At 41.8% G+C, this 144179-nt stretch overlaps 2 protein-coding genes across 3 annotated transcripts; one reads left to right on the top strand and one right to left on the bottom strand.

The window, feature by feature from the left end:
* Positions 1 to 32372: 32372 nt before the first annotated feature.
* shisa9a (shisa family member 9a) lies at positions 32373 to 82545 on the bottom strand. The gene is made up of 4 exons (XM_061755927.1): positions 80448 to 82545; positions 79203 to 79309; positions 47398 to 47688; positions 32373 to 40003 (listed from the first exon to the last, which is right to left on the bottom strand). Exons 1-4 carry the CDS (start codon positions 80960 to 80962, stop codon positions 39174 to 39176), a joined length of 1743 nt encoding a protein of 580 aa, XP_061611911.1. The 5' UTR covers positions 80963 to 82545; the 3' UTR covers positions 32373 to 39173.
* Positions 82546 to 87901: 5356 nt separating this feature from the next.
* Positions 87902 to 138168, top strand: cpped1 (calcineurin-like phosphoesterase domain containing 1). Of its 2 annotated transcripts, XM_061755650.1 has the most exons (7): positions 87902 to 88100; positions 91766 to 91984; positions 113279 to 113451; positions 114376 to 114501; positions 114571 to 114697; positions 135432 to 135660; positions 137874 to 138168. In XM_061755650.1, the coding sequence occupies exons 1-6, from the start codon at positions 88037 to 88039 to the stop codon at positions 135656 to 135658; spliced, it is 936 nt and encodes a 311-aa protein (XP_061611634.1). In that variant the 5' UTR covers positions 87902 to 88036; the 3' UTR covers positions 135659 to 135660; positions 137874 to 138168. The 2 variants fall into 2 exon arrangements, with proteins under 2 accessions (XP_061611634.1, XP_061611633.1); XM_061755649.1 differs by having other exon boundaries at positions 135432 to 138168.
* The last annotated feature ends 6011 nt before the right edge of the window (positions 138169 to 144179 follow it).

The raw sequence follows: 144179 nt of genomic DNA, 5'->3' as shown, positions 1-144179 counted from the left end.
CTCTGACTTTTCCAGATCACCTATTTGATGCAGCTTTTGCACTGCACGACTGTCCCTGGTTTTCCACTTCAAATTAGTACAGCGGCAATCTGCGAGAACCATGCTGTATTGAAGGCATCGGTTGGAACAGGGCACGCTAAAAAAAATACAAAAACATCAGTGAAAGAAATCTAGCAAGTGTTGGCTACGATAAGGAGATGAATTATGTTTGAGGAGACTGAGGGCAGCACAGAAAGAACTGCTGCTGCAAAGGGGAGACTGCAGCGTATATAACTGCAGCATTCAGACTAGAGCACAACAACATAGAAAGTGAGCATTGTGTGTGTTTTTATTTTTATCATTTGTTGCAATATATCCTCCGATGTTACAATGATGCCGTGATGATCAATTACCAATAGATAAAATTTCCCAAACACATAGGAAAATGTGTTATGGTCTGATTAAACCAAGGTTAAACATTTTGAACATAATTGCAAAAGGTATGTTTGGTGCAAACACAACACTGCTCATCAACAACAACAACAACAAAAACATCGTACCTACAGTGAAGCATCACAGTGGTAGCATCGTGCTTTGCTGCTGTTTTTCCTACAGCTTAAACAAGGACCTTAATCATGGTGGAAAGAATTATGAACAGTTCTAAGTAAGAGTTTGAATAAAGACTTTAGGATTCTGAAAGGAAAAAAGAATGGAAAAGCCCACTAGAACATCTGAAATAGTTTCGGCATAAATCAAAGGCACTTTAAAATGTGACAGCTGTGTGCTGACTCTCATTTAACATGAGTTTGAATGTGATTGTTTAATTCTGAACACAGCAACATTCCACTTCAGTTATGTTAACTTTCCCTTTTGGATTATTATTATTATATTTTTTTATATCACGTTGTCATTTCAGCAGGAGCGTGTGGAATTTTTATATAAATTGTATATTGTGTTTTTGCCCTGTGATTGGCTGGCAACCAGTTCAGGGTGTACCCCGCCTCCTGCCCGATGATAGCTGGGATAGGCTCCAGCACCCCCGCGACCCTTGTGAGGACAAGCGGCTCAGAAGATGGATGGAGAATAATACTTAACTATATGCATAATTTCGTGTGTAGCTGTGGCTAAAAGGCAAAGCATGCTGAGTCTCTGTTGTCAAAACGCATGAGAGCTTTCACTACAAAAACTAGGTTTCCGGGTACAAAGCGCCATCCAGCCGGCCTCCATCATGCCGTACCAATACAGTATATACAGTATATATAATGTGTTTTACAATAATACTTAACAAGATTTATAATTTCATATGTACCTAAGGCTGAAAAAGCAAAGTGTGAAGAGTCGCCAAAATGCATAAGTGTAGTCAATGAATGTAGCCAATACCTTCTCAAACATCAACTTGCTTCTTTGGTTGGTACTTGTGCGAGGTTCAGTCGCCTGGTGTGCGGGTTTGTGTTGCACACTGTATTTTTTTGGCAATTGTCTAGTTGAGTTGCATTCAGCAGTCAGTATGTTGCAGACCTAATATGTAGGAAATATTTGTTTTTAATTTTACCAGTTTACATTAAAATATTTTTGCTACCGCTTATACTGTAGTTATTATACTATTATCATATGTACCCCCCCCCCGTATCGTAAGATTATTCCAAATGGAATCTTGATGACATGTGACTTAATAACTATTAAGATAATAAATCTGGCCAGTCATTTGACAAACGTGACAAACGTTTATGCCTTGGTAGAGGTATGTTTCTCTTGCTTTCTGTTTTTGGACATTTTTGTTTTGGCAGAGACAACATTTTTTCCATGCTTTGACTTTTCCCTCCCTACTCTGATTCTTACAAGTTGATACTTGACACTTTCTGACAAACGTTTTACCTGTGCACAGTTTGAGTCAGCTGCATCGTGGAAAAAGTAAGAGACATTGATATGAATACAAATCCAATAAGATGAGCAGCAGAACAGGAATAATGCTTCTTAGCTTAAGAGGACAAATACTGGACTAGTTTGATCAGAAGCTGTTATTTCTAACAAGAGAATGTATACATCACAATTGATTCTTAGAACTTGACCAACGCAACACTTGCTGTTGCTGTTCTCGAGCGCGATATGAGGACCCATCACTGAAGACTTTGATTAGTTTTCTTTCAGCACCTCCATTTTTAATGTCACTGCTTTTTCTACTCCAACTGAGATACCGTATTGAAATATTCTAGCATAGCTCTGTTAATGACTGAGAGCAGGGTTGGTGCTAATGTTAAGAGTGATGTTGCCGTGTTCCTGACCTGTATCCTTCACTGTCCCATTTCAGCTACATTCAGCACTTTCCCTTCCCTAATTACCCACTTGTAGCTATCGTAATTGGCTTAGTACCCTGGTTTTAATCAGCGAGAATACCGTGATTAAGAGCATTGCTACAAAGTTGAGACACAGTAACAGCAAGAGTAAGGACTCACTGCATTATCAATTCGTCTGTTTAGTAAATGACAACAAAGTACTTGTGGCGTTTTAAGCCACCTCTCGCACATGTGAGCACTCAATGGTGCGCATTAAAGTGCAGTTTTATTAAGGAATGTGCAGAAGACCGTTAGCTGTGCCTCTGATTTATTCATCGGGGACTAAAGCTGTACAATAAATATGGAAATAACTCCTGGCCTTTCCAGACCACAGCTCAGGGGATCGCCCGACCAGAATATGAATTTGGATCCAGAGGGTGATGATGTCTTGTTTGAAAGTGGGATCATGATAGCTTGGTAGAGGCTTCTCTCCATGCAGAAATAATCACTGATAACAGATGGCTGGAATTAATTCTTTGCTTCATTCCATTACACATTCATGCACAGAATTTGGGGTATTCGTTTAGGCTTACAGTCATTTGCTACTCCCTTACCTTCCCTTGCAATGTATTTGTGGAATGGAGATATCATATTTATGAATTTCATTTTTTTCAGTCCAGAATTTTTTTTTCATTGTTGTAATACCTGGATTTCAATTTGTACAGCTCCATACAATATCTGCTGCTCTTGATACTTTGACATTTCAATTCTTCTCTCCAGCCTCCCCAAGCTATAATGGATAATTGGATTTACTCTTCCTTCACGTTCTACATGTTCAGTGGTTTATACCAGTTCAGACGAATGCTTGCTTTTTAGACTCAGCCTGATCACTGGGGTACCTCAGGGTTAGATTCTGGGGCCATTAATCTTTTCTCTCTCCACCAAATCCCTTGACCTTATGTTATTTGGAAAGCTAATAACAATGACATTCCTTGACTTTTTCTTCATCTCTTAGACCACATCAGTGCTAATAAATAAAGCAGTAGATGGCACTCGCTATCCACTATTGGTTAGGTTCCTGTTCTTATCATTGACAATTATTGAATTTGGTCATGGATGTGTTATTTCACTGTTAGAATGAGGTGTTACTCTCTGTTACAACAACTGAATCAAACAAACCTCCTCCTCGTCTTCATGGAATACAGTAGTCCATTCTTAAGTCAAACTATCGCCATCATAGCACATTTTACCTAGGCAGGTAGTTTTTGTAAGTAACATTTTAATGGTCTTAGTGTGTGAAAGTACTGTAAAGTAACCACTACGATTAGTAAAACATACATTTAAAAGTATTGGGGCAAAAAAAGCAAAAATGAAAATAAAACAAATACACAATAATTCTTTTGATGCTTGCTGAACTGATGTATTGGCACAGTATCCATGGTAGGAGTGTAAAGAATGATGTTTTGTGCATTCTAAGAATGTTTTTTTTCGCGGCAACTTTTGTCAAATTCTGATTTGTTCGACCCTTGTGGATATTGCGCAGTAATTTGTAATGACCGGCAGTTTTTCTGAGAGCAGAATTATGCATGAATGAGTGGTACGTCACCCTTTTCCACAAGATTTGTGAAGGAGTGGGCATGGACGAAAGGAGAAACCATTAGATTTGGTCAGTAATCTGGATGAAAATTCAGATTGAGATTACCCCCACCTCAACATTGTGAGAGATCATTTGCATCTTAGAATTGTTTGCCCTTGGTCGAGGTTTGCTGTCTACCTTGGGCCATTGCAAGTTTTTCCAAGGACATTGTGATAGTTTTATGCAAAACTGTCTTTGCTAGTCATGAGGAGTACCTCTTTGCCTTAAGAGTTTTCTTTCTTTTCTCTTTTGTCATGTCTTAGAAAATACTTCTCATGACATCTCCGGGGTGCAAATAATGTTTTTTGAAGACCACAAAGAGGAAAAACAATAAACTGGGGTTGTGCTGTTTTAAAAAGCGAGTGTTGTCAAAAGACAACAGATAATTTGCAGATTCAGTGCTACCTTAACTTGGAAGTGCCCCAACTGTAGAGGGGGGTCTTAATATGTGGGTAGAAATGTGTAAAATGTACTCCGTTATTACGTAACCTTTTGGGTAAATTGTACTTCTCAGAGAAGTTTTGATGAAACTTACTTTTTGCTTTGAGTTTTTTTGTTTTTACTTCATTACATTGACCTACATTCTGCTCGCTACTTTTATTTGTATCTAATATTACTTGCGTGAGCTTTTGTTTTGGTTTGTCAGAGACATCTGCCTTTGACACTGTCACATGACTCCATTTTAGCAGTCAAACAGAGCCAGGCAGTCCCATGACTGCACACAAAGTCTCTGCAGCCCCGCACAAAAGCAAAGTTTTCAAAAGACTAATGTCCATGAAGCATAGCTGAAACAACAGCAGAAAGAAAGCCGTACGGCTCGCAATCAGTAGAGGCATACCACCCCAGGCCTCACATTCAATATATGTTTCAGAATCAGAATCATCTTTATTTGCCAAGTATGTCCAAAAAAACCCACAAGGAATTTGTCTCCGGTAGTGCGACAACAGAGAGTCAGTTGACAGAGAACACTTTTGAGACATAAAGACATTGAGTAAAACAGTCACTGAGCAATAAAGGGTTGCTAGGTATCTGGTAATGCCGGTACAATATTTTTTTTTTTTGACAATTGTGCAAAAAGATGCAGAGTCCTTTAGCACTTAGTGCAGTTTGAATGACTAATATAGCAATAGTCCGGTGCAATGACCATTGTGCAAAGGGCGCCAAGACTTCAAGGAGTGTATGCAGTTTAAAGTGACTAGTAGCGCGATAATCTGGGACAATGTTGATTGTGCAAATGTTGCAGATACTCCTCAGTCATTGTGCAAGTGGGGCTGATGCTACTCTGGCATGAGTGGCCAGTATTGGTCAATAACAGATATGCAAATAGTGCAGCGTGGCGAGACTACTACAGTGAGTGCACGAGAAATATATAATTGGCCCAACAGAAATGTGACAACAAACAAAAAGACAAAAAATTGCCAGCATGTTGCAATGGAATTGTAGGTTAGCTGTTTAAGAAGTTGATTGCAAGAGGGAAGAAGCTGTTGGAATGTCTGCTAGTTCTAGTTTGCATTGATCGGTAGCGCCTACCTGAGGGAAGGAGCTGGAAGAGCTGGTGACCGGGATGTGGAGGATTTTGTACGCTCTTGTCTTAGTTCTGGCAGCGTGCAAGTCCTCAAGGGTGGGTAGGGGGGTACCGACAATCTATAAAAAAGCACATCCATGTTATGCACTGAGCTGCCTTGTTCCTGTTTTGTAATCTCTGCCTAGTGAGCCTATTGTGCCGTTTCCCCAAGTGTAAACAAACTAAATCAAGACCATACCTTTTGTAGCTGAATTTGCCTTAATTTATGATATTGTATATAAAAAAATTAAATTATTTATTATTGTTTTGGTTACAGGGATGTTGTTGGGTATATCGTATTTTACAAATTCTCATTTTATATTTTTGTGTATTTGACACTTAGTGCTGATTAATAAATAATAAATCAGAAAATACTCACCAGTTACTCAGTACTTACTCATAGTACAGTAGTTTTTTCTCTCTCGCATAATTCTTAATTACTCTTACTCAACAATTGTTTGGAAAACTATTTTTTATTTTTACTTGAGTCGTATCAATCTAAAGTAACAGTAGTCCTTCTTGAGTACAATCGCTACTCTACCCACTTTTGTGCAAATTACGGGTTTTCCGCGTTATGAGCCTTATAGCCAGAGATGAGTAGTAACGCGTTACATTTACTCAAGTAACATTTTCGATAAACTGTACTTGTCAGAGTACTTTAAATGCACTGTACTTTTTACTTTTACTTGAGTATTATTGTGAATAAGGATCGATACTTTTACTCGGTTACAATGATAGACATCCCCTTCGCTACTTTTATTTATCCATTCATGCGTGTGGGCGTCTATTTTTAGACTCCATCTTCGAGTTAGATGTTTCTATTGTTCTGGCAGTGGATATGGCAACATTAGCACTACCAAGATGGCGCCTACCCATGTGGACGCCTCGGTTACGCGCTCTCTAGTATTGTTTTTGTGTTTTTCGTTCATTACACGAATGAAGACATTACATGGAGACATTACACGACTCACTTATACAAGGGGTAATTTGAGCTACCCCTCAAATTGTATTTTTTTATCTTGAGTTTGTTGTCACATTTCTGTCGGGGCAACTATATACTACTCGTGCACTCACTGGAGTAGTCTCGCCACGCTGCACTATTTGCATATCTGTTGCTGACCAATACTGGCCACTCATGCCAGAGTAGCATCTGCCCCACTTGCACACTGACTGAGTAGTATCTGCAACATTTGCACAATCAACATTGTCCCAGATTATCGCTCTACTAGTCACTTTAAACTGCATACACTCCTTGAAAGTCTCAGCGCCCTTTGCACAATGGTCATTACACTGGACTATTGCTATATTAGTCATTCAAACTGCACTAAGTGCTAGAGGAGGGTTAAAAATAAATATATAAATTGTACCGGCATTACCAGATAACTAGCAACCCTTTATTGGTCAGTGACTGTCAATTGACAGTCTGTTGTCGTACTAGAGTGGCTCCAACTATCCATCCATCCATTTGGTTGCCAGCCAATCGCAGGGCACATACAAACAAACCAACCATCCGCACTCACATTCACACCTACGGGCAATTTAGAGTTGTCAATTAATGCCGCCTGGCTCCAACGACTGGAGACAAATTCTTTGTGTGTTTTTTGGACATACTAGGCGAATAAAGATGATTCTGATTCTGATCTCTAAGTTGTCGTACACGCACACACAATCAATAAGTCTGGTCAGCAAAACGCTTCTTCATGAAGTAATTGAAGTGAATAAAGTAAATAATGTTTCTGTCGGGTCCAATGCATGTGTTGCTGGTTTTTGGGCACTTAAAAATTTAAATGGTGGCAGGTGTGTGTCGACTCCCATATATTTTTACTCAGAAATGACTCTTTACTTGAGTGTTTTTTTTATTGAATACTTTATTACTCTTACTCAAATAAATTTGGATGAGTACTTTTTACTTTTACTTGAGTCATATTATTCTAATGTAGCAGTAGCTGAAACAGATTTATGGCATTTCAATAAATTTCACTGGAGAAAATAGATTTGATCTACAACAAAATTGAGTAACACGGTCACGGAATTAACTAAAGTTTAACCAAAGACATGTTTGTGTTTTGTTTCTGTTTGTTTCTGCTTGAAGGTGAGATTAAAGACTGAGAACAATTTAGTAATGAATTGCTGAGATAGAGCTTAAAACTCTATTTCATCATCTCAAATTGCCGGATTGTTGATTTGGGCATGAGGCCCTCCCCCACTGTATAACTGAACTGATTATCTTTATGGCTATTTGCCAGAATTTTGAGTTGCTTAGTATTACTAGCACCATTACATCCCGCAGTTAGCCATCAAGCTATGCCTCCAACCCGAAAAATGCATCTCCCCTGAAGTGTTCTGTGTTATTTAAGCTAGTGTCTCTGTTGTGGAGACCCACGCGAGGCTCACGCAGCTAGTTGACGGCGAGTTGGACAGGTCCACTGCGAAGTGGCCTGTTGCTACCGGCTAGGCTAGTACATATTAGCAGCTAGTGGGCTCGTGGACCGACGGCGGACCAGCATTGGCACTGTCCAATACGCCACAGCCTCGTTACATCCTTCGCATGTAGATCCACAAAACAGAGAGACTCAAAGGAAAGTGAAGTGGTTATAATGTTCCCTAGCTCGCGAGCTAACGAGCTTGCAAGGTAAGGAGCTCACTTGACCGCGGCGGGGTCATCCAAAAGGTCAGCGCCTTACTCTGAGTTGTTGTACGTGGGTCCTCGCCCATACATAACAGACACACGGCAACGTTAACTGTTTATTAACAATAACCACAGCAGCAAGACGTTATTCAGCCAGTAGCTGACTGCAGAAACCATAGCATACGGGTGAACATATATGACAGCGCCTCCAAAGTCCTGCAGCCTCTGGGCGGGCCTTATTTTTCATAATTTCAGAGCCTTATTGTGTAAATATGGTCATTTTTCAAATTTGGGAGGCTTTTTAAAAAATCTTATTTGTGGTCTGTCAAATTTACACATTTTTCACCTCTTTGGTTAAACTTGTAAGTCAATGTATCAGTGTATGTTTTATTTCATTTACCTTTGGTAATTTTCTTTTAAACCTGTTTTCAAATGAAGCAATTTGGAGTGTAAGTGACGTACAACATCGCTTTGTGTCGAACAAACAGTGAGTTCTGCCCATGCTCCAGTGTTACCCCACTTAACTTTTCCCCCAGTCCCTCTCTTCAAGTCGGCTTCCGAGAAGCTTTGAAGAATTTCCATCTGTGTCTTATTATTCTCATGAATCAGGTTGCATCATAGCCTTTCCATGGCACCTCTCATTCCAGACTGCACAATCTCATGTTTATCTTCCTTATCTACACTTGTCTTTGCTTTAATCCCATCGAAAGTGTGTTCCCCACAGTCATTTGCATTATATGTACGGGGGCTTGGCTCATGCTACTGTAGCCTGCTGAGGATTGCCTCTGTGTCTTGTGTGTTCTACTTCAAACCCATCTTATACATCTTGCCGTATGTCTGTGAATGAATTGGTGCTCACTCAGTGATGTTGTTGTAGCTCTTTCCATACAAAGCTCAGCCATGTAAACAAACACCCACTTTCCTCCTCTTTTGCTTCTGAGGTAATCTATATAATAATTCTTGTGTGTAATAGTGTCAGTCATGCCAATTCAAGATGGTGTGAGTGTGGAATGTCCGGCGGGAGAGCTGCCTTGTAGTTACTGTACATCAAGGCTATGATGCACAGATTGGCAGCCAGGCAGCCTGCTGTCTACAGTATTCTATATGCAGTCTTTGGAAACAACAAGTTCCCATGTGAGCATCCTACAAGATGTAAAACTATGGAATCAGATGAATTGCATGTCATTATGAGCTTCTTGGCTTTCGGAACGCTAAAGTTATGTACTGGGACGTTGCTTTGATTGAACTCACACAATCCCATTGCACAAAGCCATCATTAAAGTCACTTTCTATACCATATTTTATGGAGCTGGGAGCATTTATTGACCAAACTGCAGAGAGAGCGTATTTGTACAGATGTTTGTGTAAGGTTGAAGATAGACACATTTTTCATCAATTCTTGGTTCTTATCACTAATACAGCGCAGTTAGGCAGGGCAAATGGTTCGTTGCTTGTTTCCCGACCATCACTCATTATAAATACACCTGCCTGAGCATGTTTATGTTTGAGAAACATAAATGTGTGCTTTGTTGTGATTATTATTTAGGTTTGCACTAGTTGCATGGCTTTTAGACCATGCTGATGTCTATTTTCATGAGTGATCTTTAACATACCATTGCTTTGTTTGCCTAAAGAATAAAGACTTCTTTTATTCATGAAATACTCTGGCTTTGGTGGAATTAAAAATGAAGTTTAAAAAATGCTGTGAGTCACGCCAGGGAGAACATTTTGAGTTCCATGCTGCTATGGTCACCATATTTACAGAGCCCACCCAAGCAGCCCAGCTATAATTGACACGCCCACTGTGAAGTGTTGAGTGTACAGAATTGTGTACATTTGTCGGAAACATGGTTGTAGTAAAGGTAATTATTGGACGACATATGTGGCGAGTACTTGAGGCATGCCATCTTTTAGAGCAGAGGCTGCATTTGGAGTATGTATAGTAAATATATTAGATACACCTGCAAATGGACAGTTATTTATTGAAAAATGTCTGCAGAACTGAAGTACAAATATCACCCGTCTCGTATGCACAACATAACAACTCTGCTGTGGTTCGCTTACTAAGAAACGATGTTCTGTTAAACAAACTAAGGCAGGGGATGTGAGATTATTTACAGTACAAAGCATACCAACGTCTGTCTAAGCAACTGCTCAGGTAGCTAGCAGATGGAATTTACCTCCCTGCATTGCACTGGAGGAATGGAGCATGTTTAGATCTCTTCCAACGCTCCCAATAGCTCCAGAAATGGGAACAACTCCAACCATTGCCTCCAGCTATAGAGTACCATCTGTGCAGGAATGTGCCATAAGAGCTGTATCTATATCTGGAACACCTGTAAGCCTCTCATTATCTCACTTCTCCTTATGCGCAAAGAAGGGGCTTTACATAAGCACAACGGTTAATGAAATCCAGAACAATACTTCTCTTTAGTTGTTACAGATTCATTGTTGAGAGAGGTCCCTTTTACGGTACAAGTGTCAAGAGTGGTTGAATGAATGTTGGTCGTCCTCACCATTATTCAATTAGCAAATGCAAAGAACCAAAAAAGGAACACGGGGGGAGCAATAAAAGATGCATAGGCTGCAAGTGGATTCAGGCCGTTGTTTTTCATCATTGCTAAACAAATCACTGAATTGCCAATTTAATTGACACATTTCAGTTTGTGTCTTAATTAGTTTACAAGTATTTACATGTACAATTTACATGTTAATTGCAATCTTTGGTCTGTATCCTTTTTCACTAATTGTATCCCATAGGGAAATAAATACATTGGGCTCAAAGTTGTCTGTCTGCAGAACAAAGCTCACAGTTTTATTTGTAAAATTGTGTTTTTAATTTTTAATTTGTACATTTTGTGTAAATATAAAATATGCCAAGGATAAAGAATCACAGCACTTTTTTTTTTTTTTTGTCTCAATAAAATTTGCTTCGTTTGAGGGGTCTCAGAATGCCGCTCCCCCACAAAATGCCACCTTGGGCGGCTGCCCATATCAGAAACCGCCACTCATTGCTGTGCTTGTGCATGCATTGGTTGGGGGTGGACTTTGCGTATTTTACATCAGGCACCATGAGGGGCAGCTAAGTGGTCCTCGGAAAGATGTGTAGAGTTCATTGCCGTCGATCATTGTTTTTGTTTTACACAATAATTATTGAATGAGTATTTTCTGCTACAGAAACGCAAAATAATATCTTTAGTTGTGATAGGTGCCCTGAACAAGATAAGCTGGATAGGAAATGGAGGGATGGTTGTCGTCATAATCAACCTGTTTATGTGTTCTCGTTATATCATCGTGTTAACAGTTCTGATCTTCTATTACACAATGCTCATAATCTTCACCTCCATCTAGCGCCATCAAATATGCACGTAATGCACATGTATATCTTAATCCTGTTATCAAGCAGTAGTTCCACGCGAATTCCCCTTTATCCGACAGATCAAAGCTGCCATCGGTGACTGAAGACCGGTGACGGATATTTGTGGCCAAGTTGCAGCGAAACATCGCGCTCCAGCGATTGCGCCGCATTTCATCATGCACGCACCTCATCAGTGTCAGTCGCAGTCTACTAGCAGATTGATCTTTAGCGGCTGAAACGGGAATTGTTGACCGATTGGTCACGGGTGCGTTGTTGATCCCCGAGCTGTCAATGAAGTGAGCGTGACGGCCAGCTCGGGATGCAGGCCTCAGTGTGCAGACCCTTCTTACACTCCGTTAATTAAAGGCAATGGTGATCCCTTGTTTTGCTGCTCACTAGTTTGTCAGTAGCAGGCCCAAACGTTTATAATGTGGCTTGTAGATGCAAGTTATTTATTAGATTTTTATTTTTTTTATTTTGTAAATTATCAAATGGCGGCGGCACATTGGACAACTGATTAGCACATCTGCCTCACAGTTCTGAGGACCCGGGTTCAAATCTGGCCCCGCCTATGTGGAGTTTGCATGTTCTCCTCATGGGTTTTCTCCGGGAACTCCAGTTTCACCCCACATCCCAAAAACATTCATGGTAGGTGGATTGAAGACTCTAAATTGCCCATAGGTGTGAATGGTTGTTTGTCTATATGTGCGCTGTGATTGGCTGGCGACCAGTTCCGAAGATAGCTGGGATAGGCTCCAGCATACCCGCGAACCTTGTGAGGATAAGCGGTATAGAAAATGGATGGATGGATTCTCAAAGGGCATGTTTTCCTGTTTTAATTAATTTTTAGACCACATAGGAATTGTATAGGTCTGGTGAGTATGTTAGGGCCTGGATTTATTTCTTTGCATGTAGGAATTTTGCTAACAATGCAAAGAAGCATCTCTTGGGTACAGGCCATTGCAATCTTATGCATGGATGTCAAACTCCTGGCCTGCGGGCCACATCTTTCTGGCCCAGCCAGCAATTACACCCAGTCCACGGAACCATTTGACAAATAGTGTGGAACTGACCCGCACAGCGAGCATTAAAGACCATTAACATAAGGTCACCTACTCTAACTGTAAACAGCTAGAAATTGTATCACTATTACATACAAAGTATGACACCATACCTGCCCAGCCACACCTGAGCTCGAACCGTGAGAGTCGAGTGCACTGACCACTAAGCTAAAAGCCCAGACCGCCAACTCAGCGGCCAGCACCATCTTTTGAACTCTCCGAGTACGTGAGCTTTACTAACGTACGTTTGCAAAGCGCAGTCTGGCATGCCTCACAGTCAAACATGATAATTGTAACGACAGCAAAGCATGCTAGGGAAACGCCGCCTCCTTTGATTCCATAAAACACCGCAATATCTTTTTTTAATGGTGCGATGTGAAGCGTTGATGAAACATAAACTACAAATCTCATAATGCAAAGCAAAGCAAATTTATTTATAGAGCGCATTTCATACACAAGGTAACTCAATGTGCTTTACATGATTAAAAGCATTTTAAAACAAATAAAAAAACCAGGGTATAAATTTAAAACAGAGGAAAAAAAACTAAAAATACCATTAAAACAGCGTACAGTGCAAGAAATCTCATTTAAAAGTAGAAATGCTCTAAAAAGCATGGGGGGGGGGGGGGGGGGGGGGAAGAAGAGTTTTTTTTTTTTTTTTACCTGTACTTAAAAACATGCACACTTGGGGCTGACGTCACTTCTGTTGGCAACTTATTCCATTTGTGTGCAGCATCATAGCTAAATGCTGCTTCACCATGTTTGCTTTGGACTCAGTGCTCCACTAATCATACTAAATTAATAATGCAGCGCAACAGCTGCCTTACTGAACAAAAGGCTACACGCAATCATCCCTGGCTACATACAGTTTGTCTGCATGCAACTTGAACGCAGTGTATCTTTGGTAGCACAAATCTGTGTGAGCAGTTGTTGTCTGTGACGAATATTGCTACGCCAGAGGGAATGTGGGAATTCCCAGCATGCCCGGCTATAGTTTGTAAATAGCAGTTAACAATTACGTGTCTGCCGATGTGACTCAAGATCGCCACAATGTTAACATATCATCAGATATGAGTTTCCTCATGAATGGACACTTGTGGTCCTTCCTGAGAATGTCTACAACACAGAATCTTAGCCTGAACATTAATGATCATGTTGAAGAAAAGATGCAAGCGCAATAAAGCGTTTCGATTTATAATGATTCTAACTTTGACTTAAAAAATATATCTTTTCCCCATATATTTGTAGTTTTTTTGCAGCATGTTCATATTTGAAAGTTGAATAATTTTGGCAGATATTTTTATGTAGATCAACATATTTCAAGTTATTTCAATTTGATTCATTTTGAAACGGTATCCTGTTTATTTGGATGAACATTTATGTTCGACTACATTTAGTTTCAGTCTGTTCAAAAATGTTTATCCTGTTCGGCCGCAACCTAAAAGTGCACTTTGAGTATCGGTCCCCTGTGCAATTGAGCTCGACACCCCTGCTCTTATACCACCATTGATGTCTCCACTGTGTTCTACTTATTTAACACGTGAACATACCTCAGCTGAAGATGATTATGCCTTTTCGTCTCCAGACTTTGCTGCAACATGTCTGCTGGAGGTGTTGGAGCCTACAGTCAGGTGTCAGGTGGGTTACAATTCACAGGTTAACCCGATAACCTACCAACAACCCTCCCAGGACTTCCTGTCACAATCAATTACACCACCTGAGGCTATGTGTTTGTATGTGGAGGCAAGGGAGAGAATGTGCAAAATTGCTGTGACATAGATATTGTGCTGGAAGGGAAGAGTCTGATGAAGGTTTGCACAGAATATTGTGTGTGTCTGTTGCTGTCTGTGTGCACAAGTGATTGTGCTCACAAAAACACACAAGGGACTCATCTCATTGAAGCATGAGGAAAAATACACTGTTTGAAAGTTAATGTTATTTCCTCTGGTGCTTTTGAAATCCTGGGCATATCATCCCGCAATGTGTTTGACCTGCGACGAGTTATGCTAAGCAACGTTCTTGTGTCACATCTATCCTATCAAAGGTTTATGTGCTGAAGACTGATAAGGAGCACTTCAGATAGCCTTTGACGTTGAAGTATGCCCCCTTGTTGGAAGAACCACTGTGAAGAAACCCATACTAACGTTAATGTCAGATCTTATAAAAATATGGCCAATGGAGGCTGCTTTGTGTGCACACTGAAAGCTCATAATGTCCTTATTCATTAAGTTTGATCTTTTCTGCACGGTGATGATTGGCATGATTTATTTGCCGCTTTTGACATCAGTCAGAAATCTATGGTAGGCCATTGTAGAAAAGCTTGATCAGATGTCTGCATTTGTAGGGCTTCTGATCATTTATGACACGTAACTATTTGCATGTTTCAGTGTATAAAGTACTCTGAGCAAAATCTAAAATAGCATTGTTTTTGAACTCTATATTTGTGCTTCATTCATTTAAAGGAGACTGTATTATGCAGTATTTTGTTTTCACAGGTGTCTTAACAACCAGACATGCCAGAGATCAATCAAATCAAACTATTTATCCTCTTTTAACAGGCCTCTGGAAAGCAGCCTGTTGCGGGTCCCTCTACTGCAGTGTGTCAAGGTGAATACGCCTTTGCGTTACCATGACAACCGGGGCAGAGCTCTTTGGAGACCAAATTAAAATGTACTTTTGTAAAAAAAAGTAGCACAACCGTCCATGAAAACAATAAAAAGCATTGTATTTGTACTCATGGAGAAATGGCATTTCATCATCAAAATGGCAAATTACACTAATTTAACACTAACTAACAATTAGTGTGCAGATCCGTGTATGTAGCGCACACAATGGACACACCAGCACACACATTGCAGTGTTACTTAAAGTAGCCCGAATATGAAGGCGGAAATCTTAAATAGCTTCCTTACAGACATCCACACATCCAAATTTGACTTCTTCTTTTAATCCATCACAGTAGTGAACACCGCAAACACACACAGTTAGTAGGACCCTACTTTTTGAACACCCAGGGAGCAGTTCAGTGTATCGGTGACTTGGTCAAGGACACCACAGTCGTGGCATGCGGTGGGTGATCGTAACCACTTGGCCACAGTTGCCCCATATAATGTCTCCTTCAATCCCAATCCGGATTATCTGCAACCTACTTCCGCGTTCGGCAAAACAGGTCGACGGACTTCCTCCCGGCTCAGGTGAATGGCAATGTGGAGCGTGACAAAGCACCCGTAGGAATGGTATATTTGTATATCATATCATCTTTGTATAAATCATTGATATACTGTACATGTATTTAACTTTTGTCTGAAAACATCAGCCAGAAAGAAAACTAAACTGTCACCAAAGTGTTGTCATCGCCATTTGCATAGCATACACAGGACGTCTGCTAACATGTTTTCTGGGTTTGGTCGCGTAAAGTTTCTTTCTTTCTTTCTTTCTTTCTTTACTTACTTATTATTATTATTAATAATAATTATTATTATGTATACCTTTATTATTAAATATTTTAGATTTTCCTATCCTGATTTCTGCTGTCAGTTGATCACTGGTCCATGGCTTTGGTCCATGTCGTCAGCAGTCTCGGTTGGTTTCCACTGCAACTCAATCGGCAAAAAGTAAAGAATGCTTCGATCTGCATTTCTATCTCGATATACTGTGCACCCAAATTAAATTCAAGTTTTGTCTAGCCACATGTGTGACCCCTTTATAAAATCTTATGGAAATTGTCAGTGTAGTTCCTTGTTATCATTGGGGATCACTTGATATGGATAACACGCTATTGTTTGCAATACTGTTATTGTTTTAAAGTGGAATTTCAGAGTACTATGGGTAATTATCATCGCAGCACCGTGTCTAAATAAAGGTTTAATGAACCTTACGATGATGCTTCACAATTTCATTTTCTATTCCTATTTATGTAGTGCTCAGAGTTAATGATGCCATCAAATGATTTGTGATTGGATTTTTCAATCTGAAGTAACTGCAGTTTTTTTTCCCTATACATGCTTTAATTAAAGGCTGCATTGAAGCGTGTGCTAAAGAAACGTGATAATCCTCTTCTGCTTTGTACGTGAATTTGCTTTTGTGTGGCTCTGCCAGTCTGCATTAGCGCATACACACACTTGGCAGGAATGTACAACATCCCCTACAAGTCTGTCAGTAGGTGGTTTAGCAGAACCATGGCTACACAAAACAAATGTTTTCGCCTCCTTTTTCCCACAGCCAGAGAATTACAAAATGACACTGACAGATTTTGCTGGTTTTTCAGCAGCTGAGAAATGGGGCTCTCTCCATTAATCAAGGCATTATCAGGTTTGTATTTCATAACTCTTTGTTTCATAAAAAAAAGTGATAACTTCACTGTTGAACCCACATACATCAATTTCTACAGCAGAGTATAAATGTATGTGTGTGTATGTTGCTGGAATTGATTATTCGGCGTGAATCCATCCTTTATGAAGATTTGAAAAAAAATGCGATATGCAAAAAAATGCAGTAATCTTCTCAAGTTGAAAAATGTTTATTGCTTTAGAGTCATGCTTATGTGCACAATGATGACAGCATAAAATCAGCTTGCTTATGGCTTTTATGTATAACCAATAAAGTGCATATATAATCTGTAGCATGCATTCAAAAGAGTAAACCCATTAGAACACATTTATGTGGTTGCCCTCATAAATCTGTCTTAAACTGCAACTGCACTGAATTTCAAATACAAATGTGCCTGCCATTGTGAATGTGCGTTGTATCCATTTGTTTAACCTAATCTAAAACATTTGAAAGTTTTGAACATTTAAAGTTCAGTAGGGAAATGTGTCAAATGAAGACTAGGACAATAATGCTTTGTTTGATCGCTTCAGGCTGACTGATATGAAAGCTTGAGTACATGTCGCAAATAAGGAGGTATTTCAATTGCTTGAAATGTTGTTTGTGTATATTAAACGTTTTAAATACTGCTATGAACCTTAAGCTTTATCATTTCAGCACTATACTCCTAGTATCATATAATATCACATCATTTACTTTCCATATTAGTTTGACTTAATCAAACGTAATAACACATTTACAAAGTTTTTGTTGTTCAATTATGTCTGTAGGTCCCCCCAACAGAAAAAAAAAAAAATGGTCCTAAATGTCTTGGTAAAGCCTGACCCACACATACCGATAATCTTGCCTAAAGTTTGAATTTTTCCTCTCTTCCAATCAAAGCCAGCAAAGGCCAAATTGCCAGATGTGCCGAAAAAATATTATCCTGACTGATTAGAATGTAATGGGTTGAGAGTGATTTTTTTTTTCTTTCTTCCCCTCAACTGATCACTGCTTGGAAAACAATCCGGGCCGGCATTAAATGTAAAACCTGTTTAATATTGCCGGTTGCAAATCCCTACGTGTGTGGTTAGCACTGAAGTCGGCCGTGCATCCAACTCCATAGTGGCGACGTGAAACAGAATGATAGCCAATTAGGAAGCTACCTCAACACTAATATAGGAGCAACTGGTTGTTGAGTGTTTGTAATGACATGTCTCACAAGTCATTCACCACAATAACAATGACAGAAATGCTAATGGTTAACTGAGCTGCTTTCATTTCTTCTTCTACCGCTACTCTTTTTTTTTTCTTGGTATTTTCCGGCAGTTTGGATGTATTGTGGCACCATGCTGCCTCTCGTAGGTCAGTCTTGGTTCGTCAACATACATCTAGTTTGTTTGAGGAAACTCGCAATTTTTTTGATAGCGATATATCCTTGTGTGTGTTGTGTGCTGCCTGGAGCACCACAAGTGCAAAATATTTGAAGTGATGGAGCTGGAAGTGTTAGTGAAAGAGGCCAAGCTGACATTGGCTATTTAGCAGCAACACTCCCTTTGGAAACACACGCAGTTTGCTCATTCAAAAAATATGTGTACTATGTTGGCGGTATATAAAGTTGCACATGAACGCAGTCTACAGCTGTGATCATTTGGGGGAAGTCAGCAATGGCTTAAAAGTCAAGTTTGCTTTGATTTAACTCGTCCCGAGTGTGTGGGAATTGGGTGTATATGTCCATCCGGCTCAACATTGTGTTTAAAACTTGGGACAGCACACCCCAACAACTTCTCTGAGGGAGGCCAGCACCGATTCTTACAGTGCACGCAAATGACCAAGAGGCAAGGAAATGTATAGTTGAAAGGCATTTTGATATAGCATGACTCTTTCTTGTGGCTGGCTCCAGGTTAGCCTTAGATCACTCAGAAGCTCCAAAATTGCATTGCTGAATAGCCAATATGTCTCAGGAATCAGGCCCTACAGTATGACCGCAGTAAGAACACACTTGACAATTTATTGTTTTTGTTATGTGCGCGGTCTCTCACGCTCTAAGTCTGTATGTGTGTATTCCGCGCTTCAGATAATGTCAGAGGGAAGTAGTATGCGTAGCCCACCTTAACACAGATTAATACATCGATTAATGGGCATATGCCCATGTACAGTTGGGAAGTCTATAGAAAGTATTTATGTAGACTTGAGAATGCAGACAGCGCCGAGCCAACTGGAGACACAAAACAGCAGATAATCTCTTCAATTCAGAAAATGGTCTCTTTCTTCTAGTAAGAAAAAGTCATCTCTCTCAAGTGCCGCACAGACCTGGGATCAATAAGAATCCCAACACAGAGCAACATCACACTGCTCCCTCAGGACCGCAACCGGTTTAAGACAACCCCAATTCCAATGAAGTTGGGAGGGGTTGCAGCCATAAAATTCGAATTTCATGATTATTTGCTAAAAACAATCAAGTTTATCAGTTTGAACATTAAATATCTTGTCTTTGTAGTGTATTCACTTAAATATCAGTTGACCATGATTTGCAAATCATTGTATTCTATTTTTATTTAAGTTTAACACAACGTCCCAACTTCATTGGAATTGGGGTTGTATTAGACTTTCCTCATAAACGTAAGGGGCTTTGAAATGTACCGATTGAGAATGACTGATCTAATCGGATGTTCAGTTTGTGTGTGTGTGAGCAGAAGCAGATGATCCATGTGCTGCTGCAGTCTGAATCTGTACATTCCTAAGCAAACTCCCGTGTGTCATTGGCGATGGAGGAGCTGTATTCAGAGCATCTCCGCTCTCCTCCAGCCACATAACAACTGTGTGGTACATAAACATCCTAATTAGCTATTCAGTCTTGACACAAAGGCTGAATCATCACATCCATTTTTTTTAATTTTTTTTTTTTACAGTACTTACATTTTGGCCATTTGCAGCTATTATGTTCTAGCACAGTCACTGATGGTGTCGTGGTGCATTCGCCTGGCTTCGGTGTAAGCAGCGTGGCTTCAGTTCCCGCTCAGTGACGGTGTGAAGGTGAGTGCGAGTGGCTTTCTATGTCTATATGTGACCGGCGACCGACTGGCAACCAGTGCAGGGTGTAGTCCGCCTTTTGCCCGAAGTCAGCTGGGATGGGCTCCAGCACCCCGCGACACTGAACAGGATAAGCGCTATTGAGAATGGATGGATGGATGGTCTAACACTACAACATCCCGGTTTTATTGCCATGTAACTTAGTATTGGATCCAACAAATATATATCCACCTACACAGTCATTCATAATTGGACAATACAACAGAAGAGTGTGCGCGCGTGCGTGCATGTGTGTGCATGGAAGTGTGTGAGAGGTCTCTCATGCTTTGTTTGTCCCTCATTAAAATCGGTAAAGCTACACTACTCTCATTAGAGGTTATGCTGTCATTGTCCTCTTTGCTTCTATGTTCCCTTTCTGGTGTTCTTTTTAGCGCACAATATTTTATGTCACTTATGTTCGTGTCTCTGTAAATGTCAAGACAGATGCTGTCTAGACAGTGTAAAACCTGATAACAGTCATCGGTTGCTCCGAAACATCAACCGAGAACTGTTGAAGCAGTGAGGATTGCGAGCCACTTCTGTCTGACATAAGAAAAATAAAATCACTTAAAGTTACCGAAAGAAAAAAATCCTATATTAGTCCCTCAATGACACAACATGGGAGTTACTGGGGATTGAGAATCCTCCTCAATGACACATGACAAGTCTGGATGCGGAACCCATAACAAAACAGATTGTTTGACACGTTACTCCTCAATCAAATGCTACAATAGCACTCATGAAAGGGTGGACCTCTGCCAGGGCTAAACAATTTTAAGCACAATCTGCTCATCTGGTAGGCACAATAGATCTTGGACTGGTTTCCAGAAAATATTGTAGAGCGAATCACTTCTAGAAAAGTGGGTCGCAACAATAGGAAAATGCGAGGGAGCCTAGAGTTGAGTGGTACCGCACTAGATCTTTGATACTACTCAAAATTGCCTTTCTTAGTTTCTCAAAAATATTCTGTGGAAGTTTGAGGAAGATTGGTGAGAACCCTCGACAGACCAAGGCCGAATCCTATTATATTCTTCCATTGCTTCACAGGGAATACAACTACTGAACTAAAAGACATAGTTTAGCTCCTCAACATTCCAACTATAGAAGTGCCAGAGGATGACTTTCAGCAGTTGGAGTGATGATGAGGATTCCGAACAATAGTTTTGCCTGGGGAAGGTCGAAAAGAAAGACAAGCGCATTCTACAAATGAGAGACAAATAACAAAACCCTGTTGTGATGGCCCTTGTTGCAATCTTGAAAGTGTAATTTCAAACTACGCTACTAAATATCCAGTACGAGCATATGGAAGCAGCGGGAGCAGAATTAGGCGTCTCATTATCATTGGATCTGACTGCACTTTTACCCCGGCTACTGGCAAAGCTCATTAAAAGCGGCAATCGATGAAGGCTTGTTCAAACCAGACCAACCTTAAAAAATCCTCTGTCAGATTTCTTCCTCGCATGTTGCGGCAGTCATGACCAAAGTGAATGTAACATTTCACTCTCTCACCTCTAGTTGCTGCAAGAAACATCTGCAGGGGTGCATCAGTACTCACCTACAGGTAATAGTGTATATTTACACTATATTTATGCTATTTATGTGTGTTATGTACAGTATGTACTGTATCTGGAATTATATTGGGACAAAAATTGGGCTAGAATATGTTAGGGGTTGAACAAAATTATTTCTGGGATGCTATCGACCTTGTTTGTTTGGATTTGGAAATGATTTTTTAATTAACTATAGGAAGTATTTTCGGTAACATTTTAATACAAATTACAGTAACTACTGTTATTAGTAAAATGTGATAAACTCTCAACCTCAACTTTTATAACATTGATAATGTATGTGATACGCTTGGCATTTAACTAAACCATTTACTTCCAGTGTACAGTATATTATTTTTTTGTTTTCATTTTCGTTCCATAACAATCCTTCTTGAGTCTGGCTCTTCTTACCATGACAATAGCATTTTCCAGTCGATTAGAGAGAATGTATTAGCCATCTCAATTTCCTACTTATTCATTAGGCTACTCATTAAATTGTGCTGTGCAAAGCCGGTGCACCATTCAGTTTGAAGAGCGGCTCATGTTTGAAGCAACTCTTTAAGCTCTGGCTTTGCTCGCGGAGACTGGTAGCATAGTTGCTAACGACTGCAACAGAAAGAGAAGGGGCGCTCGCCGGTCTAGAGTGATGAGCGAACACACTAGCAAAGCATTCTGGGATTTGTAATATTAGTGGCGCATGTGCTATATACTGGCGGGCCAGCTCTAATACACATTTGATCTGGTCTTGCGGGCCAAATTTGGCCCCGGGCCTGAGTTTGACATATATGCTTTCGAAGCTGTTTCATTTAATACAACAGTTTTGAGAAAGGTTTCAAGTTATTGGTACATAATTTCTACCATGTCTGGCTTTCATGTGGCGCAACATTTTAGAATGAACGTACGCCAGCAGCACACTTGATTTGCCAGCAGGCTTGGTCTGCGCATAGAAGAAGAATCAACATTCCGAGCAAGTATATGAGTTGCTCGACCCTCTGTAAGTTGAACTAATGTTTTGTATAACTCGCTTGGCGGTTCACTAGCTGGCAGAAATTCCTGCTTCTTGGAATGGAAAGCTGTAATTTGAGTCCTCGTGTTATTCACGTTTTCTAAAAATAATTGTAGTTTTGTCTCTCAAAACTTGCTCATGTACCTGCACTACAACATGCAGCCAATAATCTATTTTTTTTCCTCTCATCTGCTTTTCTGTTGTTCAATCAAACAAAAAGTTTAGTGCAGTCTTCAGAGGTGTTTTTTTCCTTGACATGTAAAAAAATGTCAGAACATTTTACAACCTTAGGAATGTCCAACTTTCATTTTCCACTCTATCGAGTGGGGGTGGGGAAACAGATTATGAACAAAATCTGGGAATGACTCAATGTAATCAAGCAATAGAAATAAAAACTGCTTGGCAGTGACAAATAAACCTTTAATGGGAAAGATACAAAAGAAGGAAAGAAAATAATGAATACTAAAATTACATTTAATACTAAAGTAAACGTGCAAAAATAAAAAATTAATGTTTTTGTACTTGAAACTTCATAACTGATTGAATGTATTTAGTTGCACTCTGTCAACTCACCGTTCTCTGGGCTGGTGAGAAAGTAAAATTATTGCATTATTCATTCTATTTATTATGGTGTAGATTGAACCTCGATGGAGCCACTTTGTGTTTTTCATCTCGCACACACAGAGACACTCTCACATATGCTAATTCCGAGAAGGAAACACTTCAACAGAGTTATTCTTCCCCTGCTAGATTTATGCAGTCAATTCAAACACAGTGGGAATTAGTGGGGCCCCACAGCAAAGCAGTTCAAAAGTTATAAAAAATGATTCCAATATGTCTGGAAATTCCAATCCAGAACTCCAGAACCTTTGGACTTGGTTTGTAGTTTCAGGTGAAAAAGGTGGAGGAAGACCAGCAAGAGACAATAAAAAGACAAAGGGATTCTCAAGAGACGTACAGTGTGCAATAGTGAGAAAGAGATATGTTTACTGTAAGGGAACCTAGCACACTATGCAGCCTGGAGACATACAGTTTGCAAAAGACCAACTCCTCTTGGATAAGAACTACAGAGACGACTGTAACATACAGTGACCGTGTCGGTGGCAAATTTACATTAGAGCAACTGCCCCAGCACTCATGGTCATCCTGGTTTCCCTGTCCTTCCTTTGGTCTGTGATGCAGAGGAGCCCTCTGCCCCAAATTTGCAAGAAAATACCGTAGTGAGTGAGACCGGCCTATACAAATTCTGCCGAGCAAGAAGTGGACCATGACGTGACCAAGAAAAGGAATCGGAGCAATTCTGTTCATCTGGGTGTTGTTGGGCCTGCTCGATAGATTTAAATAACAGTGGGAATTATTTCTCTGTCTACAACTAATTCACTAATCCATCTCATACCAAAACATGCAAAAAAGCCTGGTATTCACATAAAGACTATTAAAAAAAAGTCTCGCTAGGCATCCACGGCAATCATGGCATATCACGTTTGCCCAGTGCCCGCACGTTGCCTCACGACCATTCCGTTTTGTCCACAGTGGCCTGAAATTGAGCTCCCATGAACATAGTGTAAATGTAACTTAAGAGCAGAAGCGCTATGGAGAATGGATGGATGGATATCACCGCAACAGAACAGATTGTGTTTGAGTTTAGAGGTTCCACTTTCGGCTCCATCTCATTGATGCCCCTGTAGGTGTAATGGCAAGGTGTCCAAAAACCTTTGTCCACATTACATATTATTTCTATTCATGTGAATATATTGCAATAGAGTCACTGAATGTCCTTTGTGGTTGCTTTTCTACACAACAGTCAACTGCCATCCAAACAAGGCAGATACACACACAATAACAAAGCATGAACTCAAATCCTTGTTTCATACAATTCACCATCAACTCCTCATGTTGTTGTTTTTTTCCTCATCCTTCCTTCCTATTCTCACATTCCTTTTCACTCCTCACCAAGTCACCTCTCTCTCATCCATCCATCCTCCCCTCCCTCACCCTCCTATCTACAGTAGTTGCCTTGGTAACAATACAAAGAGATTTTCTTCACAGCGCTGTCACCGTGGCAACGGTTGGCTTTCCTCCAGGCGTTTTTTGGAAGTGCGCCGCCCCTCGGTCCACTCCAGCCAGATTGTAGTGACCGCTGTGCGATGAAGGCCATCCATTAGCTGGATGTCACGCTTAAGTAATGATGCTTCAGAGAAGATACAGACACTCCATGCTGATTGGTCCATGTTTGTCAAATAGCATCTTAACTCAAAAGCTTCATTGCTTTGTTTCAAGCTTGGCTGCAGTGGTTATCAAAGAGTCTACTGGCATGCCTTTGTCATTTTTTTTTCACAAACCAATTCAAACTCACTGATGCAATTAGGAGAAAAAGAGAGGAAAAAAAAACACTGCTCAGAGTCAAAAGTCTGCATAGACTATGGTCTTTCTTTTCCCCCCATGTCTTACCATGCTTTCTAATGCTTTTGTTTCTACGTCATTATGAATGAATGTTAACACACATATTCAATCTTAGTAGTTGGTAAGAAACATCCTACTTTATACATTTTAAACACTTTAAAATATCATGTTAAATCAGCATTAGTGGAAAAAAAGAATACATACTGTATTCTGTATACAGCTTTCATCAGCTGTAAGCATATGTTAAATATTGCACTTGTTGCAATGGTGCTGTTGCACTTGTAAATGAATATCAAAGGCTAGCCTCGTGAGGATAAGCAGTGCGGAAAATGGATAGATGGCTCGTGACTTTTACAAGGAAAACACTAACAAACATAAGATTTTAATAACAACAAATAAGATAAATAAGGGGTAACAGTTGATGAGGTAAATGTCATGATAATGTTTAGGAGATAAAGAGGGTCTCAGACCCCATCAAGAGGTCTCATAATTGCTTGCCACACCCCTGCTGGTGGAACACTGATGTTGGGGAGAGATCACAGCAACAGCACGGGGATGTGACATTTTCATTTATGATGACAGTGTGTGAAATTCACTTCAGTGGTGGGATTGTATTTTGTATGTTGGCAGGCTTTAGCAAAGCTTTGGATTTTGTGGGTATAAAAGGCCAAATTTGGCACATACACTGCCGCAAATACTGCACCAGACCATTATTTTGTATTGGATTCATTTCACATGGACGAGTGTTGTTCCACAACATTATTTGATGTTATTTTTGTATCATAGAAACATCTTTGTTTCCAAAACAAATGTGATCCACTATAAGGGTCTCCAAGAAAAGATTCCATTACCAACTCTGCAATAGTACAGCTGATCCCTAACATAGCGTTCACCCGCATGTACGTGTTTTCACGACTTGGTTCTTAGAAAATGTGTCCTTTATGAAAGTTCGACATCAGCAAAAGCATTCATGAACAAATTAGCTTAAGTTGCAGGTGAGCGTTTTCATATTTGATGTTGTTCCACCCCAGTATTGTAGGTGGTGATGATTTACAATACACACCAGTGAACAGAATAAGCAGGAAAAAAAGCTGGCTCTACAGCAGTTTTTCATGTTTTATTGACCTTGAAAATCAATTAAGTAGTTTCTGTGTAATAATACGCCAACATTGAATTGTCCCCCCCCATTCTTTGTGACACGTGTTCACGAAATAAAATACCTTATTTAAATGAAGTTACTCACTGTTTTTGGTACTGTTGATTTGTGTCTATTGACAATATTTGACAATACAAGCGCCCAGAGTCACACTGGCTATTAGCCACAAAATACTGTGCTTCTTTCTCTTGAACTGTTTGCTTTTCTCTCCTCAACAAGTGACCTTTTTCACTGATTTGCCTTGTTACTCAGCAGCAGGTGGCCGACTGTTGACTGACCACAGATGATGAAGGCCATGTTATTTGGATCAGGAGGCATCGCTGAGTCTAATATTTGTCAACTTCACGTTGTTCCTGATAGTTTGTTGAAGCTCGCTACGTTAAGTTAAGCACGGTCAGTAAGCGTTCATATAGTCTCAATCCCTTGTGACAGCAGGCACAATCAACGTTAAGTCTGCTATTTGTCCATTAATTATATTCTTATGACAGCTGGTGCATGAGTGATTGTTTAAAACTGACAGTAAAAAGCATCAACTCCCGTGATGCGTTATACGAGTACAGCACATTGCAGATGGAGTGGAATGTTTTCAGTTTGGCACTGTAGACCACAGACCGGCCTCCTTAACGCTCATGAGTATGTTTGATTAACTAAATGTCATTGTGTGTTTGTGTGTGTGTATACGCCCCTTATCAAGGTGCCCTATTTATAGGCTGTGTGTGTGAGACTGTGTGTGTGTGTGTTTGCGCATGGTCCTTTTTAAAATTAGTTTGGCCCTCAGTGATCCATTTCCTGTTAGCGAGGACGAAGGGAGACCTGCTGATGAGCCATCTGGCATCCAGGTGGATCTTAGCCTTCATTTATGTGTTTGCATGTGTATGTTTGTGTGTTTCTCTGTCTGTGTGTTGCGGTCTCATTATGTTGGCGTTCACTCTTGGCCCAAGGCAGCTTCCCGACCCCTGAAGGCAATACACGTATTCAGCAGGAAGTATTAAAGCTCTGTTTTGTCATTGGCCATCACTCCTCTCTCAGCAGCAAGACGCAAACAGAACAGGGGTCCGCAACCACTGGGCTGAGGATTGTTCAGATCCACAACAATGTTTGGAGTAAAAAGGCTAAAAGCTGTGGAGCTGCTTATGCTTCATTGTGTGTGTTTGATGGAGAAATGCCTAAAAGGGACATAAGAGCTGAGGGGCAAAGGTAAACACAGATTATTATGTCAAATAAAGGCATGATGCAGAACTGAGGCCATCAAATGGGAGTTGGTTAAAAGGGTGCCATGGGGTTTGAATCAAATATCCAAGTCATGAAGCTTATACTGTATGTACACTCTATTTATTTACCTTTGCCAATACAGTACAATGGTCCAGATATACAGTATTTAACATGCAGCATGATGGACTAGTGGCGGGCACGTCTGATAATTGCAGTTTTAGTATTAAAATGTTAATATATGAAAACAGGACATTCTTTTGCTTAAATGCTATATTTTGCATATGACCTTTTCTCACTTTAGATAATGCAGTTCCCTAAAAGTATTCATTATTTCAATCTGAGAGCCTTCTTTGAGCCTTTTGTTTTTATTTTTGTCTTATTTGAAATCAACAAATTCCTCTTTCAGTTGGATTATGTGTCACGACTCTCTAGTCTTGATTTTCTGGGACTGATGTTCAAAATGTTGTTGCTGATGATGTTTAAAAATGCTCCATTTTTATAAAATATTTAATATAGTACTTTGGCGGTCGTGACTAAAATACCTTGTCAAAGTACCCTTCCCTTTTTCCATACATGTGCACATGCCCAATGTCAGTATTTCAAGTTATCTACCTTCAGTTCAAGATTTGGGCCCCGAAACAGTAATCGAGGCTGAAATACAAAGTGTTAGAACTTGCAAATAAAAAGAATTTGCTTGGCGCAATATGCCAAGTGGGATGTGAACAGGATAAGGAATGACACTGTGTATTCTGACTATTAGGGCTGTTAGGAGGCAGCGCTCTTTTGGATGTGCAGTTCAAACAAACAGTGGTACGAAATGACAAAGCGAGTCCCCGCGTCACTGTGAGGGTTTCCCTCTAGGCTGTACATTACTTTTTCTTCACAGATAAGAAGAGCCCAACTCGTAGTCTGAAGCTACTGAGGAAATGGTTCATTTTCGCAAATGCTGATTTGGGGGCCCCGGGCCATGAAAATAACATGTGGTCTCTGAAAAGCCGAGTGCCATCTTCATTTTATAATTCATGTGCGACGTTGTAAAACGTAATTCCTCAGCAGTCCTGGAAATGTTTTAATATTTTACAAACACGGAATGAAATGATTAACTCTGAGGGAGGAGTATGACATGTATAACTCCCGGGCTGCTATTTTACAACTACTTGCACAATCTTATGAGATCCAGCACAAGAGCTGTATGTCAAAAATATATATTTTTTAAGATAATAATAACCATCCATCACAGTGACAGGTGAGCCAACGCCTGCCCCAGCTGACTTTGGGCAAGAGGCGGTGTACACCCTGGGCTGATCGCCAACCGTTTGCAGGGCAAATAAAAACAAATAACCAATCACACCCAATGACAATGTAGTCTTCAATTAACCTAAACCTTGCTATCATCACATCGGGTAGAACACAGCTGTCAAACTCAAGACCCGGCCAGATCGGGACCGCCACATCATTTTACGTGGCCTGCAAAAGCAAATCATGCCCGTCAACTTCCATGATTCTTGCTAAAATCTCAACCAGAATTTCAAATTGTCATATGGAATAAATAATAACTTTGAGATATGGCATTATTTTCTTACCCTTTTTACAGTAACTTGAGCAACACTGTAGTTAAACAAACTATTATCCTTGACTTTGAATTTCAAAACTAGTTATAAATCAGGTTCTTGTGTATATGTGACAATAGGATGAGGCCATTAAACATTTGTATGGGTTTCCAGTCATTAAGACCCTCTGAGGGAAACCAAAACTGCAATGTGGGCCACGACAAAATGATGCTGATGCTGTGGTAATGCATTATGGGAGGGATGTATTGTCGCAGCACGGACACCGTAATGTAAATACAGTAGTTGTACATATTATGGTTTGTCTTAGTTGAGTTGCTTAACTGTCAATTTTGATTTAGTACAACGCCAATTTTGTATTGTACTCAGGGTTGTGGCAGTGCTCCTGCCGTTTTAGTGTGCACACTTCACACCAGACTGCCTGATGGGGTACATTTCAAGCTTGAACATATGGTGTGGAGGCTTGCGTGACCCCCAAACGGCTTGAAGCAGCCATTTTAGGGGCATTTTTGCTATTTCTACGGTTTCTTCAAAAACAAACTGGGCTAGGAAGCTTTGTGTTGAGTTCAGTTCCGCAGACTGTTTTCTCTCTGCCAAAAGTACTGGCAATGTGTTTAATTAGCATAAATGCCCAATGCGCAAATGCATGTGTCCACTGTGGTGCTTTTATTGGCCCTGGAGGCGCCATTGGGGTATAGATGAAAGAGAGCTTTTACTATTTTGTTTTCTTTATTTGTATACCTTGCATGGTTCACTTCAAGGTAAAAGAGGAAACCGATTTTACAACCAAAACAGTGGGTGCGATTGAGTGTGGCAGGGATGTTCTCAGTTAAGTTCAACGATAGTTCAACTCGCTGGCGTTAGATTGGTTTGCAAAGCAGCATGGGAAACAGAAGAGGACCTGTACTTCAAATATTGGAACACTTCCAATGTAGTATTAAACGTTACGCTCGTCGAGACCAGTTTAGTAATACTGTGCACAATGCATTCTGTCAAAGGCTTTACCTGAATACAGGGTACAGGAAATACAGGAAGATTTGCAAATATAATTATATAAAGAGACGACGATGAAGATAAATGGTGACCAAATGAGGTTTGGCATTGACATTTTAGACTGAAGTAGACTTCAACAACAAACCATCTAGCAGCTTCTGTGTTAACGTTTACCTTGCAGCTATATATACAATATTCTACAAAATGTACCTGTTCTATTTTAACACTACGTGACTGTTTTTTAAAAAAGGGAGCCAGTAAATTGGAGGGAGTGGGGTACATACTAGAGCTCGACCGATATGGGTTTTTCAGGACCGATACCGATTATTAGTAGTTAAGAAGGCCGATAACCGATATTTGGAGCAGATATGTATTTGCTGTAAAAGTGTAAAAATTGACGTAAAAATTTTGAATAATACAAACACTTCGTTTAAATGCCTTGTTTAATTAAATTTTAACCAAACAAAATACACATATCTTGCTATGGTTGCTCCCATGCTGACCTCATCATTGCATGTTTTGCACACAGCCTTGCCTAGTGTTCTTGGCTGATTGAAATACTGCCAGGCTGCGCTTTTAGACTTGGGTCCATTCATCTGCAACAAGGGTTTGAAAAAAAGAGAAAGTGTTTAAGGTGGGTCACATGCTGACATATGCTCAACTCACCATGCTTAATTTATTACAGCATTTGAGTAGCCTAAAGTTGATTTCATTATTAAATTTAACATTTTACAATACACTAGCAAGGACTCTGTCATTGAAAACTATGCTGCTACATTATTAATGATGAATATGACAAAAGCTACATAAAAAGCATAATAGTTACTAAAACTCCTGACAGAACACAAACAGCCTTCAGGGCTTTAATGAGCTCACAGAGTATTTAAAATGTTCCACCATTTTGTTCAGATAAATCACTGAATCACTGAATTTTACTCTCTCACACATACTTCTTACTACTGTCACTCTTTCTATATCAATATTGTCAGCAGCCTTGTTGCAAGAGATTAAACAAACTGTTAAACACTAAATAGCCCATAGAACATATATGTCCAACTCAGACCCGGGGGCCGAATTTGGCCAACGATGTAATTATATTTGGCCGGCAAGACCATATCAAATGCGTATTAGAGCTGGCCCGCCAGTATATAGCACATGCGCCGCTAATATTACAAATCCCAGAATGCTTTGCTAGAGTGTTGTCCCATCAGTCTAGACCGGCGCGCGCCCCTTTTGTTGCAGTCGTTAGCAACTATGCTACCAGTCTCCTCGGTCAAATTTACACTTCCCCTTCTCAAAAATGGCAAAAATGGTTTGTTGTCATATGACAAACTTTAATGCTACATTTCTGCAGAGAAGGGAAACGTGCAAACCGCAGTGATTTTTCATTAAATATTGAGTTTGGCCCACGACATTGTCCCAATTTTTTATTTTGGCCCACTGTGAATTTTAGTTTGACACCCCTGCAGTATAGAAGTTCATCTTCACTTTAATTTTCAGATCATAGGATCAGAAAGCTCAACGCAAAGTTAGTCGTCGTGAGTTGTGAGAGTTTTTACTCTACAACCCCTTAGTCGTGCTGTGGCTGCTTAACCAATCAGATGGCGTCGTGGGTTGGAGACAGAAATGGCAGGCGAGAGAGAGAGGCTTGGCTGCATCTGAGCCAAAATAGCCCAGTTTTAAATTCATTTCTTGATAGCGGCACGTCAGATTGTAAAAAATACCGATGCCGATATATGTGAAAATTCCAAATATCGGTGCCAAATATCGGGCCGGCCGATAATCGGTCGATCTCTAGTACATACATACATACAGCACTGACAATTAGGCCCAATCTTAACATTTTCCCCCTTTCCAGTCAAAGAGGGTTTGGGTTGTCTCTGAGTGATTATCTGGAATGATTATCCTGTGATTATGGGGTGTTTTAAGAGGAATTTCTTGCCTCCTCGGGCTGCTCAGAAAACAATTAATCAATCAATAAAACCTGTTCTACATTTATGATCACAGATCTTTATTTGTACGGCCAACACCAAGTACAGCTGATCCACGGAATCTGTGACTTTGACGTGAAACAGAAGCAAAGCCAATTAAGAAGCGACCTGCACCTCGCGCTGTTGTCGGAGCAACTGGTTGTGTTGAGTGTTTGTAGTGTAAAAATGGTTAAAATGTTAAATCAGTATGTAACCCACTTGAGAGCCAATTCAATCTGAAGAGCTATACCAACAAATTAAATTTTATCAAGAATAAATGCTCAGTTTTGATCAATTGCTTTGGTTACATTCAAAAGTATGTATTCAAATACAGTAAATAAGGCCTAAGAAATTAAACAAAAAACATTTGCGTACCACAGTGGGCACTGCATTAGAAACATTTTTAGTGTAATGCAGTGCAGTTTTTCGATGTAATTGGACACTACATCCATGAAGAAAAAGCATTTTGAACTTTCCTTATAGTATAAATTAGAATTTAGCTTTGATTGAATGTTTGATACAAGCCTTGTATTGGATCTTTTCAGTGTAGCCAATAAAGTGTGAAGGTGTAAAGGTACCTTCTGACCCCTGGTCTTGCAATCTGGAAACAACAAAGATGGAAAAAAAGGCAAATAGAGATGATTTTTGCAGAAGTCATCTTTTTATTGCCACGTAAGAAAGTCGTATATAGAGCAATAGTAATACGTTTTCAGATGGCAAATCAACAACAAAAAGAATCCAAAATATCCTTGTGAAACCTCCCCCTGTAAAAAGGAAAAACAAAACCAAAAAAGTTCATCCTAGCAACACTATGGTAATATATTTTGGGACAAAACATCTGCTATGTCATTTTCTAACAATAGTCAAATAGTACCAAAATACATCTTTCTCATAACTTCATTTCACAGAATTCAAAGTCAGTAAATGGTAAGAGGACAACGGGGCATCACGGTGCATATTATAAGCTACTGTGCAAACAATAGTGGGAGATGGGCTTCTGCCATTAGAAAATATGCTTCACTAGCCACATGTAAATCCAGTGTCAGGGCCATATGTATTCATATACACATATGCATAAATAGCACAAACTGGTCTGGACATAAAAAAATATCAAATTGAGTCTCATATATCTTTGTATGCAGTAGACAGTGAACACACAAAATGAGCCAGTTAGTTTTTCTATAAAAAGATTAGCTTGCTAGTGGATAGTAATCATCTCACAAATAGCTTATTGATTCTGCTGCAGTTATGTGAAATCCCTTGGCTCTGGACATTGCAGGGGTCAATAACTGGGCTATTCTTCACCAGTTCTCTTCCTGTTTATGCTTTGAGAAATTCTACATAGTATTAGCATTTGTTGTCAGTAAATATGAAGAACATCACAGGAACAAGACACAAAAAAACAATACATCTCCTCCGATTTTTTTTTTTCTTATTTTTTGTCATGTGCTGAAGCCGAAAGCCAAAACTTCTCAATTGGTGAAAACAATGCGCATACTGTACAGACGGAGGCTATACAAACTTGTAAACATTGCTGACAAGAGCCCCCCACCCCCATTAGATCTTATGGGGGGGGGGGGGGAGGATTATTAATTTTTTTTACCATACATTAATCTTCTAACTATTGGTATTTGAGCCCTTAAGATTCATCCCCCTATATGTACTACTTTCTGTTTTACTTTAACATCATAAAACTGCTGCTGCAGTATTTTTAAATGACAATGAGGAGGGATCCTGTTCACTCGGAAATTAATATATACAGACTACAAATATATTAAATTACAAAGGAGTATAGTGTCCAAAAATAAAAATATATACGAGAATGATTAAAATATTATGAGAATAAAGGGAAAAAAAGTTAACTATTCTGGAAACAGTCTAATTATTTTGATTTTAAAAAGCTGTATTAATAAAGCCAATTATCAAGAATAGTCATAAATCCTGAAATCATATTACAAGAAAAACGTTTTAATCTTAATTTTAGAAATTGTTATATTAGATAGAGCTCATAATTGTACAAGAGTCATGATTTTACAATGAAAAGAATTTTATGACACTGAAGACTTACTTATACAACAATAAGTCATTACAAGAGTAAGTGATTATTATTTCTTTGTATAGTTTTGCTACGTTTTTGTGTCCCATGTGGCCCTTATACTCCTTGGTCATTTAATTGTGTGGATGATTTAAGATGCTGCATTGGTACACCTCATGCACGTGTGGATGTCAACAGTCATGTCAGATTTCCAACTTTCCATGTGCACCTCCAGCGGTATCAATTATTCAATGCTTCCTCCTTATCGAGTGTTGACATTGGGTCCCTTTTCAGTCTTGTGTTGCCACTGTGGAGTAGCAGCACAGACGCTTGCCAGTATTTCTTAAGATTTTGGTGATTAAAGATCACAATGAGACCTCCCAATCCTCCCCAGGCACAAGTCCTTTTACTGCTCGACTTATTGAATATCCCTAGTGGATGTTTCGCAGTGTGTGTTTCTCCTTCTCCACACAACAACACAACAAAGGTTGATTTCATCGTAACCTGTCTAATAGGAATCCTTTTTTTGTGTATTTAAGAGAGAAGAAAACTGGACAAAACCATTTTTTTAATTCTCTGAATATCCATGCTAAAAGCCTAAGGCCAAACAATAACAGTCGGCAACTCACACAAGCACACCAGTTGATTGACCCTCGCACATACTTTGTACTAACTCGCTGCAATGGAAAGACTTCTGACCCCTGGTCTTGCAATCTGGAAACAAGGTTTTGCGGCGCCACTTATACTTTACAGTACATTATTTTTCATTGAACTACAAACAACATGGCGCGTGTTGTCAGTGTCAAGTGGGTGGCCCTGGCCGCTGCAGCCACAGTGGGATGTAAAATGTGTGTGAACTCTTTGGAAGTTCTTAAATTTCTGCATGAATTGGTCATTAAATGTGGTGTGATTTTCATCTAAATTAAACAAATAAACATAGTTTAAGCTTAAACTAATACCGAAGAAACAATTATCTGTTTTCATATTTTCTTTTATTATTATTTTTAAAAATAACGTGTAAACATTCACACGACATAGAGGGAAAAGTAAGTGAAACTCGAGGCTACAGATTCTCCAAGAGCTAATCAGAGTCAGGTGTGAGCCAACCTGGAGTCCAATCAATGACAAAGATTGGAAGTGTGGCTTAAAGCTGCTCTGGCCACCAGAAAACACACATCAAGTTAGAAATACGTCCTGTCAAGAAGCATCATTTTTCCTCCCATTGTAAATTATAATAATATAAAGCCAGGAATTGGGCGAGAAATAAAGGTGTGCATATTTGAGAGGCTGTTGGCTCCATTCATTGACTGCACTTGTGCATTACTAAAGCCTTTTTAAGCCAAAGGTAGTACATAGGAAATCATGACTATTAAGTATTATTGAAAAACAGAATATATATACCGTATATACTGTATTGGTGCAGCTGCCGCCTGGATGTGATTTCATACCTGGAAACTTAAGTTCTGTTGTGAAAGCTCATGTGATATGATGTGACATATTTGATTGGCCATTATCTGCGACATTGCGACACTGTTTACCTGGGATTTAAATTTCAAAACTAGTGACCGACGGGTGGCCTCTCGTGTAAACTAGTGGGAAAATCATTTCAGTGGTGTTCGGCCGCGTCGTTCGGTGTGCAGCTGGCTTAACACTCCTGCTAGTGCAAATGCAGAAAATTCATCTTAATCATTGCTTGTCTATTTCTCTGTGCTTTCGGTGTGTTGTGCTTGAGGCTCAAGGAAAGGTGTGCAGGTTTGTGAGCGTTTGCTTTTGAGCTGTTCCTCAATCTCTATCACCCCACCCCCATTGTGTCGTTTGCTTTTGCACGTGCTTTGTTATTGCTTTGACACAACTCGCAGTGCACAGACTCAGCAAAGAAGTTGCCGCGCTCATCGTCGACTCGTATGTTTAGTCACTCCAAACAACACAGGCTGAATCAAGAGTGAAAGCTGCTGAGGCTAAAATGAGCGTTATTATCAAGAATGCTGAACTCCTTAACTGCTGTAGCCAATATATAATTTAGTGTCAATCATTCAACATTACTTATTATAACACTCCAGTCTGCAACTTAAGAGTGGTGTACTGCAAGCAATGTGCAGTCGGTGTTTTACTTTACCTAGAGTGAGAGCAGCCTTTCTATTTTCATAGTAATAGCAATTTAAAAAAAAGGTTTACTGTACCAAGACAGTTCTCTCAATGTAGTTTGAAGTGAACTTTAGAGTATACTGATAACATACTGTAACTAACAACTGGTTTTATTACATTGTCCTTTTGTTAGTTATAGTCCAAAGTATTACCTTTAAACTAGTTCCTGAAGTGTTGATTGGAAACTGGAAAAGTGATGTATCTGCCCCGTCCGAAACGGATGACCCCTCTTTCTGCTTCCTGTATTCTTAAGGGGGGAAACTGATTGTAAATCTGAACAAGTAGGAGGTCGACAAGCCTCCTGGAACGGAATGTACCAATGTATAAGATCACAAAAGAGAGATAACTATCCATCCATCCATTTTCTATATCACTTATACTCATTAGGGTCACGAGTGAACTGGAACTATCCCTGCTGACGTAGAGGGGGGGGTACATACACCCTGGCACATGTAGGCAAACAACCATTCACACGTAAGGACAATTTAGAGTCCACAATGAACCTAACATGCATGTTTTCAGAATGTTCGGAGGAAGCCAGAGAAAACTCATCTAAGCAAGGTGTAAACATGCAAACTACATACAGGAAGGCCGGAGTTCAGATTACAATCCAGAAACTCCAGAACTGTGACGCGGGTATGCTAACCACTAATACACTGTGCCGCCTGGAGAAAAGCTATTTTGAATAGGAATGTTAAATAGAAGAGTCATCTCTGAGGTAGAAATCCTCCTAAATAAAAGCAAGACAATGTCAAATAAAAGGGTATAATGAATTTGAATGTTTGTGTTAGAATTTTGTCTAAAAAGTGAACATCTCATATTGTAATAGCCCGCATGCCTATTCGGAATGACATTTTTAGGGAGCACATTGTGTCGTAAACCTGTATCATTCTATGACATTTTTTTGTTTTGTTTGATCTGTCTGAGGGGAGAATTTCAAACATGACTGCGTCCTGAACCCATTGATCTGTGGCCATGACCCTATCAACCGCGACCCGTCAGTGCAAGCAATTCCAGCTGCCCTGCTTGTTTTTTAGGTTTTTGCTTTTTGATAAAGGTAAGGGATACTTTTCTTTTAAGTTTTTGAACCAATTGCTTCCACTGCTCTACCCGCTTCACAATTATTCCAGTGGCTCCTTCTGCACAACTGGATGAGCTTTCATGGTGGAGCAATCACAGTTGGTAAGCATAGTTCCACATTTCCGGCTTGCTGGATTAAGTCAATTGGTTGAGATAACATCCAAAGCAAACAGTGACCTTCTTTTATGTTATTTCTCAAAACGACCTGAATAGAAAATCTGAGAAGGAAAATAAAATAAGTAGTCACATGTATGCGATTTAGAGCTGAATTCTTCAGCGAGACGTAAGTACACTTAAATAGTGAGTGAAAATGAGCGCAGCCACAATAATAAATACTTATAAACAATCATTAAGCACCTTCCAGTGTAATCTCTTCTCAGTGGCCAATCCTATCTCCACGTATCTGCAAAGGCATCCGATTCATTGGGGATACATGGAAAAAAAAAAAAGAATTTAAAAAAGAAAATTAAAACTGCACCTTCTCACGAAGATTTAGTAGACAATCGTAGAAAAGATTGGCACTATATAGCCAGTGCTAAATTTGGCACTCAGCTTTTTTTTTTTTTTTTAATGTGTGTACATGTGTGATGAATGTTCAAACTGACTGGATGTCCACTACCAGCACAACCTTAATTCTACTAATAGTATTGTTTCATTGTGGTCCCTTTAAATGCAAGCGAAAAGGGGTGTTACAGGTTGAAGCGATTTGATTACAGGGTTAAGATAATAATGGTGGATGTTGAAAGCTAATGCGGCTTGCATCATTACAAAAAAAAAAAAAAGCAAATGGCTTCACAGAAGCGCTCCAATGATCGGACCTATTTTTTTTCAGATATGGAATTTATTTTGGTGTTTGAGTCGAATACGTAATATTTCCCCCCAGCAGGGTGTGATGTTTTAGCTGGAGTACAAGTGATCTAATAAAGCGTAATTTCAAGCGTTCGTTCCTTAAAACGAGAAAAAATAAGAAACCATTTCCACACTCATTTTTATGGTTCTTGCTCAACTAAAATACAGAGTTAGGGATATTTGAATAAATATATATTTATAGGAAGGGTTATGTATCTCATATACCGTCCTGAACATATACTGTTTTTTAAAAACATTTTGATTAACATCTAAAAATTGTTATGTCCAGTCCCAGTTTAGTGAAGGCCCCATTCTGACAACTTTTCATCTGTGCATTTCTGATTGGAATTGAGTTTTAAGAGTTACTTACCCCTCATATATGTACCTTTTAATTTCCATATTTCTGTGTTCCACTAGAAATTCAATTCAATATGCACAGATCACATAAGCAAACAAATACAACAAAGCAGTACATGATTTGTAAAAGCCGAGGTGATTGACATTTCTACTGTATGCTCTGTGTTTGCCCCAATCATATGCCTGCACGTGTATGTGAATATGTGCACTTGAGTGTGACTATGGAAGAATGATGCTGCAGCAGCATCCGGATGCCGCCTCTCTGCCCCACGTCTGGGCCAGCTGTCAGCATGCAGATGAAGGCTGAACAGCAACAATCCTACTCAGCCCAACATTATCGGTGCTGGAGCTTTGTTTGAGAAGGGTGACCTTCAGCTGTGAAGCTTATGAAGAGGCTTGCGAATGGCCTCAGTACAAAACCTGCTTTGCCTGCAGTCCAAAGCCCAGAGCCTTGTCATGTGTCGGTTTTGAACCCATCAAGAGATTCTGGCGGTTAAACATACTGGAATGTTGTTCAGTTCAACCATGCTAGTCTAGCAGACGCTGTGACTCTCGTTGTGACTTGGCAATGCCAGGGTGCTGTCATCAGATCCTTGCCTTGGGCTTGCTTCCCATTAATTTCTTTAGCAGCAGGTTTCCATTTACTTTGTAATGCTTGTGTAGCGACATGAAAGATACAATTCAGTGGTATTGTTATGGTTGCTGATGTCACCAACTTAACCACTAACATCTGACAAACATCAGCAATCTGTTCAGTGATTTTAATGATGGACTCTCTATATGTAAAATGTGACGGACCAGACTATCGCATCACAAATGTGTAGAAATCTTTTACCAGTATTAACGAGCCTCAGCTTCTTCGCACAAACAAACAGACCTGCACCTTTTGGCCAACTCTGGTGTTGGTGTCTCCACTCGGAAATTACTTGTCACCATTCCACATGCATTCTTCATACCTCGTCCTTATATGCTGACTCACACAGTCACCTCTGTCTTGCTGTTGGTCACAAAGTAGGGCTGTGTGGGGAGGAAGTGTTGGCTGTGGCTGTGGCCTCTGGTGACATGAAGCTGGTTGGGCTCCAGCACCGTACACTGAGGCCTCTTGTGCCCGTAGGTCTTCCTCCGGCCCACTGTCTCTGTCCCTTCCCAACCCCTTAACCCCATACCCACTGTATGCCCAGACGAGATGGTATTAGAACTGTACGCCAATGGCCGACCCATTGTCGCAAAGCTGGAGCCGATGGGGGTTTCGGCGACCATGGAGATTCCCAGGGATGTGCCCCCAGGCATAGTACCTGCCATGTGTGCCAGGGAGGTAGTCCCCAGTCCTGGTGGCTTGCTACTGTGGCTGTGAAGGTGAGTGAGGGCACTGTGGGAGCCGTGGGCGACGTGGCCGTGGTTGGTTTTAGGTTTCTGGCCATTTGGCTTTAATGACACTACTCCAGCTCCGCGCCGGTCTGTTGGGACGGTTGACACGGAAGAGATTCTGGGCATCTCAGTAACATAAGTTGCCACCGGCTCTGGGGTCAGCGGCCCCAATGAGGTCATAGGAGTCATTGGGGCGAGGGAAGTCATGGTCATCATAGCAGTCATGGGTGTCATTGACGACATAGGGGTCATGGAGGTCATCTGGTTCATGGAGTGGGATGCCATGTGGTTCGAAGCGATCGGGTTGGTGGTCATCGATGACATGTTGCCCATGGAGGGTCGGGAGTTGCCCATGGGTTGGAGCGGAAGACCGCCTTTTGTCGGTAGCTCCACCATCAGCCTGTGCTTGTTGTACAGATCACCATTGTATTTGGCAGCTGCCAGAAGATGGAGACAAAAAAATAAGGCACATTAGGGACACTCCAGAACTCCATCATAAACATCACAAATCAAATGGCTTATTTGTAACATTCCCTATATAATGATATACTTTATTTTTATATCATGATGTATTTTATTGTAGAGCTGTGCAGTATGGAATTTTTGTTCTTATATCCCGATAACAATATATCCCGATATAGTGTTTTCCTCCAAATTACATGAAGTAGCTGCCAATTTTCTATTGTCTTTTTTCCATTTGTTCATAAAATACATATTTTTTATAGAACACAAAATAAAACTAATAACATATCAATACAAATAAAATAAAATGCAAATATTCCGTGGCCAAATGTAGCAGTATTATAACCACTTGTCAAGGAATGCAGTAACGTGCACTTTGCCTCAAGTGACATTCAAGTATGCGAACCATTTAAGCAGAGTTTTAGGAACACAAGTTTGTCATCTTGTTCTCAAGGCCCTGGTTTACACAACAGACAGTGATGGCCCACAACCGGCCTGACTGGGACCACTCTTAGCGGTAGATCACTTGGCTCCCCCATTGTTTAAGAACGAAGCTAGCGCCGTGAATGCTAATGTGAGTCTAGCTAATGTGACAGAACAGGAGCATAGACGAACAGAAAATACAAATGCTTCAACTGTCAGAAGAATTTGTACATTTATTTTGAGGGATACTTGTAGGTTCCTGAAAACGGCATGTGGTTCAAATTAGCATTGCCGTGAGCCACTTTGCACCGGCTCGAGTCGCTAATAGCGAAATCCACTCTTCGCATGTGAGGTCCGAAATAATATAACAGCCATGTCTTCATAGCATCGCAGAGTAAACAGCGTAGTTTGAGCCTTAAAAAAAGACAGATTTTTCCAAAAGCAACGCGAACACTACCACCTTGTTGTGTTCCACTCAGCCCCCCACTCCGCTCTCCGCGGCTTAGTGGACCACTGCATTTCTACATGGTCTGCAGCAGATGCCAGGCGAGCATTGGGGGCCCCTACTTCTTGGTGTAAGCATATTACTAAAATGAGGAAAATAAACTACAGGATTACCTAACTAGCAGTAAGGGAAATGGGAAATCACGATATAAATCAAAGGATGTTTTTATATCACACTATGATATACAGCACATTGTTATATCGCATAGCTGTACTTCATTGTATGATTTTATTTTTTTTTATTTCATTTGAAATCATACAAGCGGCACAGAAAGCAACTGGTTAGAGTGTCTGGCTCACAGTTCTGAGGAGCGGGGTTCGATTCCCGGCCCCGCCTGTGTGGAGTTTGCATGTTCTCCCCGCGCATGCGTGGGTCTTCTCCAGGTACTCCGGTTTCCTCCCACATCCCAAAAGACATGCACGCTAGGTTCATTGAAGACTCTAAATTACCCGTAGGTATGAATGTGAGTGCGAATGGTTGTTTGTTTATATGTGCCCTGCGATTGGCTGGCAACCAGTTCAGGCTGTACCCCGCCACATGCCCGTTGATAGCTGGGATAGGCTCCAGCACTTCCGCGACCCTTGTGAGGATAAGCGGCTAAGAAAATGGATAGATGGATGGAAATCATACAATGTACAAAACAATATGTAAAACATCTATCTATTGTATCCTTCCATTTACTGTACAGTATTTCCTCATTAGTGTGTCAGATGAACTGGAGTGATAGACTACAGCGCATTCTGACAGTATGTGCACGTAAACGGAGAAACGGATCTCTGTCGTGCACTGAGTGGTCTGGCAACCAGGTAGCGATTAGATTTTTGTTAATTTCCAGATAAAGCTGCAGCTGCAGAAGTTCACTTTTATTAATAATACAAGATCGGGCATTTACCCCTTTTAATTTTTGTTCGTAAATAATGCATGAGCCTTGCTGAGAACAATCAGGCAAATGTAGGAAGTGGGTAGGTATGGGCATATAGTGTGATGCTGATCCAAATGAGGTTCATGTCTGTCTTGGCATGATGAGGTTTCCTTTACAGCCCCAGATTTACTCCTCTCTGTCAGTCACACTCGATGAGCTAGTGTGGCTTATCGGTATGAAATGTTTTCTGTCGTATCCATGTTCACTGTCCAGTCATTACTCTTATGCCCTTGCTGCCTCTGTACCCTTAGAGATAAAGTTAACACATTCAGTGAGTTTTCTCTGCTATTGTAGCTATAGATCGACTTTATCACAGTGAGAGCAGAAGACAGACAAGTGAGCGGCCCTGTGAAGCGAGGGAGAAGTTGGCGGGTGAGAATCCGGAAATGGTGGAGGAGGGAGGGCAGCAGCTCACCCGCTGAGACGCTGCTCGAATGGCTGCCCGTGGGGGGATCGAACTTGCTCAGGCGACAGGTGAATCAATTGGGCGGCAGTCAGCGCAACGATGCACACATCCAGTGGCGTACGTGACAAGAAACAGAAAATGTCACTGTTACGCACAGTGGGGTCCGCATGCCTCTGTCCATGAAAGGCCAGCATCGTGCTGAGACTCAAACAATATATATTAGGGGGGGAAAAAAATATCCCCACTAGCCATTGGTGTCGATAACATAAAAACTTGAAAGACACAATCAGCGATAAACACGCACTTGCACCCTTTTGTTTCATGGCCAATCCCCAAAATGAAACTTAGATGCCACGCTCCACCAAATTTAGGCAAAAAAGCTTCGCAATGTACCAATGTAGTTATCTCATTTTGGGCGAGCCCGGAAATTTACCTTAAATGCTTCAAAGTAAAATGGCCTACTTTCTGTTCAATTTTCAGCATTGGTCCTTTCCACTTTTTTGTGTATCCTGTCATGATAGACATGTACACTTGATTTCATGTTCCTCAGCTAAATCTGCTATATATATATATATATATATATATATATTTGTTTTTACTAATTCAGTTTTGGGGAGTCATGTTGGTGACTTGCGGCACGGTGACCGACTGGTTAGCACATCCGCCTCACAGTTCTGAGGGTTCAAATCCCGGCCTGTGTGGAGTTTGCATGTTCTCCCCGTGCCTACGTGGGTTTTCTCCGGGTACTCCGCTTTCCTCCCACATCCCAAAAACATGCAGGGTAGGTTAATTGAAGTCTCTAAATTGCCCTTAGGTGTGAATGTGTGCACGAATGGTTGTTTGTTTATATGTGCCCTGCGATTGGCTGGCGACCAGTTCGGGGTGCACCCCGCCTCTCGCCCGAAGATAGCTGGGATAGGCTCCAGCACGCCTGCGACCCTAGTGGGGTTTAGCGGAATGGAAGCTGAATGAATGAATAAATGTTGGGGACTTCTAAAATACTTCGCCCAAGTGCGTCACCGGGCGTGCACGCCCCAAAAAATTAGGAAACCTGAAATGATGAAAAATAATTTAACAGTATTTCTCCACAATTGAGAACTACACAGTTCTCAGTCGTTTTCAGCAATTATCTTCAAATGTGTATAATGTAGTTGGAAACAAATCTTTGAATTCACTTTACCAAGGTTTGGGCAACGTCTCCCTTCAAGCGCCTGACTTTTTTGGGGCCGTGGAACAGCTCTGGTTTTATTACAGTCTAATAATTAGCCCTATGGGAAACATTAGTGGACATTATATCTGCAGAGAAAAAAAAATGACTTCTATTTGTGGCAGTAATCCTATTTTCATTAGTAAAAAACCAAGAAGCGTGGTAGTGCATCTGGAATAAACAAATGCCTATACTTTTAATTACAGTCACTTTGCTCTATGGATTATATTACGAGTAGGAGTCGAAGGCTCATTGGGCTTTAAGGCAGCTGTTCTGTCAGACACATGCGAATTCAACAATACTATAATAATTGGTGATTTATACTTGCAGAAGACAACTTACTCCAACGGGTTTCGCAACAAGTCCGCATTCAGGGACCTTTATTCGTACGTGTGTGCGTGCGTGAGTGCATGCGTGCTTGTTTTAACCTCGCTTGATGCTGTTAAGGATTCGATTAAGCGGCCTTATCCACTGTAGATGCACCGGGGACGAAGTGAGATGGCTATTGATTGACACAAGTGCTGCTTATCAGCTGTACGATTGGCAAAGAGGCAGAGGCAATTAAAGAAAAAGAGTGGTTTGGAGTTTTGGGGGAAGTGTTTATCTTAGACATTGACATATTTCTTCAGGAGGGACCACGCATTGACAATACTGGTGGTAAAGAAGAGTCGTTCAGTTTGATCAAGATTAGCACAACCAAGCGCATTTTGTGTCCCCCTTTCTCCCTGTTTGTTCCTCGTAGCGTATTCAGATTTAGTTTGCCTTGCGGAATCAGCTCCCCAGTCACTTCGCAGGAACTCTTTGAATTCCACTTGTCCAGCAGTAATCTGTCAATCAATTGTAACTCAGGTAATGGTAGACAGGCTCTGTGCTACCACTGCAGGAGTAGAGCCCGATATGAACCACTAGAAGTAAGCAAGGCTGGAGATTAGCAGCCCAATGATTCTTCAAGCAGTGATACGGATCATGATGGATTGATAGGGGATCAGCAGTGGACTGGAGATGGAGGGTGAAGCGGAAAGGGAGAGAGAGAGAGAGAGAGACAAAAACAAGGAAAAAGGGATTAGGTAAGACAAGAATCTAGGGGAGAAAGTGTGATGCAGATGATAAAGACAGTATAAAAGAGAAGAAAGGATGGTGGGAGGTAAAGGGCAACTGGGAAAGGTGAGAGCAAATGAAAGTGACAAGGAGGGAGGAAGGAATGATGCGGCAGGTGGGGCTGCAGTTCAGAGGACGATTTGACTGCTTGTTTCACTTCCAATTCTGTGTCAGTTGACTAATGTGACTGAAATTTGGGTGGTCCCAACAGTGGTCTCGTACTGTTATGACTGGATTTCCCTCTCCATTTTCCAATAACTATCAGTTAACAGCCAGCTAAACTCATATTATGAAGCATGTGTGTCTCTTTCTTTGAGTTTTATAGTATCTCCTTGTTGCTGTGAGAGTTTTTTTTTAAAATTCTGAGTCCAACTTCTTCTTGATTTGTTTTTGACAGTCGGCTCAAATTTGAAAGTGCTCAACCGACATCCGCTGACTTTCTAGTGGACGGATGCATGTGCGCATCATCCTTCTCCGTTCCGAGGACGTTTTGGCTTGGAATCTTTCAGTTTGCTTTCATCACTACTTGTTCTGACATCTATCTGGAGACATATTTTAAGGTTATTTGTGTAGTACAGTACTTAACCATAGTGTATATTTATGTTTTATGGGAAAATATGTCCTTACACGGGTAGTCACAAATGTATGACAATAACAACTGCTGGATAGCCTAATATGTCCGCACAGTGTATGCCCATGTAAATCCCTCCCAAATTTTGCAGGGTGTGACCATAGCAAACTAGCTTGCATATGGGACAAGAGGAAGCTTGTTTTGTTTGTTGTTCGTTATAGCTGATGGTAATCTGTTGTTGTTTCTAAATAAACCCTCTGGAAAGAAGCATCAACTCACTGCTACAGTATTTATTTAGTTCCCCCTGTTACTGCTACGTTTGATCGTCAGCAACCCAACTGTCTGAGAATATAGAGGGAATCAACAAAAGCGGCATAGAGCATATGTGGTTATGAAAGTAACCACATATGTCATAAATATTAAATTAACAACAAGCAATTTCCTGTCAACAATTTGGACAAAAGCAAGTAGCAAAACTGAGACTATATTGGTTGCGGAACTAAATCGAGTGAATCTTCCTGAATCCAACCAATTCCAGCAATATCACATTGTATGACATCATTATTTTTGGACGCCACATAGGCTAATGCCTCTTAGAGCTACTAAAAACCAATAAATACCTCGCTTTAGAGATAAGTGAGTGGTTTGAATAATAGGCTGAATAGTGGTCAAACCAGGTGAGAGGATGAGCGTGAGAGAAAAGGTGAGAGCAGGCGAGAGAGAGAGCAGTAGGTGGAAGGTGAAGAAAGTCAGATGTTCAGACAGTCAAATGGCGAAGAGAAGATTTGAATGTAAAACAGGAAAAAGATCAGTTTGACAGCATAAGAAGACTATGAATGAGTTTTGTCTTCGAATTTATGTCAGGTTGTAGTTAAACGTTGTCCACAGGTATCCGCTTTAGTGGAGCTCAGTCCCAATTTTCTTTACTAAATAATTATTATTGACCATATTTAATATGCAGATATGCAGCTTAATAATGTCATCAATGCATTGCGTTATTTTACCGTTCAAAGCAGACATATTTTCTGGCCGCCAGTAGAAATAAAACAGTGTTATAAAACTTGTTTCTTGCGGATGTTTAGCTCTGCACCTTTGACGTACATGTTAAAAGTCAAGTGAACTTACAAAGTTACTGTTAAATTCTGGAGTAAATGATGTCAAAGAATAAAATGTGTGTCTCGTTAGGGATATTGAAAATTAAAAAGCACATCAGGCCATCCTGTATGCTATCAATTTTTACATATAAAAATGGGAAAACAGGTTTGAATTGGGCTTTACTCTTCCAGCTTGTAATATTTGATTACTTGTTGATCACTTTCCTTTTTGATGCTCAGGAAGAAAACAAAGACTGTCACACTCATTATTGATTATTGATTATTTTCTCCAGGCCAAGACAGTCTGCGGAACCATTGTCATATAGTGGACTACATTGAAGCTGCAAATATACCCAACCAATTGAAGTACATCATCATCAAGAGAGACCTTGCTCATCAGATGCATTCTCCATTACGATATATACTGTAGATTCACACAATACAATCCTTGTCAGCATAAACAAATATGACCATGACAACAGTGTGTGGAAATGATTAAGTGTGAGGAATGTCTTTCCTGCATATGTCATCAGAATTATAATAGATATTCTCTGTATGAGCTGAATAAAGTGAGGGCAGTGTATCCATGTTGCATAAACACGCTTTCAAACAAAGAGAAATCAGGTTGTGACACAACAGAGCCTCTGCCAATAGCACATGTGCTGGGCAAACGGAATTTAAATCAGCTACAAATTGGTATGCGAACTCAGTGAATTTGATGGCATGTGTGAAGCTGTCACACAGCTTGATAAACAGCCTCTTTCTGTTTTACAGCGTGTCAGCTTTGGTGCCACAATCAATAACATCTGTCAAATCTGTGTGCAAATCTGCTACATCTTGTTCACGTATAGTTCCTGCACGCCCTCCCCTGACCATCAGGGTCGGGGTCTTGAAGAGTATCGGAATCTTGAGTGAAACAATCAGATAACACAAGCGATTTGTATTTAAAAGACATCTGTGGTCCGTTATATAAAAAACTGCCAACCAGGGATACAGTGTGAAAGTGATGCCCCTCTCTCCTAGCAAACAGCAGCTTGCAGCGCTGTAATGCTACAGAAATGTTGTTGGCCCATAAAACTGTGGCAAAACAAACCTTTTTGGTTAAATAACAATATAAAAGGTGTGACGATGATTGGCACTCACCCACAGCTTTCAGGGAGGCATATTTGTTGAAATCCTTGTTTTGCTGCTGCAGGTGCAGTTGCTGTTGCTGTAGCTGTAGCTGTAGCTGTTGTTGCTGCTGTTGTTGTTGCTGCTGCTGCTGCTGCTGCTGTTGTTGCTGCTGCTGCTGCTGCTGCTGCTGTTGTTGTTGTTGTTGCTGCTGCTGCTGCTGCTGATGTTCGTACGCATGAGCCAACTGGCTGAGGGCAGGATACGGGTGCTGTTGGACCATGTTTGACACTGGGCCCACATTGTTGTTAATCTGAGGACCCTCTGTGGGCAAGGACACAATAATAAACATTATCTTAGCAGTGAATTTGTCATCCTGATTAAAAAAAAAACAAAACTGTGGTTAACTTGTGACAAGGAAGAATATTAAAATGTTAGTTTAAAAAGTCGATTGTACATTAAATAAAGGTTAGCGTCACCATTAGAGATTCCATTACATGTTTATTGTTGCTTTTATTGGCGGGGCTGACCAAAGCTATAGATATATTTATAATGATAACTACATAGGCCATTGAATTCAGAAAAGGTTAAGGCTAACCATGATAATAATTTTGCTTTATGTAAGCCAAATTTTGATAATGCTCTATCTTTAATGGGCATGATGCTCTAAAAATGCTGCTTTTTAACAATAAATGAGTACATAAAATACAAAGAAAGCTTTGCTGTTGCGATAGGGATCAGGTTTCTGCACTTCACCACATTGTTAAAAGCTCAAACCATGCTAATAATTGATCAGTCTTCCTCCACATTTTAGTTATGCAATACTGTAATGCCAAAGCCTGAGCCTGTACTGGATGATGCCAAAAAAGAGTTGGTAAGATAACACACTTTCCAAATATTAGGTGCACTAAACTGTTATTCTAGTGAGGCAGGGATGAAAAATGAAAACCAAAAAAAAGAGAACAGCCAAATGTCACAAGAAATGTGGGACATTTTCACTTGTGCTTTGTTCTGGTGTCCAACCCTGACAGATAATTGTAAAGTCCTGTTACTAACGGCAAATGTGAGTATGCAGTGTTAAAAGAAAACCAACACTGCCACTTAATAATTTTAGGAGCAAGAAAAAGCAAAAAGACAGTGATACATGCAAGTGCAACTGCAGAATGGCAGCGGAATGAGGTGGTGAAAAGGATGGTGGTGAGAGGCATAGAAAAAGAGGCGTGACGACTGTATTGTATACTGTGTAAGGTTGGAGAGTCATAAAGCATGAAAATGAACACAGTCCTATAACAATATTTTCAATCCTTTAACAAGTGTGAATCAATAGGAGATTTGATCATTTACAGTATACCACCCAACATTCTTGATCGACGCCACCATTTTCCTCTATTGTTCAAGACAATGTGCCGTTGAGCCACGAGAAAAGGTCTTAAACACACAAATCACACACGCACACATTCGCCCACAATGTGAGTTTCTGTAATTATGTGAATAAAATTCAAGCTTTGATTTTTCTGGACGTGATCAAAGATTCATACACAGGCTTAGCTTAAGAATGTGTGCCAATGTGTGGGGTGTGGGGAAATTTGGGAAAAGGAGCTTGAAGCCCTTCTTCTAAGGCATTTGATCGAATTTCTCATATGTCGGCATTGATGGGGTCAAGCAACTTCAAAATGGACAGCAGTGGCTAAACCATTTTCTCAGCACATACTGGATTGTATCCAGTTAAAGAGCACCAAACTAAAATCCCCTATCCTATCAAGGCACAATTGTACCGCCTCGATTAGCCTTATTTTCAGGCTGTCAGCCATCAACTCATTTGAATCCGTGAACATGAATGGAATGGCAGCAAAGAATTGGAAAGCCTTTCAAAACTCAATTATAAAGAAATTGGCCACATACTAAATCGGCCATGAATACGGAAACGCGATGTGATTAACTTTGAATAGTCACAGACTAATGAAATGATTTATTATTCAAAAGCCAAGTTGGCAAGGTGCATGTGACAACTGGTAAATGAAATTATAGCTTCAGCGAGTCTCATATAAACATCCAGTCACAACTTTGTGTTTTGGCAGAAAGCAATACTTGTCAGCACCGACAATAAATGTCCGGACGGGATTTTCGAATCATCCAGTATTCCACTTTTGCGGTCGGCATGTAGCCTTCCCCTGCACTGTGGCTTGTTTTTCCGTTTAAATCCCTGACTGTCATTGGCCGAATTTTAAATCAGTGTTCATGCAATCACTGGATACTCTACATGTCAGTAATTGATACATGAAGTCACTCAGTGTGTGTGCATTTTTATTTTTCGATAATCCAAATATCAATCAATACATTTTGATAAATACCACTTTAATTTATATGAACTGCACATAATGAGGTCGTGATTTGATTCATTTGCATGACTATGCTCGGAGCTAGGTTGCTTTGTACAATTATTGAAAGCATGCCCCCATATAAGGGCTGTGTAGGCATAACAATGGAAAAAAGTTTCTTTCAAGATCAGTCATAAAGGAGATTGGTGGATGATGCAATCGAGTAAAAATCCTGACTATACTTAGATCGTGACCTTCCACATCTAAATTGATCTGGACAACGAGAGACAGTATCAGTTAAGTGCCTCTCTGTTGTTGTTTCCTTAAAGAGGAATATAATTACTTTGTAGTTGAAGTGCCAGATACTGGACTGAACAATACGGAACAGTTTTTTTTTTTGCATTCAATACAAAAGTCAGGTAGCTCTTCTGTTTTTCCATTTTAACAATTACCAAGAGTAAAATGGCAAAAACATGAACTTGATATCATCATCTCGTGGTCTTGTAATGCAAGCTAGCTTTGAGCAGAAATGTTAGTGTGTGCCTTGTGGCAGTGGACTAATTTTCATAATGTCCAGAGCAAGCCAACATTAAGCAGGTCACAGAGTTCACAGTCGTCTGGATAGCCTTATTCCTACCATGAATAATCAACACATTACAGAGAGCAGCCTAATAATCTACTATTTTATTTGGAACCATGTTATCGCATAATGCCTCGTTGTATAATTTTGTTCTATGACCTTTTGCCTTTAATTTGTTCCTGACAAAATGCAAATTATACACCAGCACAAACGATATATATGTCGACACTCTTTTTCCTTGTGCTGATGTAATTAAGTCCGGTTTTCGAGTTATGTGGTAGCCGATAAGATACCCAAATATATTTAACAAAAACGTATTGTCAGCCTCCAATGGTGCATGAAATAAAGTAAATGGTTAATTAGCTTTAAAAATGGTCTGTGATTTTCATTGTTTTACAGCTGATCAGTTGGATTTTTTTTCTGTTTGGTTGCACTTTAGAGTTGTGTGAGTTCTATTCTCTTTCTAATGTTGTTTGTTTCTGAAAACGAGGCTGCAGCAAACCAACAGCAAACCAAAAACAAAATGGTACTGCACAAACAGGCAAATTCAACGTAGTTTGAAATGTAACGCACCGATGGCAAGGTCAACAAAATAGGGTACAGAGAAAAGTTCTAAAAGTAAAATTGTACAGTTCCCAGAAAATATGTAGATTCCCATTGCTTGGTTAAAAAAAAAAAATGGGTGAGGGATTGGAAGAGGAAAGAATTGTTGACTCAACCACAGAGGTTGCCGTCACAATTTATTTTCTCGAAGGTTTGGAGAGGATTGGCACTTGGGCCGAGGGAGAACGTATTAAATGGTGGTGTTGGTGAATGATGCATGGTGAAATTCCGGCCTTTAATTTGGTTGTCTTTCAAATCAAAATATCCCTTTGAGATCAATAGTAATCAGAATAAATTGTAAATAAAATGTCAAAACCCAAGTAGTGGCGGCACGGTGGCCGACTGGTTAGAGCGTCAGCCTCACAGTTCTGAGGTGCGGGGTTCAATCCCCATCCCCGCCTGTGTGGAGTTTGCATGTTCTCCCCGTGCCTGCGTGGGTTTTCTCCGGGCACTCCGGTTTCCTCCCACATCCCAAAAACATGCATTAATTGGAGACTCTAAATTGCCCGTAGGCATGACTGTGAGTGCGAATGGTTGTTAGTTTCTATGTGCCCTGCGATTGGCTGGCAACCAGTTCAGGGTGTACCCCGCCTCCTGCCCGATGACAGCTGGGATGGGCTCCGGCACGCCCGCGACCCTAGTGAGGAGAAGCGGCTCAGAAAATGGATGGATGGATGGAACCCAAATAGTCACCATCATAAAAGCTTCAATAACTGAATGTACAGGCAATGTTTTAAGTAGGATTTCTGCATTATTAATTGCCAAACATGTATAAGCAGTTGTTAACCAGTATATCCATCGACTTATACATTTTCTACACTGCTTCACCTCAATAGAGTCGTGGGTGTGCTGGAGGCCAGGGCTGGCCCCAGCCAATGTGGCGCCCTAGGTGAGATTTTATATAGCGCCCACCTCCATTAACGATTTAAATACGCTTATAAAAAAGTCTAATAGCTATTGCTTTTACATTGCTTTAAATTTACTAGTTTAAAATTTCGGCCGGACACATTTTTAGGTGTCAAAAAAGAGGACATGTCCGGCTAATAGAGGAGGTCTGGTCACCCGACATCAGCGTGTTAAGCTAATTCTTACTTTATTTCAAGCTAGCTAGCTAAAACATGTTCTTTAAACAAAACGATATTTTAAAAATATGTTGACATAACGTTGCCCTTATATTTTGACTTCTTTTCCTCCTCTGCTTTTCTTCTTTTGTGGAACTGTACGCCCGAGGGCTTAGCTGGCCTCTTCATGATGGAAAAAAAAAAATTGTAAATAAAATCACCTGTCCTGTTCTGACTTATCGCTCGTTCGCTGACTTGAGACACGGCCCCACCTCATGTGACGTGACTTGCCAAGTGACAAACATAGTTACTTTAGTTTATTTTGTAATTTTATTTATATTCAAGACAGAAACGTAAAGGTATTTTATGATTTTATTGAAATATTTTTCCCGAGTAGGAGGGCGCTGGCAGTACGCCCTTCCAGCAGATGATGCCCGAGGCGACCGCCTATGTCGCCTATGCCCAGGACCGGCCCTGCTGGAGGCTATCCCAGCTGACTTCGGGCAAAAGGCAGGGTATACCCTGGACTGGTCGCCAATGAATCAAAGGACAAATTCAACCATTCACCCTCACATGAATAAACCCAACATGCATGTTTTTGGAATGTGAGAGGAAGCTAGAGTTTCCATAGAAAACCCAAACAAGCACAGAAAGAATATGCAAACTCCACATTGGAGGGCCTGACGTGAGATTCAAACCCGGGATCTCTCAACTGTGAGGCAGACATGCTAACCACTTTTCTGCCCAGTGTAATATTAATCCATTAACAGAAACAGAACACTCTTTAAAAACCTTTTTAACTTTATTATGTCACAAATAGCGTACGTTATGATTTAACATTAACTGTCACTGAAGTATCAAACGAAACCACCTACTAATGCAATGTAAAACATTAAAACCTAACACACACTACTACAAAACAAAAAAAAACTTTATAGTACAATTATATGGCAGATATCCACTCTGGGACTTGCCAGCTAGTGGCCAGAATACAAAGCGTACATCTTCACTCTTGCCAACCCCACAGACAGATTTACGACATCAGTCACAGAAGGTCCAAATTAGTTCACAAAAAAAGTTAATCCTATTAAGCCAATGTCAATGCAAACAAACCATGAAGTATAAAAAAATCTGAAACACTACCTAAACGGAAAACAGTAGGAAGAGCAGCATTGAGTTTTGTTGGATGCATAGATTAGAGATTAGTGATAAATTGGGAGTGGTATTTGATTGGCGACTTGTCAATATGCACCAATCTGCATGCTAATTGAAAATTAAAATTCAGCAGCTTGGTGGAAAAACAGCGATTCTTTGGGCTCTATTTCCACAGACGGGGTAGCTGCACTTCTTGATTTTCGCCCATCCGTCACGTGATCCAATGCGGGCGCTGTCGGCCGCGCTCGCGCGGAAGTACAGAGAGGCCTTGCGACTATTGCACCGCTTTTAAAGGAAATGATAGACGCTGCTTCGATTGGACAGGACTGAATGCAGCTCTGAACACGCTCAGACCAGCACAAATGTCCCACTTTTAAATGCGCTAGGGGCATACCGGTCAACAGAATTACCAAAACCGGGTCTAGCCCGTCTCCTCACAGAGTTACACCAAGCGCAGGCTGGATTTAATCTTGTCACAAATATAGAATCCTATGAGTGAAAACGCTTTTATTGTCTTTGCAGGCGCCCGCTTTTTTTCAACACTCTGACCTCCACTTAAGCAACTAGAAGTTACTTGCTTGCCTCATTCAATCCCCGAGTGCCAGACCTGGTCGTCATGATAATGACATCTATACTCGCCATTGACCCAGCTGTATATGGGTCATATATTATGATGGTGACAATTTGGCCCTGACACGGGTTGATTCTATTTCCATTATTATATATGACCATATTTCTTTGACATATGTGTCCTGGAACAGATTGTGTTTGACCTTGAGAGTTCCAGTGTATTCTATTGAAGAAGTGAACAGACTTGCATTCCTTCAACTTGTGTTGTGTCTGTACAAGGGGAAAAAAAGGAGACGGCAGAAACTTATTGGTGCAGAGACATAAAGAGAAAGCACATATACAGTATACAGTATGTAGGAGGGCTCCTGTCTCATACTTGGCCTGGCTCCATTGCTACTGGCGGTACAGTGTAATTCCTCCGTTAATTTTTTAATTTTTTATTCTGCACTGAAAAATTGCAAGCAGCTGACTCATGTATTATTCCCTCTTTTTATGCACTCGGCAAAACACATAAACCCTCTTTTTTTTCCCCTTCATCTGCAAAACTGCTTCTCTGTCATTACTGGAGCCTCTTCATCTCTTGGCTCCTCTCTTTTGTCATGGCAACAATATTTTTTTCCTCGTGTAGTAGTTCGCATTGTCGTGCAGTCACCCACGCCCACGTATCAACAGGCAGGCAGGCAGGCTGGCCTGTACTGTGCTGACAAAGTCATTGTTATGCAACCTACGTTTGTTGGGTTGTCAGTTGGTCTGTTCATCTCCCCTCCAGCTCTGCTTTACATATCTACTGTACATGCTACCTCAGAGCCTCTTCTGGGTCAAATTTGTCAGTTTTGTCAGGCATTGTCCAAAAAAAGTTGTGTGAAAAAGCTGCTCTTGTTTGGGTAGAAAAGCAATTTTACAAGTCACCTAACTGAGTAGAAGATTTTGATGATGAATAGATGTTGACAAAAAAGTCTGCACAGATGATGAAAACGTGTAAATAGTGCCTTGTGCTTTTGTACAGTTCTCCTAATCTGCGGCTTGTATTAAAGGCAGCACTGAGAGCTTGTCGACCCTGATTTTCTTTCTCCTGAGTCCAAATCATTCACTTTGGGTCGCAGGGTGCACAGTGTACGCCCTTGTGCTGAGGAGTATGTGTGGTCCCTTCTGTGTCTCAGCATAATCGTCTTTAGTCACACTCAAATGGTAAGCAGGTTATGTGTGAGTCTGTGAGTAGAGGGAGTCAAGTGCTTCTTATTTGGCTCGCTGTCTGTTTATCTGTTTGGTACACGAGAAATGTTGCATCTTTCTGTCCGTTGCTCTCGTGGTCTTCATCCTTTCGGTCCATATCTCCCCTCTGCAGCACCAGGACGTTTAGGAGTGAAGAGGGGCCTCACTGTAAGACACTCACGCAAGTTTTCCATGCAAGGCTAATAACTGTTTGAAAAAAAGAAAATTCTCATTCCTTGAGATAAAAACATAATAAATGCTGGAATGGGGCAATTTGAAGTACTGTATAGCAGTTCCCATAGTTAGCATGCAGATCGAGTCCCTCTTAATATCCCATTCCCAATCACCCTCTGATTGTAACTAAAGGAAGGTGGAAATGTAGCGAAAGAAACTATTATTGGTAAGAACTAAGGAGATTGTGAGCGATGTCTTCTGTCAGGTCCAACATCAGTGATCTAACAAATAAAATTCACACAGACACACGCCAAAATGTTGTTGAAAGTTTTCCGGAAGCTGTTATAGGGGAGACCAACTCTTGTCTTCTTGCAAAGGATAATGTTGTTAATATAATGTAGCTGCCAACCATTTTCTGGATAGACTGGACCACGATCATATTTTCTCTCTCAGACTGATGCTTGCTTCAGGTTTTTGCTGCATGTGACTGGATGGACGGTTGCGCAATGTGACAAACACATAGAATGTGGCCACAAAATAAGAATAATTACTGTATATCAGTCTTTTGTCAGTGATGTAACTAAACCACAAACCATTCCTCACATGTTAAAAGTTAACGTGACATCAGCATCCTGAAAGATTTACTTACCTCAATTACAGCAGAGCACAAGAACCTAACTATGGATAAGAATGTAATTAAATGTCCCTGATCCACTATGGTAAAAAAAGAAGCATCCATTCATCGATTGTTATACCTTTTATTTAAAAATAATAATAATGGGCTGGGCAACTCCTTCTCTAACTTTCCTCAGCTGCTGTGCCGATATAGTGTCTAATGTAGCAAAATGTTGCCACAGCGGTGGTCTGCGAGGAACTTAAATCAACTGGGCGTGTGATGGTTGCAGACCTACTTGTCTGCAATCCATTTGCCTCAGTTACTTCGAAGCACGTTAAAATAAACAATCAATTGTCCACAATCGTCTAAATTATTCCAACCTGTGTGCTTTGTCCCACATCGTTTTACAAACAAATCAGCAAATTCTACATTGCAGTTTTAAACTGTTCTCCTCATCATGTTTAATGTAGTAAATGACTTTGGAGACACATAATACAAACACTCAGCACAAACAGATGCTCCACTATTTGTGTCCAGCAACAACGCTGAAAGTCCTGTGGTTCGGCCGAACTTCTTGTTGATCACACACGAGGCTTTGCGATTGTCAGCTAGGATTATCTTTTTAAAGCTATCGGACTTTTGCTGACAATAATCAGGCGGGGGACGCTCGATTTCGTCCTGATTATCGTTATGCGTGTACCCCACTTGAGATGAAAGCCATTTACTTTCCAGTAAAACAAATTACTTTAGAGCTGTAAATTGACAACAATAGTGAACTTTCTCTTACATCAAAGGCATGTCATTGGCACACGCTTTCATTTGTGCCCAGCAACAACACCCTGAGAACTTGAGGATACAGGGCCCTGAAAAATACATGATGTCCAGCTGAGCTCAAGGGCTGCAGTTCTTAAATTCATTGGACAACACTGTCTGTTTCATGGGAACGTGCCAAATTCTGCACCTTATACGCGGCTTTGTTTTCCCAACGCTGCTTATCTCATTATCATCACCATATGTCACTGGCTTTGGCTTCACTCATTAGTGTAGCACTATGCTCCCATTTAGGGAACTGCACAAGAGTTACATTGAAATGTGCTTTAAAGAAGCCAACAATACCAAGTCTTTTACTAATCCCCTTGAGTCTGCCATTAAACACATAGGACTGAGATGAGAAAGAAGGATTATTGAAAAGTCTGTCATGGGCAATGGCTCTGGGAGATGATAAGAGAGAGTGTGGCTTTTTAACACCTAATTGTTCCTTCCGGAGCATTTCAATGCACAATAGCCTCGGGTGCATCCTTCTGCAATTAGGTCCAGATGTCATTTTTTTCTTTCTCATTTTTAAACGCCATTGATTTCTATTGTACCTGCCCTCTATTGTTTTTATTTTCTTGCCACAATCCAATGCATTGACTTGAGTCTCGCAGAATGTGGCAAAGCCTGGCAGCAGAATCAACACTAAGAAAACTCCCTGACATTTATAAAATCTGAAAGCTGTGTAACGGGGGGGGGAATCACTTATCAAGATGAAAAATGTTGCGATATGAACTTTTAGTGTCCTGTGAGACACTAATATCCCTTAAACATAGCCTCCTATTTTAGCATATTCAACAGTTCACACAGCACACTGCACTAGTATTTTTTTAGTCTGCCTTCCATTCCTTAGCCACAACAGATGGGGGCAACCATTTGTAGCGGCATTAGAATGTGTCATTTCATTTCATTTCACACTCATGTTAAATGCAAAATGAATCAAACTTGTGGCATCTATCATGCTTGAGTGATATAACTCACGTGTGAAGGGCAGGGGAGCAATTGAAACAGGCTAAGAAAAAGACAGACGGGATACTATGTAATAATTGTCATTTTATATTGAAATGACATCCTCAACAGAGTCATATTTTAGAGTTAATCAGTAATGGAATACACTTATATTGATAAATAGAAAATGTGATGGACACATCAGATCGGTTATTGTTGCATATATTCAGACAAGCTGGGCTCCGCTCGATCTCCAGACAGCATTTATCATTTAAAGAGTCACCAAGAGGGACAAACGCAAAGCAAAATAACACCTGCTCCACGAAAGCACGACTGACAAAAGGATCCCTTATTCATCACGATGACTGAGCACCACTCAATGAAAGGGAACGTCACAACAACATCATCTAGGCCTATTGTGTGTCTCAACGATTTTCTGTCTCATTCACACAAAGAAGACTTAATTCGCTATGAAATATTGCCCTGCAAATAAAAAGAGTGTGAAAAAATAATAGTGAGCCATCTTTCTTCCTTCATCTCTATTCTTCTCCCGCCTCCCACAAGTGCTGCTCCAAGTAAGTTTTTCTGATTGACAGGATGCGAACTCCGCAGCATGCTGTCATTCACTAGTACCGCCGCCTAATGGGCCGTTCGGGCTTCCCCGTCGGACGTTGTGAGTCAGCAGCGCTCCGTCAACTGAAGACGACATCCTGCTCAAGACAAAGCGACAAAGACGAAGAGTGGCAGGTAGGACGGAAGGTCTGGAAAGATGGCTGTGATAAAGGATGTGTGTCACCACAGGAAGCTGACACCACTGATAAGACGTCAGCAGTTGTGACCCAGTTACCACTGGAGGACAAGGCTTCACTCTTCTCGACTTGACTGGCTCTTATGTTATTTGAAGGGAGAGAAATACAGTATAGCCAGATATGTTGGGATAGGATGAAAAACAGCAGCAAGTGGTTAGCATGTCTGCCTTACTGTCGGGAGGTCAGGTTCAAATTTCCTCTCAAATTCACCTTTGTGGAGTTTGCATGTTCTCGCAGTGCTTGTGTGGATTTTCAGCAGGAACTCCAGCTTAGTCCCAACATTCTAAAAACATGCATAATAGTTTCACTGAAGACTAAATTGTCCATAGGTGTGAATGGTAGTTTGTGTATACATGCCCCGTAACTGGCTGGCAACTAGTTCTAGTTGTACCCACCATAATGAGGATAAGTGATATTTTAAAAAAAAAATGGATGGATGGATGCTAGGAACTAACAATTTAAATGGCAAAAGGCAAATTGTCAGCTGTATTTGGAGGGAAGGAAGCATCAACTAAACATAACAACATAAACATAACCACACACAGGTCAAACCCAACAAAGTTGCTACATTATTTGAGTCACCCACAATTCAATAATGAAAACTGAATTTTTAGCTTTGGGTATTCATTGTTTGTGTACACTCTGGACCGGTGGCAAATTTGACATTCATTAAGTCAGATTTTCAAATACAATATACTTAAATAAAGCCAATGCGGTAATTATTCCTATTATTTTGGCCATTGTCGTTGCCATGGCTCCTATCTCTCTTCCATTGGTGCGTATGTTGCAAATTCTTGAACGGGCGGGATCAAGTCAGCAGCCCAGACCATAGTACCCTGTTTCAAGCCGTCTTGTATTGCTTCATTTAGCAAAGGCAATATGCATGCCATTCACCAGTGTTGTTTTATCAATTTTGTTGATTGCCTTCTGCGTCATGTCTGTCTTGTGCTGACCTGCTCTTGTTGATGCTTTCCTACATCTGATCTGACCACATCTTAAACTGGGGAAGCCTTTCTTGCTAGACACTCACACAGCGTGTCTTGTTGGTCCTGTGTTCCCATTTACGTTATGTACTGTATTTAACCTGGTCTCATTCTGTCTTGTTGGCAATTCTTTGTTCATCATTGTCACTTTCCAGCATTCCTTTTCGTGCCATTGACTCTCATAGGCTCTTGACCCCGTTTGTTTATTAACTTTACCTTTTTATCTCTCGGTTTTTCATACCTTTGACTTTTCTGACTGCTTACCTGTGTACCAAACCTATCCTGTTATTAAACTGTGTGAGTTTTTTTTTTTTTTTTTAACTCTTTCGCCTTGAAGCTTGCCTCTTATGCTGTTCATGACATGTTGCTCTATGGTATATGCTGACAGTCTTCAACATTATGCCAGTGCAAGAGCTGTAACAAAAATACGGCCATCACTAAGATAATCAGTGTCTAGAATATTTAATGTTTGTTTTCTGCTCCATTTAGACTATCCATCATGCTTGAAGATTGAACTACAATGTGGTTTTATTGTTCATCCTTGAATGATACAAAAGGTAAGGATGAAACAAGTCCAGATAATCATTACAGTAGATTTCAAATATTCTAAAAATAAACTATTTATTGTTGATTGACTGAGAGAAAGTTATGTTCTACTGACTTTTTTCGGATATAAGCTAAACTGAAGTATTTGTCCGAGCTTCATATTTTTATCCAACTGCCTCTGTAGTAACAAAGCAGACAGACTGAAGGCAGAATGCTGATATTATTTAATTACCTGCAGCCATCCCACTGCAGTATTTTATAATCTGCTCCTCTGGCTCTGCTAAAGTGATGCTTTGTCTGTAAGCTTCAGTCTGCTGCACCTGGTCTTCAGGCTGAATGCTTGGCAGGTGTGTGTATGTTGGAACACAGCTGTGAGGGGCTTTTCCCAGCTTCCCAAGACAAAAATGGGGGCAGGAGCCAGAGTTCCCCTTATTCATCCTCCTCAATCAGCATGCCAAGCAAAAGCAGCAGCAGTGGCATGCGGATAAGAAAGGCATTGTGGTAATTGGTGAATTTAGGCGGCAACTGTTGAACGCCATTCAAATGGTATTAAATCAGTCAAATTAATCCTGAACTGCAATTAAGAGTTAGGGGGAACAAAGAAAAGTTTTTCCCGCGCTACAAGCTACCATACAAGCTAGAATAGAACTGAATGAAATGCAGACCTGTTTACAAAAGTGGCCCCCTCAAACGTTGCGGAGATAATAACCACAGCTTACATACTTTCTACTTATAAGGTAAGCTCCAAGTAGTTCTATCTCAATAAATTAGAAAAAAAATCATTTATTTCAGCAGTTCAATTAAACATCCATCCATCCATCCATCCATTTTCTGAGCCGCTTCTCCTCACTAGGGTCGCGGGCGTGCTGGAGCCCATCCCAGCTATCATCGGGCAGGAGGCGCGGTACACCCTGAACTGGTTGCCAGCCAATCGCAGGGCACATACATACAAACAAACAAACAACCATCTGCACTCACATTCACACCTACGGGCACTTTAGAGTTGTCAATTAACCCACCATGCATGTTTTTGGGATGTGGGAGGAAACCGGAGTGCCCGGAGAAAACCCACGCAGGCACGGGGAGAACATGCAAACGCTAAACACAGGCGGGGCCGGGGATTGAACCCCGGTCCTCACAACTGTGAGGCAGTCTTTGACCGTGCCGCCTTCAGTTAAACAATAAACTCATATATAGATTCATTAAACATCTAGGAAAGTGACGGGATTCAAAATGATCTGGATTGTTTCCTTTTAATTATGCACATTTTCGGAGATAGTAAATTTGGATTTTTCATTTGTTGTACAGTATAATTATCTAAATTGGGAAAACTTTTCCTCCCAGAGGTTTCACACAGTACACTATGTGACATGGGAACTTTTAACAAAACCATTACAGCCCAAGTCAGAATCACTGTGTATGTGCTATCATGGGCTCCTCCTACTATATGTACTTGTAGCTTGCAAAGGCATGAAAATAACAAATATAAATGTACCTTTGAATTGGTTTAGGGTTCATAATTTCATTTATTAACATAATAATCACCCACACACGGAGTTTCTCAGCCAATGACTTCCGGAGTGAAAGAACCAATTTAAAGCAGCGGCCGAAGCACTGTCATGTCAAAGCCCATACTTAAGCAGAGCTGCAATGTTAGCACAGATTAGTGTTAGAAAACAGTACACCCACCATTAGGTTCTGATGAAAAGCACATGCTGAATATTCGGTCATCGTTGACGTAGGGTTGGGGGGTATTTGTGTTCGGCCATGTCATGCGGCACACCACCACACTAATCGCTCAATGTAATTGGGTCGGTTGGTGATTAAATGCTGCATTGAGTAGCATGCTTGCATTGCTTCTCTTCTCTTTCTCACATACTGTGGAAGCAAAGGGCATCTTGCGGATTGTCTGCAACCACTGTTCTTGTCCATTCTATGCTACTCCACTGTTTTGAATCGTTATTATCAAGGTGATATGTTATGTTATGCATTCTCAGCATATGCTTTTCTCATATCAGCACATGGCAGGCACACAACTCTTATCTATCTGGCTGTTTATTTAAGTACAGCTTTATCCTACGCCGTGCTTTCTTAATCGCCATCCTCATTATGTATCTCCCTGCATGTTTGCCTTCTTGTCTAGCTCTAAAAGGAAGGTCAGTGTACCTTCACTGCACCACTGAAGCACACATCAGCTTCTTAGATACATTTGATAAAATGGAGGAATGGAATATTTTTCAGGAACCTCAAAGAGGCCCTGAGGGACTCCTCCTCACTAAGAGATACAGATTAGCCCCGTAGTGAATACCACACTCCACTGCACGCGCCTGTCTGTTCTATCCGCAAACACACATCGGTGATGTTCTATTATTAGCGATGTAAACCAAACGTGGCATGTATTGATGGCCCTCGGTGCCGTAATCGACTTGGGCAAGACATTCATACTCCCTCGGAGAGAGGAGGCTAAAATAGAGAGGGGAGAGGCAAAAACTAGGTTACTGAAGTAAGAAAGGCTGCCTCGCTCATTTTGTGGGCAGATGAACACAAGCACTGGCAGGAAGTAGTGTCCAGCGTGTGAGTGTGTGAGCGCATCATTGTATTCCGTATGTAAATGTGTCTTTGTGCGAAAGACCTTGACTGAAACTATCAACAATACAAAACAGTGGCACTGTCTTCTGTACTCTAGTCGTGAGTGTTTTTTTTTTTTGACTCATTTGTGTGTGTTAGCCTATTTGCGCAAGAGCTTAGGGCTGCTTTCCGTGAGAATACCTTCATACCTGTTACTGAAAGCCTTGTCACATGACAGCATTTGGTATTCAAATTCTTGCAAGGCAATGGTCCTTCAGAGTGCCAATGTAAATCCATCTTTCCACCAAATGCTACTGTTCACTTTAGCTTGCCTCATTCTGGTTTACAATGGCAGAATGATTTGGCGTAACAAATAATATATGGGAAGGGTTTAAGATATTTATTGTCATATCCACAGTAAAAACTCACCGGTAGCATTTAGTCATGGAATTCTTACTTTGTTAACATTTATTAGATAGAGATAAGCATGTAATGAATTGATTCATTATTTTACGACCCAGCCAAAAATGTAGCGTTCTTGTAAAAGGTTGCTAAAAAAAAACGTTTGATGCATTTCACAAAAGTTTTTGACAAAAAATATGAAACAGTGGTGCCTTGTGGTATGAGTTTAACCACACTTGTAACTTAAATCATCTTTCCTCATTGAAATGAATGGAAATGCTATTAATCCATTCCAGCCTCCCCCAAAACACATTTTTATGTGTAATTGTTTAATGAGGAAAATAGCACAATAATATTGTTTTTTTTTTTTAAACAGAGAGAAAATATATAATTAAATAGAATGTAAAGAATTAAACAGTTTATGCATAATGATTAATTCATTGTGGCTCCTTCTGATGTACACGACTTGGCCACAAACAAAGAGGTTTCACAACTGCAGTAGGTGATTCAGTAAGCTGCAGTAATACTGGTATTAGTCTTTTTTTTAACAGAGGATAAAGAATACATGCCTGTGTGTATTGTTATATTGTCTGTCTGTGTGTGTTGCTGCACCTGTTGTAATATACAAATATACACATAGATGCTATCCGTTACGCCATCTATGGTGTTTCCAGCATATGTTAACATTAAGTTAGCGGACTTTAAGGCAAAGTTACGTGGTTGCTTTTAATACACGATGTGTGATTCTCTTTGTTTTATGTTTAGCTTGACAGCAAACTTCAAATGAGAGTGAAGCCTCTTTTTTGCAGAATTGTTCACAACCTGCCAAACTGCTGCTTGTTGAATTTAGTTGAGTTCACTGCCAGACATCATACAGCGCTCGTCTCTCAAATGTTGCATGCAAGTCAGAGCAGAAAACTGACAGAGCGATGGCTTGGATCTCGAAAAACTCTTAAGTTGGGTCCCTTAGGCACTAGTGTATAGTCTAATGTTGGTTTCCTTACATTTTGATATTTGAAACGCGAGCAAATTGCATTTCATACCACTGCAGTTGGTACCCTAATGTGAAGGTGCAAAACTTGACACATCGATTTATTTTGGTACCCTTCACAGGTTTTTGTTTGAACCCCCATAATATATATATATATATATATATATATATAACATTTATCAAATTAAATAAATAATTTAATAAATAAAATAAATATGTGTACTACACCACTGCAGTTTGTACCCTGAGGGTGAGCTACATAAAAGTGGAATGGCACGAATCAGTTATTTTGGTACCTCTCCAGTGCATACCACTGGAGTTAACTTCCACAGTAAGAGGTGCCAAAAAGTGTTATGGTATGGATCCATTACTGTGGTACCCTTTGTAAAAGGTTGCCAAACAAGTGAAGTGTTATGTAATACAAATTTTGGTACCGTTCACAAAAGTTGATATGCTTTCAAAAGGGTGTCAAAATGTGGTAGTGGCTCTGAATAGAATAAGCTTTAGAAAGAGGATGGATGCATGGTATTAGGTACGCCTTTAGACATTGGGAAACACAAAAATTGCACGCACTAACAAGCTGAACCAAAGTGTAGTGCTCGGTGGAAACTGCAAGTCGTGTCCTGGCAACAAGGAGTGTGAACGGACAAAGACTGCTTGATGAACACTGCAGTGCAGCGAGGCAGACAGGCAAGGGATGGCTTCTCTGCAACAACATGGGGATAAGAAGTGGGTCACTCGTAAATCCCAGATGGGTAACCCCCAAACCCCTCCATCCAACCATGCGTCCATTCATTGCCAATGAGCCTGATTGCACTGCCAAAAGCCCTGCAAAACTAGCCCAGAGCCTTGAGCGAGAGAAGCACAGGGGATGTTTGACACTGTTATGAAGAACCACAAATGGTACTGTCAAGCAAGTTCTTTGTCACTTGCTCACTTGTGCTTAAAACTTGTACTATTTCCTTGCTTCTGAATGGGACATATTTTCGGGTGCTAGGCCTATTAGTTCTACTAGCACTAACAAGAATAACCCAGGGGGAAGGAAGGCTTTAGGTATGTGGCGCACAAAAAAATTATTTACTTTCCATTAGTATGCCCAAATGTGTTCATACTTTACTGCAATATAATATTGATGCACTCATCTTTGATTCTAATTTTCTCCGAAAAACTAAGCTGTAGCCAGGTTAACAAGATTCGCAAGTTCTCACAAGGGTGTACAGTATGTGCATATTTAGTTTAGCACAATATATGCACTCTTTGTTTACCACACATGCAATGTATACAGTATAAATAATACATGCCGAGAGCACATGCTTGCAGCGCCCGTGTGCAAATCTACTAAGAATTCTGCACCCACGCATTTCTTCCCAAATGAACTACATAAAAAAGTGGTTAATTATGAGATTTGTTTCTGTCCGCACCTTTTGGGTAATATTTGCTAACAGCTTATCCTTTATAAAAACACAAGTTAGCACACATCACTTCCTTTAGTTTCTTTTGTCAAATCCCGGCTCTTCTGCTTTCTCTCTCTCTCTCTCTCTCTCTCTCTCTCTAGCTCCATTGCTTACCTGCGGTTTGCGTTTTCGGTGGAATTTGGAACATTAGCAGTGCCTGTTTTGAACCTCCAAGAGTTGGAGGTTGGCTTATACTTATCACACAAAAGTGTCATGTGGTGAATAAGAAGCATTACACAATAACTGACTATAAGCAAGCGTCAGACACAATGCCAAAAATTACACTGCCCTCATACAAGACAACTATAATAAAATGTATACGACGGTTTTACCTTACATCAGTGTAAAAATGCCTTGTCAATATGTGATGCACTTTGCTCTGCATCTGACACGTTCCAAAAACATGCATGTTTGGTTAATTGCATCCATCCATTTTCTGTAGCACTTATAATAACTATATATAGATAGCACCTTTTAAAGCAATGTTACAAGGAGCTTCAAATTAAAAACAGTCAATGAACAAAATAAAGGCTAATTGAAGACTCAAAATTGTCTATAGGTGTGAATGGTTTGTTCTGTACTGTATGTGTCCTGCGATGGACTGGTGAGCAGTCCAGGATGTACCTCGCCTTAAGCCAGGACAGACAAACAAGCACTATAGAAAATGGATAGATTTCTTTTGGTTGGTTTTGTAATTTATCACAAATTATGTACACTTCATTCATCTCTCCATATGGCCACTACTTGAGGAAATAGTGTAGATCCTATATGATGCCATTGCCACTTCACTTAATTCCAAATCACAATTTCTGCATTACAACTACCATAATTAGTTTAAAAGAAAGAAAGAACAAAAATATCAAGCAGTGGCTGTTCTGGTAGTTAGTTGTGCTATGATTTGTTTCCAGTCAAATTCAAATAAAAAAAATGTAATCAATATGAAACACTGGAAAGTTTGTTTTTTTTTCCCCAAAAGAAGAAAATGTTCAAACTGAACCTGGAATGGTATTAGATGCATTTCAATTTAGGCACCAGAAGATAGATATTGTGGGTCAGAGGAGGCAGTCATGCATAAATCAAATCTGTTGCGCTGCTGGCAGTGCTCTGCGCAATGAATTATGTATCATTTATAACAATTAACTGTTGATCTTAGGACAGACCAGAGCTGGTGGAACAATTTAAAAACAACATGAAAAGAGGACAGGATAACAAAGACAGTAGAATATATTGGAATTCCCGAGAAGAAATCTCAGCTTGTTTGAATGCACTTGAAGATTAAAATCAATACAAACATGCAGCTGGACTAAATGACTCTGGCACAGCCAAATAAAATCCAATTTCTTGCTGGTATAACATGAGAGAGAGACAAGCAGAGGCATTCATCTTTGAGCACAGTGATTCCTCTCGCATGTATGCAAAATTCTCAGCTTCAGCTCCTTCTACTGATGTTTGTGAATATTCACTCAAATTTCCCAAGCATATTCATATTGACATCACAGAATGATTTCCATCATATCACACCTGCACATTCACATTCTCCCATGCATGCATGCATCATGGGCTGTAAGTGGACAAGCCCACTGCGCGGTGGCATACCCATCTGTCGATTAATATGAAACAGCTGTGACCATGTTTGGAGAGGAAGATGTGCAGACGGGAATGCGAATGTCAATCTCTCCACATCTGAAAGTAAGCCCCATTTATTTCACATTTTTCCTTGGTCATATGTTGTTCCACAGTGGGCTGGGCGATACCAGGTTTGTCTCCCAGGTCTGATCATCAAGGTTTGAATCTTGGCAATGGCCTTCCTGTGTAGAGTTTGCATGTTCTCACAGCACTTGTGTTTTGCGCCCACAAAAATAGATACTGGAGATGTTAGGTTCATTACAAACTCAAAATGTATGAATGGGAATGGTTGTATGTCTATATGTGCCCTGCGAATGACGACTGGCGACCAGTCTATGGTGAACCTGTCTTTCGTCCAAAGTCAGCTGGGATAGGCTCCGGCTCACCCACAACCCTAATGAGGAGAAGCGCTACTGTAGAAGATGGATCGACAAATATATTGCTACTACCTAGCATTACTATCACATCAGCTATTGTCTGTTTCAAGCATTTATTCATCCATTTTAGGTATAAATTTATAGAACTGAATACAAATCGGTTTCAGGATGTTATGTCGACCTCTTATTTGTTGGAATTAATAATTTTTTTGCCCATCGGAAATAATGGAAATGATCAAGTGTAAAACTATTGCTATCATCAACTCTTTATTAACTGTACATGGACCTGTAAAAACAAAACATCAAACAAAAGGAAGAAGAAAATGGTGAATATTAAAATGGGAAAACTATTAAGGTAATCCTTGAAGTATCTCAAAGACTCATGTTGCCTGCAAGTCTTTGAGAGATATGCAGAGGTTTGACGTGACGTCCTGCATGCTGCAGTGCTTGAAGGTTCCACTTTATTATCATTATTGTTGTAATATTCTACTGAGTAGGCACGAAATTTCACTTCCATTTCTGCCACATTTCATCATACACACATGAAAAGCACACAAAACATTTATTCGACACATGATACAGCAAAAAAAAAAAAAGTAACAATTGTGTATAGGGGGTCCAATTCAAGACTAAACTGAATGTGAAAGCTTCGAAGCATTGAAAACACACAAGGCTAAAAGCAGCAGGAGCTCCAATCCGATATGGTTCCTGCTTTTATTTACAGGTCCAAGTATAGATTCCTTCACTGCACCTTTTCACACCATGTCTGTTGACTCCATTCTTTATTTTCCTCTCTTCTCTTTTCCAAGCTTTATGTTCGGTTGGCCTTATCTCCTTGCCGCTACGCGTTTTTATTTTTATTTTTATTTAACCTGTTCAACTGCAGAGCATAATAATACAGTAGTGGGGAGAATTGTAAATGTGGTGGAGAAGGATCAGATAATCTCTCCATTCATTTCCCAAGATTCCTGGGGGACTGTGATTCAACGGTTGAATATGACGCCAGGTGCCAGCCGTCGTCATCACAATCTGTGCTCACACTGAGTCCCCGACCGCGTGAAAAAACCTTTAATACTTCACAAAAGCAAAGGTCTTAGAGCCATGAGCAATAAATAAAATGATGAGCTCACGAACCCTGTGTATTTGGCATATATTAATCTGCACACATACTTACCTCCATGGCTCACGATTGAGTTTAACAAAATAGGCATATTCAAATGTATCAAATGTGTTATTATCTAAAAAAAAAATCCAGACTTTCAATTTAAGCGACAATGATGCCACACGGGTTCCGCAGAAAGAGGGAAGAGGTGGAGTCTCTCAGACAATTAAGAGTTCAAGAGTGTTTATAGAGTTGTTCTCAAGCTATTATCCAAACTTTAAATGTGTTAATAATGTGTAAAAGTAACGGACGAACTTGGGACAGATCAAAAAAGTATCTTCATCATCGCCGGTCACTGTGGGTGGGTACAACGATCCTCCTTCATTGGTCCTTGTGGGTCTTCAGGTGGGCGTAGAGGCAGATGCTGGAGCCGCGCACTTTGGTGCAGTGTGGGCAGCGGTGTGGTGTAGAAGACGCGCATTTGGCCTTTGTGGAGGAAACGAGCTCCTTTCTGCGGCTGCTTCTCACTTCTGCAGCACGGCGGAGATCGACATCGAAATTGGTCAGCTCCCTCTCGGACAAGCTGTCTCCATGTTGCCCTGTTGGCTGCTCTGGCCTCCCAGGTTTCAGGGTCTATTTTAATGTTGTCCTTGTACTGTTTCTTTTGGCCTCCTTGGATGCGCTGTCCTGTATGGACAGAGTCTCATTATGCATTCAGTCGGCATTTTCTCCTTTGGCCCTTACTCATGCTACTGAGATAGTTCTGCCTGTGTGATGATACCAGGTGGACAAAATAAAGCACAAGATATGACCTTCAGTGCTTTCATTGGCTCCTAAAGCAGGTTATTAAATATCCTGGTGTAAATCCCCCAAGCTTTTTGTATACAACCGAAATGCATTCTAAGCTTGTGCCATTAAATCGGGTAACACGTTGTTTATTTCTTTTTTTTTTTTTCTTAACATGAGGTAAACAGATTTTGATGATAAATCTCAAGAAAAAAATCAAAACAGCAGTTAAAAGGTCGAGGAGAAATGAAGCAGGATAAGCGCTGCAATCAGAGTAATAAAAAAACAAAACTGTGGTGTTTTGGTGAGGTGTTCCAGGCTGGTAATGTGACACAAGCGCAGACAGACACAAGCTCTGTCAGCGCAAAAAGCCCAGCATCATGACGCATTTTGACCAGCCACATGTCCCCTAGCCGCAGGCCGGCACCAGCAGGGCTGGGGGTGGTGGGTTTGGTGTCCATATGTATGCAAGAGGGCGGGAGGGTGAGCTGAAGAGTGGCGCCAATGTGGCCCTTCCTCCTCCGGGCAGGGTGGCGTATGAGCCAGGGCATACTGACGCCTGTGGGCAAGATAGAGATGAACGGAGCCTCCCCTCTAAAGACTCGGGTGCCGTGGATGCGGCGTGCGGATCGCGCGAAGGTTCACAAATGTGCCTCAGCGTGAGCTGTGAGTTTTACATGGCTAGTGGCATCAAGCAGTGATCCAGGAAAATCTGCTGCCTGCCCTCAGGCTGCAGGACGAGAAGTGTGTGCATGTTGCAGTGGCACATGACTGGGAGCTTTTTGGTGTCCATATGCATGTGTGAAATAGGGATTAGGAAGATCAGCACTATGCATGAATACATTGTCATAATACCGAAAGTAGAAAATAAAACTGTGCTTGGCTTGTCTGGAATCTACAACAAACTAGTTCCTTCTCCATTTTTATCGTACCGCATCTTAATTGGAATGCATTGTATTGTTTTTTTTTTTTTTTTTTGGTGATACATTTAATAGGGGCATTTTATGGAAACTTGACATTTTAATTGTTTTTATTCAAATAGTTGGGTCTCTAGTGTGCTTGTACACCCACAAGTGTGAAATTGCACAGCTAATTAAATGTGAGCTACCCATTGTTTTGCACAAACTGTTTTGAATTGTGATGTCACAATTGGACTACTTTCACAATTCCACCACGACACAGTTAGTCCACAGTCCCAAATGTTTTGTTTTTGATGGATCTACAGATGAAAAGTGATGTTGTTGCTTTTTGCCAAATCATTCAAAACAAGGCTATCATTAAATCATTAAAAACATGCACAGTTTTGTTCATACTCGCCCTCATTCACTCGTCACGCACTCTAGGATGATGAGTTCTAGTCTATTATCATTCTAGAACATAGCTGTAACATGTACAGCTCTGCCAGTGATATTGTATTATTGTATAAGCAGCACAGAGCATTGCAACCATTAGAATAACAATGTTGTAATAGAAGCAGATTACACCGGATTTAACACGGCACAACACAGCCACATGTGGACTAACAATGCCATATGAGCTTTGCCTTCACGGTATGTTCAACAGTCAGAAGTATTACTGTTCACAGGAACGTTGCAGTTTGAATAATAAAGATGCCTGCATTCAACTGAGCAAACACACCCAAGCGTCGCAAATAAAACCCACTGTGTTTTCTGCTATTACAACATGTTTTGGTTAATAATTAGGTTTGCGCTTGACTTCCTGTGACAGAAATATTTGCCATTCTCTTATTATATCGAATGATTAAAACGAGTCAGTGTCGCAGTTAATTACAATCCAGTGGCAATAACCACCTGTTTAAACACAACGATGGGAGCTCTTTCATCCGATTCTGTGACAGCCTGCCAGCGCTGTCTACAGTAGATACTCCTATGGTGCTACAACCCCAATTCCAATGAAGTTGGTTGTTCTGAAACATCCATCCATCCATTTTCTGAGCCGCTTCTCCTCACTAGGGTCGCGGGCGTGCTGGAGCCTATCCCAGCTGTCATTGGGCAGGAGGCGGGGTACACCCTGAACTGGTTGCCAGCCAATCGCAGGGCACATACAAACAGACAACCATTCGCACTCACAGTCACACCTACGGGCAATTTAAAGTTTCCAATTTATGCATCTTTTTGGGATGTGGGAGGAAACAGGAGTGCCCGGAGAAAACCCACGCAGGCACGGGGAGAACATGCAAACTCCACACAGTCGGGGCCGGGGATTGAACCCGGGTCCTCAGAACTGTGAGGCTGACGATATAACCAGATATAACCAGTGCCGCTGTTCTGAAACAGGAAGTGGCTTTATAATATCAACAAACTAACACAACTGGATTATGTTAATGGATCAACCTTTGCATAGGTCTGCGCTCTACTCAGCCAAACGAGTTTATTTTGTCATCTTTTTTCAAACTGTCGGCTCGGGTCATTCGCTATTACACCAAGCAATAGAAATTTTACTGATAACCTGTATGTTAGCAAAATGCATTCAATGGTTTGTGGTTTTCATGTACACAGGCAGTACTCTAGACCTGTTTCACAGGTTGCCCAGATACATTACACAGCTGTTCCCTCAAATCAAGTGAACTAGAACTCAGGGGGGCGGCACGGTGGCCGACTGGTTAGAGCGTCAGCCTCACAGTTCTGAGGTGCGGGGTTCAATCCCCGTCCCCGCCTGTGTGGAGTTTGCATGTTCTCTCCGTGCCTGCGTGGGTTTTCTCCGGGCACTCCGGTTTCCTCCCACATCCCAAAAACATGCATTAATTGGAGACTCTAAATTGCCCGTAGGTGTGAATGTGAGTGCGGATGGTTGTTTGTTTGGGATAGGCTCCAGCACGCCCGCGACCCTAGTGAGGAGAAGCGGCTCAGAAAATGGATGGATAGAACTCAGGGGGTAGTTGACTGCGAGCCTTGGTCTACATGTAAAAGCTCTTTAAGAAAAAAAAATCCACTCATTTACTAGACTTCTCTTATTTCTCATCATTTGCTAAAACTAAAATTCCTTCTCATCTCACAGCTTCCCAGTCACGGTCTCTCTGTGTTGACAGCTTCCTGTCCACGCTCCCTCTGTGCCTAAACGGAGTGGATTTCTGTCATCAAGTTGATGCTGACTGTGCGGCGCCTGGGTCTTCATGAGCAGGCGTCTAATGGGGTCTTGTGGCTGCTGTGGGGCCTCAATTAAGATAATTAGGCAGGGAAAGGGTGCAGGAAAAGAGACCCTGGAGAGACTGAAGAGGCACTATCGAACACTGCAAGGTTCCCAGCCTGTGACTTACTGCCTTGTTGTCTTGTGCCTTGCCTTTGTCTGGTTGTCTTCTCCAAGGTATATTGTAACTAATAACCTGTGACAGAGTGCAATCTGAAGCCCATACAATCGGAGCAATCCAGCTATGTTCTCATATGTAAATGATATCTTTCCAATAAGAGAAACAAGCATAGGCATAAGTACACGAAGGGTACAATATGTTCCTGCCTCACACTTAGCTGTTTTACAAGCATGGGAGTTAGTGAGAAAGACTTTGAAATTTGAAAAAAAAATGAAATATGAAAAAAAAAAAAAAAAGAATTCTAAAATATGCTATTATGCCAACATGCCAAACAAGAACACAGAGAACAGACGTCCGCTAAGGTCTAAACTTTCAAAATCAATTCTAAAAAAAAAAAGTTGCCATCCTCTATCACATAGTTAAATCTGGATTAAATCTGGAGTAAATCTTTTATCTGCCTACTTCTGTCAACTACTCTTTTTTTGGGTCTGTGAGCCCTACTGTTGCGTAACAGTGGGGCTAATACACATAGTAACCACCAGTGATGCCGGTAACGCGTTACATAGTAACTAAAAAAAATCCACCATTTTGAGTAACAAGCAAAGTAAAGCTTTACTTTTCCTAGGAAAGAAATTAGACTACAGTTACTTCTTCAATCCAACAATAGTTACTTTTGCATCATCATTCTCTCTCACCAAACAGTAATTAGTAGCTGGTGATTCAAACAAAGAGCAGTCCAAGTGTGGAGTAGCATTTTAACCAAGACCATTGTTTTTTTTTTGTTTTTTGTTTTTTTTTCCCAACAAAAGGAAGAAAGTGATTGGGAAGTGATTGTTGTTTCTACAATGCACAGTGACGGTGGAATACCATAAAAGTGCAAAGAAACGCACGATTTCACTGTCGCCACACTATTTGTGTTATTTTTCTGAGTAAAAAGTGTATTTGATTGTTGTTATTTTTATTTACACATTAAGAATACAGTTTTACTGACGTGTTAAACGCGCAGGCGACACGGTGTTTGACTGGTTAGAGCGTCTGCCTCGCAGTTCTGAGGACCGGGGTTCAATCCCCGGCCCCGCCTGTGTGGAGTTTGCATCTTCTCCCCGTGCCTGCGTGGGTTTTCTCCGGGCACTCCGCTTTCCTCCCACGTCCCAAAAACATGCATGAATTGGAGACTCTAAATTGCCCCTAGGTGTGAATGTGAGTGCGAGTGGTTGTTTGCTTCTATGTGCTCTGCGATTGGCTGGCAACCAGTTCAGGGTGTACCCCGCCTCCTGCCCGATGACAGCTGGGAAAGGCTCCAGCACGCCCGCGACCTTACTGAGGAGAAGCGGCTCAGAAAATGGATGGATGGATTAAACGTGCAATGCATTGTGGGTTAATTATTCATACCGAGTGCGCGATCATCAATCGGTCATCGAGGGTCAGGACTGACTCACTGAAAGAATCACAATACTTAGCTTGAATAATATTTACAATGAAAAGTGAGAACTCTCAACTTCGTCTGTGAGCTGGTTGAAAAAAAGTTTTCTCGTTCTTCGCATCAAAATTACTGTGGTGGGAGCAATGGTGTGTTTGTGTGTGTGTGTGTGTGTGTGTGTGACTCACTTTCACGTTTACGTACACACACACACACAGTTGCTTTCATGGACCACAATCGGCAGTGTACTGAGAATGGTGTGCTTGTTTATGTTTAGGAACTTACTCTATTGTGCTAGCATGTCAAGTTTGCACTAAGTTGCTGATTTATTTTAAGTTATTGCTTCATGTTGATGACATGATTCTGTAACTTGTGTGGCGTACCAAGTACGTAAGTACAAGTAATGGGTACGGTTAAGCTAATGCTTTTTTTGTACTGTAGATAAATAATATTCCTGCCACTTGGCAGCTGCCGAAAGTAACTAAAAAGTTACTTTTTTCTAACTTAGTTACTTTTGAAAAATGTAATCAGCAAAGTAACTACGTTACTTTTAAGCTCAAATAATCAGTAGAGTCACTAACTGTGCCACATACACACAGTGTAGCATATGAACTTCTGCCTCCATGAGTGAAAACGCTTTTTTTTTCTTTTTTTGATAGGTGCAAAATTTCCACACTGTATAGGCTCTGGGAAAAGCTGCTGTTTAATCCACTCGCTCCACCACGGTCGATCCATATTCACCATTGGCCAAGCAGTATCAATCTGGCGAAATAGGGTGTGTAAATTGGACGTAATTCTTCATTTTTAGTTTTAGTTTTTTTTTTTTTTTTTTATGAAAGCATGCCGGAGACATGTTATGAAGACTCTTGGTAACTGTTTTAAATTGTAAAATAAAAATGCCTAATAGGCCTCCTTTCAGATTTCTCTGCTTTTCCCATCAGGCTGAGCTTCAAGCAGAAAGCACTACACTACAGACACGTCACAGATAGCTCGGTCCTGCGCAGTCATGTTCGCTTTCACAGCCTCTCTTCGCCTATGTATTTTCAGCCTGCCCTGTGACTCGGATCTCTAACTGAGGCTCTCGCTTCCGCTCTGACACTCTGCAATCTGATGTGAAACAGTGAAGGCTTCAGTGACAGCAGGGACACAAAGGTCAAGCCACTTGTTTTATGGGATACAGCCAGCTTCTTTTTGACAGGTTTGGAGAGTGCATTAAAAAAAACAAAAAAAGTAGCAAAAACCACTCATGTGTGCTCCTCCGCTTACACACAAATATTCATATTCATAAGGCGAAGATGGAGTATTTTGCAGACAAGGCCTTTCCTCATGCCTGTGCAATCTCACAAGAAATTACCTATTCAAACTTTATCTTCTTATCTCGGAATGTTTAGGAAAATATTATAACTGCTGGGAGAAGATAATTAATCCTGCAAATGGGGAACTGCATTGTGAATACAGCGTACTCCATGTGCATGCAGCAATCTCTTTTGTCTTATTACAGCTACCCGTGCACCTGAAGCTCTAATGTGAGACCCCCAATGTCAGATACATCACTGTCAATATTGATTAAAGTGTGAGAAATCGGAGCAATGATTCATTCATACTAATATACAATTACCCTGTTAATTAAATCCGACTGGGATGTATTGCTGTTAATTGTTCGGCAGTCAAAGCATCCATTGCCGCAGATATTTTGGTTTGTGTGCACCACAGTGCGGTATTATTTCTAGCCTGTAAGCATTTTATGGGTTTATGGGAACTTATCATCTCATCCTTCAAGTTTGACAAATGAAAGGCATTTGTCAAATTATTAAATAATAAATGAAATTACCGACAACACCGCTTGTTTGAGCAACTGTACTCCTAAATGGACTTCCATCCACTCATGTGTTAAATGTATGAGAACAACCCTGCTCTCAAATCTGGTAAGATCGGTTGCTGTTTAAATTTCTACCTTCTGTCAGTAATGTGCAGTGGAAACTACGCCTTGCGTAAAAAAGTTTACATTTACATTTAGCGTCACAATTTATATGGTATGGTATGACTTGCTATTAAAGTTAAGGTGATGTGTTTTCTTTCAGTTTTCATATATTTTAAAGGGCGCAACTCACCCTTGCGTTACAGGGGTCCTCGGTTTTACGACGGAGTTCGGTTCCTATGGTTGCGACGTAACCCGAATTTGTAGGTAAGTGGAAATCTGCCATAATTACTTAACTACACAGTGAATATTTGTAAAAAAAAAAAAAAAAAATGTATTGTTGTTTTTATTATTATCATTACATAGTAATTTAGTTAGTTAGTTTTCTCCGCTCTGGCTAAATTGTCCATTAGTGTGACTGAGTATGAATGGTTGCTAGCCTGCATAGGCCCTGTGATTGGCTGGTCCAGGTTGTACGCTGCGATTTGCCCAAAGTTAGCCCCAGCTCACTTTCAACCAGAATGAGTATAAGCAGTATGGAAAATGCATGGATGGACTATAACCAGTGATGAACTTTTTGTCACAGTCGTGTGACAATCAAGAATGTTTTTGAAAGTGATCTTCTGTGTCATGGCTCACCCTTACCCCATTGAACATTTGTCACTGAAGCTGAGAAAGTGTTTAGTTGGTTTTTACACTTGAATACCAATTGTTCACTTGTATGAAGGTTTATGATTGCAGTTTTGATCCTTGAATGGCTACCCTCCTTCTCCCCTTTCTGTGGAAATGTTTAGGGGAATTCTGGAAAAAAATAAAATAAATGTAGATCAGCATAAGCATTGTGGTGATCTACAGTAGTGGTTAGTGCATCTGCCTCCGGTTTAGAGATTAAGGGTTCGATTCTCAGCTTTGGCCTTCATGTGCGACGTTTGCATGTTCTTGCAGGGTGTTCTTCAGGGACTCGAGTTCCCTCCCACATTCCCAAAGTATGCTTAAGTTCATTGAAAACTCTGTCCAGGGTGGACACCATCTCTCGCCCAAAGTGAGGTCAGATAGTCTCCAGCTCACTCATGACCCTAATGAGGACAAGCGCGATAGAAAATCAGTAGTATCTCAGTAGCTCAGCATGCTACTGAGCTCCTGAGGTTTCACTTTGAGATGAGACATGATTATTGTTTCTAGTCCAAAAAGACAATTTGAAAGTTATCCTGAATTAAGTTCCAATTGCCCAAGAGGTTTTCTATGCATACAGTCCTTGTAAAAGGAAATCCTTCAGAGCTTCAGAGATGGCTGCTACCATCAATGTGGGTATTTGCCACTAAGATCTTTTATACTCCCCAGTACATTATGCTGTTCCCTCTGCCTATTCTCACTTCCGCTCTTTCCCCGAGCCTCCCTTTTTTGTCTCTTCAGCTCTTTGACGCTGAGAGTGAAACGCTGCAGGATTTTCAGCCTTTGAGGATTCAAACTGACACTATTGGGTATTGAGACAAAGTCAGCCAGCCAGTCAGTCCAGCTGGGAATATAAACACAAGTAACATGTCCATTCTTAGTAGACTGCCAGGGCGCCTGCAAAGGCACAAGATTCCCCAACATTACTAATAGGTCAGGCCATTGCCTTATTAATTAATATTGTTTGTCTCCCGCTTGTTGTGAACGTGCATTTGTGGTTAAAAACAATCACAGACGCAGCTAAGCATGATTGCCTGCAGTTCTGAATCCCTCTTGACAAAAGAATGAAAAGTGTCCTGTCGAGGGGAGTACATATGTGATGAAACAGCAGCCCTCGTCAGAGCTCTATTCACAGAAAAATTGTTGATTGACATTCACAAAAGACTTAAAGGAATTGTATTCCCTCGCCAAGGACCGCAAAGAGTTGCCAGACCAGGTCCATTGATGCCAGTAATGAGGTAATCTTCCCATCAGCTATAATCAGTATGTGCGCTAAGAATAGATTTTATAGCACAAACCAGCGCTATATGGGAACAAATCTCCTTTCAGCAGCACAAGCGTGTGGGCCATTTAACCTTTTAGCACTTGTCTTTGCATTGCAATTACAACGCATTCATTGTCCTCTTGCCTTCTCTTTGCATTCACACTGATACGATAATGCCCTTTGATAATTATTTAAAACATGACTAATGTGTGTATCCAGCAAATCCATACCTAATTCCTCTCCAAGCCAACTTCCCCTCTCTGCCCCTGTAATGAATCGTTTCCAATGCCAGTGGAAGAAGCCCTGAACCAATCAGGCTGGCTGTCTTCTATAGAGGCTCCTTTTTCCGATCTCAGAGGTTAATAACAGTCCACATATGATTACCCACAAGCCCGAGGATTAGAGGGTTCAGAGTGTAGATTCCGCACTACAAATAGTAATCGCCATTTCACAGTAGCGTCCACTCAGGTGATAGGCTACCCCACTATCTCATCTCTCCCACTGTGAGGACAGAAAAAGATTCCCACTCACAAAGAGCAATAAACTGCAAGTGTTATTTTTTTCGCTTTCATGCCAACAATTTTAAATAATAGCAACCTATGTTTTCTCACCCAGTGATGTATTGTTATCACAAAGTTGTTCTTGTTGTTTGTCAGGAATGGCTATTGTGATGCAGCGACAGTATTTCTCAAATACAGTTTGATAAAATATTATTGTTATTAAATATTTTTTTAAATAAACAAAATAATAAACACAAAAAGATACGCTTTATGGCATTGGCAGCAGTCAATAGTGCTTGTCAAATCCTATAAAAGATCAGCATCTTCACTGGTAAGTGTCCACTGGCTTGTGGAGCTTTAAAGGCTCTAAGGAAATGGAACTACACAAGGAAAGGAACACTAATTGTATAACTAAGCAGAGGTCATCACCCAAACATTGACAATTGGTTTTGGTTGTTGGTTTAAAGACTTATAAGTACTTTGAAGTGGTAGCACTGCTCCATATTAATAGTGCATCATCAGGTCTGTTCATATTTGTGCGTTTATGTTGTGTGATCTTGGATGTTAAAACACAATGAAGCTTGGTAGTACAGTATAAGCAGCCCACGGGACTCTGCATAAATAGATGGCATTCGGATGCTCTCTGCTCTACCCCATATACCACCCTTGAAACTCCCAGCCAACAAACCCCCTCTCTCTCTCTCTCTCTCTCTCTCTCTCTCAGTCTCTCTCTCTCTCTCTCTCTCTCTCTCTCTCTCACACACACACACACACACTCACTTCTCTTCAACTCACACACCCACTTCTTATTCTGGTTACATCACGTGGTCGTGAACCACATAATGCACATACTTTGTGAAAATCATGCATAATCTGGTTAGTGCAAAAGTAAAAAAAAAAAAAATGAAAAAAAAATACTACTGAAGCTACATACAGTACATGTCGTATTCAGCCATTTGGGGTTGGAATCATAAAAACTCGGAGTTTCATAACCAAACTTGCGCAGACACCAAAATGTACAGACTCAAGCTTCAGTAAATGATTGCCAAATGAAGCATTACAGTAGCAGGGCACAACAGTTGCGAAAAACAAACTAACTTACGGAGGTTCGCAGGCCTGGAAACATAGTGATTGGAATGCATGCCTTGGGCCTCCTCTCCCCGATACTGCTCACCTGGACACCCGCCCTGGAGCACATTGGCCACCGCCCTGTACCACATTGGAAGAGGGAAACAGAGGTGATGGTCGAGGGAACCATGCAGCATCCTTTTACCTTTTTGGACACTCTAATTTGGGTTTCTGTTTACCTTTCTGCTATTGTGTTGCTGAATGAGCATGTTGATTCGTACTTCTTAATACAGTAGCATTTCTTTAGCATACTATGTGTTTACAATCCCCCATCCTTTCCACAATGAAGTAACACGTGCATTTATGTGTGAGATTTGATTATTCATCTGAACTGCACTAAGCCTGTGCTATGCAGCATCTTTCTATACAATTGGTTGCATAGCCGATGCAAGATTGACACAACTACTACTTTGTTCAAATTAAGTTACGCCATTTTCTATGATCATTGCACATGCCGTTGAGCTCCTGTGAGAGTATTTGAAGAAATGGAGCGCAAAGCCGCCTTATACTCTGGTGAAAGAAAGCGCCCCCACCTGTTGAGAGGAGCGTGGCTCACATAATGTTATGCCATAGCACAGCGGATGCGTGGAGCTGAGAAAGGGAAAACAGTCGCCCATCCACTTGGATTTTTGGGAGTTTGGATGTAAACCTGCGCACAGTTGGCTTAATGTAGACCCAATTTAGCAAATTGACACAAAAGGAGGGGTTATTTGTGGGTTTTTTTTTTTTTTTTAGTTGGCTACTATGAGAAGCAGGCACTTGCATAGACATTTTGGGGGCATGTGCTTTAGCCAAAAAAGGGTATCCATCAGCAAAATTATTCATACAATTAAGAACAAAACTGTGGTATTTAACTTAAGTATTAATTTATGTTCACACAATCAACACCGTCAATAATAAAACAATTAACAAAGGAGATAAAGGGAGGCTACAGTGGATACTAAAGGTTAACACACCCTTGTTGAAACAGTTTTTTTTGAAAGGAGGGGGGTGGGGGAAAGCATATGTACAATTCTCAATTCTAAAGACTCAAATAAATGCTTTTCAGGTTTCAAAACACTGGTATTTTTTTTTAATATTGCTGAATGAAGACAAAAATGGGCTGCAGCAAAAAGGGCACGTTTTGGTTCAGGTCAAATGGGCAGGTGCTTGAGCACCACCAAGTGGCTACGTGTGCACGTGCCAGATTTTTGAGAAGCATTAAACCTGCAACATTTACCTGTACATGTTCTCTCTTTGAGGACGGTGCGCCTTTTCGAGACCCAATTTGGTGAAAATCCCCACAAGCGCCATAATGGCCACAACTCCACATATGATGTAAACTATTAAGTTGGTCTTGTCTTTGGTGCTGTCGTGCATCTTGTTCATTTTCTTATACGGAGTCTGGCCGGTCTTCATCCACAGTGGGGTGTCATAGTTTTTACAGGTGCTCTGATCCAGTCGAGAGTGTTTGTAGGAGCAGCAGAAGCGAAAGCCACAGGTGCCACAGCAGTACAAATAATTGCCCGTTTTGCAAATAAACGGAGGGTCCCACTGGCCCATCACATCGTAGTAGCCCCGGCATTTGTCTTCAGTGTGCGGGGTCTCCTCGGAAACGGTCTCCTCCTCCCTGGAGCCGTTGGAGGTGGCGATCATCACGAAGCCCCCGAGCAAGCCCGGCTCCCCGTCAGCCTTGCACACCAGAGCGGTAACTTTGAGCAGCAGGAAGCCGAGGAGAAAGGAGTCGCCTCTCATGGTAGCTTCCTCCTCCGTTGAACTTCACGCTGAAACGCCGAGACTCGAAGACGGCAGGCGGTCATGCCACGCTGAAAAGTCCAGAAACATACACCCAAACAGCAGAGCACCTTCATCCGAGCTGATGAACATCTTTACTAACATCATCTAAAACCATGCGAGATTCAAAGCACTAGTTGCTCTGTGTGTTTTATCAGAAAGATGGTTCCCTCCCCCCCCTCCCCCCCCCCACTCAAAGAGTGCTGCGCTTTACGCATCCATCGGCGCGCTCTTAACGCACCAGAGACACATGCAGCACCGAGGATGAGAGCGCAGTGAGAAATGTGGTGAGAGAGCCTCGTGCGCTAAAGAGAGGAGGAGGAAAACAGGCGGGAGGGGGAGGAAGAGAGAGAGGGAGGGAGACTCCGAGCAGAGGTCCAGCATTAATATAAAACAAACAAGCGCCATCGATTATGCTGTTTACTATGTTGCGCCTTGTGTCAAGGAATTATTTGGGAACGCTGTTTTCCCACTAATAGGTTACATTATTTGGGGGAGTGTTATTATTTTTCACTGAGCAACTGTAACGGTGATGACATCATGGCAACCATGCAGGCTCCTTAAAAGCACGAGCATCAAACTCAAGGCCAGAGGGCCAGATCCGGCCGATCACAACCTTTTATCTGGTCCACTTAAGCAAATCAAGTGTGTCTTCTTCATGTTTCTTGCAAATGTTTTAATTTTTTTAATTTTTTTGAGGAGCCAAACATTTTTGAAAAAAAAAAGAGCTAAATATACAGTACAGTCGAACCTATAGGAAATAAAATTCTCTTCAAGGGTCAAGTTGTTTAACACCTTTAATAACTGTGTGGAAAGTATTTAATCAATCAATCATTCAATTAATGCCCCATCCATCCATCCCTCAATCAATCACTCAATCAAACAAACTGTATAGTTATAAAGTGCTTTTCAAACAACAAATGGAACATAAAGTGCTTTACATGGTTAAAATCAACCCACTACTATCACTCGTCCACACAGAAACACACTCACACTTAAAAGGATAACAGCAACTCGGAAAGTTAAGAACGCCCAAGACAATTAAGACTCTTAAAAAACTGTCAGAGAACCTTAAATGTCCCTTATTTTGGCTATTGAGACCTCCATAGAGTGACTCTCTAACATGGACTTAGTATAAAAGTGTCAATTTCCTTAAAAAAAAACCTTTCTTTTGTCATACGAGTGTCCAGAAAAGGCCCTTCTGACAGCTACTTCTGTTTGACCCAGTTTTGCATCCACTTTGTCCATATTTGGCTAAGACCGCCCACTTTCCTCTGGTTGGTTGCCTCTATGAAGAAGACCCACTTGTAGAGAGCACACGTGTTTGTTATGTTGTCAGCGCTGGCTCAGTCTTGGTGCTGTGGTTCGCCCTAAAGAACAGACTAATACTTTTCAAGAATATCATATTGTAGTTTGCTAAAAAGTCAGGTTTTGCTAAAATCTTGCTTAAAAATCTTAGGTTAGATATTGTCCAGTAAATGTCCTTAAATTCTAAATTGCTCCGATTCAAGAGGGGTCCCACCACTGCAGCTTTAAAGGCTGCAGTGAAGGTGCTGGTCAGAAGAAAGAAGTTTACAATGTTTGAAAGCTCTTCTCTAAAATATCCATCAAAAAAATTTTTTTTTGGGGGGGGGGGGGGTTGGGGGGATTACTTTGGAATTGGGTCTAAAAGACGTGGTAGGTTAAGAACTTTGTTAAGCATCTAAGCAGGAAGCACACAAATGTGTTTAAAATCATGTTACGACAAGATAAAATATTACATGATCATGCACTCAATCTTTTCTCTAAAGTGGTCTGCAAAATCCTTTAAGAGAGTGTCAATTGGGGTTAAAGTGGAGGTATTAAAATTAGACTCGAGAGGTGGCTAGTGGTGGAAAATAAAACGGGGTTACTTTAATGGTTGGTGATTAGTAAGGCAAAGGATGTGTTTCTTGAACTTTTAAGCATTGTTATAAGATTTAAGTGGGTCACAGAATATTTTGTAGTTGATTTTTTTCTCCATTTTCCCTCTGCTATCCTGCAGCTTCTTTTTATATTTTCTTGACCGCTTCAGTTCTCTATGGGGAGGGGGGGGGGTATTTTTTGTTAGTATCCAGGTCCAGGCTTGACCAAGTCTACTGTGAAAATCATTAGCAATAAAACCACAGGCGGGCAGGTAAAACGAGTGGAAAACATTAGTTTAAAACTTTAATAAAGTTTGCAGCCACTTCAGAGGCCAGATAGCGCTTTGTTGGACTTGGGGGGGGGGACTTGTGTCTGGTGTTGTGTCTACGTGTCACTTACATACAGTGTATGAAGTGCTGCCTCTTCAAGTAAAAATTAAATTATTGTCTTTCCAGGTGTTCATTTATTTTCTGAATTTGAAGGTTCCACTGTACAGTACGTTAAAACAAATAAGTGATTGTTGCTTTAATCACTGCCAAACCTTTCTATGATTATTAAATGACTGGTGCCTCTGAAGCCTGTGTCAACCCTTGTTAAATGGGGTGCCAATCTAGCCTTCAAGACATTTTGTTGTGATAGCATCACGTGGTCATACATATGTAATGAAATGTGTGGGGGCTTTTTTCAGAAGAAAGACGTCTGCATATTCATTTCCAACCTGTTACAGTATTTTAACCGAAACAAATGTTATCATGAGTCATAGTTCATTTTTAATTTATAATTATCAATCTTCAGTTACCTAACACTTGTTGATATTTTAAGTGTGAGGTTTTTGTTTGTTTGTTTTGTTTTTTAGAGCTATCATTCACTGCCATTGACGGCTATTGAATTAAAGAAATCCATGTTATCATGGAGGACTGGAAGTGAATGATTTTTGAAATAGTTTTGTAAACAATTGATTTAATTACATAGCTTATGGAGCTGTCTATGATATGATATGGTTTTGAAGTTGTTTTTGTTTGTTTGTTTGTTTTATTCTTGCCCCTTTATTATAACATTCTTAGTGACATTGCAGTGTAGATCGGCCACTACAACATGACATGCACAGTGGGGACATGCACCCGTCCGTACTCTGGAGAGTGGAGAACACCCGCGATGACAGACAAAAGACACCATGGTCTTTCTTGCTAGAATCGTATCCACTGCAGCAACCCATCCATCCATCCATCCATTTTCTGAGCCCCTTATCCTCACAAGGGTCACGGGAGTGCTGGAGCCCATCCCAGCTATCATCGGGCAGGAGGCGGGGTACACCCTGAACTGAAACAACCATCCGCACTCATATTCAGACCTACGGGCAATTTAGAGTCTTCAATTAACCTACCATGCATGTTTTTGGGATGTGGGAGGAAACGGGAGTGCCCGGAGAAAACCCATGCAGGCACGGGGAGAACATGCAAACTCAACACAGGCGGGGCCGGGAATTGAACTGCGGTCCTCAGAACTGTGAGGCAGACACTCCAACCAGTCGACCATCGTGCCGCCTGCAGCAATCCAATGAATACAAATATTATTTGAACTTTTGGCTTTTTGTAAATTGTACCCTATTCATTTAATATATAATTCCTGCTTCTCCAACTGCTATCTAAAAATTGCTGTCTTAAAATGTAGCACTTGATTTCCTTTGTGAACCCTGTTACCTATACCGGAATTTTTTTCAGTTAAAAAAAAGGAAACTAATCACACGAGCAGTATCACTGCATTTTATTAGCTACCATGGGTTAAAAAAAAGGCGGCACGGTGGGCGACTGGTTAGAGCGTCTGCCTCACAGTTCTAAGGACCTGGGTTCAATCCCCGGCCCCGCCTGTGTGGTGTTTGCATGTTCTCCCCGTGCCTGCGTGGGTTTTCTCTGGGCACTCCGGTTTCCTCCCACATCCCAAACAAAACATGCATTAATTGGAGACTCTAAATTGCCCGTAGGCATGACTGTGAGTGCGATTGGTTGTTTGTTTGTATGTGCCCTGTGATTGGCTGGCAACCGGTTCAGGGTGTACCCCGCCTCCTGCCCGATGACAGCTGGGATAGGCTCCAGCACGCCCGCGACCCTAGTGAGGAGAAGTGGCTCAGAAAATGGATGGGTGGATGGGTAAAAAAAAGAAAAGAAAAGAAATTTGCTCCCAAAGGACCATCCTAACAGATTAGGACACATCCCACAACCAAGGGAGCCTTGCGCGTTATTGAATTGAGAAAGCCTTTGCACTGCGTGAGGATGTGACCACTCTGCAAATGCAGCCTGTGAAGGGTGCAGACCCCAAGTTGAGACACAGCCGCAGAGACAGACAACCATTCACACTCTCACTGAGTGGGAAATGCACTCACGCTGCCAGCACGAAAGTCAGGCTAGTGAACCATGACACCATCAGTGACTTGTCGCTGTATCTATTTTAATCTTAATCAGGAATGGGCCCAAATTTGGTAATTTAGGCATGCAGCATTCCTACAATCGTTTACTAGGGTACTTCAGTTCAGTTTATTTTTGAAAGGGGACAATGCAATTTCATAAAACACATGAAGTACACATGGTTAAAAAAGCCAGAATTAGCCAGAAGGCTAGTTTTCATCTGTAGTCCCCTGGCCATGATGTAAAAAAGCAGTAAAATACATCTACAAGACATTATAATACAGGATACATAATCAAACTATACTATTAAGAGAGAATAAAACCATAATTTTTTTGATCATAACAAAAAGACAACATAACATACTTGTCTTTTAGTGTTGGCAGCTATAGGTGTTAACTAGCCACATTTTCAGTTTTTTTGTGAAGGCCTTGTATGTTGTAAGCAGTTTAACCTCCTTAGGTACTGAGTTCCACTCACCAGCGCTCCTCACTGACCAGGCTGACTTACTGAAAGTGCTCCTGCGCAGAGGAATGAGACAGTCACCTCTGACAGAGCCTCGAGTGACACGCTCAGAGCTGTTTCTTTGGCTGATGAACTCAGCCAGAGGAGCTGGGGCCAGATCATGCAGTACTTTATAAATCAAATTTAAATCTGCAAATATGTGAAGACGGTCCCAGTTTAAAAGACTGTATTTTTTTAAAATTGCACAGTGATGATAGTGCCTTGGTTTTTTATCCATCACTTTAATTACTTGTTTGTACAAAACTTCCAATGGTTTTTTTGCATTCTGACCAGCCTGGGACCAACTGGTTATGCAATAGTTAAAGTGACTAAGAATCATCGAATGCAGGTAAATTTTCAGTAGCACACGATCCATCCATTTTCTACTGTGCTTGTTCTAATTAAGGTCATAGGTGAGCTGGAGCCTATTCTAGTTTAATATGGGCAAGAGGCTCGTGACACCCTGGACTGACCCTGGACTCAACCAATCACCGGGCGCACATAGACAAACAACCAGTCACATTCACAGATGGATAATGTCTTCAATGAACTTAACATGCATGTTTTTGGAATGTGGTAAGAAGTTGGAGTACCTGATGAAAGCCCATACAAGAACATGCAAATTGTGCACAGAAAACCAAAGAGATTCAAACCCAGAAGCTCAGACCAATCTCCGTGTTGCCCACGTTTAGCCCAAGTGGCCCATAGTGCATTTACCAAACTCTTAACTGTAATTGGAATAATAAAATGTGATTGTCTTTTCAAATAAAAAATATAGAGTACAGTAAGGTATATATATACAAAGTCTGTTCTTTTTCTTCATTTTTATTTCTACCCTCCTCGAAAAGGATTGCTCGCAAAGTTGCGTTGTAACAAACAGCATGAGTATCTTGCCCTGGTTTCGATCAACTTTGTACAATGCTGTTCGGATTGGTTTGTTGATGGGTACAAAGCCGAGAACAAGCTGAGTAGCCTTTTCATCAAATCAGGCACTCTTCACCATAAATTCAGCATTGCATTTCTAATCTCCACGGAGCTTCCTTTAGGACTAGAATTACTCAACCTGGCATTGCAACTCATGCATTGAGGACGCTGACTCCCATCACGTTCCATTATACGTGAATCCATATTGTATGTTTACAGCTGACCTTTCTTATTTTCCTCAAAAGAGTATGACACAGTGGGGGTTCAGTTTGATTGAACCCAGGTTAAGAATCATTGCTCTAAATTGTCCATCGGTGTGAATGTGAGCATGAATGGTTGTCTACATGTTCCCTGTGATTGACTGGCGATCAGTCTAGGGTGTACCTCACCTCTCACCCACAGTCAGCTTGGACAGCCTCCAGCTCACATGTGGCCCAAATGAGGACAAGCGCTGTAGAAAATGGATGCATGCGGGTGATCTACCACTGAGTCTCCTCCAGCTCCCATGTGACCCTGAACAGAATGAGCAGGATAGAAAATGGATGGATGGATTGGTCAAATCTAGACAGTTACTATAGGTGGGATCTACTGATTTAGAACAAGCCCTATCCGTGGTGCTGAAACCCCTAACCTCTGTCCTAGGTGCTTGTGTTAAATTTGAGTGGGCACAAACCAGTGTGCCAATGTTTAAGGTGTTTTTCAACTGTGGATGTGCTTTATAAAAATACAGCATAGGCCGACAGGAAGTTGCAGCAGTAGCCTACCACTTGCACAATCAAATCAAAGCTTGGGACATGGAGCAAATGCATCAGTTTCGCTGAGTTATATTTCAATAATTTGGTTACTTCATTTAGCTACCCGAGTGGGGCTATAGTTTTGAAACACCCCAAGTGCAGTTCTACATACCATACCATACACCACCTACACCATAGCAGCTGCAAGTTAGGGATTTGGGACCACTTTGGGCTCAACACATTAATTTGAAAATGAAAATTCTGCACCATCTTAGTCATGACAGACTAAAAACACAAATCATTGAACGTTTTTTGTTCAATTATTAACACACTGCAGAAAGAATAGAATACTTTTATTTTTTTGTTATTGTACAATTCCTAGAACACTTAAATGTCCCAAGCAAAGCTGCAAGTGAACGCCACAGCCCCGGCTCCCCTGAGCAGAAGTCACTGGCAGACAAACAGGCATTGTAATCGATCACCGATAGTCACCCGGGTTAGCCGAGGCAGCAGCCGCACAGCAACCGTGACAGGAGGCCAGCTCGCCAAATAGCTGAGGCTTGGAGTAACTTCATAACCCCTGAATCTTATGGCTGAGACGGACGATATCTTTCTCAGGGCTAAACATCGGACATTCAGTGGACTCAGTAAAGGTAGTGGCGCTTCGTTAGCTCTTAGCTCCGGTTACGAAACTGTTAGGCTAACAATTTCGCTCTCCAGACATTGCAATAAGTTGAGCTCGCTGGTTGTCTGAAACCACTACATAACTTGTGTTTTTAGTTGCATTAACAGTATATTCGTGGCAGTTAAAGCCAAGCTTGGACAGCCTCCAGCTCACATGGGAACATTTTATTTGTTCTGTGTTATTATATCAGCTTGTCTTTATTCATTCACTTCTGTGATTCTAGTGTTTCACCAAGCACAGTACAAAGGTGATGGAATTTTCTCAGTCATTTTATGCATCGTGTGTTATCATTCGATGTGGTCGCTGTATTTGTGTTAAATTTACTTTCGGCAACTTTACAACAGAGACAAATCGTAACTCTTAGTAGAAAAGGGAACTGGAACTGAAACGTGCAAAAATGAACTATGTTTCACAGCGGCAGCCCTTTTGTTATGATTCACGTTTAAAATTTAAGAAATGGGACATGTTGACGTTTCACAACATAAATATATGCTGAATCACACACATTTAGTTAACCCATTTGAGTTTGTTTAATGATGGCTGCCTTTAATGCAATCTTGGAAAATTTAAGACATGCAAAGTAATCTATAGAATTGACTGAATGCAAAGTTTTTGTGTTTCAATCTCAACATGAAGATAATTATGTTTCGAGTTCAGCGTCTGCCACATGGGAGAGCTCCGATTTGTGTTTGAAGATGTGTACAGCCTATGTGTGTGTGTTTTAAAATCTTCCTCTTTGTCTGTAAAATAGTTCATATATCTTGACTACAGAGAGATCCATTGTTCTCTAAATTGCTCCTGGAGCAACAAAAAGCTTGCTGGATTAATTTGAGATCCCCATGCAGCTCTATAAAAAGGTGTATGCACACATCCATCCATCCATTTTCTGAGCCGCTTCTCCTCACTAGGGTCGCGGGGGTGCTGGAGCCTATCCCAGCTGTCATCGGGCAGGAGGCGGGGTACACCCTGAACTGGTGAATGGTTTGAGACATAAAGACATTGAGAAAAACAGTCACTGAGCAATAAAGGATTGCTAGTTATCTGGTAATGCCGGTACATTATTTTTTTATTTATTTTTGGACAGTTGTGCAAAAAGATGCAGAGTCCTCTAGCACTTAGAGCAGTTCGAATGACTAATATTACAATAGTCCGGTGCAATGACCATTGTGCAAAGGGCGCCGAGACTTCAAGCGAGTAGTACGCTAGTCTGGGACAATGTTGATTGTGCAAATGTTGCAGATACTCCTCAGTCAGTGTGCAAATGGAGCAGATGCTACTCTGGCATGAGTGGCCAGTTTTGGTCAACAACATTTAATCATCTAGGGTACATAATATCATCAAAATGTTCAGAGAATCTGGAGAAATCACTGCATGTAAGCGGCAAGGCTGAAAACCAACATTGAATGCCCGTGCCCTTCGATCCCTCAGGCGGCACTGCATCAAAAACCGACATCAATGTGTAAGGGATATCATCATGTGGGCTCAGGAAAAACTTAACCAATGTCAGTAAATACAGTTTGGCGCTACATCAATAAGTGTAACTTGAAACTCTACTATGCAAAGCAAAAGCCATTTATCAATAACACCCAGAAACGCTGCCGGCTTCTCTGGGCCCGAGTTCATCTAAGATGGACTGATGCAAAGTCGAAAAGCGTTCAGTGGTCCGACGAGTCTACATTTCAAATTGTTTTTGGAAATTGTGGACGTCGTGTTCTCCGGGCCAAAGAGGACAAAAAAACATCCGGACTGTTATGGATGCAAAGTTCAAAAGCCAGCATCTGTGATGGTATGGGGCTGTGTTAGTGCCAAAGGCATGGGTAACTTACACATCTGTGAAGGCACCATTAATGCTGAAATACAGGTTTTGGAGAAACATTCTGCACGTGTTACAACAGTGTGGCTTCGTAGTAAAAGAGTGCGGGTACTAGACTGGCCTGCCTGCAGTCCAGACCTGTCTCCTATTGAAAATGTGTGGCACATTATGAAGCGTAAAATATGACAACGGAGACCCCGGACTGTTGAACAGCTGACGCTGTACATCAAGCAAGAATGGGAAAGAATTATACCTACAAAGCTTCAACAATTAGTGTCCCCAGTTCCCAAACGTTTATTGAATGTTGTTAAAAGAAAAGGGGAGGTAACACAGTGGTAAACATGACCCTGTCCCTAAGTTAATGATTATTTGCTAAAAACATTGTGGTTGTACATGGGTGCGCATTATACACGAGAAATTACTCGAGTGTTTGCAGCTAAGTTGTCGATGTAAAGGTGGAGGGACTTTGTGCTTGGTGTTGTCATGCGCCACACTGCTACTCATATTTAGGTGAAGTCTAATTTGACGGCTTGGTGATGAAACGCTGCCTCCACCAGCAAGCATTCAGTAAAATCTGTGTGGGCGCTGGCATTATGGGGAGGTAGGGGTGTATATGATTAACTTAGCCAGTGTATGCCTCACACTAGCACCATTCATTTGGAGTCTGGATGCAGTGGGGCGAGCATCTGCTCTGGAGGGATTCTCCAAATTCCAGAAGTCTTCAATAACACCACAAAAAGGCAACTGATTTGTTGAGCCTCGCGTTTTTTTAAAAAAAGGAACATGCTTCTTTAAGGGGTGGAAAAGTTGCTACATGTAACAAAAAATGTGCGACGTATCCACTCGCTTTGCCGCATACCCTAGCTCCATCCCTTGTCGTCATGGTAACAAAAGCTTACATGATACTTCACATTTCATGAGACAGAACTGCCACCCAAAACCGAGTGGGCTGACCCAGAGTGTGACAAGTGTAATTCCATCCATGCATCCATTTTCCGAGCCGCTTCTCCTCACTAGGGTCACGGGCGTGCTGGAGCCTATCCCAGCTATCATCGGGCAGGAGGCGGGGTACACCCTGAACTGGTTGCCAGCCAATCGCAGGGCACATACAAACAAACAACCATTCGCACTCACAGCCACACCTACGGGCAATTTAGAGTCCCCAATTCATGCATGTTTTTGGGATGTGGGAGGAAACCGGAGTGCCCGGAGAAAACCCACGCAGGCACGGGGAGAACATGCAAACTCAACACAGGCGGGGCCGGGGATTGAACCCGGGTCCTCAGAACTGTGAGGCTGACGCTCTAACCAGTCGCCCACCGTGCCGCCTGTTGTAATTCCTTGTGATATAATTATAATCCTTATTTTGACCGAAGAATGACAAAGAATTAGTCACGTTTTAATATTTTGAAAAGAATGCATAATATGTCTCCTTTAATATGCCCATGTCACTGATGGTATTGTGGTGGATTTACCTGACTTTGGTGCAGGCAGCGTGGGTTCAGTTCCCCCTCAGTGACGGTGTGAATGTGAGTGTCGTCCACCTTTTGCCCAAAGTCATCTGGGTTGAATCCAGCACCCCGCGACCCTGAACAGAATAAGTGGTATTGAGAATGGGTGGATAATATGCCCATCAGGACATCATGTATCATTGCTATCAATGATTGAGTGGTGTATGCTTCTTTTCCTTTTACAGAAAGATGGTCACAATTTGATAATTTTAATGACTATCGAGAGTGATTAGATTTATATTTATATTCATATATGGATAATGCAAACCACGGTGTGTCTTAATTTTTGATAAATGTTTTCCTTTGCAGATATCGAGCATGAGTGGACGGGACCATTCTACTTCATCCAGGCTGCAGATCCCCAGCTGGGCCTGATGAAGGCATGGCGAGAGGGTGACTGCGACGGTGGTGGAGATGAATGGGCAGAGGAAGTTGGACTTACCAAACAAGTGGTGGAAGCCATGAACCAGTTGCGTCCTCGCCCGAAATTTATGGTGCTGTGTGGCGACCTGGTCCATGCCATGCCAGGTAAAAAGAGCCCTTTTGGTATTCCCTTTAATATTTCATGATATGACTGTTTTGCTTTTGATCAGCATGTTATCATGTTAGGATCAGTTTGCCTGTGTGGCTCTTGATGTGCACTGTTTTTGATGGTTAGGTGTTCTTGAGTTACATTTTGGTGAGAATTCATACAGAAAAATACATAAAAAATGGTATGTATATGTTATCCATCCATCCATCCATTTTCTGTGCCGCTTCTCCTCACTAGGGTCGCGGGCGTGCTGGAGCCTATCCCAGCTGTCATCAGGCAGGAGGCGGGGTACACCCTGAACTGGTTGCCAGCCAATCGCAGGGCACATAGAAACAAACAACCATTCGCACTCACAGTCATGCCTGCGGCCAATTTAGAGTCTCCAATTAATGCATGTTTTTTGGGATGTGGGAGGAAACCGGAGTGCCCGGAGAAAACCCACGCAGGCACGGGGAAAACATGCAAACTCCACACAGGTGGGGACGGGGATTGAACCCGGGTCCTCAGAACTGTGAGGCTGACGCTCTAACCAGTCGTCCACCGTGCCGCCAAGTGATAAGATACCGTAATTAATTTTGTATAGGAGTTATTGTACTCCCTGCGAAGCATAAAGCCCAATCCATCAAATCAAATTTTAAGGATTATTTTCACCTATCCAGCCAGATTACATCTTCAGCATCCTACCAATTTTCATTTTCAGTTAATGTCCTTACAATTTCCAGGGATTGATTATTGAACCATATTGATTTGTAAGCATTTTCCAATCCAAATAATTGGGGTAGCTTTGCCAATCCAAATCAAAGTCTAATTTGCAGAGGTTTCAAAAGACGGAAATTACGGATTTTTAATGATATTTGAAAAAAAATGGCATATGAGGAAATGATCTAATCGACCCGTTTCGGATGTACTCTATCTTCTATTGGAGACATATTTCAAACAAAGTGGAACCTCTCAGGTCCAGCACTAACCGGAGAACACACATGAGTGTAAACTGAGTGTTATGAAATAAAAAAATAATCCCTGAGGTTGTTTGTACATTTGTACAAAATGTATGGGTAACTTATGGCTCCAAAGTCAACATAGACATTTGAACCTGCTTTGTGAATGATGTCATGTGAAACATCACATTGTATCACAAGAGCTCAGTTCAGTGAGTATCAAACGATTTAGATTTTCAAAGTACAATTAGTATACAATTCAAGGTGAAACAACAAATCCATCCATCCATCCGTCCGTCCATTTTCCTCCGCTGATCAGAGTCGTGGGGGAAGCAGCAGCCTCAGCAGAGAAGCCCAAACTTCCTTCTCCCCAGCCACTTCCTAGTGCTCTTCCGAGGGGATCCCGAGGCATTCCCAGGCCAGCTGAGAGACATAGTCTCTCCAGCATGTCCTGGGTCGGGGTCTCATCCCGGTGGGACGTGCCCGGAACACCTCACCAGGGAGGCGTCCGGGAGGCACCCTAATCAGATCATACTATTTTCAACTAATACGACTCCAAACAAAGCCGAAAAGACGTTATGTGAAATCAGCAGAAAATATTCATAGTACGACTTCAGCATCACCACAGGTGTTGTCATTTGTTATTGATGATGTTTAGTTGTTTTACAATTGTAAACTGTAGTTAACTTGTTTTCACACTTGAGTGATAATTGATCATTTTAAAAATTTAGATTGTTGTCATTGAAATTGAGACAGTTTTATTTTTGTATGTGTTAATATTAACAATGGTTAATTTATTTTCATACAAAAGAGTTAAGATTAAAATTGCTTACATAGTTTAACTCTGGAATGGTCTATAACTCCTTTACTTCCTATCAGAAAAAATACTTGTAAATCTTAACAATTCATCTCTGTCAAACCTATATGTCACAAATGTCATACATCTCTGAAGGGTCAGAATCTGTTAAAACCAAGTTTAATCCAGATTCAGTCGAGACTGTGTACTCGTAGGGGGACAGGAACCGATCTGATTAATAGTCTAAACCGTAAATACACCACAAACCAGTATCCCAAAATCATTTAAGGTCATTTCAAATACTCTTAAAAAATGACTTGGGGATGATTTATTTAACGGTGAAAAAAATGCACCGGAAATGTGCATGTATATGCACATGTGGTAAAGACTCCAAAACTTCCCCTAACAACCCAAGCTAAACGTAGTTCCTCCAAAGACATAGAAAGGATGTGTCTCAGTCCAGCTCTATCACGTTGACATATTTCCTTGACATCAATCCCTGTACTACTCTCCTATTTAGATAGCCAGTCTTTGGTGGTATCTTTTGGCATGTTAGGGCATTTTAGAAGGCATACAAGGAACGCAAATAGGTGAGCGAATAGCTGGGTATAGGTTCCAGAGGGGAAAAAAATACAATAGGTTAATTAGTGAATAATAAACTGTGAATATGCACAGATTACTGTACCTGGAAAACGAGAAACTGTTTTGCTGATGTGCCAAGATTTAAGATCATTTTCTCATTGATTTTTGCTTGTGGCAAGTCTCTCCTGTGACCTTGTATAGTAGCATGCCGCTTTTGTAGGTCTCTTAAGAAAGTGTAAGATGAAATCCTAAAGACGAACAGCAATAGACATTGTTGGGGGGAACTTCCCAGTAGATATGCAGGCGAATGGACAGTAAAAATAAAATGGTAGTATCACCAGAGTAGCTGGCAATTTTTGTTAGAGGGCTTCATGTCAGCTCCATGAGTTTAAACTCTGTGTAGCCTTTTAGTCCGAACAAATGATACAGAAATGGCCCCAAGAGCATCATACAGGACCTCTGGCAGCCTCAAGAAAATGCAGCACCTATTTCTTTTCTTTTTATTGCTTGAAATGACGCCCCCAAATTTCTGATAGTGGTTAACTATTTCGAAACACAAAGCTGTGCTTCCACTTATCCGTGCATTGCTCCATTTCTCCTATCAACTTGTTTTGTCTTTTGTTTTGTCAGCATGGTGACACATTCGCTGTATTTTCCACGTAGCTCACTTCCAGGGAGTGTTTAAAAAAATGATAAACGATTTCCCCCCCCCCCCCAATAAAATTAGCAAAAAATTAATCCTGTTAATTTTATATATTAGATGTGCAAGTTATCTGTTTTTTCATACCAGTGATGATATCAAGCAGAAAGCTTCTAGGAAACATGATTTTGCTTGATTTTTGCAGAGAGTGAAAGCTCCTAGGGCTGATTAAAAGATATACTTTTCATATATACACTGTATGGCCTGTATTTCAACATGGATTCTTGTTATTGCAAGGTTCCCTCGTTTGTATTGTTCTGATCAAATTAACTGACTTGTCTTAAAGCAATGGGATGCTTCAGCGATGTAGGATTTTTCATGCCAAGGAAGGTTTGAGCCTGAGCCTGCTCTGTTTCCCAGCCAGTCTGCAAACAACATCCTCCCTTATGACAGCGGCTGATATTTATCTATGAAAAAGCACAGCCCTCCTGGCTATTCTCTGGAAGCTTTAGTTTCTATTCTGAAGAAGATTTCGGCTTTTGATCAGCCCAGCTTAGCTGTGCTTCTTGCTTTTGTTACCGTTGGGAAGAAAAAATAAATAGATATAGATGTTAGTTCTCTGCCCTGTTTTTTAATATCACGGTCTTAGACAACAGTAGTGTGCCTTCTTTTTACCTTTAAAACAGTGAATACATCATGTGCTCAACACATTAGTCATCAATTCATGTCTCCAGTCTGGTTCAAGGCCAAAGTAGAAATGCATCAGTGAGGACAACCACTATGTATTCCGCTGAACATCCCTTTGGCCTTTGGAATTTCTTTAACTTCGGCGTAAATAGGTTATTAAATGTAGTTTGATCTCCAGCTAAATCACAAGAATAAATAGTCTGTTTAAACTAATACCACACAAACTTCACATACCTTTTTCTCCCAGTCTAGGTGTCTACCATAAAGTTTCCAATGATAACGCATGTCCAAATTAAGCTGTTAACCAGGAGCGTTCATCTTACCAAACATACAGAGCCATGACCAACACACCCCAACCATCGCAGTGTGAATCTCTCTCCAGTTTCAGCTTGTACCCAGAATATACAGTATATGACGTAGCTTAAGGAAAGATTCGTTTTAACGTGTTTCTCATTTGATAAATTGCGACCTAGTTTGAGATTGTCAATGCCCTGGCACATGGAGCCGCTGCCTGTCAGTCCACTCTAAAACATATTTTTGTTTGTATTAACATCCATCCATCCATCCATCCATTTTCTGTATCGTGACCTACAAGAGCGGAGGTAGAAGCACGCAGGTGGATTACATCTTGTGCTGACGATGTAATCTGAAGGAGGTTACCGACTGTAAGGTAGTAGTCGGGGAGAGTGTGGCTAGACAGCATAGGCTGGTGGTGCGTAAAATGACTCTGGTGGTGGGGAGGAAGATTAAGAAGACAAAGGCAGAGCAGAGAACGATGTGGTGGAAGCTGAGACAGGAATAGTGTTGTGCAGCTTTTCGGGAAGAGGTGGGACAGGCTCTCTGTGGACAGGAGGAGCTTCCAGAAGACTGGACCACTACAGCCAAGGTGATCAGAGAGACAGGCAGGTGTATCTTGGTGTATCTTCTGGCAGGAAAAGGAGAGAAGGATACTTGGTGGTGGAACCTACAGGAAATCATATAAGGAAAGAGGTTAGCTAAGAAGAAGTGGAACACTGAGAGGACCGAGGAGAGGAGAAAAGAATACATTGAGATGCAACGTAGGGCAAAGGTAGAGGTGGCAAAGGTCAAACAAGAGGCATATGATGACATGTATGCTAGGTTGGAAACTAAAGAAGGAGAAAATGATCTCTACAGGTTGACCAGACAGAGGGATATAGATGGGAAGGATGTACAGCAGGTTAGGGTGTTTGCAGTGGTGATGGGTAGGCTGACAGATGAGGTTAGACTGGAATCCCTGTGCACCATGATGTTTACAGATGACATTGTGGTCTGCAGTGAAAGCAGGGAGCAGGTAGAGGAACAGTTAGAAAGATGGAGGCATGCACTGGAAAGGAGAGGAATGAAGAATAGGCGAAGTAAAACAGTTTATATGTGCATGAATGAGAGGGGTCGAGGGGGAAGAGGGAGGCTATAGGGAGAAGAGATAGCAAGGGTGGAGGACTTTAAATACTTGGGGTCATCAGTCCAGAGCAAAGGTGAGTGTGGTCAGGAAGTGAAGAAACTGGTCCAAGCAGGTTAGAACGGGGGCAGGAAGGTGTCAGTTGTGTTATGTGACAGAAGAGTCTCTGCTGGGATGAAGGGGAAAGTTTATAAGACAGTGGTGAGACCAGCCATTATGTACGGATGAGAGACAGTGGCACTGAAGAGACAACAGGAAGCAGAGTTGGAGGTGGCGGAAATGAAGATGTTGAGGTTTGCTCTAGGAGTGACCAGGTTTGATAAAATTAGAAAAGAGCTCATCAGAGGGACAGCCAAGGTTTGATATTTTGGAGACAAAGTTACAGAGAGCAGACTTCGATGGTTCGGAAACGTCCAGAGGAGAGAGAATCAGTATATTGGTAGAAGGATGATGAGGATGGAGCTGCCAGGCAAGTGAGCTCGGGGAAGACCAAAGAAAAGGTTGATGGATGTCGTGAGTGAAGACATGAGGGCAGTTGGTGTTAGAGTGGAGCATGCAGGTGATAGGCTTACATGGAAAAGGATGACACACTGTGGCGACCCCTAACGGCAGAAGCCGGAAGGAAAAGATGATGATTAACATAATGTACTGTATACATTAAATCATTTACCAACTGCTCATAGTCCCAAAAGGGAACTACTGTATATCACTTAGCATTAGAGTTACATACAGTATGAGAGCAACAGCTCTTCCCTGTAATGGCTGTCTGACCCTGCCTGATTTGCCCTAAAACTATTTCCATTGCAAAATGAATCAGTGGTGGCCATGGGAAGCGAGCTGTCAACTGCCATTGTCAATGCTGCTTGCCTGTCGGTGACAGGAACTTGTCAACTGTATATTTGTTCTCAAATAAATTCCCTCTATATTCTCCTCTGCCTCACTCTGACATCTTCTCTTTACTTCTTTCCTCAATCTTGAGTAAACAGCTGCTGTTTGCAATCTCTTACCTTATTTTGACATCTGTCATTTGATGACACAAACGTACCCTTGTGATCCTGCTTCCCCTTTATCTTTTTTAATGCATCAGAAGGAATGAATTAAGGCAAAACAATGACAGCATTCTCTTGAAATGAAACCTTTGCTCACAAGCTACAATGTCATTGACCCAATCGAAACTAGAATGTCACTCATATAATTGAACTGTTAACAGAAATGAAAGAAATTGGAGGATTGTATTGAACAATGATTGTAGTTTCTGAAATCAGCAGCGTATACTATATTTAAAAAAACGAGGCAGTAGAGTCATGAATGAGTTTGTGCATACACAAAAAACTAAAGACAGGGATTCTTCAGGGAACAGTTTGATAACTCATCCATCTATTTTCCGTACTGCTTATCCTCACTAGGGTTGTGGGCGTGCTGGAACCTATCCCAGCTATCTTCGGGCGAGAGGCGGGGTAGACCCTGAACTGGTCGCCAGCCAATCGCAGGGCACACAAACAACCATTTGCACTCAAATTTACACCTACGGGCAATTTTAGAGTTTTCAATTAACCACCATGCATGTTTTTGGGATTTGGGAGGAAACCGAAGAGTACCCGGAGAAAACCCATGCGGGCACGGGGAGAACATGCAAACTCCACACAGGCGGGACCGAAATTTGAACCCTGGTCCTCAGAACTGTGAGGCAGTTGTCCACCGTGCCGCCTTGATAACTCATTCATCCATCCATTTTCTTTACCGCTTCTCCTCACTAGGGTCGCGGGCTGTTGGAGCCTATCCCAGCTATCTTTGGGCGGGAGGCGGGGTACACCTTGTATCGGTCGCCAGCCAATCGCAGGGTACACAGAAACAAACAACCATTCGCACTCACATTCACACCTCTGGGCAATTTAGAGTCTTCAATCAACCTACCATGCATGTTTTTGGGATGTGTGAGGAAACCGTAGTGCCAGGAGAAAACCCAGAATGTGAAGTCTACTCTCACTCACTGCTCACCCCTCTGTAGCGGACATGCCACCCGGCACCCCAGCCTCGCACTACCGCCGCTCCCCGCCGAGGTAAACGACAGACGCTGGCGAGACGCAACGTCACACGCAGACTCTAATAGAATCAACTCCATAAACCATCAAAAACAAGACACAGGCATTTGCTTTGCCATGCTGACGCTAAGTGAATCACGGCTGCCTGGCGCTTCAAAGCGGAGACCCAAAGAAGCCGAGTTCGCCCCAGGATGCCAAGTTAATTAACTCCCCGCCATTCGAAGGAGCGCACCAACAAAGGCACTTCCACTCTGTTGAGTACCACCACATGAGACTTGGAACAGGCAACAGCGACACCCACGGGTGACGGAACGGCACTACAGACATGGGTTCATAAGACATTCTGTGACTTGACTGGGAGTTAATATTTTAAGAACTTTACATGAACGCCACTAGTGACTGGATTGCAAACTTGAATGTCTAACGCCGAATATGCTGTTAACTGAACCAGATTAAATATTTCACCCCACACCACAAATGTCACATGGAAAATAGTAATGTCCCCCACACCACACAACAGTTGAAACATTCATTACAGGTATGAAAGAGGATGAGCGTGGAACAATGCAGGGTGAGGAAGTGGTCTCGTTATCTTAAATCCAATAATTAATATTTTATTCCACTGGTTTTAAGACCCAAAATAATCCTAAAATGGAAACATGACGCCAAAAGGCAGTCCAGCCAATCTGTGTTCGTGAAAGTGGTAGAGAAGGGGTAAACACCCCCCTTTTTTTGTCCTGCTCTGGCCATAAAAGGGGCCGTAGCTGGGACCAGTTAAAGAAGTTTTTGGAGTTTTGGTGAAGTCTTCCTTTTGGTCTCACCTCGACCAACTCGCCAAAGTTAACTAACTTAGCGTCCGAGTGAAAACCACGTCTGTGTCTCAGCTTTGATGAGCTCCTTTGGACTGGCTGGTAATTCATTTAGCATCCGTGTGCGACGTTAAGTCTCCCATGCTTCTCCTTTTGATAAGTGGACCAGGCTTTCCTTAGATCTTGTGTATGCAGACTGGATCAGCGGGGCAGCCGAGGCAGGTATGCGGAACTGTGCGAGATTGGGGGTTGCTGGCTGTCATCTTTAATGGGGTGTCCGTTACAATGACATAATTTGTATCCGTTTTTACAGTCCCATGTAAACTGACAATAGAGTAACCTCCAGAGCTTCTTTTATACAGACGTTACACTACAACAATATACAGTACATGGGCTGGTTTACACAGCACTCATCATCAATTTGGCAAAATGAGTTCATATAGCTGTCCGAATTTCAGAGGTAAATCAACAGCATCAGCCTTTAAATGAGCTCTTGTTATGGCTGTCCAACATTGATATGATGTTTTTGCAATATAGTTAGCTGGCCAATGTTCTTCAGCTCTGACATTTACTCAGAGCAGCTCTGTTCTACTGTAGTTGGGAATAATGTAGGTGTAATAAAAGCTACCTGTGTGCCATTTTTACCCTCTGGAGTCTTTTTTCACTTATATTCAAAGCTGACAAATGAAGAGGATAAAGAGTAGGGTGTTGGGAGGGTGTCGTGGTGCGGAGGTTAGAGATGATGAGCTGATTAAATTAGAGAAACATGCTAGACTTAACAGCCTCCTAATGAGCACTGCAAAGGATTCAAGCGGTGTCTCTGGGGATGTGTACGGCATTTTCTTCATGGTACAGTGAAAGAAACGTTGTCTGTTGTTGCAGGCATGTGTGTAAAGCTCATGAATGTGAAGTACAGATTTCCTTGGGACATCAGTCCCCTCACTAAAACAGAAATTTTATGGAATAACTGCATCTGAAGGCAGATGAATACACTATACAAAAGTACAGGGACGAAACACATAGAAGCGAGTCTTTATTAGTCCCGCAATGGGGAAACTGCTATTTTGATTCTTTCATATCAAAGAATCCAAAGTCCAAAAATATCTGTACATACAACATCAGGCAATGAGACTGAGCAGAATGAGAACAGCACTGGGGCAACTGTACCTGAATAATAAATAATAAACAGTGTATATGCAGATGTGAATGGCAAACTGTAGATTGATGATCTGGTCTGAATTTACCTACAAATTGAGAGTGTGAAATCTGGGACTGTTTAATTAAATACAATGCTGATATACTTACAGGAAGTCACGACATGTTCTCTTGTATGAATTGCAACAGGTGAAGCACAGGCTTATTTTAACTTCTGCCACCTAATGGAACAACATTTTAATTATTCTGCCTTTTACTATCTTTCGGTGGCATGGATAGATGAACAAAGATATGATTGTAATTAATATGTCCACATATTTGTAATCAATCATCAATCGACTGTAGCGATGTAACACGGTAGCTGCTCATGAATCTCAATAGGTTAACCGTTCTCATCCCAGCTTCTCTTCTGAATGAATGTATAGACATTCCCACAGACACCCACCTGTGTCATGCTATTCCCAGAGGAGCAAAAGCTTTTATGACTACAAAGCGGGGGAACTCCACCATTTCTTACATTTGTACTTCCTGTATGTGTTTGGCTATGGGTCTCAACCTTTGTTCAAATAGTGAATTATTAAAGGCTTTTGAGACTTTGGTTTTAGGAAGGTGGGTGTGCATGTTATCTAATTGGTTTACAGGCAAGCTGAGCCTCGACTAATACTTTTAAAATGATTAATAGAATCCATGTAGAGATTTAAGAGCTCAGGCTTTAGTAAATTTGAGACCTTGTAAGGAAACAATGGTAAATGACACATAAAATACTTTTATCAGTCCAAAACCTACCGGCTTTATTCACATCCAGGTTGTTCCCTCCATTGTGCTCCCTCTCCTCTGCAAGAATAGCAATGTTTGTCAGCTCCTCGAGACACCCCGACTCAACTTTTGTCTTCCGAACTCATTCTGACCGTTGCATCTATTTGTGTATTGGATTTTTTTCAGTCTTCAAAGCACTATGGGTGAAGATGGGAATGTTGATCGACTAGTAGATCAAAAGCTTCACCTAAAGGCTTAGATCTCTCATCATCCTTACAGTCCAGTGAAGCCTTTGCATTACTGCTGATATCACACAAGTTTGATCCCACTCACCCCCAGTTCTCACATCAGTTTGACGCCACTTCCCAAGAATCACACAAGGAAAAAGTGTCGTTGCCCTCACAATATATACTATTGATAACTCAAGATGAATTTCTGACAGCAGCTATAAGCTTTTGATATTGTTTTTACTTATTTGAATAAACATTCATCATGCCTTTTCATATCAGCCTGCTGGTATGCACGGTTTTAAACCCAATGTCAGTGTAACCTCTAAATTCAAATACAACTGATACATTTGAATTCCACCAACATTTTCTGGAATCTCTCAATCTCAAAATGTCCGCTTCAAATGCCTGTCATTCATGATTTCATGTAAGACATCAGCATAGCAAGACTGGTGCTGATTAGAGAGAAGTAAAAGAAAATATACACCTGATGTTATGTGAATTTAAGGCACTCATGCAAAGCAGACTAACAGCGTCTCCATATTGTGATAAATCACCGAAAGGTCCTTCATTGTATTTACAATTTTATTATTAATATTTCCGCTTAAGAATGTTAACATGTTGCTTAAAACATCACCTGTACAGGTAATGAGGTTGGAGCATATTATTTCTGATTTCCTACACATTCTAGTGCAACTGTGTTAAGGAAGAAAAAAAAAAAAAAAAAGGCAAATACTAGGAGTACTAGCAGCCACTGCTGTTTGTCGGATTTTAATCCATTGTTTTTTTTCATAGGTTTTACAATATACTTACTGTAATGCCCTCACATGTGGTAAAGGAGAGCCACAGTCACCGATGCACTTTTCTGCCATTTATTGTTCGGCTGGGAGAACTATAAAAAAGTAAAAAACAATAAGCACTCTCAAGTAGGAGGTGCTGTCAGCCACAGGTGACGCCAAGACACTCGCAGACTCGCCGAAGTCACGTGGGACCCCACCAGGCCCCACTTCTCAAAGGCACAGGCATGTATGTAACACAACAACACTACAATATGTACCGTATTTGACAAAAATGGTTTTAATCCGATTCATTGATTAATTGAAAAAAAATTATCGACAGTTTCATCGATTATTAAAATAATCGTTAATTGTAACCCTACTTGCAACATTTTGGGGTGTGTTGATTTATGGTAATGTGTTTAAATAAACGTATTTTCATTTGTTTAAATGTGTGCATATGGGAGGCGTAAAACTATTTAAAAAATGTTTTTATATGGTCTATATCATATATGTTCACCTATTACGTTGGTTGGGTCCGGGATGTATCCTCCACGATAAATGGTGGTTCACTGTGAACCAAACTAGCTTGGCAACTCATGAGTAAAAAACAATATATTGTTGCTGCAGTGGACCTGGACAATTATCCCCAGAGTATCTCTTTTTCTTATCGCTCATCCTTAGTGCCAGGTGTATCATGGTGTCTCAAATGTAGATTAAGGGACTCCTGAATGAGGGTGACTCATATAGATAGACTTGTTAGTTCATGGCTGTAGTTGAGGCAGACAGCTGGAGGTGTGAGGAAACAGAAGGCACCACAGCTTCCTAAACCCCCCATCTGGTGTATGGCTTTCACTAAAGTTTAGTCACATTCACTCTTCCAGAGAACCTTGAGAGTGGCATGATGTCACTGTCGAGCCCAGCCCTGCTTCACACTTACTTCTTAGCACACTTCAACACCTGTTGGATGGGGAAAAAAACAACAACTTTATTAACAACTAAGCTGCTCTTTGTAAGAAACGGACAATTATATAAGCACTGCAGTGTTGGAGCAGACCATTCAATCAGTTAATCACAATAATTGACATGGTGATGTAAACAGATCTATTTTTTCTGCAGTAAAACCTTTTTTTTTTTTTTATTTTATTTTATTTATTTTTTTTTTTTACTTCCTTATCTACTACTGGATACGTTTTATAAAAAGAGAGAACATGGAGCAATATCTAAAGAAGTACTTAAACTCTTAAAGGTAAGCACTTAGAAGAGTCAGTGAGGTGTGAGGATAATTTTCAATAATTACAGGGGGCATAGGAAAAATATTTTTCTCCTGTGGAGTCAATACATCAGCATGTTATGATGACTCTATGTGAATATGCTGAATTGTTCCATTTAAAATCCAAATGTGTGTAAAAGTGGGGTTATTACAGAGCTAGCAGGTGCAACACTTGCCTCAGCATTTTGAGTGACAACCTGTGCATGCTACCTATCTTCCATTCCAGCTTCATTAGTGTGACAGCCTCTGCTCTGTGCCAGCAATTATAGAAGTGGCCATAATCTGTGATGGTGGAATGATAAATCTACATAGTTAGGACTGTAGTCAGACTGTCAGCTATTTATATATATATATATATATATATATATATATATATATATATATATATATATATATATATATACATATAGTATATGGTACTTTTGGAGGCATCTAGTTGGCATTCTATTCAACTTACCACCTCAACCGAATTGTTCATTTAACAAAGCAGAGGATTGTTTCTGTATGTTAGAATCTTCTAACCTTATCACTTGCATTAACACCAGCAAAGATGCCACATTTGCTTATTGTGTTGGAAACATTCCTCTGAAAATTTAACAGACAATGGGTCATTGTGAGTATGTTCAACTAATATCTCAGAGCCTTTAGGAACTCCGGGTGAATCTCATCCACCCCCGGGGCCTTGCCACCGAGGAGCTTTTTAACCACTTCGGTGACCTCATCCCGAGAGATAGGAGAGCCTGCCTCAGAGACCCCAGACTCTGCTTCCTCATGGGAAGCCGTGTCGGTGGCATTGAGGAGGTCTTCGAAGTATTCTCCCTACCGACTCACAACGTCTCGAGTCGAGCTCAGCAGCGCACCATCCCCACTATACACAGTGTTGATGGTGCACTGCTTCCCCCTCCTGAGACGCCGGATGGTGGACCAACATTTCCTCAGAGGTGGCCGGAAGTCTTTTTCCATGGCCTCACCGAACTCCTCCCATGCCTGAGTTTTTGCTTCAGCGACCACCAAAGCTGCATTCCGCTTGGCCAGCCGGTACCCATCAGCTGCCTCAGAAGTCCCACAGGCCAAAAAAGCCCGAGAGGTGCAAACTGTTGGCCGGTCCAACTTCTTCAGCTTGACGGCATCCCTCACCATTGGTGTCCACCAACAGGTTCGGGGATTGCTGCCACGACAGGCACCGACCACCTTACGGCCACAGCTCTGGTCAGCTGCCTCTATTGGCGGAACATGGTCCACTTGGACTCGATCTCCCCCGCCTCCCCCGGAACGTGAGCAAAGTTCTGTCGGAGGTGGGAGTTGAAACTCCTTCTGACAGGAGATTCTCCCAGACGTTCCCAGCAGACCCTCACAATATGTTTGGGCCTGCCTCGTCGGACCGGCATCTTCCTCCACCATCGGAGCCAACTCACCACCAGGTGGTAATCAGTTGACAGCTCGCCCATGTGGCCGCAGGTCCTTTGACATGACCACAAAGTGCACGTGTGGACACCCTTATGCTTGAACATGGTGTTCGTTATGGACAATCCGTGATGAGCACAGAAGTCCAATAACAGAACACAGCTCGGGTTCTGATCGGGGGGGCCATTCCTCCCAATGACGTCCTTCCAGGTCTCACTGTCATTGCCCATGTGAGGATTGAAGTCCCCCAGCAGAACGATGGAGTCCCCGGCGGGGGCGCTCTCCAGCACCCCCTCCAAGGACTCCAAAAAGGGTGGGTACTCTGAACTGCTGTTTGGTGCATAGGCACAAACAACAGTCAGGACCCGTCCTCCCACCCGAAGGCAGAGGGACGCTACCCTCTCGTCCACCGGGGTAAACCCCAACGTACAGGCGCCGAGCCGGGGGCCAATAAGTATAGCCACACCTGCTCGCACCTCTCACTGTGGGCAACTCCAGAGTGGAAGAGAGTCCACCCCCTCTCGAGTGGACTGGTACCAGAGCCCAAGCTGTGTGTAGAGGTGAGTCGGACTATATCTAGTCGGAACTTCTCGACCTCACACACCACCTCGGGCTCCTTCCCTGCCAGAGAGGTGACATTCCACGTCCCTAGAGCCAGCTTCTGTAGCCGGGGATCGGATCGGATCGCCAAGGTCCCTCCCTTTGGCTACCGCCCAACTCGCACTGCACCCGACCCTTATGACCCCCCCCCAGAGGTGGTGAGCCCATGGGAAGGGCGACCCACGCTACCCTTTCGGGCTGTGCCTGGCCAGGCCCCATGGGTGCAGGCCCGGCCACCAGGCGCTCGCGTCCGGGCAAGGGAAAAACGTCTTCCTGAATTTTTCATCTTCATAGAGGTTTTTGGAGCTGTGCTTAGTCTAGTCCCTCACCTAGGATGTGTTTGCCATGGGTGACCCTGCCAGGGGCATAATTCCCCAGACAACTTAGCTCTTGGGATCATTGGGACACACAAACCTCTCCATCACGATCGGTGACAGCTCAAGGAGCCAGGAGGGGAAAAGCCAAAACTGTTAAGTACTATTTGGGCTGCCAACCTGTCAAGCCGATTCCATATGGGTGGTAAACCACTACTGATTGCTTATTGGGCCTCCAAATTTGTTACAGACACAACTTTTAAAAGTTAATAATAATGTATATGATAAGAAATTAAGCTTCAGTAAACTGCACAGTCGCCACATTGGTGCATCTGTTTCTTGCTGCCCATAGTCTACTGTCAAATGAAATTTGGCCACATGCCTAGAGGTAAATACAAGAGACCTTGTTCTCATCCATTTGTTGTTTATTAGCATTTGATGATATGTTCAATGCGGAAAAGTGGACGTCGAAAACCAACTGCTCAAAATGAGGCGAGCAAGGATTACACAGGTATACCTAAATGTTAAGTACCTGGTTATGTCCTGGTTATGTATTTACATCCAACCAGCTTGAAGATAATGACTTCCTTCCTTACCCTCCATCTGCCATCTGGCTCGGCAATCATTATAGGTCACAGGCGATCATTATAGGTCACAGTGGAATGAAACAAAACAAACCCCATCATCTGCAAAGAGCACAGTTGCAGCTCTTCAACTGAAAATCCTCCAGTGCTTAATTTTTTAGTTTCACTGTGATTTGCCTACATTGTGCACTTTTGCTCTGTTCAGGCCTGTCATTAACATCTATTCAGAGTTTTCTGTAAATAGAACCATAATATAATCTATGTTAGCAGATGTACATACTCATTGCGCACCAATCTATTCATATTTGTACAGAGAGCACAGACATGAGATCCAGTCACAAGTGGTCACTTGAGCCATAAGTATGGACACTTTCCAACATTTGTTGTAATCACACAGACGGTCTCCTTCTGTTTAGATCACACATGACAAGGTGCACATTAATCCTGGGTTTAAACAGGGCTTTAAAGCGTGTTGGCAATTCATCAACAATTACCTCCACTAGTTACCTGGTGGTTAGCACCTTTGCCTCAGAGTTCTATGTTTTCTGTGCATACTCCAGCTCCCCCCACATTCCAAAAAAATAAATGTTCAGTTGATTGAAGAGTGGTGCAAAGGTATGAATTTGAAAATGGTTGTTTGTGTACTGTATATGTGCCCTATATACTGTATATGTGTGTGATTGACTGGTGACGAGTACAGGTTGTATGGTGCCTTTTGCCCAGAGTCAGCAAGGATAGGCTACAGCTCACACGCGACCATTATGAGGACAGGTGGAATGGAGAATGGATGAATGAATATGGATTACACATACATATGGTGACTACCTACAAAGCCATTTCCTTAAAGGTCCCACTACATCATTTTTTAAAATTATTTTTTATGATTTTTGTTACTCTTTTATTGGGTTTGGAACATGATTTGGGTTGAAAATGCCCATACTGTCCTTTTCATCCTATTCTAGTTGGTCTTTTACACCTGGCAGTTGAGACGGCCTCATTAATATTATTATTATTATTATTATTATCATTAATATGTGGCATTTATAGCGACCTTGCATTTGGATCATTCAATGTCAATGTCGTTTTGGCAAGCCTTATGTCGTTTATCGTCTTTTGCATTCATTTGACCAACTGCATATATGTCAAACCAGTTCAGAGACTCATTTTTACCTGTTAAGCATAAAACAGTAGAAAAAAATTAGACTTTGATGGAAGGGAACATATCGGTTTGTTTTTTGTAGGTGTTATGATTGAGTTTGTGTCTCAATCTATAAAAAATTGTATAAAACAAAGTCTTGTAATGCAGCCCTATGGGGGGCACAACCCAGTGCAATCTGTTGGCCGGTCCAAAGCCCGGATAAATGCAGAGGGTTGCGTCAGGAAGGGCATCCAGCTTAACACTTTGCCAAACAAATATGAGCGTTCATCCAAATAATTCCATCCCGGATTGGTCGTGGCCCGGGTTAACAACGTCCGCCACCGGCGCCGTGAACCTGCAGGGCGCCGGTGGAAATTCAGCTACTGTGGGTCGAAGTCCAAGAAGAAGAAGAGGTGGAAAGCGGGTTCTTCGGCAGAAAGAGAAGAGTAAAGCACAGAGCCTAGAACTGAATGTGGGGACTTTGAATGTTGGGACTATGACAGGAAAATCTCGGGAGTTGGTTGACATGATGATTAGGAGAAAAGTTTATATATTGTGTGTCCAGGAGATCAGGTGGAAAGGCAGTAAGGCTAGAGGTTTAGGGGCAGGGTTTAGGGTTAAGGTTAAATAAAATAAAATAATTTTACCATGGTGTAGATGGGAAGAGAAATGGAGTCGGAGTTATTTTAAAATAAGAGTTGGCTAAGAATGTCTTGGAGGTGAAAAGAGTATCAGATCGAGTGATGAGGCGGAAACTTGAAATTGAGGGTGTTATGTATAATGTGATTAATGGCTATGCCCCACAGGTAGGATATGACCTCGAGGTGAAAGAGAAATTCTGGAAGGAGCTAGACGAAGTAATTCTGAGCATCCCAGACAGAGAGTGTGTCGTGATTGGTGCAGATTGTAATGGACATGTTGGTGAAGTAAATATAGGGGTGATGAAGAAGTGATGGGTGAGTACGACATCCAGGAAAGGAACTTGGAGGGACAGAAGGTGGGAGACTTTGCAAAAAGGATGCTAATGGCTGTAGTGAACACTTTTTTCCAGAAGAGGCAGGAACATATGGTGACCTAAAAGAGCGGAGGTAGAAGCACGCAGGTGGATTACATCTTGTGCAGATGATGTAATCTGAAGGAGGTTACCGACTATAAGGTTGTGGTAGGGGAGAGTGTGGCTAGACAGCATAGGATGGTGGTGTGTAAAATGACTTTGGTGGTGGGGTGGAAGATTAGGAAGACAAAGGCAGAGCAGAGAACCATGTGGTGGAAGCTGAGACAGGACGAGTGTTGTGCAGCTTTTCGGGAAGAGGTGAGACAGGCTCTCGGTGGACAGGAGGAGCTTCCACTAGACTGGACCACTGCAGCCAAGGTGATCAGAGAGGCAGGCAGGAGAGTACTTGGTGTATCTTCTGGCAGGAAAGGAGAGAAGGAGACTTGGTGGTGGAACCTCACAGTACAGGAAATCATACAAGGAAAAAGGTTAGCTAAGAAGGAGTGGGACACTGAGAGGACTGAAGAGAGGCGAAAGTAATACATTGAGATGCGACATAGTGCAAAGGTAGAGGTGGCAAAGGCCAAACAAGAGGCATATGATGACATGTATGCCAGGTTGGACACTAAAGAAGGAGAAAAGGATCTATACAGGTTGGCCAGACAGAGGGATAGAGATGGGAAGGATGTGCAGGAGGTTAGGGTGATTAAGGCTCGAGATGGAAATATGTTGACTGGTGCCAGTAGTGTGCTAGATAGATGGAAAGAATACGTCGAGGAGTTGAATGAGGAAAATGAGAGAGAAGGGAGAGTAGAAGAGGCAAGTGTGGTGGAAAGGCATTAAAGAGGATGAAAAATGGAAAAGCAGTTGGTCTGATGACATTCCTGTGGAGGTATGGAAGCATCTAGAAGAGGTGGCTGTGGAATTTTTGAACAGCTTGTTCAATTGAATTCTAGCGCGTGAGAAGATGCCTGAGGAATGGAGGAAAGGTGTGCTGGTGCCCATTTTTAAGAACAAGGGTGATGTGCAGAGCTGTGGGAACTATAGAGGAATAAAGTTGATGAGCCACACACTGAAGTTATGGGAAAGAGTAGTGGAGGCTAAACTCAGGACAGAAGTTTGTATTTGCGAGCACCAGTATGGTTTCATGCCTAGAAAGAGTACCACAGATGCATTATTTGCCTTGAGGATGTTGATGGAAAAGTACAGAGAAGGTCAGGAGGAGCTACATTGTGTCTTTGTAGATCTAGAGAAAGCCTATGACAGAGTACCCAGAGAGGAACTGTGGTACTACATGCGGAAGTCTGGAGTGGCAGAGAAGTATGTTAGACTAATACAGGACATGTACGAGGGCAGCAGAACAGTGGTGAGGTGCTGTAGGTGTAACAGACAAAGTTAAGGTGGAGGTGGGACTGCATCAGGGATCAGCCCTGAGCCCCTTCCTGTTTGCAGTGGTGATGGATAGGCTGACAGATGAGGTTAGACTGGAATCCCCGTGGACCATGATGTTTGCAGATGACATTGTGATCTGCAGTGAAAGCAGGAAGCAGGTGGAGGAACAGTTAGAAAGATGGAGGCATGCACTGGAAAGCAGAGGAATGAAGATTAGCCGAAGTAAGACAGAATATATGTGCATGAATGAGAGAGTTGGTGGGGGAATAGTGAGGCTACAGTGAGAAGAGATAGCAAGGGTGGAGGACTTTACATACTTGGGGTCAACCATCCAGAGCAATGTTGATTGTGGTCAGGAAGTGAAGAAACGGGTCAAAGCGGGTTGGAACGGGTGGAGGAAGGTGTAAGGAAGAGACAACAGGAAGCAGAGCTGGAGGTGGCAGAAATGAAGATGCTGAGGTTCGCTCTCAGAGTGACCAGGATGGATAAAATTAGAAATGAGCTCATCAGGGGGACAGCCAAGGTTCGATGTTTTGGAAACAAAGTTCGAGAGTTTTGGAAAACAAAGTTTTGGACACGTCCAGAGGAGCGGCACGGTGGCCGACTGGTTAGAGCGTCAGCCTCACAGTTCTGTGGACCCGGGTTCAATCCCCGGCCCCGCCTGTGTGGAGTTTGCATGTTCTCCCCGTGCCTGCGTGGGGTTTCTCCGGGCACTCCGGTTTCCTCCCACATCCCAAAAACATGCATTAATTGGAGACTCTAAATTGCCCGTAGGCATGACTGTGTGTGCGATTGGTTGTTTGTTTCTATGTGGCCTGCAATTGGCTGGCAACCAGTTCAGGGTGTACCCCGCCTCCTGCCCGATGGCAGCTGGGATTGGCTCCAGCACGCCCGTGACCCTTGTGAGGAGAAGCGGCTCAGAAAATGGATGGATGGATGGACGTCCAGAGGAGAAATAGTTAGTATATTGGTAGAAGGATGATGAGGATGGAGCTGCCAGGCAAGAGAGCTAGAGGAAGACCAAAGAGAAGGTTGATGGATGTCGTGAGGGAAGACATGAGGGCAGTTGGTGTTCAAGAGGAGGATGCAGGAGATAGGCTTACATGGAAAAGGATGACGCGCTGTGGCAACCACTAAAGGGACAAGCCGAAAGGAAAAGAAGAAGAAGAAAGTTTTGTCCTTTTTTTCACCAAAAAAAAAAAAACTGTGCTCACAGCTCGGAAAACCTATTATAGACCTCTACCAACACAACAGAACTTCTGCTGTTTTACATATTGAAGTTAATGCCTAGAGATTGGATTTTATGGCGTAATGTAGGTCGCAAGGTCTCCTTCTATGGTTTACTTTCAGTTGAGTGCATTAAGTTGGTGTAAAACAAATAGCCTTCATTATCTTATAGCATAGATTAGATAAATGCACCTAGCTGCAGGCTACATTCAGAATAACGATGAGGTTGGGTTTACCAAACGGTACTGTAGAAATCTTCCATTAAAATGCCACACATCATGTTAGTAGCCATGATGATGTAGTTGTATTGTATAGTACAGTTATCATTCCTTAAGCTTCCACATTTGTGTTAAACATAAATAAAAACAGAATACAATGATTTGCAAATCATGGTCAACCTATGCCCGTCCGTGACCTTCGATCCCTCAGGCGGAACTGTATCAAAAAACCGACATCAATGTGTAAAGGATATCAGCACATGGGCTCAGGAACACTTTAGAAAACCAATGTCAGTAAATACAGTTCGGCGCTACATCCGTAAGTGCAACTTGAAACTCTACTATGCAAAGCAAAAGCCATTTATCAGCAACACCCAGAAACCCCGCCGGCTTCTCTGGGCCCGAGGTAATCTAAGATGGACTGATCCAAAGTGGAAAAGTGTTCTGTGGTCCGAGGACTCCACATTTCATATTCTTTTTGGAAATTGTGGACGTCGTGTCCTCCAGGCCAAAGAGGAAAAGAACCATCAGGACTGTTATGGATGCAAAGTTCAAAAGCTAGCATCTGTGATGGTATGGGGCTATGTTAGTGCCAATGGCATGGCTAACTTACACATCTGTGAAGGCACCATTAATGCTGAAAGGTACATGGAGAAACATATGCTGCCCTCCAAGCAACATCTTTTATATGGACGCCCCTGCTTATTTCAGCAAGACAATGCCAAACCACATTCTGGACGTGTTACAACAGCGTGGCTTCGTAGTAAAAGAATGCAGGTACTAGACAGGCCATTGAAAATGTGTGGCGCATTATGATGCGTAAAATACGACAACGGAGACCTCGGACTGTTGAAGAGCTGAAGCTGTACATCAAGCAAGAATGGGAAAGAATTCCACCTACAAAGCTTCAACAATTAGTGTCCTCAGTTCCCAAACATTTCTTGAATGTTGTTAAAAGAAACATGTAACACAGTGGTAAACATGACCCTATCCTAGCTTTTTTGGAATGTGTTGCAGCCATAAAATTCCAAGTTAATTATTATTTGCTAAAAAAAAATAAGGTTTATCAGTTTGAACATTAAATAACTTGTCTTTGTACTGTATTCAATTAAATATAGGTCAAACATGATTCGCAAATCATTGTATTCTGTTTTGTTTAACACAATGTCCCAACTTCATTGGAATTGAGGTTGTAAGATAGCATCATAAAGAATTAACTTTCAAGTCCAAGTTGTTTTATGATCTATACGACTGCGATAACGGTATGCCCTTTGCGTTGTTATGAATTGAGCAAGATTGCTTTTTTTTTCCTCTGTAGGCACCCCTTTCAGAAATGATCAGGAGCGAGACCTAAAGATGGCACTGAAGGGGACAGATCCTTCTATCCCACTAGTGTTCGTCAGTGGCAATCATGACCTAGGAAACACCCCCACGCCGACGACAGTGGAGCAGTACTGCACTGCATGGGGGGATGACTATTTCAGCTTCTGGGTAAGCAATTACCGCACATATTTTGTACAATAATATGATATATTTTGTACCACTACACTGTATATACAGTAAGTACAGTTGCACTCTATATAACACACATTTTAAATTCGTGGAACCTCTAAAGTTGAATCTTGAAGTTGTAATATTTGGAATTCCACCAACATTTTCATCCAAAAATGCGTTTTAATTTGGACACTGCTGTCATGCAATGTCGTCATGCAGGACGCACCCCAGAATTAGTTCAGTACAAATGCCTTTAAATGCCATTAAAGTTGAGTGACCCTTTTATTGTTTTTACATTTTATGATGGCAATAGATTACTTCTATTGCAACTTTCTATGGGAAAATTAATTTGAAAAGTTAAACATTTGGAGGTTGACCAGTGTCCCGGAGGAAATTGTTTGATATTAGATGTTACATTGTATGTTATGATGTTATTCCTTTAACGCTGTTCACGTTTAGTTTTTTTTTTCTTTTTTTACACAATAGCAGTTTATACACAGTGCTAAACGTGCACTTTTGTCATTGTTTGAAATGGGTATAATCAATTAATTGATTGTATATGGATTGCATTTGCATTTGATTATATCAAACCTGTGGAATTGAATAATTGTGTCTTGTGGACAACCAGGCTGCAACAGAGGTGAGGTGCTGTTGATTCAGTCTCGAATCAAATTACATGTATGTTTGTGGTGTGTACTGCAGGACTAGCAGAGTCCACAACAAATTTCCCTATGGGGATATTCAAGTATATGGAATAAAACAAACTAATTTGTAGTGTAAAGAAGCACAAACAACAATTTATCAATTAATTGAGCACTAAAAAAAATCTAATGCCTGTGGCTACTATAGTTTAAAAGCATGAATTAATGAGGTTTTGCCATGAACACTGACTGAATCATTTTGCTCTTTCTAATGTCTCAGGTGGGTGGAGTCCTTTTCCTGGTTCTGAACTCACAGTTGTTCTATGATGCTTCGGCCTGCCCTCAGTTGAAGGAGGCTCAGGAAACATGGCTGGATGAGCAGCTGAGCAAAGTCTCCTCTTCCTCTGTAAATTGTGCCCTTTATTTGAGATCAATAAGTTTACTACAAGATCATCATAAGTTTGTCCTTGTCCAGGCACCAAAACACATCCTGGTATTCCAGCACATTCCACTGTACATAAAGAAGCCTGATGAGGAAGATGACTACTTTAACCTGCAGAGGGAAGTCAGACAAAACCTGATGGACCGATTTAAGCGAGCTGGTAGGACAGTTTTAACTTTTCCTATATCTGTTACTCTGGCTTCATTTTTATAAACAATCTCATCAGGACTGAGTGATTTATCAGTTTTATTGATTAATTTGAATTTAATTGTCATTTAGATTTTTCTTTAAATCATTTTTTTAGTAACTTTCGTAGTTCAAAGAGCATCCTCTCTGACGTGCACTGCTTACACTAATAGCATGTCTGCGGCTGGAGAGGAGTTTACAAAACCAGAATAAGTGTTGCCAAGTGTTGTTTTTTTTTTTTTTTTTTTTTTTTTTTTGCACATGTTGGAAATGCAGTTATTTATCCACATATTGGAAACTTTTGACCCAAGGTATGTGCTTCCATGCCACAAATAGTTTGCCGAGGTGGCCTTGCCAAACCTGTACACTTCTAGACAAGAAAAGAGCATTAGAAAGTCGGAGGGGGCTTTGGCATTCCTCTTGCTCTATGTATGGACCAGTCAAGTCACCATTAAAATGTTCATTTATTAAGGATTGTGTTTACATACATGTTTTGACTAAAGGGACATTTTCCACACGGAGCCACTTATTTTCTTATGTGTAAAGAAAATAATATTAGTATTATTTCTGTGGAAGTTGATACAAGTTAATGCTCAGGACAAAACTGTTTCAAAACTTGTCTGGTATCAGAAGAAATGAAGCCAATCCCAGAATGGCAAAAGAAAATGGATTAAAATTGGAAAATAGAAATTTTTGAATTTCATTTTAAGGCCAGCCCTACATCTCACAGTGAAATTAATAGAGAATGATCTTGATTGTTTTGTTCTTTGACCAGGTTGTTGCCAAAAACAAGGAGCTAAGTCTCATCCAGTACTATAAAATATAATACTTTAAGATGATTTTAGCCGTGCGTGGTAGGTTGATTGAAGATTGATTGTTGTTGTTGTTATTTTTATTTACACATTAAGAATACAGTTTTACTGACGTGTTAAACCCGCAGGCGACACGGTGTTTGACTGGTTAGAGCGTCTGCCTCGCAGTTCTGAGGACCGGGGTTCAATCCCCGGCCCCGCCTCTGTGGAGTTTGGATGTTCTCCCCGTGCCTGCGTGGGTTTTCTCCGGGCACTCCGGTTTCCTCCCACGTCCCAAAAACATGCATGAATTGGAGACTCTAAATTGCCCGTAGGTGTGAATGTGAGTGCTGATGGTTGTTTGTTTCTACGTGCCCTGCGATTGGCTGGCGACCGGTTCAGGGAGTACCCCGCCTCCCGCCTGAAGATAGCTGGGATAGGCTCCAGCAGCCCGCGACCCTAGTGAGGATAAGCGGTAAAGAAAATGGATGGATGGATAAAGTGGTTTAAAATATCTTGTCTTAATACTTTGTAGCTTCTTAGCTTTCTGTCAGCCCTCTTCATTGCCAGCCTATCCAAACTGTAACACATTTAAGATCCTCGCCCAGAGGAATCATTCATAGCAAAAACCACAGGAGAGGATTATTTCGCACACACAGGACAGCTACAATTGATTTAAATAATGCACTGACTTCCTCAAAGTAATTCCTTCTTCAAATTCCTTTATTATGGACTCATAACAGTTTGTAAGAAAACAGAACACTCACAAGGACAGTAAGTCTTTACTGAACACACATACACACACTTTCTTGTCATACTATCAGGCCGATTTTACACAACTGATTGACAGGGCCTCTCATACGGACACGCACACCTTCTTCGCAATCATTCATCAAGGTGACTGCCGGGGGAGAGTATTAATTAAATTACCCATCCATTATGTCTGCATGGATTTAACCATGTTGGCCCGTTTTGGTCTGATGACCCCTCTCACATTATAGATTCCTTTTTCAAACAAATAGTAGTTAATAATTAAAAGCAAAACACTAATTTCATATGCAAAAACACAGGGTATTTTTGCAGATGCACTGCTATGTAAAACATGTCGAATGTGTCATCCACACACATCCTGGCAGAAGTTATATATTCAAACAGGATACAGGGCATGCTGTAGGACATGAAATACTTACACACAATACATATGGTGATAAATACTGATGACTTTCATGCTACTGCTGACTTTGAAAACAGTGTACAATATGTCTTCCTCATGTCTGTCCTTGTATGTGCATACACATCCAATCAGAATAAGTATAAAGTATGCTACTTTCAATCAATGTCTAAGATGTGTAATACGTTAGGTGTTTTCACATCTTATAAATGCTCAATTCTCTGATCGTTTTCTTTAGCGGTAACATATGGTTAAAAGACTGAGAGCCAAAAATCTCAATTGAATTGATACGTCCTAACACAATTCGTATAGTTTTTTTTTTTTCTTTTCATTTTTTCTTACTGCGTGACTACTTCAAAAACAGTACTTGTGATCACCCGTATCTCCATACTTAAAACACATTACAGATCCATCCATCCATCCATCCATTTTCTGAGCCGCTTCTCCTCACTAGGGTCGCGGGCGTGCTGGAGCCTATCCCAGCTATCATCGGCCAGGAGGCGGGGTACACCCTTAACTGGTTGCCAGCCAATCGCAGGGCACATACAAACAAACAACCATTCACACTCACATCCACACCTACGGGCAATTTAGTCTCCAATTCATGCATGTTTTTGGGATGTGGGAGGAAACAGGAGTGCCCGGAGAAAACCCACGCAGGCACGGGGAGAACATGCAAACTCCACACAGGCGGGGCCGGGAATCAGAACCGTGAGGCTGACGCTTTAACCAGTCGGCCACCGCCACTTTACAGATCATTTTTTAAAATATTATTTTTCATCACAACAAAATGAAAGTGGTGTATAAATTATAATGTGATGTCACTGATGTGGCAAATTTTTTCGATACATTTTGTCATGTGTAATAGTTTAGCTGTTGTAAAGTGAATCAGTTTGAACATTAAATACCTTGTCTTTGTAATGTATTCACATGATGATGATACAGTAATTTGTTTGGTATTAAATATTAAATTCAATTGAATGTATCTTGAAAAGGATTTGAAAATCATTGTATTCTGTTTTTATTTACCTTTTACACAATGTCCCAACTTCACTGGAATTGGGGTTTGTATATATAGATTGATAGATTAATGGGTGGATGTACTTCATGCCACTTGATAAATTATTACTTGATTTAAATGCAGGTATTATCGTGGACGGTATGATATGGCACATAACTATGCGCTTACTTTCCACATTGACTGTCGGGGGCTGCACTTCAACGTTCCACTTTTTGTGTTCCACGAGCATTACATTATTCGGTAAATGAATTATTTAACCGATTCAGAATGGTTAACATCTGCTTTGCAATGCATCTTAAGAATTTCGCCCACACCTAATACATGATCAAACAATGAGATGGCGCCTGATGGGGTAAAATTTTATTTCTAGTTTTCACATTTCCCACCAACCCACCATAATTAATCAAATCGCATCTGTGTTGCCGGGTGTGAAGCAGCTGGGATGAGAATCAGCACCTCCAAATCTGAGACCATGGTCCTCAGTCGGAAAAGGGTGGCATGCCCTCTCCAGGTCGGGGATGAGATCCTGCTCCAAGTGGAGGAGTTCAAGTATCTTGGGGTCTTGTTCACGAGTCAGGGAAGAATGGAACGGGAGATCGACAGGCGGATCGGTGCAGCGTCCTCAGTGATGCGGACTTTGTATCGGTCCACTGTGGTAAAGAAGGAGCTAAGCCGAAAGGTGAAGCTCTCAATTTACCGGTCGATCTACGTTCCTACCCTCACTTATGGTCACGAGCTGTGGGTCATGACTGAAAGAACTAGATCCCGGATACAAGCGGCCGAAATGAGTTTCCTCCGCAGGGTGTCCGGGCTCTCCCTTAGAGATAGGGTGAGAAGCTCGGTCATCCCGGAGGAGCTCAGAGTAGAGCCGCTGCTCCTCCACATTAAGAGGAGCCAGATGAGGTGGCTGGGGCATCTGATTCGGACGCCTCCCCCGGGATGCGTCTCTCGGCTGTCCTGGGAACGCCTCGGGATCCCCCCGGAAGAGCTGGATGAAGTGGCTGGGGAGAGGGAAGTCTGGGCGTCCCTGCTAAACCTACTGTCCCCGCGACCCGACCCGGATAAGCTGTAGAAAATGAATGGATGGATGGCATCTGTGTTGTAACCGTTCAAAAGTTCCAATTTAGCATGCCAGACAATAATAACAGAAATATTAAAGGATGGCAAAATATGAATGATATTTGCTGCATTGTTGAGCTCGGATTATAATGTTGTTTGTCTTCAAGCCTGTTTCCTCTCATCCATGCTAAATCATGTCTCTTTTAGACATATAATGGTTATGGTAATTTCCCTCTTACCCCCATTGCGTTGATTTATACACGCATCATGTCCCTCCCCTGTGTGCTCTTCTCACCACTGCACCCTATGATCTTAAGCTTCCAGATGTGCTCTTGTACTATGGTGATCATTACTGTCATTACAGTAAAGGGTAGCATCATTAACCTCCCATGTACACACACACACACACACACACACACACACCTTTAGGCACTCGGAGGGGGGGGTGGGTTGTTCAAGCACAGTGCAGAAAAATCTAGCATCAGATTGACTGTATATTCTTTTTTCTTCAAACTGAACTGTTGTCTACATTTGTGTCTAACTCTTGACAGGATGAATAAATGGACAGAGTATAATAAAATTGGTATTTTATTGTGGGTCTAATACAGTCCTGGGAATTTTACTCAGACACACATATGTACAATGTAGTATAATCAGAAATACAAAAATACTACATGCAACAAATGTGGTTTTATTTTGAGCCATATATACTACTAAATAACACTAAAATAATAAATGTAATTAATGTATCCCTGCTGATGTGTTTTTCATTTCTCAGTTATTTGTAGTAAGATGCGTCAATGCAATCCCCCCAAAAAAATGTCATATGTGGATGTCTGCTTTTGGACGTGAAAAATGGCTGTGCAGCTTTGCATTTTTCTATGCATAACAAATTTGTCTACAAGTATCTATGTTTTATCTCGGCACCACAGCTGCACATCGGAAAAAGGAACAACACCAATTAGTTTTTGTCAGGCTCGTCAAAGTGAGCAGTTACACCACGGGATTGTTGACTGCATTCCGTCTCATATTAATGATACACTGTTTCTGTGTTATGACCCCCTGTTGGGCAAGTAAAGCATCACACAGTCCCTTTTTTAATTGCACAAGCGCTTACTGTGGGTTGGGATGTGACAGTAATTTGTTTGGTATTAAATTTTGCCGTTCCTTTTGTAGCAATTCATGCCTGTTTTATTTCTTTTTAAACTTTGAATTAAACCATATGTATCGGATTAATTAAGACTAACATAACTTAAGTTTGGAGTTATAGTGGGTGTGAACTTTTGGTATTGTTTGTTGACATCATTCCCGTATTGATGTAATGACCCCAAAGGCAGTTTTGTATTGCTCCTGAGGGTGCTTTCATGCTGCTTCATCGCTATCATACCTGTAATCATTGTAAATAAGGCTCCCTTAGGCCTTACTGTTGTTACACTAAACTTCTCAGTGCAATGTGTGCAGTTTAGCCAGCATTTTTGTTGCTGCAAGCAGAAGTAGTAAGATGTGCACAAAGTTTAGTGTCATATTTGTTGTGTAAGTTTGATACACTTCTCATGGATAAATACTGAAACCCCGTGCCTGGGGATCGGTGTGTCCTATTCAAGAGGTAATTGGAGTAGCAGGAATCCCAGTAGTGCTCTCAGCCTCTCTTCTCACCATACAGTAGATGGAGGACTGTAAATAGATTTGTTTGACCCCCCCACCGCCCCCCGCACCACCTTTCACTTCCTCCTTTGAGAGTTTTTACTCCTCATGCAGAATACTTTCAGCATACAAGCATGGACAAATTGGTTTATATAAAGACAGATACTGCATACATTTGAACTCCAAATGAGTAAAATCTATACAAAAACAACATACAAGCATGGACAAATCGGTTTATATAAAGACAGATACTGCATACGTCCATCCATCCATCCATCTTCTACCGCTTATCCGAGGTCGGGTCGCGGGGGGAGTAGCTTTAGCAGGGACGGCCAGACTTCCCTTTCCCCAGCCACTTCATCCATCTCTTCCGGGGGGATCCCGAGGCGTTCCCAGGCCAGCCCAAGGATGTAGTCTCTCCAGCGTGTCCTGGGTCGTCCCTGGGGTTTCCTCCCGGTGGGACGTGCCCGGAACACCTCACCAGGGAGGCGTCCGGGAGGCATCCGAATCAGATGCCCCAGCCACCTCATCTGGCTCCTCTCAATGTGGAGGAGCAGCGACTCTACTCTGAGATCATCCCGGATGACCGAGCTTCTCACCCTATCTCTAAGGGAGAGCCCGGACACCCTGCGGAGGAAACTCATTTCGGCCGCTTGTATCCGGGATCTCGTTCCTTCGGTCACGACCCACAGCTCGTGACCATAGGTGAGGGTAGGAACGTAGATCGACCGGTAAATTGAGGACGCTGCACCGATCCGCCTGTCGATCTCCCGTTCCATTCTTCCCTCACTCGTGAACAAGACCCCAAGATACTTGAACTCCTCCACTTGGGGCAGGATCTCATCCCCGACCTGGAGAGGGCACGCCACCCTTTTCCGACTGAGGACCATGGTCTCAGATTTGGAGGTGCTGATTCTCATCCCAGCCGCTTCACACCCGGCAACACAGATGCGATTTGATTAATTATGGTGGGTTGTTGGGAAATGTGAAAACTAGAAATAAAATGTTACCCCATCAGATGATGTGGTTCTGTTGGCTTGATGAAGCCAACAGAACCACATCATCTGCAAAAAGCAGAGATGCAATACTGAGGCCACCAAACCGGACCCCCTCTACGCCTCGGCTGCGCCTAGAAATTCTGTCCATAGAAGTTATGAACAAAATCGGTGACAAAGGGCAGCCTTGGCGGAGTCCAACCCTCACCGGAAACGAGTCCGACTTACTGCCGGATATGCGGACCAAACTCTGACTCCGGTCGTACAGGGACCGAACAGCCCGTATCAGGGGGTTCGGTACCCCATACTCCCGAAGCACCCCCCACAGGACCACCCGAGGGACATGGTCGAACGCCTTCTCCAAGTCCACAAAACACATGTAGACTGGTTGGGCGAACTCCCCTGCACCCTCGAGGACCCTGCCAAGGGTGTAGAGCTGGTCCACTGTTCCACGGCCAGGACGAAAACCACACTGCTCCTCCTGAATCTGGGATTCAACTTCCCGACGAACCTTCCTCTCCAGCACCACTGAATAGACCTTACCAGGGAGGCTGAGGAGTGTGATCGCCCTGTAGTTGGAACACACCCTCCGGTCCCCCTTCTTAAAAAGGGGGACCACCACCCCAGTCTGCCAATCCAGAGGCACTGTCCCCGATGTCCACGCGATGTTGCAGAGGCGTGTCAACCCGGACAGCCCGACAACATCCAGAGCCTTGAGAAACTCCGGGCGAATCTCATCCACACCCGGGGCCCTGCCACCAAGGAGCTTTTTAACCACCTCGGTGACCTCAACCCCAGAGATAGGAGAGCCCGCCTCAGAGAACCCAGACTCTGCTCCCTTATGGGAAGGCATGTCGGTGGAATTGAGGAGGTCTTCGAAGTATTCTCCCCACCGGCTCACAACGTCCCGAGTCGAGGTCAGTAGCGCCCCATCCCCACTATACACCGTGTTGTTGGTGCACTGCTTTCCCCTCCTGAGACGTCGGATGGTGGACCAGAATTTCCTTGAAGCCGTCTGGAAGTCTTTCTCCATGGCCTCACCGAACTCCTCCCATGCCCGAGTTTTTGCTTCAGCGACCACCAAAGCTGCATTCTGCTTGGCCAGCCGGTACCCATCAGCTGCCTCAGGAGTCCCACATACCAAAAAGGCCCGATAGGACTCCTTCTTCAGCTTGACGGCATCCCTCACCATTGGTACTGCATACGTTTGAACTCCAAATGAGTACAATCTTTACAAAAACAAGGGCGCACCTGGGAAAGTCATTGGGATTCCCAATATGGCTTGTGGCTATTGAATAGTACATACAATTAGCTAATTAGTAGTCAAGGTGTGTTCTGTTATGTTGAATCTTGTTTTCTCTTTCTTTGTCGTTCCCTCCTCTCACTGGATGTCGTTAAGAGGAAGGGTCTTCCACTATTCAAAAGGGAAGGCCCATTTATCACCCAGCAGGGATTTGATAAGAAGCCACAGCTAAGCCTTTAACCCCATTGTTTTAATGATGAGGTTGAACAATGGTTTTGTTTTTCGCTATACAGTATCTCACAGAGTATCTGTTGTGTCCTCATGCTTCAACCAAAAGTTAAGATTAGTAATGATGAAGTAGCCTACAGACCAACAAATTAAATGGCTGTTTGTTTACTTGACAACAGAATTTTGAAAGTGGGTCTGAAAGTGGAAGTTCAGTCACATCATGATTCCTGTCTAAATATTGAAATGCTTAAATTTGTGAACGTGAAACCAGGGCATGAGCCTGTGCTAATAGACCACATTAAGTCATTTATGCCACTAAACATCATGCTCTTAATAATACAGCAATCAAAATTGTGTAGTAATGCTCTACATTTATGCCGTTACATTTACATTGTACTTGTCAGAATAGTTTTAATGCAACAAACATTTACGTCAGTATTTTTGTTAAGAAGAAACGCTGCATTTACTCCGTTGTATTGAGGTACATTCCGCTTGCTACTTTAATTTTTAACCTCAATTCACAAACAAATCACTTTATGAACAAATTTTTTTAACAAATATTGCTTTGGACTTTCTTTCACCAACTTTCGCAAATCCGCTCTGTTTTTCCCCCGAGTTACTCACCGGAGCGGCGTCCGCGGTCTTCGGCGCATGAAGGCGGAGTCGGCGCCACAGAGGGAAGCTTCCAGGTGAAACTCCGCAAGAGAGGATACAGATTGGCATTCCTGTCAATCCACCTCGCGAATGTACGCTCCCTACCCAACAAAATGGACGAGCTTCATCTTCTGATAAAGACCAGTAAAGACTTTGGACATTCCGCCGCCATGTGCTTTACGGAGACCTGGCTTTGTGACGCTGTACCCGATGGCGCCGTCATGCTTCCCGGCTTCCATCTTCACCGGGCAGACCGCGACATGGAATCATCGGGGAAAACAAAAGGCGGCGGGATATGCTTCTATATCTAGGAAAAATGGTGTACGGACGTTACGGAGCTCAGCACACACTGTAGCCCGCATTTGGAGTCGTTGTTTTTGAACTGTAAGCTATTCTACTCGCCGCATGATTTCACATCATTTATTCAAGCTGGCGTCTATATTCCGCCTCAAGCTAACACGAACGCCGCACTGCTAATGCTCGGCGAACAAGTCAACGAAATTGAAAAAAAACACCCGGACTCACCCCTCATTATTCTCGGGGACTTTAACAAAGCTAAACTCAACCACGAACTCCCTAAATACAAGCAGCACATTAACTGTCCTACCAGGGAAAATAACACTTTGGACCACCAAAAACGCATACCGTGCCAAACTTCGTGCACCACTGGGCTCGTCTGATCACTGCTTAATTCACTTAATACCGACGTACAGGCAAGAACTTAAATGCGCGAAGCATACGGTGAAAACAGTGAAAAAGTGGACCAATAAAGCAAAGATGGAACTTCAAAGCTGTTTAGACTGCACTGACTGGATTGTCTTTGAAAATTCAGCTGGCAGCCTGGATGAATATACGGACACTGTCACATCCTATATCAGTTTCTGTGAAGATGTGTGTGTGCCAACAAAGTCATTTCGCACATTCAACAACAACAAGCCGTGGTTCACTGCCAAACTTAAGCAGCTTTGCCAAGCTAAGGAGGACGCATATCAAAGCGGGGACTGGGCCCTGTATAATCAAGCTAGAAACCAGCTGACTAAACAAATTAATTAAATTAATTAAAGTGCAAAGAGGAACTATGCAGCAAAGTTGGAAAAACAGTTTAGCGCTAACGACTCTAAATCAGTCTGGCATGCATTCCAATCGCTGACAAATTACAAGCGACGATCCCCCCCAAGCTGAGAACAATAGCACACTAGCCAACGACTTGAATACCTTCTACTGCAGATTTGAAAATGACACTTTCATTCCGTCTCATGCTGGACCACCTCAAGAGCGTCACAGGGCCCCTGCTGGACCCCCCGCAATTTGCCTACCGAGCAAACCGGGCTGCGGATGATGCAGTCAACATGGGACTGCGTTTCATCCTAGAACACCTCGACAGTGCAGGGACCTACACGAGGATCCTGTTCATGGACTTCAGCTCAGCGTTCAACACCTTCATCCCTGAACTCCTTTCCTCCAAGCTTCTCCATCTCAGCGTCTCACCTGCCATCTGCCAGTGGATTTACAGCTGCCTGACGGGCAGGACACAGCAGGTGAGGCTGGCGGAGGCCACCTCATCGACACGCAGTATCAGCACTGGGGCGCCCCAAGGTTGTGTCCTCTCTCCGCTGCTCTTCTCTCTCTACACAAATGTCTGTACCTCAACGCACCCAGCTGTCAAACTCCTGAAGTTTGCAGATGACACCACTGTCATCGGCCTCATCAAGGACGGTGACGAGTCTGCATATCAATAGGAAGTGGAGCGGTTAGAGCTGTGGTGCGGCCGACACAACCTGGAGCTGAACACGCTCAAGACTGTAGAGATGATCGTGGACTTCAGGAGGCCCCTCATGCTGTCCAGCTGCCTGTGTCAACCGTTGAGACCTTCAAGTTCCTGGGAATTACAGTCTCTCAGCACCTGAAGTGGGCGATCAACATCAACTCCGTCCTCAAAAATACCCAGCAGAGGATGTACTTCCTGCGGCTTCTGAGAAAGCACGGTCTGCCACAGGAGCTGCTGAGGCAGTTCTACATAGCGGTCATCAAATCAGTCCTGTGTTCTTCCATCACAGTCTGGTTTGGTGCTGCTACAAAAAAGGACAAACTCCGACTGCAACGGACAATCAAAACTGCTGAAAGGATTGTCGGTACCCCCCGACCCACTCTTGAGGACTTGCACGGTGCTCGAACTAAGACAAGAGCGTGCAAAATCCTCTCGGACCCTCCACATCCCGGTCACCAGCTCTTCCAGCTCCTTCCCTCAGGTAGGCGCTACCGATCAATGCAAATTAGAACTAGCAGACATTCCAACAGCTTATTCCCTCTTGCAATCAACTTCTTAAACACCTAACCTACAATTCGATTGCAACATGCTGGCAATTTTTTGTCTTTTTGTCTTGAGTTGTCACATTTCTGTCGGGCCAATTATATATTACTCGTGCACTCATTGTATTTGTCTCACCACGCAGCACTATTTGCATATCTGTTGTTGACCAATACTGGCCACTCATGCCAGAGTAGCATCTGTCCCATTTGCACACTGATTGAGGAGTATCTGCAACATTTGCACAATCAACATTGTCCCAGACTATCGTATTAGTCGCGTGAAGTCTCTGCGCCCTTTGCACGATGGTCATTACACCGGACTATTGTAATATTTGTCATTCGAACTGCTCTAAGTGCTGGAGGACTGCATCTTTTTGCACAATTATCAAAAAAAAAAAATGTACCGGCATTACCAGATAACAACCCTTTATTGCTCAGTGACTGTTTTTTTTTGTCAATGTCTCTATGTCTCAAAAGTGTTCTCTGTCAATTGACTGTCTGTTGTCGTACTAAAGCGGCTCCAATTACCGGAGACAAATTCATTGTGTGTTTTTTGAACATACTTGGCAAATAAAGATGATTCTGATTCTGACATGTATCACTGAGTAAACTGAGTAGGATTCACTTCCATGGTCCAAATGTCCCAAAGGCATGTATGCCACACAGACTTTTTCAATTTCCCAGGCCCCTTTTATGTGTCTGTGTCGGGTGTTTGTGTTTAACTGGAGGACATACAGTAGGAAACAGATTCTTGGTGATGACTGATGGTGATTAATGGGAGACTGTGGCTGCAAGATGCCTCAGCACATGACATCATTTTGCTTCCCTATGTCATGCAAATTATCGACACCATTTTAATTTGTAATTATTTCGCTGCACTTTGGTGACAGTGGCTCCTCTTGCATCGGAGAGGAGGACAGCATTGTAGGTAAATAGCTTCTCCTGTAATAATGCACAAGATGGGTTGTTTTGTTGTGAGAAACTCAATGCACAATTAGTAAATCCCATCTTGCAGCCGGCAAATCAGTGACCAACAGATGAAAGCGAGTTGGAGGCTGCATCGAAGAAAGTGTTGTAGGTATCAAACATGATGAGTTGCTTGAAGGTTATTGATTTTTTTTATTTTTTATTTTTTGTATTCCTTTAATCTATCATATCGTTTGGTAGTCATTGTCAGTTGGGAAAGTACAGCAGCGTGTTTCCGATTATTAAAACAGACTCGGCAATTGTGTAAAAAATGGATGCAATCAGCCCTGTACAGTTATGGGAAAAGAGAAATTTTTTATAGTATTTTAAATGTACTTTGCCCTCATTTATATGAATTTTCTCACCCATACGAGAATTCAATTTGACTGCATGTAATGTCTCTCCTCTCCCTTTGCATTCTGTATACAGTCATTACTGTGACTGCTTACTGTGGACTTTTTTTTCTGAATGCACAAACAGACCCTCCTCCATCAACCACCACCTTTTTTTTTTTTTTTACACAGTCAAAGCAAAGGCCAGTCCCCACGTTGGAATCATAAAAGCACAGAAGAAGTGGGACTGTTTTGTGGCTTACAGGGTAAATAAGATTTCCACAGAGACCCAGACAAGATGAAGAAGTATATCATGTGCATGTTTGCTACCTACTCGGCATTAAAAGTGTTCTGGAGACACATACTTGCATCCCCCGTAGCAAGAACCTTATACTTACAATGGTTGTATCACACATTTCACAGCACTTAATTGTTTTTTCATGGTATCGTTTGTAAATGAGAAGGATTCTTATCCTTGATATAGCTTGGCTGACTTCAGCAGCAACTCGAGCGTTTGAAGGTTTGATGTCCCATAGGGCCACCCACACCAACTGCACTGCAAGGCACTTTGATAACAATGAACAGAAAGTGATGTATACTGCTTATGCCAGTGAAATTAGTTTTTTCAGATTTTGTCTTCGTCAAATCAAGGTTATTTTCCCAGAAGTGGGCAGCTGTCATTAACCTAAAGGCAGAGGTAACCTTTAGCAAAGCATCTAAGGCCACCTGCTGTGATGCTTTCAATCCTGCAGAAGATTATAGCAGACTATTAGACTATGCAAATTACAGAGCCCTTATCAACTCAATGATTAAAGTAGAATGGAAGGTTTGGGGAGAATGTTGACCCGAAATTAGAATGACGCTCAGTAGACTGCAGACCTCTTTGGCCTAGATTGAACAATCCTAATTTGATCAGAGCCAAATCACACAGTGCACCACATGCATCGGTATATCCTTAAGGGAGTTTAGTGGTTGAGGTGGGGGGTGGTAGGCAGGCGGTCAGCCAGTGCCCATCAGCCATCAGAGCACCCAGTAACCCTAGTAATGGGGTGGTAGGTGGGTACTCACAAGGCTCATGCTTTGACTCCTGGTGCTGGTTGTTCCCTGTGTCCCTCTCTTGGGGGCTGGTGGACCACCCTGGGTGTATTTGGTGTTTTCTCTTCCCATGTTGGATTGGTGGGGCCGAGTCCACACTTCTTCATTGTGACAACACATCTCCTCTAGATGCCAGATGAGGAACATGCATATTTCTTCTTCTTCCTCCTCTTCTTCTTCCCCTTCTTCTTCTTCTACATCTCCTCCTCCTTTCAGCTTGTCTCGTTAGGGGTCGCCACAGCGTGTCATGCTATTCCATGTAAGCTTATCTCCTGTATCCTCCTCTCTAACAGCAACTGCCCTCATGTCTTCCCTCACGACATCCATCAACCTTCTCTTTGGTCTTCCTCGAGCTCTCTTGCCTGGCAGCTCCATCCTCATTAACCTTCTACCAATATACTCACTATCTCTCCTCTGGGTGTGTCCAAGCCATCAAAGTCTGCTCTCTCTAACTTTGTCTCCAAAACATCTAACCTTGGCTGTCCCTCAGATGATCTTATTTCTAATCCTAGCCAACCTGTTCACGCCTAGAAAGAACCTCAACATCTTCATTTCCTCCACCTCCAGCTCTGCCTCCTGTTGTCTCTTCAGTGCCACTGTCTCTAATCCGTACATCATGGCTGGCCTCACCACTGTCTTATAAACTTTCCCCTTCATCCTAGCAAGAGACTCTGCTGTCACATAACACACCTGACACCTTCACAATTATGTGCCACTTTGTGTTGGTCTATCACATAAAATCTCACCAAAATGCATTCCAATTAGTGATTGTAAGGTCACAAAATGTGAAAAGGTTCAAGGGGTATGAATACTTTTTCAAGGCATGGTATATCTTTGTAGACACCAGTAGGATTTCCTCGCTTGATCTGAGGCCAATCACACCGACACAGCCTGTATTATTACATCAACTCCCCTTGATTCATCTGTCTTTTGCACTCCAAAGTCCTTACAAGTGTTTAGGCACTGCCTAGCCACTCCTACCCCATGCCAGTAGAACTGCCCGGCTCAATAACCCTGTCCTTTCCTCACCCATCCTGTCCTATTGCCTCTTTGCATACCATTCTCACGGGGTGTGCCATTCCCTCACAGATAAAAACATGACTCCTATGTAATGTTATAGTAGTCATATACCATGTTATTATGTCAGTGTTTTTTTTTTAACCTGTTACATTCTCGTTTGTCTCTGTCTGTCCCCCACAAACATTGTTTTGTCTGGCTGCATTTTCAATCACTATGGTTTGGCTCCTGTACTTGCAGAACGTTTTCTCAGATGTTTTACTTTTATCTGTCTACAAATTGATTCCTGACAGAATTTTCAATGAATATGCTTATGGTGGATTAGTATTCCTGTCATCAGCAAGTTCAAACCACCCGAACAACCTCCCTGCAGGCTTTTGGGCACAATAATAAACTTTCTATAATTTCTTAATTGTAAACCTTTTGGAAATTTGTTAAGAAAGCTAGTCACATACAAGACTGTCTCTCCAGGGAGTATAACATCTAATGTAGAAGGCTTACCAATCTCTTATATTAATAAGACAATAACGCAGGTGGAAAAGATCTAGCTAGCTCAGGCATGTGCACAAACGTGCCTGAGAGGAACTAGTTCTGTGTTATGTTTCATTAAATGTCCCTACAGAGCACTCTTGATTTTTCATTCAAATTGTCTTTTGGTTCAGTCCACTTGACTTCTCAGCTGTACCTTGAGAGAAAGCCTTTATAGTGTATCGTGATGACCTCCCAGCGATCCCATTCTGCCAGATGGACAATAAGACAGGTTAGTCGAGCAGTGCTGTCCCCCAAGGGAGAAATCTAGTGGGCCGATCGCTTATGAAATTAGAATACAAGCTTTTACAATAAATCAGCTGTTGCAAAAACTGTAATTCTGTATCAATAAGCTTACTTGCAGATATAAATGGACATATTAATGTAATAACAGTGTATCCTGGCTCAGTCATTTTGCTGCTGTTTGTTACCTCCCACAAAGGCAAGTGGTTGTCGGTGAGTCAGTCAGATTACAGTAACACACAACATTGCCGATTTCCAGATGACCTTGGTAGTGGGCACGTGTGCTGTGGAAGACCCCATTCAATTTGGATATAAATTTAGAAAAAGAAATGCAGATAGAGAAATGTACTGTCTGGCACACAAAGCCCCAGAATGAAAATGTTCCATCTGACTATTCCTAGCATCCTACTTAACTATCCACTAACCATAAAGTAGCCCGGTGAATAACAAATAGGCTGACCAACTTTTTAATTTAGTTTATAAACCCTTCGCCAGAATATTTTTTAAAAATAAAGTGCATTCGTATCATTCTAATTGGGGTGCACACATATCGTCAATTGGGCATAATTGGAATGTTTCCTCTCTTCTGCTGTAAGTCAGGAAAGGCCCAATTGTCGAATGTCTCTGGAAAATTATCCTGACCGATTATTCTGTACAGTGGGGTGTGTTTGGAGTGATTTTTCTTTCCCTCAGTTGAGGCCAAGATTCATAAATAGTGTAAACCTGTTCAATATTTCCCATCAGAAATCCTTGTGTGTCGTCAACATTGACCTTAAACTCGCTCTGTTGCAAGACACGAATAGAGGATCAACTGTACTACTACTACTACAACTATTACTACTACTTTCTTCTTTGTATTTTCTGGCAGTCTACATGCCCTGTGGCACCATGGTACTCACAGGTCAGTCTTGGTATTCCAGCCGACATCTGGTTTAGGAGAATAGACAGTCAAGTATCAGGGGAGATATTGTTATTCCATTGTGATGATCATCTTGAGTACACCACACATGAAAAGAGAACTAAGCACACACTCACTTATTTGTTTTCCTCTCGTGTGGGGTCGCTCGCATTTCCCAAAAAAAAAAAAAAAAAAAAAAAGGTTAAATTGTTAAAAATCACCCACAGTGAATGAGAAAGGGGCTTGCGGATATACAGACAGACAATTGAACCCAAGTCTACAAGTGCCGTTCTAGTTTTTAATTTGTTTTACTTATGCTTGTTGGGGCTGAACCACCTTCTGAATATACAAGTGTGATGTGCAAAGCAAATAAATAGCGCATCCACAATGTCTGTACTGTACAAATTCTGTCCTGCTTTGTATGATGGTTTATTGAAGATGTGTCAGCAGACACATCTATCTATACATACACACGCTTACACACGCCCACGTGCTTTTGTTGGCATGATTAATCAGAGAATGCTTTTTCCAGTTTCACAGGAGGTGTATTATTTGCGCGCGATGTATTTGGTGAGCCCATCAAACATTTGTCTGTAGGTATGAGCATACAATAATTGGATATAAAAGTCCATTCACCCCAGTTAAAATGCCAAGTTTATGTCATGTAAAATAGTAGTAGTAAGTTAATTGATTTCAGAACATTTTCCACCTTTTACATGAACTATAACGTGAGCAATTCAGTTGAAACTGGAATCCTTTAAGGAGAAGAAATAAACTCACAATTTGGTTTGTGGGAGGCGTGGTGCAGATGGTAAGTGTATGCCCTGAAAGCGGAGGCTCGCCAGTTCGTATCCCCGCCCAAGCACATGTTGCTTTTGTGTCCCTGGGCAAGACACTTAACCCACGTTGCCTGCAAATGAATGTGGTTGAATGTTTGGTGTTGGTCAAAGGGGCCGTAGGCGCAGAATGGCAGCCTTCCGTCAGACTGCCCCAGGTCAGCTGTGGATACACAAGTAGCTTACCACCACGAGCGTGTGAATGAATAGTGCATGCAATTCTACAGCGTCTTTGAGTGCCTAGAACAGCGCTAAGTGTAATGCATTATTATTATTAGTAGTAGTATAATTATTTTATTTTTTTCATAAATATTCGCAGCATTCAGGAAGTCGGGAGACCATTTTGAATAGGTTAGGGGTTTCAACAAAGACCATCAACCTGAAGCCATTGTGTTCTGCCACTCAAGTAGTTAGCAAACCATACGCGATATGCCCTTGAGTTGAAGAAGTATTCAAGGAGAGCACCGTTGCCATTACGTCAGAAAGCCCATCCAGTAGGAGAGGGGCCGTCGGTGTGTTTTCAGAGTGCTAACACCAAAAGACCACCCAGCGGGAAAAGCCTCCCAGTTCCTTACTTCCTGGTAGGCTGCTATGCAAACACTTCCAATTATGGGCCAGCTTGCACCGTGGCGCTCTCATCCTTGCGTGCTGCAATGCGGCAAACACCAAGAAAACCAAGTGCAGTGTGAAAAGGCCTTTAGGCTTCCTAATAGTACTATCAAATGCACATAGGGCTGCTGAGGGCTAATTTAGTGCAAAAAAACAAAAAAGATACAGTGCCTGTATGTGGAATATAGAGCTAACTATGTTTATACTCCATGAATATGTTGTGACTGTTCGTGAGCTAAAGCATAATTGGCGAATCAAAACAATGTTTGTTCACAAATCTTCATTATCAATTAGTTTGTTTGTGAACAGGGTCGTTCACGAACCGAGCTTCCTCCGTATACTCATTCAGGCTTAACTGTAGGTAGGTTGTGGCATATTTATTATTTCATGATCTATCATGTGCAACCACTGCGCTGTCATGGAAAATTTTATAAAAATTGGGTCACCTTCATATTCTGTGCTGTTTGATTATGCAGAGTGGTGGACATGATGAATCAGGGCGATTTCATGATGCTGATGCTGGTATCAGCAGTAGTTGCACAAGAGGGAAATCCCATGTCTTTTTCTGAGAGGTAATGCAGTAGACTGGCAGTTGATCTTCATTTTTAACCTTTTTTGTGTTATTTACATTTTCTTTAGCACTCATCCTCATTAGGGTAGTGAATGAGCTGGAGCCTATCCCAGCTGACTTTGGGGACAAAAAGCAGGGTACACTCGGGACTGGTCACGAGCCAATCACATTGACACCTCTGGGCAATTAAGTCTTTAGTGAACATGACATGGATGTGTTTGGAATGTGGGAGAAAGCTGGAGTATTTGCGGAAAACCTGCACGAGCACGGAGAGAACATGCAAACTCCACACAGGCAGCCAAGAGTCGAGATTTTATCCCCGAATCTCAGACCTGTGGGGTAAATGTGCTAACGACTCAACCGCCGTGCCAATATTTTTTGATGCATTTACTAATTCATTTTACGATAACCACGTACATGCGTTCACTACATTCACTTCATTGCAGGAAAATCGTAGCTCACCTAATTCATTCTGGCCCTGAAAGCACTTGACACATTAATTTCGTCTGTACAGCAGTCATTCTCATTCAAAGCATAACTTCAATATAAAAAAAAAATGTAAGCGCATGTCCCTTCCCAACACGGGAAAAGAATTACACAGATAAACAATTTGTCAGCCCTTGTTCAAGGTAAAGTATGTTACACACATAATTTCACATGGTCAATGATTATTACACCACAGTGACACAGCAGCGCTGCAGGGTGAAGCCAAACCTGCGCTGCTCTAATGAAAATGTAGTTTGTAATTGAAAATAAATTGAAAATCCTGACTCCCTAATGCGTATACCTGTTTTGTTAGAATATTTAAGTGGAAGGCTGAGAGATCTTTCATTGTAACTTTCTTTCCCTCCCACATTCTTTACTATTCCATTACTCTGTCATAGTAAATATTAAGAATTGGGCCAATGGAAAGTGAGCTTCAGGCCTGGCCAACCCGCGGCTCGCGAGCCTCATGCGGCTCTTTAACTAGTTTCATGCGGCTCTTCAGGAGCTGTCACATGACATGCGTCAAAAATGCTTGGCTGGCGCTGTCATTCACTCCCCCTACAGCTAGATGGCACACTGACCATGTAAGCCGGTTTGAGTGACGTCAAACGAGCGACGAGAGAATCTTTGGTGTGACATCATTTGTGTTGTAAACAATTTCCGTCAAGTTACCTCTTGAAATGGCAGGGAAAAAAAGCACAGCCAAACGAAAATATGAAGAAGAACACAGGACGTTTTTGCCAGAGTGGGAGAGTTTATATTTTTTTGTTAAACGTAATGGCAAGCCGATCTGCCTTATATGTCACGCAGCATTAGCGCATTTCAAAGCTTCAAATCTTCAGCTCACTCCACCCTAACATCGAACAGGAATTTCCAAAAGGGACTGAACTTCGCAAGAACAAGTTGGTCGCTTTGACAAAGCAAGGCAGAAAAGCAGGTGCAGTTTTTCAAAAAATTTACAAAACACTCGGAGACCGTAACGCTTGCATCATATCAGCTGGCTTGGAAGCCAGACTGTTTGAAAGCCCCGCTCGTCACAGATGAGGCTGCGGCTGAGTTGGAGATGATCGACCTTTGTGAGGAGGATCAACTGAAAGCTGTTTTAAGGGAAGGGACCGTTGAGTTCTGGAAAAGTGTGCCAATTGAAAAATACCCCAACATCAAACGAGCTGCGCTTAAGATACTGTCCATGTTTGGGTCAACGTACGTCTGCGAGTCTGTGTTTTCTACCCTGAAACATGTGAAATCAAAGCATCGATCTGTTCTGACTGACACTCATTTGAAAGAATTGCTTAGAGTGGCAACAACAGAATACAAGCCAGATTTGAAGAGGATTGTTCAAGATAAGGAATGCCAGAAGTCTCACTAAGCAGCATAGTAAGAGAAAGATGTTATTGAAAATTATTCTATTATTGTTTGTGGACTTGCTTGAACTGAGAGTTTGTATGTGTGAGACAGTGCACACAATGTTAACTGTTGAAAATTACTGATATTATCATGTTGGTGTGGTTATTTTCATTAGATCTGGCTGAGCAGAGGTCTGTGTATGCGTGCATACATGATTAAAAGATGATGTTCATGTGTACCCGTGTATGTGGCTCTTTGCAGTAACACAGAAAAAAAAGTGGCTCTTAGTCTCTGACTAGTTGGCCACCCCTGTTCTAGTAAATATAACTAACCCAAAGAAATTAAGCAGCAGGGTGTCGTTTTAAGCACACGCTGTACTTCTAAGTGAGCTATTTAAATCCACATCTCTATGTTGTAGCATTGAGTCACTCCGTGTTGGCCTATTTTGGTAATTTCTGCTTAGAGGTGTTCATTTATTTATTCTTTTCCATTGTCATTTGGATGACTAAAGGCTACCAAGGTCAGACGTGGTGTGAATCAAATGACACTTGAAGGATAATATTAGCCTCATATTTCCATCCAGATGTGAAACATAAGCACACATTTATTAAAAAAAAAAAAAAAAAAGTGTTTGTCATACCTGTTTCATCTTCTCTTACTCCAGGGGTGAAGGCGGTCTTCTCCGGCCACTATCACCGGAATGCAGGCGGTTGCCACGGCGGCCTCGACATGGTCGTGAGTTCGGCCATCGGCTGCCAATTGGGCGAGGACACCCACGGCGTCAGGGTGGTGGTTGTGACAGCCGACCGGGTGGTCCACCGGTACCACAGCCTGGAGCGCATGCGAACGGGAGGGATGGACGAGGACCTCAGGAAGCTCCTGCAGGCTTGATGGTCTGCCAAGTCTTTTCATTATTATTCTTAACTAAATGTTATAACAAAAATCTTTTATGGCCCCTAGTGTTACTGTATCAACATATTTTCATTTTATTGCACTTGGGTCAATTTCCGATTTGCTTCGATTTAGAATCAAATTTTCTAATAATCCATTCTATCATAAAACCTTTATTAACTTAACGATTTTAATTTACCTTTAAAGGAGACATGCATTTTTTTCACAATTTCTAACAGTTCCTAGGTGTCTTGACACCATGTCCGTAACATGCTTTTATGAAAATACCCAAAGCATCAAGAATTAGCGTTCTTGTCTTTCTGCAATCAATGTGCTTGCATGGAGGCAGTTGATACACCATACTGTGCATTGACACAACTTCAAATTTTATATATATATATATATATATATATATATATATATATATATATATATATATTTCCATTATATATATATATACATATTTATAGCCAACACTAATCTTGTATTAACACTGCAACTCTTCTTATCTTTTGGCTTTTATACAATGCTTCAGTGTTTTTACTGTAAAACTGACACATTTAACAAGAAAATTGAACGTTGTATATTTTAACACAAAAATGGGCAACCAAACCATATAATTTTGTCTGTCTTGATAGTCCGGTACCTTATTGCTGACATATAATACGATACACCATAGACAGGCTAACGGAAATTAGCATAGATGTTGCAGTAATTACAAACCTTCAAACAACTGCTACCCAAAGACACGGAGCAGCAATACATACAAACAGAGCATATAACAATACTCACAGGCATATAACCTCTCTGCTCTGTCGAAATGATCGCAATCAATGGATCTTACATAGTTGGCGACCTTCTCTGAAATCCAAGATCCAAACCACATTGATATGCTGAAGTCTCAACGTTTTAGCACTGAGGTTTAATACAACTTTTAAGGCCTGTTTTTCCTGTTTAGCCTCCAGATTGTTCAGCTGTAGGGGTGTTTTGAGGCTACACTGTACTGTGAATTCTCCTTTTGAGGAATCACAGACGGCAAACTGTGCCGAATTGAAGCAAAAGTCCTGTGTTGTCGTAAGTCATACTATGCCAACGAAATATTGGTGCTTTTTATGTCATGACATTGTACAGTGTTATGGCAATGTGAAGTGCAGCTACAAATACACAGTTTTGCAACACTTGAAGCGAAGCTGTTGATGTCTGGCAAAACTGAGAGCACTATATTTTTAATGGAAAAAGCGATTAGAACTCGCATGTTAATATTATCAAATGTTATTGATCAGAACTACGAAAAAAAGGAAACTGATTAATCTATGCAATTATACCCCCTAGGGGCTATGAGCAGCATTGCGATGACATTAGCGCAAACTGATTGGATGATGATAAATCGTTGTCATTGTTGTTTTTGTTTTTTGTTTTTATTCATGTTTATGAGAATTTAACATACTACACATGGTTCAGATGTCTAGCATAAAGCAGGAATTATTTGGTCATTTTCAACATCCTAATTTTGAATTTTATCTATTGCACAAGATAAGCTTTTTTTATATATCAAATCAGTATTAAGGTCTTATAATAGTTTATTTGTGTACACAGATATAAACTAATCTTCATGTCTTGTTCCCACAACATTCTGAGCAAATAATCCCTCCTGAGTTAATTTGTTCTGTGGTGAGGATTACAATCTCTTTTCTTATATTTCAGAGCTTGATAATGAATACAGAGTCGTATCTGGTGTGTTTTTATCCCTATGATCGGATTTTCTGTGTGATTCTTGCAACATCTCTCCACTTAATTTGAAGCGTCTTCACAGCACAATAATAAGTGAACTCATGTTATAAAAGCCTTATTAAAAGAGCTGATTTCAACACTTTGGTAGTTATGTGTAAATTCATGGGATTCGAAGCGGAGCAAAGTTGCAGCCATCTTGCTGTGTTGCAGTCCATCTATATGAATGTAGTGAAACAACTGCTTTCTTTGTGAGTCCCAAATGTTTCAATTCAATTACGCACACCGAGACTCGCACAATCACACAGAGGTGCTGAGATAGAGTTGTCATGACAACCTTTTAGCAACACATCTGTGTGTCTCGGAGAAACTGCCAGAAAGAGTGTACATTCGTTTGTGTGCGTTTGTGTCCATCCGCTGTCTGCTTGGTTTTACAGGTGATTTTTCCATCAGCATCACTATCACTGACCTCATTTCACACTGACAGGTTCTGTCTCGTCCCTACCAAAAATGTCAACAGGTGATGGGAGGGTGAAGGGGAGAAAAACTGGCTAATGAGCATGATGTGTGGAAGACAATCTCCTTCATTTCCTGCCTGAGAAAGAACCTTACATGACTTGTTTTTTTTAGTTTTCCTCATCGCCAAACTGAAATCACATTAATAGCTTCACCCTGTGTCGTAGATGTCACACATTCGAAACGTCTTATTGTAATGAACGGCCATATAACGCCTATGACATGATTGGTGGTATTTTTTATAATAAATGTTGATTTTAATGTGATTGCTGCTGCACATTGTCATTTCTCTCCTCTCTATAAAGAAACACTAACAGTTGATTACAATCTATACTTCAAACAGCCTTTGATATCAAGATTAAGGTCAGTACTTGTACGCTCTTTATCCTCACAAGACAATTCGGCGCACTAGTAGACCGGCTTGGGACCGGCCTACAGTTTGCACTGGCTTGTGCCCCCCATAGGGCTGCATTAAAAAGGATCACTTCAATAATGGAATAAAATTATTGGGGACCACTCGGGTGGTGGTCCCCCATTTTAACAAGGGGGACCGGAGGGTGTGTTCCAACTACAGGGGCATCACACTCCTCAGCCTCCCTGGTAAGGTCTATTTAGGGGTGCTGGAGAGGAGGGTCCGTCAGATCTCAGATTCAGGAGGAGCATTGTGGTTTTCGTCCTGGCCGTGGAACAGTGGACCAGCTCTACACACTCGGCATGGTCCTCGAGGGTGCATGGGAGTTTGCCCAACCAGTCTACACGTGTTTTGTGGACTTGGAGAAGGCGTTCCAGCGTGTCCCTCGGAGAGTCCTGTGGGGGTTGCTTCGGGAGTATGGCATACCGAACCCCCTGATATGGGCTGTTGGTTCCCTGTAGGACCGGAGTCAGAGTTTGGTCCGCATATCTGGCAGTAAGTCGGACCGATTCTGTTCATAACTTTTATAGACAGAATTTCTAGGCGCAGCCAAGGCGTAGAGGGGGTCCGGTTTGGTGGCCTCAGTATTGCATCTCTGCTTTTTGCAGATGATGTGGTTCTGTTGGCTTCATCAAGCCGCGATCTCCAACTCTCACTGGAGCAGTTCGCAGCCGAGTGTGGAGCGGCTGGGATGAGAATCAGCACCTCCAAATCTGAGACCATGGTCCTCAATCGGAAAAGGGTGGCGTGCCCTCTCCAGGTCGGGGATGAAATCCTGCCCCAATTGGAGGAGTTCATGTATCTTGGGGTCTTGTTCACGAGTGAGGGGAAAAATGGAACGGGAGATCGACAGGGGGATCGGTGCAGCGTCTGCAGTGATGCAGACTTTGTATCTGTCCGTTGTGGTGAAGAAAGAGCTAAACCGAAAGGCCGCCTCAGTTGAGCGATCATCAACACTGAGCATATATTGAGGACAGACAAAACTGAGTACTATCATACATTCTCCTCTGAAACATTTCTTTAATACTACAAAATGATGATGCTGCTGTCAGGAAAAAAAGCTTATTTTTTCAAAAGAAAACAAAGGCTGTATCATTAGTTTGTTTTTAAGACTGCCAGGTAAATGGCCTAAAAAAACAAAAGGCAGCAATTTTTGGTACATGCTCGTGATAAGCAACGTGGCCTTTACGCTCCCTTCCAGTCTATCGGGAGATTTATTCTTCTGTGGCTGATGAGACCTAGGAGGTGTTTATCGATCCCGAAGCCGTGTTTCCTGCTGCTCGAACACAAGACGAACGTGCTTTACAGGCACACTCATCGGCACTTCACTCAAGGAAACGACACAATAGCACTTTTACCTTCTGCCAGAGTGTACCAGTCTGATGTTTGCCCCTCACAAGAGTGCACAATTCAAGTGAAGATAGTGAACTTGAGGGCAAAGGACACACATGTAGGCCGGAGCGAGCCCACTAAATCATCAGGGACACGCACATTAAGGCGCAGTGTTTGGTTTCCGTAATGAAAGCCAAGACATGGTGCTTATGATGTGATAAGCGCAGACTGCGTGCCAGATTTCCTCGGCTCCGTGCGGCTGATCCAAGCTTACAGGGCAGGTATTCATCCAAGGTTCATCACTTTTTCCATCAAAGGCTGTTCGATTACATGCTCCATGACACTCCTTTTGTTTGAATAGAGAAAATAATTCACAACACAAATCTGCCGCGAAAGTATGGATAGGGACTAAATCCCTTTAAATTCATACCTCGAGTCAAAAAGGCTTGCATTTAATTTGAGGGATTTTGGTGTAAACAAAACCATTTTAGGCCTGAACACCTTCTCACTAACAGTAAACCTGTTTGTTTTTATTGTGTAAATGTGAATGTGATTGCCAGTTGAAGGAAGAAAGGTGTGGTTGATTCAAGTAATTGACAAACAGAAGGGGTCTGGCAGGATCTGGCAAACCTATCTTTATGTCTTCCGATAAAGCAAAGCAAACAAATTGTGTTTTTAAAGCATAATCAGACTGTTCAAACTGTTACTCTTGTACTTGTCTGTATTCTTCATTTCCTAAAAAGAAGACAAACTACTGATGTTACATTTTTATGAAAAGAAAATATTCAAGCTGTTGATTTTTCATTCTATGTCATTAAATGTGTTTCTATTTGCACAAAAGTGGTTTCTTTTGCATTTTTCTACTTACTGTACCCATTGTGAACCGAACTGGGACCTTAAAACCAAAGTACGTAACAACCATTTGTGGCGGACCGTTACACCTTTTGGTTTCACCGTATTAACCGGTGAAGAATAATTTCGAATGTCTAGTTTCGAAAGAGAAGATTCGAGACGTGATTTAGCCCAACCCTTGATTCATTAATTAAACAATACTTTTGTTCATATACTGTAGTATAGTTGTCAAAAAGAACTAAGTACAAGACAAGCATGGGCACACACATACACGCTTGACTGGCCCCTCGTGTCACCGCCTAGTCGTTTATCCACGCAGGTGTTGTGGGCGTATGGCTGCAAGTTGTACATCCAAATGATCAGTGTGGCCACCCCTGCTGGCACTGGGCCTGCTGACAGAGTGAGCCATCTGGCCAGCAGAGAGCCAGTGACGGCCCACATGCATCGCTGTGCCCTGCAGCCAGCTCGACAAACTGGGAGAAGTGCTGGGGGGGTCGGCTCCTAAGTGGCTCGTTAAGCTCCAGCATGTTTGGATGATTGGGAGATTCGTTAGGGGCATCTAGTCACAGGATTTGATGCAGCTGCTAATCATGATTACGCTCCAACTGTTGCATAATGCTTCATATTTCCACAGAAATAACAGCCTGTGTATCAGTTCATACAAAATATTGGGGATCTCTGACAAATTCATCTCTGAAATAGTTAATTTTAAATAACATACATTGGCAGAGTTTCAAAGAGGAATGAAAACTCTTCTTCTTTTCCTTTTGGCTTGTCCCTTTAGGGCTCGCCACGGCGCGTCATCCTTTTCCATGTTAGCCTATCTCCTGCATCCTCCTCTCGAACACCAACTGCCCTCATGTCTTCCCTCACGACATCCATCAACCTTCTCTTTAGTCTTCCTCTAGCTCTCTTTCCTGGCAGCTCCATCCTCATCATCCTTCTACCAATATACTCACTATTTCTCCTCTGGACGTATCCAAACCATCGAAGTCTGCTCTCTCTAACTTTGTCCCCAAAACATCGAACCTTGGCTGTCCCTCTGATGAGCTCATTTCTAATTTCATCCAACCTGGTCACTCCGAGAGCAAACCTCAACATCTTCATTTCTGCCACCTCCAGCTCTGCCTCCTGTTGTCTCTTCAGTGCCACTGTCTCTAATCTGTACATCATGGCTGGCCTCACCACTGTTTTATAAACGTTGCCCTTCATCCTAGCAGAGACTCTTCTGTCACATAACACAACTGACGCCTTCCTCCACCCGTTCCAACCTGCTTGGACCCGTTTCTTCACTTCCTGACCATATTCACCATTGCGCTGGGCGGTTGACCCCAAGTATTTAAAGTCCTCCACCCTTGCTATCTCTTCTCCCTGTAGCCTCACTCTTCCCCCACCACCCCTCTCATTCATGCACATATATTCTTACTTCGGCTAATCTTCGTTCCTCTGCTTTCCAGTGCATGCCTCCATCTTTCTAACTGTTCCTCCACCTGCTCCCTGCTTTCACTGCAGATCACAATGTCATCTGCAAACATCATGGTCCATGGGGATTCCGGTCTAAACCGATCTGTCAGCCTATCCATCACCACTGCAAACAGGGAGGGGCTCAGAGCTCCACCTTAAATTCGTCTGTCACACCTACAGCACACCTCACCACTGTTCTGCTGCCCTCGTACATGTCCTGTATTATTCTAACATACTTCTCTGCCACTCCAGACTTCCGCATGCAGTACCACAGTTCCTCTCTGGGTACTCTATCATAGGCTTTTTCTAGATCTACAAAGACAGAATGTAGCTCCTTCTGACCTTCTCTGTACTTTTCCATCAACACCCTCAAGGCAAATAATGCATCTGTGGTACTCTTTCTAGGCATGAAACCATACTGGTGCTCGCAAATACTCACTTCTGTCCTGAGTCTAGCCTCCACTACTCTTTCCCATAACTTCATTGTGTGGGTCATCAACTTTATTCCTCTATAGTTCCCACAGCTCTGCACATCACCCTTGTTCTTAAAAATGGGCACCAGCACACTTTTCCTCCATTGCTCAGGCATCTTCTCACGCGCTAGAATTCTATTGAACAAGCTGGTCAAAAACTCCACAGCCACCTCTCCTAGATGCTTCCATACCGCCACAGGAATGTCATCAGGATCAACTGCCTTTGCATTTTTCATCCTCTTTAATGCCTTTCTAACTTCCCCCTTACTAATCATTGCCACTTCCTGTTCCATCACACTTGTCTCTTCTACTCTCCCTTGTCTCTCATTTTCCTCATTCATCAACTCCTCAAAGTATTCTTTTCATCTATCTAGCACACTACTGGCACCAGTCAACATATTTCCATCTCTACCCTTAATCACCCTAACCTGCTGCACCTCCTTCCCATCTCTATCCCTCTGTCTGGCCAACCTGTATAGATCCTTTCTCCTTCTTTAGTGTCCAACCTGGCATAAATGTGATCATATGCCCCTTGTTTGGCCTTTGCCACCTCTACCTTTGCCCTATGTCGCATCTCAATGTATTCCTTTCGCCTCTCCTCGGTCTTCTCAGTGTCCCACTTCTTCTTAGCTAACCTTTTTCCTTGTATGATTTCCTGTACTGTGAGGTTCCACCACCAAGTCTGCTTCTCTCCTTTCCTGCCAGAAGATACACCAAGTACTCTCCTGCCTGCTTCTCTGATCACCTTGGCTGTAGTGGTCCAGTCTTCTGGAAGCTCCTCCTGTCCTCCGAGAGCCTGTCTCACCTCTTCCCGAAAAACTGCACTACACTCGTCCTGTCTCAAGTTCCACCACATGGTTCTCTGCTCTGCCTTTGTCTTCCTAATCTTCCTCCCCACCACCATCCTATACTGTCTAGCCACACTCTCCCCTACCACTACCTTACAGTCGGTAACCCCCTTCAGATTACATCGTCTGCACAAGATGTAGACCACCTGCATGGTTCTACCTCCGCTCTTGTAGGTCAACCTATGTTCGTGCCTCTTCTGGAAAAAAGTGTTCACAACAGCCATTTGCATCCTCTTTGCAAAGTCTACCACCATCTGTCCCTCCAAGTTCCTTTCCTGGATGCCGTACTTACCCACCACTTCTTCATCACCCCTATATTTCCTTCACCAACATGTTGATTACAATCTGCACCAATCACAACTCTCTCTCTGTCTGGGATGCTCAAAACTACTTCGTCTAGCTCCTTCCAGAATTTCTCTTTCACCTCTAGGTCACCTCCTACCTGTGGGGCATAGCCACTAATCACATTACACATAACACCCTCAATTTCAAGTTTCAGCCTCATCACTCGATTGATACTCTTTTCACCTTATCCAACTCTTCTTTTAAAATAACCCCGACTCCATTTCTCTTCCCATCTACACCATGGTAAAATAATTTAAACCCTGCCCCTAAACTTCTAGCCTTACTGCCTTTCCACCTGGTCTCCTGGACACATAATATATCAACCTTTCTTCTAATCATCATGTCAACCAACTCCCGAGATTTTCCTGTCATAGTCCCAACATTCAAAGTCCCCACATTCATTTCTAGGCTCTGTGCTTTCTTCTTCACTTTCTGCCAAAGAACCCGCTTTCCACCTCTTCTTCTTCTTCGACCCACAGTAGCTGAATTTCCACCGGCGCCCTGCAGGTTGACAGCGCTGGTGGCGGATGTTGTTAACCCGGGCCATGACC

This window comes from Phyllopteryx taeniolatus, chromosome 19 (assembly GCF_024500385.1).
Source record: "Phyllopteryx taeniolatus isolate TA_2022b chromosome 19, UOR_Ptae_1.2, whole genome shotgun sequence".
In the NCBI taxonomy this organism is placed as follows: Eukaryota; Metazoa; Chordata; class Actinopteri; order Syngnathiformes; family Syngnathidae; genus Phyllopteryx; species Phyllopteryx taeniolatus.
The sequence above is the reverse complement of the archived record's forward strand: the minus strand, read 5'-3'. Positions and strand labels throughout refer to the sequence as shown.

What these genes read in the sequence shown, in the direction of transcription:
- shisa9a (XM_061755927.1), bottom strand. Translation starts at nt 80,962, where the DNA reads ATGAGAGGCGACTCCTTTCTCCTCGGCTTCCTGCTGCTCAAAGTTACC. An exon ending in TTCCAGGCCTGCGAACCTCC is followed by an intron (nt 47,689 to 79,202) that starts GTAAGTTAGTTT and finishes CCTTGCCCACAG; the next exon opens with AGGGTCCTCAGATTAACAAC. An exon ending in TGCCTCCCTGAAAGCTGTGG is followed by an intron (nt 40,004 to 47,397) that starts GTGAGTGCCAAT and finishes ATCTTCTGGCAG; the next exon opens with CTGCCAAATACAATGGTGAT.
- cpped1 (XM_061755650.1), top strand. Translation starts at nt 88,037, where the DNA reads ATGGCTGAGACGGACGATATCTTTCTCAGGGCTAAACATCGGACATTC. An exon ending in ATGACTATTTCAGCTTCTGG is followed by an intron (nt 113,452 to 114,375) that starts GTAAGCAATTAC and finishes CTAATGTCTCAG; the next exon opens with GTGGGTGGAGTCCTTTTCCT. An exon ending in GCAAAGTCTCCTCTTCCTCT is followed by an intron (nt 114,502 to 114,570) that starts GTAAATTGTGCC and finishes GTCCTTGTCCAG; the next exon opens with GCACCAAAACACATCCTGGT.